The 138,357-nt window shown below is 48.9% G+C and overlaps 7 protein-coding genes across 24 annotated transcripts; 4 read left to right on the forward strand and 3 right to left on the reverse strand.

Annotated features, from left to right (window-relative positions):
* The first annotated feature begins 982 nt into the window (after positions 1–982).
* KDELR1 (KDEL endoplasmic reticulum protein retention receptor 1) lies at positions 983–9,272 on the forward strand. The gene is made up of 5 exons (XM_059152230.1): positions 983–1,247; positions 1,913–2,013; positions 2,333–2,491; positions 7,079–7,331; positions 8,493–9,272. Exons 1-5 carry the CDS (start codon positions 1,157–1,159, stop codon positions 8,525–8,527), a joined length of 639 nt encoding a protein of 212 aa, XP_059008213.1. The 5' UTR covers positions 983–1,156; the 3' UTR covers positions 8,528–9,272.
* A 2,604-nt stretch (positions 9,273–11,876) lies between these two features.
* SYNGR4 (synaptogyrin 4) lies at positions 11,877–19,835 on the reverse strand. 4 transcript variants are annotated; one of them, XM_059152592.1, is made up of 6 exons: positions 19,561–19,835; positions 18,589–18,785; positions 13,709–13,946; positions 12,934–13,032; positions 12,473–12,612; positions 11,877–12,162 (listed from the first exon to the last, which is right to left on the reverse strand). In XM_059152592.1, the coding sequence occupies exons 2-6, from the start codon at positions 18,679–18,681 to the stop codon at positions 11,929–11,931; spliced, it is 804 nt and encodes a 267-aa protein (XP_059008575.1). In that variant the 5' UTR covers positions 18,682–18,785; positions 19,561–19,835; the 3' UTR covers positions 11,877–11,928. The 4 variants fall into 4 exon arrangements, with proteins under 4 accessions (XP_059008575.1, XP_059008573.1, XP_059008574.1 ...); XM_059152590.1 differs by having other exon boundaries at positions 18,589–18,788; positions 19,450–19,835; XM_059152591.1 differs by having other exon boundaries at positions 18,589–18,788; positions 19,561–19,834.
* A 58-nt stretch (positions 19,836–19,893) lies between these two features.
* Positions 19,894–39,483, forward strand: TMEM143 (transmembrane protein 143). 2 transcript variants are annotated; one of them, XM_059152588.1, is made up of 8 exons: positions 19,897–20,084; positions 20,436–20,676; positions 22,035–22,139; positions 30,254–30,448; positions 31,282–31,412; positions 32,673–32,952; positions 37,672–37,861; positions 38,384–39,483. In XM_059152588.1, the coding sequence occupies exons 1-8, from the start codon at positions 20,062–20,064 to the stop codon at positions 38,596–38,598; spliced, it is 1,380 nt and encodes a 459-aa protein (XP_059008571.1). In that variant the 5' UTR covers positions 19,897–20,061; the 3' UTR covers positions 38,599–39,483. The 2 variants fall into 2 exon arrangements, with proteins under 2 accessions (XP_059008572.1, XP_059008571.1); XM_059152589.1 differs by lacking the exon at positions 30,254–30,448 and having other exon boundaries at positions 19,894–20,084.
* Positions 39,484–40,371: 888 nt separating this feature from the next.
* Positions 40,372–44,223, reverse strand: EMP3 (epithelial membrane protein 3). Its single transcript, XM_059152920.1, has 5 exons — positions 43,957–44,223; positions 42,941–43,103; positions 42,563–42,665; positions 41,518–41,658; positions 40,372–40,647 (listed from the first exon to the last, which is right to left on the reverse strand). Exons 2-5 carry the CDS (start codon positions 43,016–43,018, stop codon positions 40,478–40,480), a joined length of 492 nt encoding a protein of 163 aa, XP_059008903.1. The 5' UTR covers positions 43,019–43,103; positions 43,957–44,223; the 3' UTR covers positions 40,372–40,477.
* Positions 44,224–47,124: 2,901 nt separating this feature from the next.
* ODAD1 (outer dynein arm docking complex subunit 1) lies at positions 47,125–68,647 on the forward strand. Of its 4 annotated transcripts, XM_059152611.1 has the most exons (16): positions 47,125–47,211; positions 48,158–48,214; positions 48,563–48,654; positions 49,855–49,954; positions 50,123–50,312; positions 58,444–58,566; positions 58,913–59,026; positions 61,201–61,268; positions 63,257–63,444; positions 63,598–63,732; positions 64,459–64,541; positions 64,642–64,810; positions 66,754–66,917; positions 67,030–67,133; positions 67,437–67,515; positions 67,592–68,647. In XM_059152611.1, the coding sequence occupies exons 3-16, from the start codon at positions 48,585–48,587 to the stop codon at positions 68,135–68,137; spliced, it is 2,133 nt and encodes a 710-aa protein (XP_059008594.1). In that variant the 5' UTR covers positions 47,125–47,211; positions 48,158–48,214; positions 48,563–48,584; the 3' UTR covers positions 68,138–68,647. The 4 variants fall into 4 exon arrangements, with proteins under 4 accessions (XP_059008594.1, XP_059008591.1, XP_059008593.1 ...); XM_059152608.1 differs by lacking the exon at positions 47,125–47,211 and having other exon boundaries at positions 48,102–48,214; positions 49,858–49,954; XM_059152609.1 differs by lacking the exons at positions 47,125–47,211; positions 48,158–48,214 and having other exon boundaries at positions 49,787–49,954.
* Positions 68,648–73,281: 4,634 nt separating this feature from the next.
* Positions 73,282–101,575, reverse strand: ZNF114 (zinc finger protein 114). 9 transcript variants are annotated; one of them, XR_009348749.1, is made up of 6 exons: positions 101,427–101,575; positions 94,910–95,062; positions 83,686–84,454; positions 80,402–80,528; positions 77,113–78,407; positions 73,282–73,600 (listed from the first exon to the last, which is right to left on the reverse strand). XR_009348749.1 is itself a non-coding variant. In XM_059152548.1 (6 exons), exons 4-6 carry the CDS (start codon positions 83,686–83,688, stop codon positions 77,407–77,409), a joined length of 1,131 nt encoding a protein of 376 aa, XP_059008531.1. In that variant the 5' UTR covers positions 83,689–83,746; positions 84,273–84,454; positions 94,910–95,062; positions 101,427–101,575; the 3' UTR covers positions 75,464–77,406. The 9 variants fall into 9 exon arrangements, 6 of the variants coding, with proteins under 6 accessions (XP_059008531.1, XP_059008530.1, XP_059008529.1 ...); XM_059152548.1 differs by lacking the exon at positions 73,282–73,600 and having other exon boundaries at positions 75,464–78,407; positions 83,686–83,746; positions 84,273–84,454; XM_059152547.1 differs by lacking the exon at positions 73,282–73,600 and having other exon boundaries at positions 75,464–78,407; positions 83,686–83,771; positions 84,195–84,454.
* A 4,039-nt stretch (positions 101,576–105,614) lies between these two features.
* On the forward strand, positions 105,615–128,608 carry LOC131818817 (caspase recruitment domain-containing protein 8-like). Of its 3 annotated transcripts, none has more exons than XM_059153521.1 (14): positions 105,826–105,890; positions 108,002–108,061; positions 109,870–109,987; positions 111,204–111,332; positions 112,955–113,089; positions 115,387–115,443; positions 115,696–115,751; positions 117,696–117,846; positions 118,633–118,856; positions 118,927–119,189; positions 120,974–121,099; positions 121,453–121,594; positions 122,864–122,908; positions 128,250–128,608. In XM_059153521.1, exons 3-14 carry the CDS (start codon positions 109,908–109,910, stop codon positions 128,519–128,521), a joined length of 1,680 nt encoding a protein of 559 aa, XP_059009504.1. In that variant the 5' UTR covers positions 105,826–105,890; positions 108,002–108,061; positions 109,870–109,907; the 3' UTR covers positions 128,522–128,608. The 3 variants fall into 3 exon arrangements, with proteins under 3 accessions (XP_059009503.1, XP_059009504.1, XP_059009505.1); XM_059153522.1 differs by having other exon boundaries at positions 105,828–105,890; positions 108,002–108,082; XM_059153520.1 differs by lacking the exon at positions 108,002–108,061 and having other exon boundaries at positions 105,615–105,890.
* Positions 128,609–138,357: the final 9,749 nt, after the last annotated feature.

The following is a 138,357-nucleotide window of genomic DNA, read 5'->3' on the forward strand; positions in this document are numbered from 1 at the left end:
GCTGAGGTATCCTGGCCTCCGTCACCCATGGGTACTCAAACATCCAAGAGGAAAGCAGTGACTGCTTCCTCCTAGACACAGCCTGGACCCCAGAGCAGCCCTTGGGCCAGCTGTCCAGGTCGTGGCCCTCATGCTAGAGAGGCTGGGCCCACGGTTCTCTAAAGTGCTGGGGTGGGGTGGAGTGCAGGGCCCCTGGGCCCCTGAGGGCAGAGCCCAGGACAGTGTGTGTACATGCCTGTGAGGGGACAGGGCTGTGGGGGGCTGACTCCAGGGTCTGGGAGAACAGGGGTGATGAAGAAACTGGGGACCTGAATCTGTGGGTCCCATGGGGAGGGAGGGATTGTGCATCTAGGTTCCTGGACCAGGATGCTGGAGGCACAAGTCGGTTGAGGTGGGACCCTAAATCTCAGGGAACTGGGCCGCCGGGGGGTGGGGGGGATGGGGGAGGGGGGGTGGGGGTGGTGCGGGGATGGTGGTGGTGGTGGTGGTGCACACTCTTGGGTCTGAGGGAAGAAAGGGGCTGAGGTTCCAGACTCTTGGGTCCTAGGGGATGAAGGCGCTGAGGATCCAGACTCCTGGGTCTGAGGGAGGGGCTAGGGCCTGCTTTCTGGTTTTTTGGGTGGATTGGACCTGGAGGCCCCTGAAAGGCCAGTGTCTGGGGCCCTGTCCAGGATTTTTAAAGCTCACAGACCAGCCTCCCGAATCCTTGACAAAGGCAGAGGCTGGGAGGCTGAGCTGCCGCCCTTGCAGAGGCACAGATCGCCCGGAGGAGCAGGCGCCAGATTTGGGAGTTTCAGATCCCATCGACCCCACAAATTCCTACCAAGCAGCCTTGGGGGTGCCTTTAGCGCCGATTCTGCAAGCTGGGAGATGAGGGATAGAGGGCGCCGGAGACCCGGAACTCCGCCCTCGGGGGCGGAGCCTCCAGCCCGACTCCTCCCCCTCCCGCCCTCCTCCCTCTTCCCAGCTCCGGCTCCGCCACCAGCTCCGGCCTCGGCTCCCCCTCCCAGAGCCCCCTCCCCGGAGCGGAGCCCACCCGAGGGCCCCTCTCCCGCCCCCCCCAAGCCCAGCCACCCAGTCAGAACATCAGCCCCGGGGGTCAGACCCCCTCCAGCCTGCCTCCCACCAGCCCAGCCCTGCCAGACCCCCCCAAAGCATGAATCTCTTCCGATTCCTGGGAGACCTCTCCCACCTCTTAGCCATCATCTTGCTACTGCTCAAAATCTGGAAGTCCCGCTCTTGTGCCGGTGAGATGCCCACCGGGGCGGGAGAAGGGGGGAGAGTGCGGGGGACATCCCAGGACTCGGGGAAGGGTTTGGAGGCACTAAGGGGACGGGTCTCCCCACCCATTCCCCCCACCCACTGCTTGCTGGGTATCCCCCTTCCAGGTCCGGGGTCACTGGAGGGTCAGTTCCCTTCCCCAGAATAGGGGTGCATACACTTGGGTGGGGGTGGCTCCGGGCACCCAATTCAGGTCCCGCGGGCCCTTCTCTGTTGGCCCCAGGATTTCGGGGCTGGGAACCGGAGCCGTGGCGGGCAGGGAGGTGGCTGGGAGTTGGTGACGTGGACCGTGGCGGCCAGGAAGGGAGCGGGAGAGCGGCGACCGGTTCCAGGGGGCTGAGGTCAAATGGGGTCCTTCCGAGGCCCCACCTTGTGTCCGGACTGTGGGAGGACCCCGAGGGGGCCGGGATTGGCGGTGAGGCCTAGCCTGGGACAGAGCCTCGGGCTGGAGTAGCTTCAGGGCCGGGCTGCCCCCTGGCTGTGGGCCGTGGGAAAGGGCCCTGCTCCGGCGGGGAGGGCGGGGAGGCCTCCAGGGACAGCTGCACTCCGGAGCCGACTCTGGGATGGTCCCAGGCGCTGGGCCTCGCTGTGCAGCCCACGCCCAGCCTACCCGCCCCCCACTCTCTCACAGGGATTTCAGGGAAGAGCCAGGTCCTGTTTGCTGTGGTGTTCACTGCCCGATACCTGGACCTCTTCACCAACTACATCTCACTATACAACACGTGCATGAAGGTAAAGGCTCTGCCCTTCCTGTGGGCCTCCCCTGCTGAGGGGGGAGCCAAGCAAGGGTCCTAGGGAGGAGGGAGTATGGATCCCAGACGTCTAGGTCCAAGGGGGGAAGGGGCTGAGGTTCCAAAGTCCTGGGTCTGAGGGAGAAGGGGGCTGGAGGTGAGGACTACTGAGTCTGAGGGAGGAGGGGCTGGGGGAGTGAGGACTCCTGGGTCTGAGGGAGGAGGGGGCCCGGAGTTCCAGACTCCTAGGTTCAAATTGCTTGGAGCCTCAGGCCCTGTGCTTTGTGCTGAAGCTCGCTTCTGGTCATCCCCCTTGGCAGGTGGTCTACATTGCCTGTTCCTTCACCACAGTCTGGATGATTTACAGCAAGTTCAAAGCCACTTATGATGGGAATCACGACACATTCCGGGTGGAGTTCCTTGTTGTTCCCACGGCCATCCTGGCGTTCCTGGTCAACCATGACTTCACCCCTCTAGAGGTAGGCTACCTGGCAGGGGCCCTGTAGTGGCTGGTGTCAGAACGGCTGTTGACAGTGGACCTTCTCGAAGGCTTCCTTGTGCAGGGTTTTCTCAGACTTCCTTATTTATTTTATTTTTTAAAAGATTTTATTTACTTATTTGAATGAGGGAGAGGGAGCACAAGCAGGGGGAGGGTCAGAGGGAGAAGCAGGCTCCCTACTGAGCAGAGAGCCTGATGCGGGACTCCATCCCAGGACCCTGGGATCATGACCTGAGTCAAAGGCGGACGCTTAACTGACCAAACCCCCCAGGTGCCCCCAGACTTCCTTATTTTAGGACATGCAAGTTTAGCACACAGGTTCGGGAGTCCGATGGTATTAATGCAGTAACAGCAGCGCTCACGGCGTTCTAGTGCTGCTCTAAGCATTTCTTTGTACAGCAGCCCCATTTTACAGAGGAGGCAACTGAGGCTTAGGGAGTGTAAATGACATGTCCAAGATTATTGGCTTAGTGAATAGCTCCAGAATTGGGAATGGGGTTTCTGGAGCCACGCTACTTGGATTTGAATCCCACATCTGCAACTTTCTATCACTGTGACCTTGGGCATGTGACTTGACTCCTCCATGTCTTGGTTTCCCTATCAGTAAAGTCCCGATTGGGTCATTGTGAGGATTTACTGATCATGTAGCATGGTCCTGTGGTTAAACACCTAGACTGTGGAAGCAGAGAGCAGGGGTGGGTCAAAGCCAGCTTCTGCTACTCAGCAGCTGCAGGACTGTGGGACTTTGGGCAAGTCTGTCATTTTGCTGGGCCTCAGTCTCCTCGTCTGTAAAATGGGGATAATCAATTCCTATTTCATAGGTTTTTTTTGTTTTTGTTTTTAAGATTTTATTTATTTACTTGACAGAGAGAGAGCACAAGCAGGGGGAGAGGCAGGGAGAGGGAGAGGGAGAAGCAGGCTCCCTTTGGAGCAAGGAGCCCAGTGCAGGATTCGATCCTATGACGCTGAGATCATGACCTGAGCTGAAGGCAGATGCTTAACTGACTGAGCCACTCAGGTGTCCATTCCTATGGTTCTAATGAGAGGTTTGTATTGGTAAAGCACAGTGTCTGGTCCTGAGTTGTAAATACTGTGTCAATGTTAATTTAATGACTGAAGTTTAATACCCTGTTGATACTTCTCCTAAAAGGCACGGTTTTCATCCCATAGCATTTGGTTTGCACCTGTACAAATTCCTGGGAACAATTTTGAGAGGGCCTGTGCTAAGTCTGTGAACTCACACTTCTTGAGGCCCAGTGGGAATCAGAAAATAGAGCAGCCCTCCTTCCCCTAGACCCTTTCTGGCCTTGCAGGAAGCTGGCCTTGGGTGGCCAGATGTGCTGATGTTTTCCACATAGATCTCAATTAGGGAGTTTTCCTAAAAGATTGAACTTTACAAATTTGCCCACATATTCGAATTATATTTCTTTTTTTATTTTTAAGGATTTTTTTTGTGTGTGTTGTTTTTTTTTTAATAATCTCTACATCCAACATGAGGCTCGATCTCATGACCCTGAGATCAAGAGTACTGTGCTCTTCAGACTGAGCCAGCCAGGCACACCTCAACATTTTTTTTTAAAGATTTTATTTATTTTTTTGTCACAGAGAGATATCACAAGTAGGCAGAGAGGCAGGCAGAGAGAGAGGGGGAAGCAGGCTCCCTGCTCGGCAGGGAGCCTGATGTGGGGCTCAATCCCAGGACCCTGAGATTATGACCCAAGACGAAGGCAGAGGCTTAACCCACTGAGCCACCCAGGCGCCCCAAAATATATTTTCAAAAGCACCGTGAAGGCCAGACAAATTTGACCAAGGGAAGCATTGGCTCACAGGTCCCAGGAATGTCAGAAGGAGGCTGTACCGTGCTGTGGCGGGAACCCTGGGCTTGGCTGTAAGCCCTGGTCTTTGCAAGCATACCATCCTCACCACTTTTCTGGACCACTTACCCATTCTGCAGATGAGGAAATAGAGGCTGGGGGAACGAACTGGGGCTTACTCTAGATGAAGGTGGCCAGGCTAGAACTCAGGACACTTGACTCCAGCTTTTGCAATTCCCTCACTCAGAGCGGGGAGGTCACTCGTGCAAAGTATTGGCACCCATGGTGTGTCCTGCTCTGCACTGGCTGTTCTAGATACCTCATCCTCTGCTCCCTTGGCCATCCAGGACGCAGACATCCTCATCCCCATTTCTTAGAGCACTAAGGAGAGGCTTAGAGGGGAGAGCTCACAGGATTTGAACCCTGGTCCACCACCCATGCTGTTACCTGGTGCATGCTAAAAAAAAAAAAAAAAAGATTTTTAAATTATGGAAGAAAATTATTCTTCAAGAATTGAGACATCACAGGGCATCTGGGTGGCTTAAGCATCTGCTTTCGACTCAGGTTATCATCCCAGGGTCCTGGGATTGAGGCCCATGTCAGGTCTGCTTCTCCCTCTCCCACTCCCCCTACTTGCGTTCCCTCTCTCACTGTCCCTCTCTCTGTCAAATAAGTAAATAAAATCTTAGGGAAAAAATAAAAAGAATTCAGACATCAGGAATAGAGAAATTAACATGATGAAAATATGATCTTCCCTCTCCTCTTCTGTCATAATTCTCTTCCCTAAGATTGATCCCAGGGGTAACAGTTGGGCGTGCATCAATTTAATGGGTACATTTTTTTGAGAGCCTTGATATGCTTGACTTGCTGAGAGCGGTGCTGGAGGATTCTGAGTGATCACGGGAGCAAGCGCTGGAGTGCCTGGGCAGGAATCTGTTTCTATCCCTATTGTAGCTGTGCGACCTTGGGCCTCAGTCTTCTTTGTGTAATGGGAATAACAATAGGATTCAGCTCCTGGGAGTAAGACATAAGGTGGTAGAGCAACACCTTGGGTATGGTAAATGGTGGGTGAGCATGAGATGTTCCCCCCTTTTCTCCCATAGACCAAAATAACAGGGGAAGAGCATCACCCGCCACCTGGCCTTGTGCTCTGAGGGGAAATTTCGGTGGGTGTCCGACCAAAAGTCACCCAGGTGGGACTTTCAGGTGGCTGAGGACTGAGAAGGAGCTGACAGATGTCTGTAGTCTCCCTTCCCGCTCCTACGATCCCTGTCCTGCTCACAAGTGATGATTGTCACTGTTTTCTAAATGGTGGCCGGTGACAGACAGGCACACGGGTTGCTGGCTCCCGTTCACTCACACATTCATTCAGGCATCAAATAGGTGCCTGGCTCTGTGGCCATGGGGTGAACAAGATGTGGGATCTGGGCCTCGTGGAGCTCGCTCTTGTTCTGGTGAGAGCTAAGAAGGAGGACAGAAGGGGGGTGATGTGACAGTCCTAGGGGTAGGAGGAGGAGCACTGCCTCCACACCCTCACTTCTCATCCCAGCTGTGTTGCTTCCTAGCCACGTGCTCCTGGGCTGATCTCTGGGCCTCAGTTTCTTCATCCATAGAATGGGGATGCCAGTGATGGGATCCCCTTGCTGGGGTGGTGGTGAGGATTAAATTGTGGGGGAACAGATGACACGGGCAGAGTGGTGTCTGGCACACGGTGAAGGGAGGTCTCTCAGAAGCGATAGATCAGTGAGGCAATAAGGAGGGTGGAAGAAGCCAAATATGACAGTCTGTGGAAGAGCTGAGGGAACAGCAAGTTCAAAGGCCCTGGGGCAAGAAGGAGTGTGGCGTGTTGGAGGACCAGCTGGAAGGCTGCCTCTTGGAGAGCAAGGGAGGGAGTAAGGCTGGAATGGGCCTTAAAGGCCACTGTTAGGAATCTGGAATTTATTCTGGTTGTGATAAGCAGCAGTGACTGGACTTTAAGTCAGGGAGTGAGAGAACCTGATTTATCTCTCTAAAGATTTTGCATTGAATGTCATCCCAGCAAGGGTGGGAAAATTAGCCCCATTTTAGAAATAAGGAAACGGAGGCTCAGAGAATCTGGGTCTCTTGTCCAAGGTCTCATAAAAGGGAAATCTCAGAGCCAAGATTCCAACCCAGGGTGCCTGGGTGGCTCAGTGGGTTAAGCTTCTGCCTTCAGCTCATGTCATGATCTCAGGGTCCTGGGACCGAGCCCTGCGTCCGGTTTTTGCTCAGCGGAGAGCCTGCTTCCCCATCTCTCTCTGCCTGCTTCTCTGCATACTTGTGATTTCTCTCTCTGTGTGTCAGATAAATAAATAAGATCTTAAAAAAAAAAAAAAGAGAGAGAGTCCAGCCCAGTCTGCCTCTCAGAGGGGCACGACTGCAAAGTACTCAGGAGCACTGCCTCCACACCCTCACTTCTCATCACAGCTGTGTTGCTTCCTAGCCACGTGCTCCTGGGCTGATCTCTGGGCCTCAGTTTCTTCATCCATAGAATGGGGATGCCAGTGACGGGATCTCCTTGCTGGGGTGGTGGAGAGGATTAAATTGTGGGGGAACAGATGACACGGGCAGAGTGGTGTCTGGCACACGGCGAGTGCCGGGTCAGCACTGCTGTCCCTGTTCTTTCTCCACCGTCCCTGCGCCGGTGACTGCGAGGCCGTCCACCGCAAGCTCCCCCACCCTGTCCCCCACTGCCTCACCCCGCTGTCCATCCCTGCTTCTTGGGCTCTGCACAGATCCTCTGGACCTTCTCCATCTACCTGGAGTCGGTAGCCATCCTGCCCCAGCTGTTCATGGTGAGCAAGACGGGGGAGGCCGAGACCATCACCAGCCACTACTTGTTCGCGCTGGGCGTCTACCGCACGCTCTATCTCTTCAACTGGATCTGGCGTTACCACTTCGAGGGCTTCTTCGACCTCATCGCCATTGTGGCGGGCCTAGTCCAGACTGTCCTCTACTGCGATTTCTTCTACCTCTACATCACCAAAGGTAGACTGCGTGGAGGGCCAGCCGCAAGGCATCCTGTCCCATCCCCAGCTCCCGTCCCCAGCTCCCGCCCTGCGTGGGGCCCAGGCTCTGTCTCCCTAGCCCTGCAGCCTTCCTCTCCTGGCTTCTGGGGCCCCCGGCTCACTGCCTTCCTAGGAGTTTGGACCTCCAGCTCCCGCCTACCAAAGCACCAAAGCATCATACTTCTAGTTCTCCTAGCCCCTGTGTCCCTGGTAAAGGAACAGCAAGGCATCCGGGGCCTGGGGTCCTGCTGTCTACTGCAGACTAGCGGCCTCCCGTGACCCCACAGTGAGTGGGCGTCCCTCTCCCCAGCTCCTGGGCCTTTGGAGGATGAGGAGACAGGACAAAAAGAGGGCAGGAGAGGCCTCTGACGTTTCTGCACTCAGAATCCATCCTAGGCCTTCCTCTCGGCCTCAGGTTCCAGATCCCATGAGAAAAAAATCAGAATTCTATCTCCCCAACCCCAGCAGCGCTCAGAGAAGGGAGAGCCTCCTCTCTGCTGCTTGGTCTCTGTCCTCACCCTCCGGGACTCAGGCCCACCACGGTTCATACACTCATTCCTTCAGCCATCCAGCAAACGTACTGAGCACTTTGCTGTGTCCCTGCCAGGGCTAGGCTCTGGGTGAGCAGCGGAAGGGAGAAAGGCTGCCCTCCCCTCCCCTGTGTTCTAGGCGGGGCTGGGGGAGATGGTGTAGGACCAAGGAGAGAGAGCTGGTTACAGACAGCAAGAGAGAAGGAAACCAGGGATGGGTCGGGGAACAACCAGGGGGTGGGGCGAGGGGAGCGGTCTGAGGGGGGGACGATGGAAGCAGGGAACTGAGACACGAAGAGCCGGTCAGTATGAAGGAGAGAGGGGACAGTAAGGGCAGAGCGTGGAGACAGCCTGCGGGCCCTCTGGATTAAGGCTAGGCGGGTGGGGGGGTGAGTGATGGCACCTGGCCAGCCCTCCTGGGCCTTGGACCCTGTCCTTTGGAGACCCCTAGGTGCCTCTTGCCTGCACTGCTCAGCCCAGCCCTGGGCAGTTAAGGCCTGTCCTCCCCAGCTCATGATGCGGGGTCCCACGGCTGACCTTCCAGCCCATGTTGGAGGCTGTCCCGTCCACAGGGTCTCTTGCTAATACCTGCCCCCTCTGTCTCCTTGCAGTCCTGAAGGGGAAGAAGCTGAGTTTGCCGGCGTAGCCCTGGGCCCGGCCATCCCTCTCCTCGGCGGCCCCGCGAGAGGCAGAGGAAGGCAGCGAAAGACAAAGAGCCTTCCCGTCCAGGGGTGACTTTTTAAAGAACCAACCTCTCCGCACTCCCCAGTCCCCCTCCTGCCAGGTTTCAGGGGGGCGGTGGAGGACCCAAGTCTTGGGGAGCTCAGGACCTGGGGTGTTTGTAGTTTTTTGCCTTTTAGAGAAGAAGAAAAAAAAAATCTTTCCACTATTTAGTTTTTGATTCTGATGACTCCCTTCTCTTCTACTCTCTGGCCCCCGATTTTTATAAACTGTTTTTGAGTGTCCTGTGGGGCGGGGCAGGGTCGGAGATCTTTTCCCTCCCCCAAGCCCCTCGGCTTCCTTCCAGATCCTACCCCCAGCCCGCCAGTTGCCAAACACTAACCTTGCACATACCCACCTGTCTGACCTCCCACCATGGCCAATTATACAGACTCCCCGCCAACCCCCCCAAAAGTTCAGGACTGGGGAGAGGGAAGAGGGGAGGAACAGTCTCCCTGATTTTTCAAGATAATTTTTTTCCAGAGTTTGGATTTTTTGGTCTTGCCCTCATTTTTTGACAATTTGGGGGAGGTGGGGGTGCGGGGCCGGACGTGGCAAAGGGGGTTGGCCTGAGGGTCACTGTGGCTCATCAGCCACATTTTTGTACAGAATTGATGGTTGATTCTTTGTTCTCTTGAAATAAACCGAGGAAAATGATGCCTCTTTCGCTACTCCTTGCCCTCTCTCTGGTGTTTTTGGGGTCCCTCCCGTTCCTCCGCCCCCGTCTGCTTCTCCTTCATCCCGTCAACAGCCTGCAGGTGACTGAAGCCTAGGGAGGAGGCAGGTGAGAAGCTGGGCTCCCCAAGACTCTGAGCTGCACCCTCACTCCTCATGGCTGTGATGGGGAAGAGGTTTCGGGGGGCAGGGGAAGGAAAATCTTGAAGATTCTCTTTATCCTGGCATAGAGCTTCCCTGGCAGTTCTCCCAAATCCCAGGACTGCCGAGAGCCTTCCAAAACACGTGATTTAGAGGTCACCAGCGGGCAGCCCCTGTCCTACCCTCATCTGCCATTTTGTTGAGCCACTCTGTTTTCTTTGAATGAATGAATGAATGAATGAATGAATGAATGGAATCTGTTGCCAGCCTTTAGAAATCAGATTTTCACATTGAAACCTGGATTGCTGGCTTCTCTTGGAAAAGACTCCATCACTCTGACAAGGCCGAGTCCTCACTTCCGGGCGGCAGCAGATGGCTGGAGCCGAACTGATAGGACGAGAGCCTTCCATCTCAAACCCCGGGACTTGGCTAAGGGGTTGCTCCCATTTATTTATTATCCGGCCGACACTGGTGTTTTTTGTTTTTGTGTGGTGGACTTAGAAGAAAAGCCAAATATTTTGGCTCCCTCCAGATTGGCTTCACATCTGGCCTCTTACTTCCTTCACTTGCGTTACCTGCCTGGACCTTGTCAAGCTCTTGGAGTTTTGTCCCCTGGTTCGGGCAGACGCCCTAGATGTCTGCTGAGACCTTCCCGAACCATGCTCGGTTCTGTCAGACGGCTTGGATACTTCAGCAGGCGGGAAGCTGGCGTTTCCCGACCCTAAGTGCCAGGCAGGGTGCGTTGCATGGATGAGGCCGCCGGACCCCCAAAAGCACCCCTAAAGGGGAGTACTTTGTGGAGGAGGAAATCAAGGCGTAGGGGCAAGTGGCAGAAGTGGTGTTTGTCCCTGAGCTTCCTGATGCCGCAGCCCGTGCATTTCGCCACCTCTGTGGTTTTTCAACTGTTTTTGTTTCCTTGTAAGCTAAGGCATCCTCTGTTGACAGGAATTTTACCCAGAAGGCTGAGAGGAAAAAAACGCAGGAGGATGGCTGCTTGGGCCATGATTTGGGATGTGGAGGTGGCCCCTTTCTCTGTGCCATCTCAGCACCATCAATCGAAATGTGGTCGAGTCTTTAGTTTTTCAGCCAAGCCAGCTTAGCCAGGAGAGATGAAGGGCTATATCCCAGCTGATCGAGCTAGCAGCAGAACGAGGACTAGTGCTCAGAGACCTCCTGTTTCGAACCTCGGAACATGACCCGCTCCGCTGCGCGGCTGTGGTTTTCCCAAGATGCCCACAGGGACCACATCCTACTTGTTTTCCTACCTTCAGGAGTGAGCACGAAATAAAATAAAAGGGACCATAGAACCCGCATGGGACGCCCCCACTCTCGGCTCGTATCCCTTTGTCCAGTTGGTAAATGAACGCTCTGCGGGTCCCAGTGGCCCTCATGTGGGTGTTTTGTTTGGCCTGTGTAACATTAATAGTTTTTCTTGCTAGTCATTGCCTGCGAACTCCACATAAAAAGAAATGGATTTCTGATTGTTTGAGGGAGACCAGAAGGTTCTAGAGCTTTGCTGTGTGATACAGTAGCCTTTGGCTCCTTGCAACCATTAGCGCCTGAAATGCGGCGGGTCTAGATCAATGGGCTGTCTGTGAATTCCAGAAATTTTGTAGGAAAGAATGTAGGAGACCTTGATTTTTCTACTGATGACATGTTGAAAATAATGATAAAATTTTGGATATATTGGCCTAAATAAAATCTACAAAAGCTAATTTCACTTGTTTCATCCTACTTTTCCTAATGTGGCTACTTGACCATTTAATATTCTGAAACTGCCCCAGGCCCCCTGGCTTGATTATATTCTAATTGGACAGTGCCGTGCTAGACACCCCAGGCCCGCGCAGCTGAATGGCGGATGCTGAGTGAAGGTTTCCTCTCCACGACACGGCCCCTGTCCCTACTACTCCCTTAATGAGTGCTTCACTCACTGGGGTCCCTGTTCGGCTTGTGTCTGAGTCCCCAGTTACCTTCTGGATTCTAGAATAAAATCCCTTCCTCTTCCCTAAGACAGTCTCGCAAATGTTGACAGACAAGGATCTCCCCTGATCTCATTCACGCACTCATGGCCCCCTGTTCCTTGGTTTTGAGTTGGGTCCCTTGTCACTGGGGTGAGTGGAAGGGCTGCTTCCAGTGTTGGCTCTGGATCCCCCTAGTGCTCTCTCCACGGGCAGAAGACTTCTCTCTCTGCATGTGAACTTGCCCGACCACGCATCGGACCGCCTTGCACCTCCTTCCTCTGGTCAGAGTGAGGATCGAAGGGACCAAAAGGGATGTCCCCTTCCTGTCACCGGGGTGTGCCATCATCCCGGGGGTACCAAGATGGAGAGTCTGGGATGCAGTATGGGAAATGTGGCCCCCTGCAGAGACCCTGGAAATGGCCTCATAGGATTTCTCCCCACCCCGGCCACTCAAAAGATCAGAGAGGAACAGACACAAAAAGGACCGAGGGCTGTTTTCAGAAACCTTCTGGAGGGAGGAGTATCTCTTTACTGATGTGGAGGAGGATGTTCAGTTGTCGGTCATCATAGCAAGGCGGGGGGCCTTTGGGGTGGTTAGATAGGGGGACAGGGCAGAACTGGCATAACTCAGGTTGTTGGGGCCAGCTGTGGGCGTGTTAACAGGGCTGGCAGCTGAGGGCGGGGAGAGGGTGGTCAGCACCACACCACCCTCATCCAGGGAGCGCTTGTAAGGGACTGCAGTGTCATTCCGGAGGTCCTGGAGGGCCAGGTAGGCCTGGAATATCTGTGGGCAGGAAAGGGCATGCCGGAGGCTGGCTTGGGTTAGCCAGGGGAGGAGAGGGACCGGGGTTGGGAACCAGCTTAGGAGGGAGAGCAAGGTATGGTTGTGCTCACTGCTCACTGCACAGCACAAGGGCACCCAGCACGATGCACAATGCTGAGCCTCATCTGAGCTGCAACTTCTTTACAAGTTGCCCAGTCACAGGAAAGACGAGCAGAGGCCCCAGGAGGAGCCCTCCCCCACCCCCAGGGGAGCTGAGTGTGAGAAAGTTCTAGCCCCCCAAGCCCTGCCCTCCGAGGGGGTGCATCCTCACCCAGATGAGGATGGAGAAGAAAGCGAAGGTGATGGCGGCCTTGGCGCTGCTTCTTCCCAGGAGGAACCCTTTGGGTGAAGAATGCTGCCACTGGTTAGCCAGGAAGCAGAAACCCACGAACCAGATGCCTGTCCACAGGACTGGGGGGTCGCAGGAGAGAAGAGGGGCAGGGGGAATCTGGCTCAGGAAGGGTTCGGCTGGGGTCTGGCTGGATGGCCTCTCCCTCCCAGCCCTCCAGAAAGCACCCCACTGGAGAAGCTGGGCTGTCCCCTCCTGGAGCCCAGAGCCGTTGGCCACGTGCTGTGTTTCGATCAATTAAAATTGGATTTAAAAATGCAGCTCCTCTGTTGCACTGGCCACACCTGAGGTGCTCAGAGGCCCCATGTGGCCAGCGGCTCCCCTACTGGGGAATGCACATATGGGACATTACCATCTTCACAGAAATTTCTGGATTCATTTACCTTTGAGGGCCTTCCCAGCCTGAGATGCTGGGATCCTGCAGATGGGGAAGAGGAGGTGGGGACAGTTGAGATCAGACCAAGAAGAGGGAGCCCCAGGGCCTGAGGAAAAGGAACTCATAAGGGGAGACCGTGCTTTGCAGGCCAGAACTGCCATTCAGCAGCCCTGTGCCCAATTACGTAATCTCTTCCAGCCTCAGTTTCCCCCTCTGCAACATGGGGGTAGGAGCAGGACTTTGCTGCTCAGGTGGGTCTTCATTGTGCATGGGATGAGGCACGTGGAGCCCCTGGCTCTTTGCCTGACATGTGGGAAGTGCCCAGAAAAGGGCAATGCTACTCCAGGCCTCCTCTCTCTTATTTCATGCTCAGAAAAAGCCCTGCGTCGTGGGGGTTTTCATCCCAGCTTCTACTGAAGCTCAGAGCAGCTCGAGCCACAGGAGTGGAGATTTCAAACTCAGGTCTGCCTGGCTCCGTGCTGGAGCCCCACCTCCGGTCCCCGGGGGGCTTTTCAAGGAATGTTCTGTGAAGAAGGGAGGTGAATGCGAGGCAAAAGCAGGGCAGGAGGGAGGCTTCTAGAATTAGCCTGGGGGTCAGAAGAGGTGACCCTTACACTGAGTCAAAAGGATGAGTAATAATTCCCTGGGGGGAAACAGCAGGTGCACAAGAGCTTCCAGAAAGGGAGGAGGGAGGCCTCAGGTCACGTGTGGAGGACGGTGGGCCGGCAGGGTGGAGAAGGGAGGGGTCCCCAGGGCCCCAGGGTGGAGCAGGGGGCGCTCACCAGCCAGGATGAAGTCCAGCAGCTGGAACGCCGTCTTGAAGCGGGCGCTGCCGCCACGGCTCTCGTGGGCGTCCAGGGCGAGGAAGGTCAGGCAGCTGAGGAAGGCCAGGAGGCCGGCTCCCACGGCGAAGCTGCAGGCCACGTTGTTGCTGTTCAGGACGCAGTGGAGCGTCGAAGACTCGGTCTTGTTCTGGTAGCCGTCGGTCAGCAGGGAGGAGAAGACGATGAGGGAGAAGACCTGTGGGCGCAGGAGGGGGTTCCCAGCCGGCCCACGTGGAGCTCAGCAACCACCGAAACTGCACCTTCTCCTGGGTCCCCGTCGAGGAGCGGTGGGCCTCGCTCCCCTCCTTGTCACATCCTCGGGGCCTCCAAGCCTGTCTTTATTGCTCCTCACCCCTCTTCCCTCCATCTTAGTTCAGGTCTAGGCCCTCCCCACTGGAACCTCAACCCCGCCTCCTCCCTGGCCTCCCCGCTTCTAGTCTTGGCCCACAAGCTCCCATGGAGGTCCTTTCACACCCTTCCCTTCTCCGTGGTCTGTACTGGTCTCGCTCCTCCAACTCCATCTTTCTCTCCCCACTCTCGCCCCCATCTCCCACCTCCCCCATGCTTCCCTTCTGCCACCCCAAACAGGTACCTGCCACCAAACCCGGGGGCCTTAGCGCAGAGCCTGGGACACGTGAGGAGCTCCAGAAGCATTTGCTACCCACGAGTATCCTCTGCCTGCCCGCCCTTCCTTCTGCCTGTGACTTCTTCCTCCTCCCTCCCCGCTCACCTGGTTCCTCTGAATTTGTTCAAATAAATTTGTGAAGTATTCCAAACACACACACGGAAGTACAGGGAGAGGGGTGTCAGGTGCTCAGTTGTTAAGCGTCTGCCTTGGGCTCAGGTCAAGACCCCAGCCACCCGAGGACGTGGGTAGTACTGCCAGCCCCATTTCCTTAGAGAATGGAACCAAGGCACAGAGAGGCCAAGGAGTTGTCCCAAGCCAGTCAGCTGGCAGGTGCCAGAGGCTGGGTTTGGATGGAAGCTGCCCAGCCCCAGAGCCAGCTTGAAGGCCCAGCTCTAAGGCCTGAAGCTGAAATCAGCTGTCTGGAGGGCAGGGGTTCACAGCAGTGCCACTCAGGGAAAGCTCCAGCACTGTGACGTGGGGCAAGTTCCACACCAGCTATGGAAGGAACTGGTTGGGTAGGGGTAGTGGTTGGTGGGAGCTGCTCCAGGGAGGCATTCTGGAGTGACGCAGGGTGAGAAAGGTTGTCTGGAGGGCAATAGGGAGCCATAGCAGAGTGGTGATCAGGGGAGGGCAGGGGCAGATCTGAGCCAAGACAGACTGGACAGAGTGAGACTGGAGGTTTGGGAGGCCAGGGAGGAAGCTGTGGACCTGGGGTCTGGGAGAAAATCAAGGTTTGAGCCAGAATGGAAGTTGTGGGGGTTTAATTTAGGAGGAAATAAGGTGAGGTGTGATTTGCACATTAAAGAATAAGGAGATTTTCGGGCATACCGGGAGGAAGGGCATGGGGGGTGGTGTAAACTGTGTGTGCAAAAGCCAGATGCTGCCAATGGGGCTCCTTCAGGGACTGGAGAGAAACCCACTGGAGGGATTGAGAGTGAGATGAGGCCGAAGAAGTGGGCGGGAGCGACAGCCTCAAAGGCCTTGAACACCAGATAGGAGGGTGTAGACTTGGGAGGCATGGAAAGTGAAATTTCTTGCTTGGATTTAACTTCAGGCATGGAAGTATTCCGAGCAAAGGGTGGCTGGGATCAGACTTAGCCCTGGAGTCAGAGAAAGATCTCCAGGGTGATGATAGATTGGGGTTGGGGGCAAGACGAGAAAGAAACACACAGAGAGAGAAGCCAAGACCAAAGAGGAGATTGGAGGGAAGGCTCCGGGCAGAAATGCGGAGGCCTGAGCTGAGGTCAGAGCTCTGGGGAGGCCAGTGATATTTAGTACGTAAAATTGGACTTGGAGATTGATTGGATGTGGCGGTGTAGGGGGCGGGAGTGGAGGAGTAGGTGAGGGGAAGGAATTCACCGGAATTGGAACTCCTCCTGGATAGGGGACCCATCTCTCTATCCCCACCACCAGCTTGGACCTCAGCCAATGTGTGTTGGAGTACTTGGGACTTTCTCTGCTCCCACCCTGTATAGATAGATAGATAGATATAGATACATAGATATATACATATATGTATATATCTATTTATATATATGAGGATGGAGGAGGCAAAGGTTCAGCCCTTTAACTCCTCAGCTTGTGTCCATCCTCCTCTATCCTTCCCCTTAACTGCCCTCTCTGAATGAAAACCGTAACAGAACAATGACAACCAGTCTCTCTTTTGTCTGGCCCTTTTGCACGATCCAAAGCTGTTCACATCCATTCCCGGTTTCGGAGCAAGGAGTTCACAGAAGAGGAGCATCTCGGTCAGCTGCTTGGGGATGGAGCCAGATCGAGGACTGAAAGGCCCATCGATCACTCGAGCCCGTCTCCATGTTACCTGCTCTACCTCCCTCGCACCAGCCCCACGTGGTCGATTTCTGTTTCACAGGTGATGAATGGAAGCCATTAAGGTGGAGTGGAAAGAGCCAGGCGCGTCCGGCTCTGCCAGCTGTGTGGCCTTGGACAAATCATTCACCTCTTACAGCCTCAGTTTCCCAGGCTGTCTTGGGGCTGTGCAGAGGGGCAGGAGGCCTAGGACGGATGATGGGTCTCATGATTGGCCAGAGAGGGGACGTGTCCTCTCAAGGTCAGTCAGCGAAGGAGGGGCAAGGACTGGGCTCTGGTCCTCCTGACTTCCCAGCCTGGGGTCTGTTCATCCGCTGACCCTGGAGACCTTGGGCTGCGGTGCGAGCCTCGGGCCCTGGAGACTCAGGGAGGGGGCTCAGCTGGGCCAGAGGGACCCAAGCCCTCTGAGGCCAGAGTCCAACTTCCTTCCACGCCCTCCTTGGCCCATCCCCAGGGAAGGAGCAAAGATTCATCAGTTAAGACACCAGCTGGCAGGCGGCAGTGAGAAGGACAAGAGGACCAGCTGCCCAGAGACTCCCTACTGAGGAGCCAGGCCAGGGGGGAAGGAGGAGAGGGCGGGAGGGAGGGAGGATGGAGGCGGCGGGCAAAGTCCGTGACCAAAACGTCTGGCACAGCCCGTGGCCCTTCCCTCCCCCTTCCCCAAGCCCGTTCACACCAGCTGGGCCTCCTCCCTTGCCACCCGCTTTTCCTTCCAAAGCTTGGGAGGTGCGAGAATCCTTTGACTAGCTCGCCAGCTGGGTGATGACCTTGGCTAAGTCACTCCACCTCCATAAGTCTCAGTTTCCCCTTGGGTCGAACAGGGGTAGTTGACGGCCATGCCACTGGGTCACGGTGAGGAGCAGAAGTTAACGCCCACGACGGACTCGGAACGTGGAATTCCTAATTCCCCTCATCCCCTGGGGAGGAACGGCAATGTACGCAACTCCCCATCACCCTCAGCCCCCCAGACCCATCCCTCGAGTTGCTCACAGAACTGAGTTGTCCTAATAATAATCTCTATTTAGGGATTCAGACTTTCCAGGCCCGTGCTTTTCCATTTAGGGACAGAAACTGGTTTCACTTGCAGAACAGTCTTTCCTACCAGCAGGCCATGGGGAGCCTTTTCTCAGAGAAATCAAGTCACTTTCTCAAGGTCACAGATATAGAGCGACTGGGTACGTTATCCACCAAAAACGGGGCACTTTTGGGGATCAAGGGCGGCACTCGAGCTGATTCAACCAGGTGTGGCCCCAGCAAAGCAAGGAGTGTGCCACCCCAGGGGGGCAGTGCGTGGCCGAGCCAGGATTCTAAGGCTTCTAAACCAGGCCCTTTGGATCCTTCTCCATCCAGAGGTTCCAGAAGGGGTAGGAAGGAGAAGCTCCAGGTGAGGACCCTGGATTTGATCCACCTGTTCCCAGGACCCCAGTCAAGTCTCACCAGCAACCTGGGCCTCAGTTTCCAGCTCTGTCAAAGGAGAGCAGGGGAGTTGGCCGAGCATAAAGCCCCGAGTCACAGCTCTAACCCCTTTAGGAACTGAGGTCCAGAGAGGCACAGTGATTGGCTCCAGGTCACACAGCCAAGTTTGTGCTGAATGAAGATTTGAGCCCGGGGGTCTTGAGTCTGGGAACGTGGTAATGATCCAAAAACATCTATAAAGCCCTGGCTTGGCACACAGTGACTGGCCCACAGTGGCTATCCCATGCCTGGTATCTTAGTCCTAAGTGACACGCTGTTGTCTCCCCTCTGCGCACCTCTTCCTTCCCAGAGGAACTTGCCCCTGCTCCTGTCCTATCCCTTTGTCTGAGGGGTGCCAAATTGAAACGACTCTGGCATTTCACAGACCCCAGTTTGCATCTGAATCCCAGCCCTGCCTCTTACTGGGGGCCCTTAGCCAATACTGTCCAATGGAACTTTCCACCATGGCGGAAATGCTCTAGATCTGCACCGTCCATGTGAGGCTGGTGGGCATCTGAAAGGTGGCCACTGCGACCCCCTTTTGAAACGAACTCTTATTTTAATTAGTTTATATTGCAATAGCCACACGTGGCTTGTGGAGACCCCATTGGAGAGCGCAGCCTTTAAACAATGATGTCCTTAAAAATAAACACTGATTTGATTTTCTCCGATACTCAGTTTTCTCAACACAAAAATGGGGCTCATAGCACGTACTTGGGAATGCTGTGTCTTCCTCTGAGAGTTACTAAGCGCTCAGGGTAGCGCAGGGCCTAGAGTGAGATGCTCAGTAAGAGGGGACTTCTGTTATGAGCTCCCTTTTATTTTGTTCTCCCAATCTGGCCACTTCCAACCCCCCCCCCCCACCAACTCCCTCCACACTGTTTCCTGTCACCCATGGGGCAGTCAGGCCCCAAGAGGGCCTCACCCCTGCAATGATCCGGGTGATCGTCTTGGGCCTCTTTAGAAACTGCACGGCTTCACTGTCAGCCAGGTCCTGGAGGCTTTCAGGGATGTGCATGGCGGCTGCTCTGCTTCTGGGGTCCTGGGGGGCGTGAGCAGGGATGCTGGGTGCTGCCTGCTGGGCGCTGCCGTCCAGGGGCTCCAGGCCCACCCTGGGCTCGGCTGCTGCAAGACAAGATGGATGGTGGAGGATAGAGTCAGAGGTGTGGGCTGAAGGAGCTGCCAGGGGTCCCAGGAATGGGGGCATGAGGTAGAGGGTTCAGGGGGTCCCCCAAGAATGGGGTTATGTCGAGTGACGGGTCTACTAGGGTTGAAGGGGTTGGGGCTTGGGGGTGAAGGGGTCACCGGAGGTCCCAGAGGTGGGAGTGCAGGGCGAGAGGGTGGCTGAGGGTCCCACAAATGGGGTAAAGGGTAAGAGAGCTCCTGAGACTGGGGTCACATCTCTAACTCAAGAGCCAGGGAGCTCATTCTAAGGACTGTACTCTCTGGGTGAGAAGCCATGGGTAGGATTTTCCAGAGATTAGGGGGTACCAGAACATAGATCAGAACCCTTGGGAGGTCTGAGCCAGAGGAATCCCTTTCAAGGTTTGGGTGACAGCCCCCATAGTGGAGAATCAAGGCATCTCAGGGTGTATTTTAGGCCGGCCTCGTGACTTGGGGTTATTTTCTCAGGATAAGGGCCTCCCCTTAGAATCGAAGTCCATCTTCCTAAGAGTGCATTTCCTCCAGTTGGGGGGAGGCTGGACCTCAGATGTGTGGGGAACATGGGCTCAGAACGGAGCTCTCCCCTCAGAATTACGAGGTCACGCCCCAGGCACCAGGCTACCTTCTTAGAATCGGAGTCTTCCCTTTAAGGGCCTGGAATGGGGGTGCTGGGCTTGGGGTGATGCTGCCTGGCAAAGGGCCACCCCTACGCTGGAGGCCCGGTCTTCGTCACCTGAAGGCCGGCTCTTCCTTCCGCCCACCCTCCCCTCCTGGTCTCTGGCGCCGCCTCAGCCTTTTGGTTCCGCTTTTTCCCGCCTTTTCACTCCTCCACAGCTGATTGGCTGCGTCCAAGTCCCGCCCCCGCGCTTTTCCCGCCTACTCAGGAGCTGACACGAGTCGGGGCGTGGCCTGAGCGGACGTTGGGCTGCCCGCCGTTGGCTGGCCGCGCGCGGGAGTCCAGCCCGGCCCCCAGTTCTCCTCCGAGTCTCGCGCCCGCTCCGCCCCCTTCCCTTTGAAGCTCGCCGCCAAGGAGACACTTCCGCTGCGCACGCGCCGCACTCAAACAGGGCGCGAGAAGAAAGGCCGGCAGATTGCGCACGCGCAGTTGAGACAGGGCGTTAGGGGAAAGATGGACGGCTTTAGATGACCCAGGCTTTGCGCATGCGTCTTACTGCAGGCTGAAGCAGAAACTGGGGGACCCAGGACACCTTCCTACACATGCGCAGGAGGCTCAATGACAGTCGAGCGTTGGCTAAGGTGAGGGAGAGGGCGGAGGATTGCATGGCCGGGGGAGGGCCGCCCTACACCCCCTATGTAGCATTTCCGAGCATCTCCTATGCTCCTAAGATCCACCTGCTGCCTAGACCCCGCAGAAACCCGTTGTACCAATATAGGGTCTCTGGGCCCTTAAAACGCCCCAGGACTCAAGACTTCTGACCCCTGCCTGCAGTTCGGGGCCACAGGAGCAATGTGGGAGGGCACAGGCAAGACGCGCTGCCAACGAGCAGTTGGGCTCTGCGCCCTGCCTGGGGAAGGGACGGCCCCTGGAGGTGGGAGGGTACGGTTCCTCTAGATGACCTTTGACCCCTGTTCATTTCCCTTGTTCAGGCTCCGGGGAAAGGGTCTGGCCATGCTGCATGTGACCCGGGGGGTCTGGGGATCCAGGGTCCGAGTATGGTCCCTGTTGCCTACGCTCCTCGGGCCCCCCCGGGCCCTGTCGTCGCTGGCGGCCAAGATGGGGGAGTACCGCAAGATGTGGAACCCCACGGAGCCCCGCGACTGGGCCCAGCAGTACCGCGAGCGGTTCATCCCTTTCTCCAAGGAGCAGCTGCTCCGCCTCCTGACACAGGTACCGCCCGTCCCGGGTCCGAGAGCCTGGGGACTACGGCTCCCGGCAGGCATCGCGGTGGCACAGCCCTTCGTGCCATAGAGGGCTGTCCTGGAGCCTCCTGGGAGTTGTAGTTCCGTTCCCTTTATTCTCCCGGGTAGGCATTCAGGGACAGACCTGTGAGGTGCTGATGTAGAAGCAATTCCGGACTCTCCCTTGTTCTAGGGCCTTGAGCAAGCCCTCTCTGGGGCATGGGTTTTCCCTCTGCAAAATGGGTATAATAATCATCCTCATCATTACTATTACTACCATGTAATAATAATTATTATACTAGTGAAAACATCATCATAATTATCACACTGTTTTAGCTCTTACTGTATGGCACAGTGCTAAGCATTTTCCACATCTTGTTGAGTCATCAGAACAACCCAGTAAGAGAGAGACTACCATGGTCCCTATTTTACAACTGAGGTGACTGAAACAGGTGAGGAGAGAAAGTGACTTATCAAGGTGATGATGTTGTGGCCCAGGTTAGAACCAAAGTGGCCTGACTCCAGAGCAGGGTAAGGACTGTGATCTCTAGTGAGGCATTAGGCACCTGCTGCACTGAGGGCCCAGCTCCAGAGCTAAGCTCTTACCCTACTCTCATCATCCTACTTGTCATTAGTGAGGATTATCATTCATTTATTTAAAAATTATTTATTGAATACCTCTGTATGTACTAAGGTCAATGCTAGACTTTATTCACAAGCACACACGTAGGTATCAACACACACAAACACTATTGTACAGGGACATGGAACTGCATCTCATTCTCACCATCGCTCTCTCAAAAAGAGGGTGTGGTCCTCTGTTGCTGATGAGGGAACAGGCTCAGGGAGGTGAAGACATTGATCTAGAGCACAGAGGTAGGAAGCATAAAGAAGTGGTTAAATATGTGTGTTCTGGAGTCACAGGCCCTGATCAGAGTCTCAGCTTCTTTTCCTACAAATACTGTGGCCCTCAGTGAGTGACTTCCACTGAGCCTCAGTTTCCCCTTCTGAAAAATGGGGGTTTAAATATAATTCCATCCAGCCCTGTGCAGCCTCTGGAGGGTGATAGACCAGCGAGCTGCAGCTGGTACACCATCACTGTGTCAATGTCAGCAAGTGAGTGTCAAAGCGGGAACTTGACCTTCTAGCTCTTTCCGCTGTCTGTTTTCCACTACACCGGGCTGTCTCAGTTTCTTGGTCAGTAAAATTGGCTGCTCCCCCTACCCCAAGCAAAACAAAATCTTTAAATTAAAACCCAGATCATATGGACTGCCAGAGAAAGAAATCCCACCCCGAGAGGAAAGGGGAAAGAAACCTAACGAGAAGTTTTGCCTCCTGAGGTAATAGGAATTCCACTCCAGCCCCAAGGAGAAGGCAGCTTTAGCCGATTTTGCGGCCCACGTGGACTTCTGCACCCTGTTCCACTACCACCACATCCTGGCCCGGCTGCAGGTGAGGACCAGGCCCCTGGCACCATCCTTGGTGTGCCTGTTTGCTTATCTGTTCATTCAATAAGAATCCTCTGAGACTCTCTTTGGAACCCAGCCCTGCTCTAAGCATCAGTGAGCAGACAGATGAAGCCACGTCCCTGTGGAACTGAAATTCTGGTTGGGGAGACAATGAATGAAAGAATGAATGAATGAATATGAAATGGGATGGCCCAGAGCCATAAGTGCTGTGAAGAACAATGAAGCAGAGTAGTGGGATAGGGAAGGATGACATGAGGGCCTGTTTTAGACTAGGGTGGTCAGGGAAGCCTTCTCTGAGGAGGTGACAGTTGAGTGAAGACCTGGGTGGAGACACAGAAAGAGAGCCCTATAGATGTCTGGTGGCAGGCAGCGGGGAGTATTCTAGGCAGATATTCTAGGCAGAAAAGCAGATACAAATGTCCTGGGGCACAGAGAGTTGGGAGAACAAGGCAGGGAGCCCTGTGGCTGGGGGGCAGTGAGGGAGGGAGAGCCGGCAGAAGATGAAGGCAGAGAAGGGTCGGGGGTAAATTGTTTCCTTAGGTGATCTGGAAGCCACGGGAGGGCTCTGAGCAGAGGAGGGACATGTGCTGATTTAGGTGCTAACGGGATCCTTCTGGAACAGACTATCGGAGGCAGGGAGATCTATTCAGAGTCAATTATGTTTGTCCAGGTAAGGGATAATGGCAGCCCCAGCAAGGGTAATAGCTGTGGAAATGGGGAAAAGTGGTCAGATGCTGGTAATGGTGGGATGGCATCAGCGTTTGGCTGGGCAGGCGGGCGGTGAGGGAGAGGAAGAAGCCAGGGGGGGCCTCCAGCCGTTTGGGCCCGCTCCCTTGGAAGAATGGAGCTGCCATTTACCAAGATGCGGAGGACAGAGCGGGGGCGGGAGGCAGATCTGCAGGGATGACGCGAGCTCCGTTTTGCACTTAGGGATCTGAGATGCCTATAAGACAGCCAGATGGAAAGATGGACCCAAATGGGGGTTCCGGAGGTCATGGGAGGGGTCTGGGCTGAGCAGCATCCCCTGGGAGCATTTAGATTTTGCTGATGAGATCAATAGGGGGATTAGTGGAGCCCTGGGACATGCCAGGCTTGAGATCAGGAAGGGGAACTAGACCGGTGAGGGGGACAGCCAAAGAGCAGCTAGACAGAGAAGTGGAACCCCAGGGAAGGGTGATGTCATCAAGCCACATTCTCACATCCTCCCCCTTCCGCTCCCAGGATCCTGGTGGGGGGTGGCGGTGGGGAGGGGTCCCTGAGACAGTGATCGGCCTCAGTGATTTTCTCTGTGTGACTCACTGAGCTCAGAAAAGCTGTTAGGCTCACAGTAATAGTTTATTACAACAAAAGGATAGCGAACAAAGTCAGCAAAGGAAAAAGGCCCTGGGGTGGGGTTCCAAAGAGGCCACGCCATCTCTCCCAGAAGTTTCTTACAAGATGACAATTAGTTCTCTCACCAGCAAGGTGGGATAGCGTGTATGGAGTACATTGGCCTGCCAGGGAAATTCACCTGAGCCCTGGAGTCCAGGATTTTTTTTTTTAAGATTTTATTTTTAAGTAACTTCTGCACCCAGTGTGAGGCTCGAACCCCAGCCCCAAGAACGAGAGTTGCATGCTCCAGTGACCGAGCCAGCCAGGCGCCCCAGCTGGGATCCAGGATGGTTACTGAGGGTTGGTCAGTGCTGGCTTGGCCGGCCTTAGCTACTCAGTCACCCTCCAGGGCCATGAAACTGCTCCTCCGTAGCCAAGGCCCCTACCATGAATCACACTGTTAGCATAGACTGGCTGCTGTGGCCCAAGGCCCCAGGGAAACCCAGATCCTCTTAGCAAGCAAACATTTCCAAGGCCTTAGAAGTAACCCAGGAGCCAAGGCCAGGGGCAGTCCTCTGGAATGTGCAGGTTTTGGACTACCCAGGCATGTTGAGCCCACCCTTACTGCACACTGCCCTGACATGTCCCCTCTGTGCTTTGAGGGGCAGTGACAATAGCCCCTTGCCACTGAGCACACACTCCTGGTCAGGCTCACGGACCCCTTTCTATGGCATCGAGGGGCAGCTGCCATCAGCCCCATTTACAGATGCAGACACGGAGGCTCTGGGAGGGCCTGGCCGAGCCAGGATCTGCAGCCAGGTCTAGCTGCCTCCGAGCCCTAGCCTGGGGTCCGTGAGAGGCAGGTTTTTTTTTTTTTTTTTTTTAAACTTATTTAGAAAATTATCTTATTCTATAAACAGTTAAATATATGGAAACACAGAACACATGTAAAATGAAGATGCATATTACCACTGCGGCAGGAGATTTTTTTTTTTTTTTAAGATTTTATTTATTTTACAGACTGAGATCACAAGTAGGCAGAGAAGCAGGCCGGGGGCGGGGGAGCAGGCTCCCCACCGAGCAGAGAGCCTGATGCAGGGCTCCATCCCAGGACCCTGGGTTCATGACCTGAGCTGAAGGCAGAGGCTTTATCCCACTGAGCCACCCAGGTGCCAAGAGGCAGGAGATTTTAAACTGTGACACTAAGAGGTGAAGGGAAGGGTGGGAACAGAGACAGGTGGACACCATGGGGGACCTTTTCCTGATGACCTAAGTTCCCTGAGGAAGCCGCCCCTGGGCAGGCAGAGAGCTGGCTATGTTGTTTATCAGCCCAACAGTGACCTTGACAGGTGACCTCTCTCTGCACTTCCTTTCCCTTATTCATCCTTGAATTCATTCAGTGGGTATGTATGTACATATTTTAAATATTTATTTATTTATTTATTTGAGAGAGAAAGCGAGCAGGGGGAGGGACAGAGGGAGAGAGAGAGCCAAGCAGGCGCGACTCTCAGCTTAGAGTCTGATGTGGGGGTCGAACTGACGACCCCCAGATCACGACCCAAGTGGAAACCAAGAGTCTGATGCTCAACTGGCTGAGCCATCCAGGCTGCTATCCTTGGCCTTTCTCAGCTTGTAGACAACAACAGTCCAACCTCTGTCTCCCGTCTTCATATCACCTTCTTTGTGACTCCGCTTGTCCTTTTCTGTCTCTTATAAAGGACATACTCATTGGATTTAGGCCCTCCCTAATCCAGGATGATCTCATCCTGGGATTCTTACCTAATTAGACCGGCAAAGACCCTATTTCTGAGTGAGGTCATATTTTGAGGTTCCAAAGAAATGTGAATTTTTGGAGGATACAGTTCAACCCTCTCCACCCAGTTAAATTTAAATTTCAGATAAGCTATGAATAACTTTTTTCTTTTGCAGTAGAATTATGTCCTATATAATACAGTCCTCAAATATAAAATTGTTAATTGTTGATCTGGAAATCAAATCTAAGTTGGTGTACTGCATTTAATTTAATTTAATTTAATTTAATTTAATTTAATTTTTTTTCTAAATCTGGTAACCTAATTAAGAAGAAAAAGCAAGCAGGAATGTTTTGCAATTTTAGGTAGAATAGTCAGGGAAGGCCTCACAGAGAGGATGACATTTGAGCAGAGACCTGAAGGAGGCAAGAGTGAGCCAAGAGATCTGTGGGAATGGTAAGCGCAAAGGCCCTGTGGCAGGAGTGTGCATGGTGTGCAGCAAAGAATCTGGGGAAGAGGGCCAGAAATGAGAGCAGGCTGGGGCTGGGGCCCAGATTCTGCAGAGCTTCTTGGTGAGCACTTTGCTTTGACTCTGAGTGAGGTGGAAGCCACCAGAGGGCTCTGAGCAGAGGGATGGGAGCTGGCTTCAATGACAACAGGTGCCCTCTGGCGGCTGCCTGGGGAACAGACTGGGTTGGGTCTGGAGGATGTGTGTAGGGGGACCAGTGCCCAGGCCACTGCCACAGTCCAGGGTGTAAGGGTAGCTCAGACCTGGGGCGAGAGGGGGGTGGTAGGGGGTGGTGATGAGAAATGATCAGATTCTGGATCTGTTTTGAATGTGGGGCCACCAAGATTTGCCAGTGGGTTCAGTGTGTGAGAAATAGAGGAGTTGGACGGACTTGGCCTCTTCTGAGCCAGGTAAGGTGGCAGGAGAATCAGGTCTGAGGAGTTTCAAGACTCCAGTTTGGGAGGCAGTGGGTTTGAGAGGAGCCCATCAGATGCCCGCGTGCAGGTGTCAGAAGGCCCATTTGGACGTCTGCCGGCAAGCGTTGATTGGGGCTCGGGAACGTCAGCAGCAAATTCATGCATGTACCTTGCCCTCAAGGAGCTGAACTTAAGTGGTGCGGACAGGTGGAAGTCAGGTGCTCTCCTCGATGAGTGGATAAATTCAGACAGTGAACTCACTGGGCATGGTTCATAGCAGCAGATAGCAAAGCTGACCTTGGTTTCTGTACCGAAGTCCGTGTGCAAATTGGTGAAATGCACTCCTTTCTCTTGACTGGTGCTGCATAATATGGTAGTTGCTATCCACATGTGGCTGTGTTTAAATTTGAGATCATTGCAATTAAATAAAATTGTGAAATTCCGTTCTTCCATTGTATTCACCCCATTTCAAGGGCTCAGTAGCCACCTGTGACCAGGCTATTGGATGGTGCAGATCTTGATGTTTCTGTCATTGTCAGCAGTTCTGTTGGATGGTGTTACTCTACATTCTTTATTTTCATCTGAAAGAGTGACAGGATAAATGTATATGTCTACTGCATCTAAAATGGTGCTCATTAGATCTGGCACATTTGTGCAGTGCCCAATCTGCCCAACCTCACAGGGCAGCTCTGCTCAGCCTAAGGAGCGAAGAATGGCTCTTTGAGAGTGATAAGGGAACTGGAATGTTGTAGAAGAATAGGACTTAAGTAGTGGACAGGGAGGGGGGCAGGGAGAGTCTTTTAACAGCATGTACAATGTCCCTGTGCCTGGAGGAACTTACACCAGTGTGGCTGGTGTTGAGCCACCAAGGGGGATTGTGGTGTTAGGTCCTCTGAGGCCTTGCAGGACACAGTACAAAGCATGATCCTATTTTCTGAGGGCAGTAGGAGCCTTGGAATGATTTTAGCAGGAGATCGACGTAGTTAGAAGTGTAATTTCCTGATATAACACTTCTTCGCTGTGACCTTGGGCAGTTACTTAACCTCTCTGTGCCTCAGTTCCCATTTCTGTAAATGAAGGTAACAATAGTACCTTGTCACATGGTGAGAACAACCTGCTTCAAGCAGTCCCTGGTGTGTAGAAAGTTCTATATAAATGTGCACTATCATTTATTACTGTTGTTGTTATGGTTTGATAGAATCTTGGCTGCTGTGTAGAAAGCAGATTGTTGGGAGTGGGGTAAGGGGATGTGGGGAGACCATTGAGAAGGCTGTTGGACTCCTCCAGGCAGGAGGAGCAGATGGGGGTGTGGATGGGGTAGGGCGAGGGGGGTGGTGCAAAGTGGTGATCTGTTTTGGAGGTAGAGCCAGCAGGGCTCATTGCATGGGGGAAGGGAGTAGCAGGGGTCACCTGTGACATCCAGGGGTCACCTGTGACATCCAGGTTTCTGGCCGGGAGCCGTGGGTGGAGATGGATGGGAGGAGTCCAGAAGAGAATTTGGCTCTCAGCGGATGCTTGATGAATGCAGATTTCTCTCTCCTTTGGCTATGAGCTTCCCTCCCCCTCAAACTGCGGCTCAGTCCTGGCAGTGGAATTTCTCAAGGTCACTCTGTGAGTCCGAGAACTTGGCCTGTGGGACCTGAAGGGCTTCTGGCACAGGCCCCAGCGTTGGGCCAGAGTCCTGTCCTCGGGCAGCACGCCCCAGCCATGGGAGTTCACTTGGAAGGGGACTTGCTGAGGCTCAGCTGTCCTAGCTGTCCTGTCCCCCTGCTCAGTGGTTTCCATGGCCCCGGGCCTCCCTGCCTCCAAACTTCTGCCCGGGTGTTCTTCCCACTTGGAGTACCTCTTTCCTTCCACTAATTCAAAATCACACTTGGCCTAGACAAGTTGTTCCTTAGGGCTACCTGTCCTGAGACACACAGGGTACTGGGCTTCTGGACCAATGATCCCTCCATGAGGTTCACTATATAGTCTGGGACAAGTCACAAGTCATCCTGAAACCAGCAAAGAGCCTAGGTACCCAGAAACTCTTCCTGCATTCATTCACTGAGTCAGCATTTTTTCTTTTCTTGTGGGTAGGGGAGGAGGGGGTTGTGGGTATATAAAATGAAATGGGCAGAGCAGAGGCCAGTTTGTGGGGGACCTTGGAGGTGGTGGACAAGTTCTGGTATTTATGCCACTGCGGGGGGTTGGAGGGGAGAGGTTGCGGGATCTGTTTCTAGTCTGAATAAGCTCTTTGAGGAGAGCGGTTTGGAAGTGGTGAGCAAAGAAGCAGGAAGAACAGAAGCCCAATGCAGTTGTTGGGGCAGGAGGAAAAGGTGGCCATGGAGATGGGGGAGGGGGCAGATGGATTCAAGGGCAACTCAAGGGTCTAGCCTGTGAACTTGCTAAAGGGTTGGAGAGGGTGGTGAAGAGAAGGAAGGGATCAGGGGTGCCTCCAAAACATCTGATCAGAGCGTCTGTAGATTCGGGTAGTACTATTTCCTTTATTTATTTATTTAAAAAGACTTGATTTATTTATTTATTTGTCAGAAAGAGAGAGAGAGAAAGCACACACGCAGGCAGAGAGGAAGGCAGAGGCAGAGAGAGACAGGCTCCCTGCCGAGCAAGGAGCCCAATGTGGGATTCGATCCCAGGACCCTGGGATCATGACCTGAGCCAAAGGCAGCAGCTTAACCCACTGAACCACCCAGGCATCCCAGTACTATTTCCTTTAGAGAGAAGGCTGGTGGAGGGGAAGGAAGAAATGAGGCACTCTCTTCTGGCTGGGTTAGCTGTGAGATGCCGTTTCCAATGAGAGGTACGGAAGAGATCATTGACTATGACTGTCTGATGCTTGGGGTGGAGGCCAGGGCTGGTTGCCAAAGGAAGAGGTCTGGGAGAAGAAACTCAAATTTATTGGAAGATGGGGGTAGAAGGACATGACCTGTGGCTGGACATGCTGCATTTGAGGCAACTGACATCCCACAAGGGATGTCAACTGGAGAGTTTGCTTTAGTCAGTATAAAGGCTTAGCTGCTGTAACAAGCAGACCCCATGACACAGTGGTTTAAAGGAAGCAGAGAGGGATGCCTGGGTGGCTCAGTTGGTTAAGCGACTGCCTTTGGATCAGGTCATGATCCTGGAGTGTTGGGATCAAATCCCACATCGGGCTCCCTGCTCAGCCGGGAGTCTGTTTCTCCCTCTGACCCTCCCTGCCCTTGTGCTCTCTCTCATTCTCTCTCAAATAAATAAGTTAAAAAAAATCTTAAAGGAAGTAGAAGGGGACGCCTGGGTGGTCCAGTCATTAAGTGTCTCCCTTTGACTCAGGTCATGATCCTGGGGTCCTGGGATCAGGCCCTGCATTGGGCTCCTTGCTCAGTGGGAACCTGCTTCTCCCTTTCCTACTCCTGCTGCTTGTGTTCCCTCTCTCACTCTTTCTCTGTCAAATAAATAAAATCTTGAAAACAAAAAACAAAAAAACAAAAAAGGAAGTGGGGGATTATTTCTCTCCCCCTTCACTATCCGGTGACAAGTGGGCCAGGGTTCCAAATGAGGTTATTATTCTAGGACCCAGGGTCCTTCCTTCGTGTTGCTGTGGCATTCCTTAGAATGCTGTCTCCATCTGTGTGGTCAAAACTAAGCCGGGGGCAAAGCTGTGTTTTCAGCCAGCAGTTGAAGGAAAAGAGTGGAGATGTAGGGGAGCGAGAAGTGAGGGGGAAGTCGGACCTTTTGCAGCCTTTCTGTTCACGGTCCGTGGATGAGACCTGCCTTCTGGCCACATCTAGCCTCCGGAGAGACTGGGAAACATATTCTCCCTCTGCATCCTTGCATCCCTCTTCCCCTCTGTTACTGGGGACAGATGCTCATATCCCGGAACTGGGTATCAGGTCTGGAAACTTGGAGGACGGGTCCGGGCTAGAGATGTGAAGTTGCCCAGAGAGACACAGATTCGCAGAGCGATGTTTAAAGGGATGGGAGTAATGAGGCTACTGAAGGTAAGCGCGAGGAGAGAGAAGGGGAGAGAGCCCAGCACAAGCTCTGGGGCACCCCATCCCCTAAAGGGTGGGCCGGGAACCATCCCTCATGCTGTGCCCTAGCCCATTTTTCTTCTCTCTGACTCTCTTCTCAGGCGTTGTATGACCCCATCAACCCCGACAGGGAGACCCTCGACCAGCCTTCGCTGACAGACCCCCAGCGTCTGTCCAATGAGCAGGAGGTGCTCCGGGCTCTGGAGCCCCTGCTGGCCCAGGCCAACTTCTCCCCGCTCTCGGAGGACACCCTAGCCTACGCTCTGGTGGTCCATCACCCTCAGGATGAGGTCCAGGTGCCTGTCTTCTAGGGGAGGCCCGGAACTTCCAGGAAGCCTTGGGGCAGCATGGAGCCTTTGGGAGGCAGAGGCTGCTGGGAGTTGCCCTGAACACAGGGTGTGAGCCCACAGCATTTTTGGTGAATTAGAATGCAGTACCTCTTTCCCAGTCACGGCACTGCCATCTGTTGGAAAAGTGTCATAATATATGGATCTTCCTAGGACTAGAGCCTTTATCATCATCTTCCAGAAAGCTGTAATAATAAATAATACAAAACGCTCATCCTTAAAGTCAACAAAATTAAAATAAAAATTGTAAAATTCCAAAATCCCCCATTTAGTGATTTTTAAGATACACTTTTTTTTTCCAGAGTCATATTTTGTCTGAAATTGGGATATGACTTATAAGTGGTAGTATGGCATAGTTTTAACTGACAATATAATTCTCCTTCAGTTGCTTCATAAAATAGTGGAATATCCAGTTCACAATTATTGCAATATATAAATGTGTCAAAGTAACATGCTGTATACCTTAAGCTTACAGTGTTGCATGTCATATTTATTCAATTAAAAAAATGGGGTATCTTAAAATCAGTGTTATTTTAGATTCTCGGAAATGTGGTAATAAAAATGACTTTGAGGTAAATGATGCCATCTTAGATAGTATGCCCTTGTGCAGTATACAACATGAGCAACTGTACATGGCCATCCTGTCTAGACCCATCCCAGATGATGATAAGCCTGGGAGAGGAGTGGAAATCATTGAGGGGAGGGGCATCTAGTTCTAGTAGCCTACGCTCTCACCCTTGCCCATGCTCAGCTGCCTCTGCTTCCTTTGTCCCCCTTGTCAGGTGACAATAAATTTGGATCAGTATATCTACATGCAGTTCTGGGCCCTGGGCCAGCGAGTTGGGCAGATGCCCCGTAAGTCCAGCGTGGGCTCCAAACGTGGCTTCTTCAGCAGGTCACCCCCCGCAGAGAGGTGAGGCGGCCCTTGTTCCCCAGCTGCAGAGAAAGGGAGCAAGGTTAGAGTCGAGAGGGGACTGACAGGTCAGTGTCTGGATTTGGGTATCGGGACCTGGGAGGGGAAGTCAAGAAAGGGGTGGGGAGATCATCCAAATGCTGTCCTTTTTTCCCCTAGGGAAAGTAAGAACTACAGTGCCCAGGGAAGAGGAAGGGTAGGGACACTTCTCCCATTTTCCAAATGAGGACAGCTGAGGCTCAGAAAGAGAAGGCCACATTTTTTTAAAAATGGCGCAGCCAGGATTCTGGTGAACATTATATTTTAAACAGAAACTGCTCTAATACAGAGCAGGGTGAGGAGAGGCAGATCTCTTGGGCCTGTAAATTACCCAGCCTTTCTGGAAGTCAGTTTATCAAATATGGTCATGAATCCAAAAAACCAAACCAAAACAAAAAACCTAAAGACAAAAAACAAAAACAAAACACAAAAAAACCCAAAAAACAAAAAACCAACCCTTTTATCCCTATATACCCCTTAGTAATTCCACTTCCAGGAATCTATTCCAAGGAGATATTTATACTTGCAGACTGTGTGTTTATTTATCTGTCTCTCACATTGGACTAGAAGCCCCACAAAGGCGGAGACCGACTCATTTGGCTCCCTCTCCAGAGCTGAATAGCGCTCCCTGGCACCTCGCAGACATCCGAAATGGAAAGTAGGATTTGAGTTTGAAAAATAACCAAGAGGCACCTGGGTGGCTCAGTCGGTTAAGCATCTGCCTTCGGCTCCAGGTCATGATCTCCAGATCCTGGGATCGAGCCCCAAGTAGGGCTCCTGACTCAGCGGAGAGCCTGCTTCCCCCTCTCCCTCTGCCTCTCCCCTTTCTCCTGCTCCCTCTCTCTGTGTGTATCTCTCTGTCTCAAATGAATAACTCTCTGTCTCAAATGAATAAAGAAAATCTTTAAAAAAAAAAAAAAAGAAAGAAAGGAAAAGAACTAATGAAAAGATCGGCATTCAGTTCCCCATTCACGAAGTACCTAAAGCTGGAAGCCATCTATGTGTCCAATGACAGGGGATTGTGTTATTTTCACTGATGCCCTGTTGTTGGACACTGGTCTTCTTTCTGAGTTTCCTTCCGTCCCCATTAAGCAGCCTTTATGCTGAGTGTGTAACTCCAGAGCTAGAGAGTGTCCTGGGTGTTCGGGGCAGGGGGTCGGAGGGTGCTCCCCCAGAGTGATCTGACCACCCTGCCTCCCCCATCCCCCCTCTGTCTGGCAGGAGGTATTTCAAGAGGGTGGTGGTGGCCGCCCGTACCAAGCGGGGGCACCTGGTGCTGAAGAGCTTCAAGGACACACCCCTAGAGGGCCTAGAGCAGCTGCTCCCGGAGCTGAAGGTCCGCACGTCCACCACGCAGCGCGCGCTGCTCAACCTAACGCTTTTCGTCTCGGGCCTGGCATTCTTCGTCAATGTGGGCATGGTGGTGCTCACAGACCTCAAGATGGCCACCTCCCTGCTGCTGCTCCTCTTTGCCATCTTCATGGGCCTGCGGGCATCCAAGGTGAGTGGCCGGCCACTGGCGTGCCTATGCGGTCCCTGCCTCCCCCTGCTCCAGAAGCTGGGCCGCCCTGTGTTTCTGCTTCTTTCATGCATTCCTCCCCCTGCTGTGCTTCCTTCCTTCCCTCCTTTACTTTGTCATTCCCACATTCCCTCCATCTCTTCCTTCTCCATCCTCTGTACTCTACGCAACCTTCCTCTTAACATCTCGGGGCTTCAGTTTCCTCACCTAGAAAACGGAGACAGGAGTGAGACCTGCCTTGTAGGGTTGTCCTGAGCAACACTGAGTTTGAATCTGGCTCTTCCATCTCCCAGCTATGGGACCTTGAGCAGATTGCTTAACCTCTCTGGGTTTCTGCTCCTGCATCTGGGGAGTGGGGATGACAAGAACCTGATTCTCAGGGTTGTTGGGGGATTGGATGAATGAAGACACAGGTGATGCTGAGAACAGAGCCTGACATATAGTACAAAATGTACCATATAAGTTTGCTGTTCTGATGATTATTATTACTAACTGGGCTGTTGTTCTCTGAGTCCGGGCTTCCTCATCCTGGCGGGGTGGCATTATCACCAGGGGACCGGTTTTATAAATGTGGCCTCCTGAGCTCCAGCTCAAACGGACTGATTGGAAACTTTGGGACTGGGGCCAAGGAAACTATTTTTACCACACTCTCTTCCTGATTCCGCTACATATGAACGCATGGCTGCTTCATACAGTTGCGCAGGTTGTTCACCATCCAAGGATTCGAGGCCAAGGGGAGGGCTGGGGGCTGAAAGCTGACTTGCGCCATGCGTGCTGACCTGAGGCTGAGTCGGCCCAGGGGGGTTGCCTTTTACCGATTCTCACCAGGGCTGGCACCGGCCCCAGGAGTGTGGACTGGTGTATGGCATCCATTGTACTTGATTATTCACTCGCTGGTCCATTGCTTTTCAAGCTGTTTATAGCCATCCCAGCGGGGTCTTAGGAGGACTGGTAATAAAGCCTACAGATAATAGCCAGGCTGGGCTGGCTGAGAGGGTGAAGGGCCAGGGTGGGGTGTAGGGGGTTGTGGGGTGATAGCAACTCCCGCTGAGGACTAGGGGGTCAGGTGGGATCTAAGGGAAGCTTTGCAAGAGGGAGGATTGAACCCAGTGGGGAAGGGACTAAATGAGTACAGCTTGAGGGTTCTCACAGGGCTGGAATCCAGGGTACAGGGTGAAGTGAGGCCCCAGAGGGTGGCAAGGGCCTTGAATGCTAGAATAGGGACCCCGGGCTTTATCCACAGGGCAGCTCGTGGATAAAGTGCCACAGTGCCACAACAGAGTCTCGAGCCCAGAGGGAGTGGAGCCACCACAGAGGGGGTGGGGCTGTGAGCCCAGCGGCAGGGAGGCTGGTGAGGGGTGTCCACTGGTCTGGAAGGGGACCCAGAGGCTCAGCCCTAGGTGCACCGTGCATCCCACCTCCCTGAGGCTCCAGGGGGCTGGGAGCCTCTTGGGCTCTGCAAGGGTCCATGTTAAAACCCAGTTCCCTAGTTAATTAGTGCATCCCCATTGAATGTTTTCCCATGCTCTGGGCTAAACTCCAGTCCTTAAATGTGGGCCCTCTGAGCCTCCCTCCAGCTGCACACTCTTGTCCCCTCCTGTGTGTCAGTGTCTCCCAGGTATCTGTCTCTGGTGCAAACTCCTGGATGTCCCTACACCCTTCCCATGGACACCTCATCCCCTGTGCCCAGGATCCTTTTCCCCCAAACCCCCTTCTAAGGACTGGTCTCAGATCAGATGCCTGGGAGCTGATTTTGCGGCCTTGTGCACGTCCCTCTTTCTTCCCCTGCCACCCGCTTCCCCCGCCAAACCAAAAGCTCATCCGTTTCTGTGGTTTGCACAGGCAGCCCTCTGTCATCTCTTAGATCGGGGCTCCATGCTCAGCCTGGAGCAGGCCAAGTCCAGAACAGCCCCATGTGGGCACATTGCCCTCCCCTCCAGCAGCAGCTCCCCACACCCACTTCTGGTTATGGTTCTCATCTGTAGAGGGCCCTGTCCCCCCAGTTACTTGCTAGACCCCTGGAGATGGCCCTTGCCCTACCCCCCTGTTTGTCAGTCCCCAGCCTGGCCTCACTGCCCCTATTTTGCACCCATCTTGTTCCCTCTGTCCTGGCCACAACGCAGGTCTTCCCAGCCTCCCCAGTCGGTCCCGTCCCAGTTCTCCAGCCCATCCCCAGGGGCCCCAGAGCTGGCTCTGCTCCTTGCTCATAGCCTGGCCCCAGAAACCCTATTTCCCCAGCCTCACCCAGCACAGTCGTATGCTTCAGCTCCCCCAAAACATAGTGCTCACACCCCCTCCTGTTCCGCGCTCTACAGCTTCGCTGCACTCTTCTCCCCTTTGCAATGCTGTTCCCAACCGAGGACCAAGGACTGAGATGTCCTTTCACCCCATTGGGCTGGCCATCCCCCGCTCACCCTTTACCCTCTGCCTCAAGGCTTCAGGAACCCTTCCCAGTGTGGGTACAGACGCATGGACAGACTGCTAGCATGCCTGACAGAGGTCACAGTGATCACTGCAGGAGCCCGATGACACTGTTGCTCCTCTGTGGGACACAATGTCCACCCTGAACCTTGAGGATGAGGCAGTGAATGTTTTCTAAGAACAGACCAGGGGTGACTTGGCTTGTTCTGAGGCCTGGAGGCCTGAGAGAGAGGGCAGCTCAGGATAATGTTTGGGCTGAATTGGCTCATCAACAGGAGACGCATTGAGAGCAGGAGAAATCTTCAGGGGCTGGGCCATGCAGGGCCTTAGCATCAGGCCAGGGAGCATGGACTCTCTGAGGACCCTGGGGAGCCATGGCAGGGATGTGAGTGGGGGAGGAGCAGGGTCAGCTCTGAGGCCCTGAGGAGACAAACTGGAAAGGGCAGGGGCAGGCGGGAGGAGGCCACGCACAAGGCAGTTTGCAGAGGGGATAGGGCTGAGAAAGTCAGGGCAGGAGGACAGGGCTAGGGACCGACAGTCTGCCAAGGAGGGAACAAGGATGCTGCCAGGGGTCTGGCCTGGGACTGGGCAGATGGCGAGGCCACCCAAGATCTGGAGCACAAGAGAGGGGGAACTGGTAGGCTGGGGGGCCGTGAGGGGCCACGGTGAGGATTAAAGGGAACACCTGGGTGGCAGCTGCTCTGTCCTCTCCAGGGAGAGAGGTCTGGTGTCATCTCCATGCCACAGAGCATGACCGGCCTGGGAATTCAGCGGCATAAGCTCGGCAGAAAGACAGCAAACCCAGGGTGTGGTTCATCCTGGAGGGTCCCTAACACACGCAGCAGTTCTCCATCCCCCCACTCCCACCCCCCACCCCCCCGCTGAGATGGCCATTCATTCCCACACAGGGACAGACACTGCCTGAGTGGGGCTTGCGGCAAGGGAGAGCAGGGTTGTGCACAGCCTTGTCATTGGTCCTGGGCTGGTCATTTGAGCCATTTCCACGACTCTGAGGACTTCAGAGGCATTTCACCTTGGGTCCCCGTGTAAGATGGGCGGCAGACAGTACGGGCCTTTAAAAGACGGCACCTAGCCTGGAGTGCGGTTGAATATTCCATAGTAGCTAATGTCAAAATTCTTGTTAAGGGTCTGGCGCAGTGCCAGGTGTCTCATAAACTTCTGGAACCTCATTTGACTGACAGTGCCCCCTGCAAAGGACTTAGGTCTCAGCCAAGGGCTCACAGAGGGTAGGGGACAGAGTTGGGACTCTCCCCCCCTGCCCCCGCCGGCTTGGGGACCCAGTGGGCTTGAACTCATTTTGTGGATGAATGGGGCAATCAGAGTGGAAGTTTTAGTGTGAGCCCTGGAGGGCACCTGTGGGCTCTCCTTTCCCTCCTTAGGGATGCCAAGTTTGGGGAAAGGGGTCCAGCCAAGGAGGGGCAAAGGTGGGGAAGGGGGCTGTTCCTTAGTAGGGACCCCAAACTTGCCCCTCCCCGCATTCTACCCCATTCTCCTTCCCTCAAAGAAGCTTGGAGTATTTATTTCCCGTTAACACTTCTCTTGACAATTTAACCTTTGAAACTTTCTATTACGGTAAATTTCAAGCAAATGCGGGAATAGAACCGCGTGATGAGCTCCCGAGTCGTCGGCATCCGGCGTGTATAATTATCCACAGTCATTCGGTTTTCACCTAAGGACCCCCTGCGCACCCACCACTGGGTTATTTTGGAGTCAATCCTAAACATATCGTTGGAAATACTTGAGTAGGTGTCTAAAAGATAAGGACTTTAAAAAAAAATCATCGTCACAGAGTTCCAAGGCTAAAGCTCTAATCGCCCGGAAATCCTTGAACAAATCTATTAATACGTGCCTCAGATAGGCAAACCCGTGAAGCGGCGGCGTCGGGAGTGTGTGTGTGTTAGAAATACAAACACCCGGGCACTGCTCCTGGGGACCTGAACCCAGGAAGTCCCAGGAGAGCGCGCCAGAAGGCGAGAAGGACACTCCCAGCGCTCAGTGACTGGGAGGGGGAGTGTATAGGTAGGGGCGTGGGGTCCCAGCACCTCCCGCCCTCCCTCCTCTCGCCTCTCCCACCCCCGGTCGCCTGGCTGAGGCTGCAGAAAGGACCATCCCAGCACTTAGTGACTTGGGGGGGGGGGTGGTATGGGTAGGGGCGCCGGGTCCCGGCCCCTCCCGCGCTCCCCCCCCCCGCCCCAGCCACCCCCCCCCCCCCCCCCCCCGGGCAGCCCGGCTGACCCCGCGGTGTGGTCCTGCCCGCAGATGTTCGGACAGCGGCGCAGCGTGCAGGCGCTGGAGCTGGCCCACATGCTCTACTACCGCAGCACTTCCAACAACTCGGAGCTGCTCAGCGCCCTGGCCCTGCGCGCGCAGGACGAACATGCCAAGGAGGCTCTGCTAGCCCACAGCTTCCTGGCCCGGCTGCCCCAGGGCGCGCGCGGCCAGCCGGAGGGTAAGCCTGGGCCCTGGCCCTGGTGGGTGGTTCTGCCCTGAGGTCCGCCCCTTGCCCCGCCCCCGGCCTTTGCTGCTCTGCCCCCATCCCATCGCGGCCCAGTAGTGACCTGGTCCCTGGGAATTCAGCGGCATAAGCTCCCTATTCTGACCTTATCCCGAATAAGGGTCTTGGATCATCGGACTTCTAGAGTGGCTCGCCCTCCTTTGGTCCCAACTTCCCTAGCGCTCCTTCCAAAGGAGGGACTCTTGTCCCCTCCCAATGTGAGCCTCAGGTTGTCTCCTTTCCAACAGGACCCTCCCTGACTTGTCCCTAGATGACAGATCCAGAGCTGGACAGCACCCCTCCCCCCAACCCCCTCAAGGCCTTGTCCCACTTACTTGCTAACCTCAAGCCTACCCCTGGGCTTCTCCCAAACCCAGACCCCGCATGTTCCTTGCCCTGTGCCCTCCCTGCTGTCCCTTCCGGTCCTTCTAGGTCCCAGTTACCTCCTCCTAACAACACCTGCTTCTCTCCCCGCAGAGACCTCCCAGTGGCTCCAGTCCGAGGTAGAGCACTGGCTCTTGGCCCAGTCAGGCTGTGACGTGGCCTTCAACGGAACTCGGGCCCTGGCCCACCTGCAGGCCCTCACCCCCAGCATCGGGATGTACCCACCCCCGGGTTTCCCCAAACTGGACCTGTTGTCCACAGTCATCTCCGAAACCCCACAGCCGGCACCCAGCAGTGACCAGCCCTGAGAGAAACCTCCGCCCAGCCCCACTCGGCCACCTGGGGAGGCACTAAGCCCCGCCCCCACGATAAGCTGTCAATCAAAGCTACTCCGATTTGCCCCTCCCTAACTTTCACTCGCCTACAGGCAATCACTTCCGTTACACTGCACGCTTAAACAAAGCTAGCAGTTGTGACAGCCTGCAGTTGCTAGGCACCCCCCCCCCCCCCCCCGCCAACATCCAGTCAAAGCTTTTTGGCTCTGCTTCTAGGCCATCCCTTAGTCCCACCCCGCCGTGAACATCCAAACAAGGCTGGGCTGAGAAGGAGTGTCCGCCAATCACAGCTGTTCGGTGGTACAAACCACCAGGCACCGTGGTTAAAACTGTCCCTCCCGAGGCCATAGATCATCGTCTTTTTAGCCCGCTCGGGGCAAAACGCCCAACAAGTTCACCAAGGCGGAGCCCCAGGCCACCGCCAATGGGAGCCGGTTAGCCCAGCTCTCTGGCCAACTGCCAATGACAGCTGCTGGGCACTGTCAGTTGTCGCCGCGTAGAAGCGACCAATCAGAACTTCTAAAGGAAACCCGATCTTTTCGTCAATTGCCGCCTCTCCTCAGGCAGGCTCTCCGGTCTGCTGCTGCTCAGCTGGTCCAGGCTAAAGGGGTTTGAGAGCCTTGTTTCAGGCAGAAGACTGGGGGTCAGGAGGAACCAGAGACCGTCCTCACTCCCAAGACTCGTTTCCACTCAGGCCCCAACAATCTCAGGTGCCTTTCCTGCCCAGGTTCCTCACCCTTTCTGCAGAAACTACCTCGGTCTGGATCTTTCTTCCACCAGTGGCCTGTGCAATATTTATTGGTCTGTCAACTTCTGCCCTGTCCCCTCTCTCAAAGGAATAAATCATGTTTAATAGCTGTGGATGCGTGGGATAGCTGCAGGGGTTGAAGAGAAGGAAAGCATCAGAATCTTGGAAAGAAGGGATGCATGTGGGTGGGACCTAGGCAGAGAAGGCTGTAGTCCTAGGAAGAGACTAGGTTCGCAGTTGGTGAAATAGACTGGCTGTGGGTAACAGAAGAGGATCTGAGAGAAGATTTGGTTCCTGAGGAGAGGCCCTGGTTCCCCAAAGACTGGATCTTATGAACAGGGAAGAAAGGAGAGCCATGTGCGGTTGTGCAAATTGTTCACTGCACAATGGCACACAGCCAGGGCATGGTTGAATGTAAAATCCAGCCATCTCCCCATACCCTACGTGTGTCCTGGTCCGGCTAGGTCAGCCTGGAGGGGTGGGGTGGGGGATACCATCTTATTTTTACTAAGACGTCATATGGACTAATGGCAGAATTGGGCAGGGGAGGGGAAAGAAGAGGGTTGGGTTCTAAGGAGGGAAGGTGTCTGAGTTCCAAGCGGGAAACAGAAAAGTCTTCCCAGAGGTCGGGGGGGGGGGGGCGGGGGGTGGAGACCAACAATCTAGAACAACACATACCCTGCCTGGTTGAGAGAAAGACACCCTTGTACATGGAAAAAGAGGACAGGAAACCCACATGCCTGGTTCTTCCCCGCAAGTGCCTAGAGGTCTAGACTCTGCAGGAATCCTGAGACGGGAGGGTGCAGGGCCACAGGTAAGGGGGAATGCGGCCGGGACCCTTGCTTCCTGTGTCCTGGTTTAGAAGGGCCTGGGGGCCTGAAGCTGGACTTTCTGAAGGCTGCTGCTGGAGGTGCTGTCCCAGGTTCAGGAAAGATCAGGCCTTAGCAGCCTGGGTCCCTGGAGGAGGCAGGGAGGAAGGAAGGAGGCAAAGGCGGAGCAAGCGGTTAAACGGTTTTATTTTCTGGAGGAGGCCGGGGGCGGGGGCTTCAGGGATGAGACAGAGGGCCCGGCACCAGCAGTGGCGGCAGGGCGACGCGGGGGCCCTCACTCCCGCTTCCGCAGGTGGATGTAGATGACGCCACTGGCCAGGGCAAGGGGGAAGGCCACCCAAGCGAGGGCGAAGCAGTAACCAAAGCTGCCCCCCGGCGGGCGCTCCGCCAAGATCTCCTCAGCGTGAATGGCGTAGATCAGGGCTCCGGTAAAGACCGCCACACCTGCGGGGAGACCAGAACCAGGTGTCACGCTGTACCCGCAAGAAGACTGCATTTCCCAACAACCCACGGGGCAAAGAAGCCGCTGGAGAGCCAGGGCTCAGCGCCGGTGCCTTCTGGGAGTTGTGGTTCGCTCCTTCAGAGCCTTGCAACGAGGCCACCGCATATGGTCCTTGGGCAATTTAGCTGATCTGGCTGGGTGCCCTTTACTCATTCATAAAATGGGAGATAATATTCATCCACCCATTCATCCATCCATCCACCCATCCCTTTGAGGAACATTTTTTAGTGCCTTTCTGTGAGCCAAGCTCGAAAATAGTAAATTAAAACGAGAGGGACTTTATACTTTATAGGAACCTAAGAGAATATTCTAGAAAATGACTATGATCACTTAGCTCTCTGCTCCTGAAGGCAAAAAATTTTTAAAGTGTATGAACTTGGAGTGTCTGATACGCGGTAGGTCCACCAGAAACAGAAGCTCGCTGTACAAAATCACTGCTATTATGATTCAGAGTTCTCTCCTGGAGTATTACTTAGCCAACTGTCTCCCTCCCATCCTTGGGATCTAAAGTATTCGCTCACACCACCTTTTCCAGCCCCGGCTCCTTGAAGCTCTAAGTGTCGGCTTCCACATGACTCAGAGATGCATACCACAAAACACGGAATCAGTGAAAAGTACAACTCCCAAAAGTCCCCAGGCAGAGAGGTAGCCTGACAAGGCAGGTCCTTGGGCTGTTGTCCAAGGTGGACAGTCCAAGGTGGTCCTTGGGCTGTTGATAATTGTTTTCTTTGACCTGATGTCCATTCTCAGGGCCCACAGCACCCAGACAGTCCCCTGTCACTTCCCTTCAATTCCCTGGGGCCCGTACTCACTGGTGCAAAGCTGGCAGAGGCCAGTGGCATAGAAAAGCCCTCCTCGCCGCATGGTGTAGAGTTGGAACATGAACAGGATGAAGGACAGGCAGCAGAGGATGAGGGAAAGCACCATGAGGACCTGAACTGCCTTCAGCCAGCCTGCAGTAAGGAGGAGATAGAGGTGAAGTCACAGTATGTCCAGAATCCCAGCTCCACCAGCTGGCGCATCGTTCACTGCCCTACCCCGTTCACAGCCATACAGGTTTGGATACTTGTGAATATCACTTATATTGACCTTGATTCCTATTACTTTGCTGAGTTCCCTTATCAGTTTTAGAAGCTTTTCTCAAGATTCTTTAGGATTTTCTACATGAACATGTCCACTGGGAAGAGAGAGACATTGTTGCTTTTTCCTCTCCCCTCTTTATACCTTTTATTTCTTTTTCTTGCCCAGTTGCATTGGCTAACTCCAGTATAACACTGAATAGAACTGGTGAGAACAGAAGTTCTTGCTTCACTCTTAGGGGAAAATCATTTAATCTTTCATTTTCTTTCTCTTGGAAGTTTAGAAGGATACAGCTCTCCTCCTTTATCACTCAGATGCAACAGCACCATACCCCCAACCCACCTTGTTCAGGACCCTGGAAGGATTTAGCCCCACCCCTTTAGAACCCTAATGTGGTTCCAGCTTCAATGCCTTGGAACTTGGACAAACTGGTCCCAGACATCCATTACAAACACCAGTCCCATTTCCTTAGAATTTTGAAAACATAATCCTACCTTCATAGAATCTTGGGAGCTTTCTTCCCCCATTCCTTAAACCTATAGCATGTGCTCTCCCCTCTTTCTGAATCATAAAGGAGGGAAGGGGTTAGTCCATTCTCTCTAGAACAAGAGCATATTGCTCCCTACCATGCAGATAAGAGTGTCATAATCAGCCCCACTCACTCAGCATTGAGACCCAGAGCTGTCCACTCAAACTTTGAAGGGGTCCTAGTTCTTGGTCTCGGGAAGAGACCTGGGGTGACCCCTCCCTTTGCAGATTGGTCCGCAACCCCCTCACCATTCTCGCTGACGTTACTGCAGGCCCACGTTTTGTTGTCATTGTTCCACGTGCAGTCATACCAAAGATTCAGGGACTCCTTCCCTGGGAGGGTCCACCAGGACTGGGATGGACAGAGAAACAGGGGCAGCGTTAGGAGAGGACAGTGGGTGGCATCAGGGAAATTGTGGGTAGGGCTGGGAAGGCATTGGACTGGGGAAGGCATGGATTTAGTAAGAAGGGGTGAGAGCAGTCAGGGGAAAGGGCACGGTAGAGGCCTCAGAGGCAGACCTCTGAAGGGAAGATGCTAGAGAAAAGGGGTGGGGCCCGAGGGACTTTAGAAGAGGGGTGTGGTGGGAGTCTGCAGGAGAAAATGCCTGCCGGCTGGAGTAGGCTTACCTTGTCCAAAGTGGCCACGAAAAGCAGGATGAGAATGAGGATATGAAGGGCAGAGACCACCAGCAGGAGGAGAGACATGGCTGCAGTGGAAGCCTGGGCTGGGGGGTGTCAGGAGATGGTTGTTTCAAGAGGCTGGCACAAGTGCTGGTGAGATGCTCCAATCCTGGTGGAGAAGGGGTCTGAGTCAGGACTCCCCGGGGGTGATGAAGAAGAGGGCTGGGGGCCGGGACTCCAGGGTCTGAGTGGGGGTAGGCTGGGGGCAAGGACTCCTGAATTCTCCAGAGGTTGGACCAAGCCAGGGATGGACTCTTGGGTCCAGAAGAAAGTAGGATGAGCAGTGTGGCCTCCTGTCTCCTCAAAGTCCTGATCCTGGGCACATATGAGCCAGGATGTGAAAATTCAAGCAGACACCCCTCTAGATTCATCAGAAGCTGGGGGCTTCCCCCCAGAGACAGGCGGCATCCTTGAGTCACCCCCCTCCTCTCCTGGGGTAGGGAGGAGGGGGACCCAATGAGTCACCCAGTGACTCATCTCACCCCCTGCCTCCAAGAAACAGGGAAACCCCAGTCCCTGGCTATGCCCATGAGGTCCCCACCCCACCCCACCCCATCTTGTAAGAAAAATGGGTGAGATCCATGCTGGGGGTGGGAGGCCTGGGTTGGCAGTAGGAGGCTTGACAAAATGAACCCATCAGTGTCCAGAAAGGGGGTGCCTAGACGTCCCCCAGATGTGGGGTGTTCTCTGGCAAGGGTCCTCAGGAGAGATTGGACAGCTATGGGGAAAAACTAAAGGAAGTTTACCAGTGGAGGGCTCTGCTGAGAACCCCGAATCTTTGCCGGCCCCACCCCTTCCCGAATCTCCACCCCAAGTGCTAAGAGATCACTTCTTAAATGACAAGGATTTCCATGAGGTCTGAGAGCAGGGCGTCTCTCCCTGCCTGGGGGTATCCTTCCCAAACTAGTGCACTCCCAAGTAAATAAAGAAATCCCAGTCCGAATAACGGACTGAAAACTTACCGAGAGCGGCAGAAAAAGTCGGAGCTGGAGTCTCGTCCCTTGCTGGGGCCTCCGCGCCCCGCCCTTCTCCTCCCTCCTTCCACCCTCTCGAGGCCCCCGCCTCTCTCACCGCCTTCCTCCCTCCCTCGCTCGCTCTCCCCTCTGGCTCTCTTCCTCCTTCTCCCCTTCAATCAGGATCTCTTTCTCTCCTTTCTTCCTTCTTTCTCTCTCCAGTCCTCACTGCCTATGCCTCCTTTCTCTCTCTTCTCACTCTCCTGGTTTTTCTCTCTGCTCCTCCCAATAAATACTGACCCTTTTATACCCACTCGCACCGCACCCAGCTGAGGTCTGTAGTCAGAGGGAGGGACTAGGCGCTTGGGTTTCTCATTCTCTGTGCCACCACCCACTACCCGCAGACAGGCATCTTCTGGGGCTCACTCCCAGCGTTGAGATGAGAAGTCCTTGGAGTCCAGGGAGTGGAGCAGCGGCAGGGTGGGGCAAGCATCGAGGAGAGGGAGGGCCCGATTTTCAGGACTCCAGACTGGGTCCTGTCCCCAGCTGGCCGGCCGGAGTCTGCTTTCCCTGATGGAACTTAGGACTGGATACTTCGAGGAATGGGGGTTTAGGAGAAAGGGCCAGATTCCCACTGCGTGGAGGTGGGTTGAGATCTGGGAGGGAGTTCGCCCCACAATGGGGATCAGGGGATGGAAAATGGTAACATGTAAAATTCTGGAAGGGGACAGGGAGTGGAAGTTGATGCCAGGGCCACTATTTCCTGCCCGGTGGGGCGAGGGGGGGGCAGTCTTGACTGATTATTTCAACTCTCTGAGCCCCGTTTTCCTCGTCTGCAACATACATGGATACTGTAATACTAAAAATACTGACAATAGGGGCACCTGGGTGACTCAGTCGTTAAGTATCTACCTTTGGCTCAGGTCATGATCCAGGGTCCTGGAATCAAGCCCCGCATCGGGCTCCCTGCTCAGCGGGAAGTCTGCTTCTCCCTTTCCCACCTCCCCTGTATGTGTTCCCTCTCTCACTGTGTCTCTGTCTGTCAAATAAATAGATACAATCTCTTAAAAAATGATAATATTGGCAATATACTAATAGCGGTAATCTTAATTCAGATACTGACTCGAAATGAATAAGGTAATGCCGGTACACTATAACGCAGCCACACATTCGTTCCTTTCTTCATCAAACATTTATTGAACATCTATTATGAACCGGGAGGTCATAAGAGAGAAAACAGATGTGATGCCTGCTGTTATCATGGAGGCTACTTTCCTAGTAGGGGCTGGTGGACCCTAAAGAGAAAACCTACCAATGCAGTGGAGAAATTTCAGAGGCAGTGCTAAGTGCTTTGCAGGAAATAAAACAGAGTGGAGGTGAGAAGGAAGTAGCGGCAGGGAGCTACTTTAAACAAGGTGATCAGACAAGGGCTCTGTGGGGTGGGGACATCTGAGTGGAGACCTGAGGACAGGAGTCATTTCAGGGCTGGAGGAAGGGGAAATGAGAGGCTGGAGTTCGAAAGAACAAGCTCAGGTTATTTGGAGAGCAGACAGAAGGACCAGTGTGGCTGGAATTGGGGGGAGCTGGAGGGAGTGGTAGGAAGGGAAATTAAAGAGGGCCCTTGAAGACTAGGGGAGGAGCTTGGCTTTTATTCTAAGGGCAGTGAGAAACCACTGGAGGGTTTTAAACAGAAGTGTAGTACCAGGGACTTAATGTTCACTGTTATTATTACTTATTGTTGAATTATTGAATCAGGGTGGGATGTGATTACTATATACTTGGGTCTCTTGGAGGGTGTGGGTACTAGTAAAAAGTGAGGGACAGGGGTGCTTGGGTGGCTCAGTCGTTAAGCGTCTGGTCTGCCTTCAGCTCAGGTCGTGATCCCAGGGTCCTGGGACTGAGTCTCACATTCCCTGGGAAACCTGCTTCTCCCTCCCACTCTCCCTGCCTGTGTTCCCTCTCTTGCTATGTCTCTTTCTGTCAAATAAATAAATAAAATCTTAAAAAAGAAAAAGTGAGGGGCAGGGGATCAGGTGTCTGGGGTCCTGATAGGGAATTGGGAGCTGCAGGACTGAAATCCTAGGTTCTTGCAAGGGAAGGGAACTAGACTATTGGATGTCTGGTTATTTCAATGGGGCCAGAGCTAGGGGACAGGAGTGTGGTTGGTCCTCTCAGCTCCCTGAATGGGTGAGGGATGGGCAGTTCAGTGACTAGGCAGGTACTCAGGGGACCCAGAAGCTGGGGACCAGGACAGCAGTCTACAGAAGCACATGGGCTGGATTCAAATCCAAGCTGCTGTGCTCATTCTCTGTGATTTTGGACAAGTTACTAATAACCTCTCTATGCCTCAGTTTATCTGTAAAATAAGGATAGTCATAGTAAATCCGTCATAGGGTGGTTCTAGGAGTGTGCAGCACATAGTATGTGATTGTTATACCCAGCATTGGGGCCCTGAGTGGATTTAGTACTGGGGGACTCTAGTTCATAGTCTCTAGGATTTGGGGTAGGGGAAAATTCTTGGGTCCACTGGACATCAAGGCCAAAGTTAGGAGTGCAGAATTAGGGTCCCTGGGGACAGAGACTGGGGTTCTGAATTCAGAACCCAAGGAAGTTAGGAAGTCTGGGTCACTGAGGGAAAAATTAGAGGCTGGGGGGGGGGGGTCATGTGCTCTTCATGGGAGTGTAGGCAAAGGGACAAGACCTGGCCCCGTTAGGAATCTGGAAACCAGGGGCTGGGGAGATGGAAATGTGAGTGAGGGAGGTGGAAAGCAGGAGGCTAGTACTCTAAATCAAATTCCCTGAGTGGAATCAGCCCAGATTTAGGTACCCTGGGAATGTAGGGTCGGGGCGTGGGAGGAGGTCCCTTAAGCTAGGAACCTGTGGAAGGGGGAGAATCAGGGAGCTGGAAGGCGGTAACGGAATCTCCCCTTCCTGGGCCTCCAGAGCTAAAAGCCGAGCTGAGCGCCCGCGGGAGGTTTCCTCCCACAGGAAACCGCAGGCTTCAGGCACACCCAGCCTGCAGGGAGCGGCGCCCACTGCCCGCCAGCTCGGGGGAGGCCCACGTGGGTAGCCGCCTGCAGCCCAGGAGGCGCGCCCAGCAGGGCGAGGGGGCGTGACCAGACGGGGGCGGTACGAGGAGCTCGCGGCCCCGCCCACTTCCGCCTCTCAGTGCGCGGACCCAGCAGGCAAGAGGATTTTGGCGGCTTCGCAGGAGGCCGTTGGCCGCGCATGCGTAGTGGGTCACTGCAGGGACCTGAGTTGGTGGTGAGCACTCCTCCCCCTCACAATTCCCGGTGTCGGCACGGTCTTCCTAATGAGAGTCTTCGAAATAACGTAGTCGAAATAACATCTCTCGGGCCTCGTCCCGAAGGACCTCGGCCAGCTCCAAAGCCTTCCAGACGTTTCTCTCCCAACCCTGGCTCCATAGGGTCTTTCAGCTCCTTCCTCTCCCTCCCGAAAACACACAGCCCGCCCCTCACAGAGCCCCCCCCGCCCACCGATCCCCGTTAGCTCCTTCCAGACCTTCCAGCATCTCCCCACCAGGCCCCTCAGGTGTCCTTCTAACCACGCCCCTCGTAGGTCTGTGAAGCTGCGGCGTGGGCAGGTACCGGTGCCCCCTCCCCTCGGCAGCACCCCCCATAGTCCCACCCCATAGTCACCTCCCATTCTGGGTCCCAGCCCCGCCCTTTACGGATACTGTTCCGGGGTCCTTCTCTAGTCCCCCTCAGCCCCGCCTTCCGCAGGTACAGTGCTCCTCCCACCCGAGCCCGGCCCCTTACAGGTCTCCCGGCCCTCGGGAGCTGAAGCCCCGCCCCTCGTGGCCCGGCCAGCCCCGCCCCTCAGGGCACGCCCGGTCCCTCCCCTCACAGGACCTGCCCTCCTCCGCCCCTCGCAAGGCTCACAGCTCCGCTCCCGCAAGTTCTCCCAGCCCCGCCCCTCGCAGGGCTTTCCGCCCCTCGCAGGGCTTTCCGCCCCCTCCAGTTCATCTGTACCCGCCCCCCCCAGTCTTCTCAGGTCTTCTAGCTGTCCTGGCCCCTCTTCCCCAGCCTCCCCTCCCACGGCTCCTCCTCCCAGCGGTCCCTCCTCCCCAGCCTCCTCTTCCATGGCTCCTCCTCCCCAGAGGTTCCCCCCTCCCCAGTCTCCCATCCCACGGCTTCTCCTCGAGTCCTTGGTCCCACCCTCAGGCCTCATTGGCCCTTTATCTCCCCAGTAACCAGGCCACAACAGTGAACTCGGAGCACCAAGGACAGGGCAGGCACTCCAGCAGGTAGGGACTGGGCCTCGCTCCTCTCAGCCAGCGGAGGTTTTTCCCTGTCCGTGTCTCCTTCCACAAACAGCCACGCCTCAGAGATACCGCGAGCCTAGGCGGCCTGTCCCCCGCGCCAGACTTAGAGTTGAAACACAAGTCAAAAAATGGGAGAGGTGGGAGGTCGGGAGGGGCGTGGAGAGAGGCCTGAGAGTGACCCCCTCCAACACATTGGAGGCACCGAGACTCAAAGATCGCAGCTGGTTCTGGGGTCACCTTCCAATTCCTAGTCCCTTGCGCTTGGTCCCCCACCTTCCTTCTGGCCCTCTCCTGCTTGATGTCTGAAGGGGTCCTGTGTCACCCCTGCAGGAGCCCCACCCGCTTGGCCAAGATGCCTTTGGGACAAACTTTAGGGAGCACCCGCTCGGAGGATGGAAGTGAGGCCTTCCTGGAAGGAATGGGTAATTCATACAGTCTTGCTCCCCGCCCCCCCCCCCGTCATTCTTTCCTCCGTTCCCCAAGTTCCAGGTACTGTACTGCAGCACACGAAGGACGGGGAGACCTTCTAGCCGTGGGAATGGAGGTGGAGCAGGCAGAGGGGCTAGGCCGACCTGGGCAGTGGCACAGTCTGGGAAGGCTTCCTGCAGGAGAAGTTGGAGTGGGGCTTGGAACTCTTCCCAGGAATTCCCAATGGGAGCAGGCAGGGAAGACTGTTTCAGCAGAGACAACAGCATGTGCTAGAACAGGGTTTCTCAGCCTCCACACTGGTGGCACTTGGGATCAGATCATTCTTAGTCATGGGACTGTCCTGGGGAATTGTGGGATGCTTAACATCGTCCTTGACCTCTAGCCATCACTTGCCACAAGCACCTTCCCCTGCCCCGTCCCCACATCGTGACAATCAAAAATGTCTCCAGACATTGCAAACTCTCTGTGCGGGACAGAATGGCTGGTTGAGAGCCCCTGGGCCGTGGGAGGTGGGAAGCTGCTGGACCAGACTCAAGAGGTGGGTAGGGTCAGATCATATGGGGTCTCGAACCCAGGCTGAGGAATTAGGAAATTATCCTGGAGGCCCTGGAGCTCCTAGGGAGCCCTGTGAGCAGGGGAGGGTCGGTGTCAGTTCTGGGTGTAGAAAGACCCGTTGGGGATGTGAAGGGAGGCCTGGAGGTTGGTGCGGAGGTTGGGGCAATGGTCCAGGTGGGACAGGAGAAAGCCTGAGCCTAGGGCCCAGGCTGAAAGTGAGGAAGCAGGAGGATGGGCAGGAGGACTGCCAGGTGATGGGGGCTGGAGGGGACGGAGGGAGCTAAAATGCTGTCCCCAATTCTTGGCACCTATCTTCAACTTTCCCAAGTTCCAGATCCTATGTGGCAAGTTCCCAAAGACCAAGAAGTCCACCAGGAGCGCCCTCTAGTGGGGAAGGGAATGTGTGCCAAACCTGGGGCAGGAGTGATGGGAAGAATCCTGATGTCAGCTTGGGGTACTGGAGTGGGAAGGGGGATGGGAGCCGAGGTGCAGTGCCAGAGGGCTGGCGGGGCCTGGGTGTGCACTTCTGCTGCAGTTTGTGGAGACCCTGAGGGAGCCAGAATTTTCTAGGTCCTGGAGAGGAAGGGGCTGGGGCCTCCTGGATGCCTCCTGAGCCCCCTGGCTGGTCCTGCCCTCAGCAGACTGGGAGCTGAGCAGACTACAGCGGCAATGCAAAGTGATGGAGGGGGAGAGGCAGGCCTACAGCAAGGAAGTCCACCAGCGCATCAACAAGCAGCTGTGAGCCCACTGCCTGGTCCTGGAGCTAGGGAGGGGGCTCTACTGGGAGGGGGGTTGGGGCTCCCACTCCTGGCTCCAAGAGGGGGGAAGGGCCAGCCCTGCCTCTGGCCTTCAGTGATTCTGAGCTCCGCCCCTTGCTGGCTTGCTCCGCCCTCCCTGCCTGGGCAGTGAGGAGATCCAGCGCCTGGAAGGGTTGCGGGATAAACTTCAGGTGCAGATCAGCGTGGCCCAGAGCCAGGTCAAGCGGCTGCGGGACAGTGAGAGGCTGGAGAACATGGGCCAGCTGCTCAAGTGCCGGGTCCAAGTGCAGGCCGAGGTCAAGGAACTCCAGGAGCAGACCAGAACCCTGGACAAGCAGGTGGGTTCTGAGACCAGACGCCGGGGATCCCACATAGGGGCCGGGAAGGAACTGCTTTGAGCCTTAAATTCCTCGCCTGAGAAATGGGCTCATGGAAAGCAGCCACGGAGGAGGGTTACATTCAGCCTGTAGTGGGAATCTGGGTGCTTCCTGCTTAGCATAGTCCCCCACATCCCAAACAGGGGGCTGGTGTGGTTAAAGGGGAAAGGTTCACCCCTGGAGTCAGCAAAGCCTGCATTAGAATCCCGGCCCTGTCCTGTCAGAGCTGTGTGACCGAGGGCAAGACTTTACTTCTCTGGGCCCTACTTTCTTCATGGGCAAAAGGAGGATGCTGGTAATACAACGGAGTCTACAATAGGTTTTCAGTCCCACCTGCTTCCAGGTCTTGACCTTGGCAACAATGCAACTTCTGTAGGTCAGTGTCCCTTCAGGTTTTTATGACCATGACCTCTGGAGAGGCAGCTCACACACATGTGGATATAAATACACACATAGATCTCAAAGAGAAGTTTCACCAGGTAATACCGATGTTTCCTAGGTGGGATGCATTCTGCGATTTTCTATTCTAGTCTTGGTTAAAAGAGTCACTTGCCTAGACCAAAGGATTTCTTGCGCATGTTGGGTTACAAACAAGACTTTGAAGGTTACTTACATTGGTGGTCTGTATCATTTCCTATTTTTGTTGTAACAAATTACTACACACTTGGTGGCTTAAAATATAATACAAACTAGGGGCGCCTGGGGGCCACAGTCACTTAAGCAACTGACTCTTGATTACTGCTCAGGTCGTGATCTCAGGGTCTTGGGATCAAGGAGAGTAAGCCGTGGGTCAGGGTCTGCACTCAGCATGGAGTCTGCTTGAAATCCTTTCCCTCTCTCTCTCCCAACCCCCTGCTCAAGCACATGCTCTTTCTCTCTCTCAAATAAATAAATAAAATCTTCCAGCGGCAGAGGACAGGAGTCCAAAACGGGCTTCCCTGGACCAAAGTCCGGTGTAAGCAGGGCTGTACCTCTTCTGAAGTCTTAGGAGGAGAATGTGTTTTCTGACTTCTCCGGCTTCTAGAAGTTTCTTGCATGGCTTGGTTTGCAGCTCCTTGCCTTGTCTGCAAGGCCCGCTGCAGGCAGCTGTCCTTCTCATGTGCGTGACTCCCACCTCTTCCTTCTCTGATTCAGACTCTCCTGCCCCCTCCTTCCACCCGTAAGGACCTTTGTGTTTATCCTGGGCCCAATATGTGGACATATTGGCCCTGTAGGAGGGCATCATTCTGTCTACCATATAGTTGTTTTTTTTTTTTAAGATTGATTGATTGATTGATTTTTTAGAGTGAGTGAGTGAGTGGGGGAAGCAGAGGGAGAAGGAGAGAGAAACTCAAGCAGAATCCATGCCGAGTGGGGAGCCTGACGTGGGGCTGACGTGAGATCACGACCTGAACTGAAACCAAGAGTCGGTCGCTTAACCAACTGTGCACCCAGGTGCCCCTACCACGGAGTTTTCTTCCATTTGACTTTCAATCAGTTTGTTTGCTCTGCTCTCACAAGCTCCCCAAGATTCCTTTTGGAAGCTGAATTCTGATTCACACATGCCAAACTTCTGGCTGTTTCGTGGTGTGCAGTGGCTTTGTGGGGGTTGGCTGCTGGGATTGGTTTTCCTCAGTCTTTCACGGAAACTCATCAGAGTCAGAATTTTATACCCAGGGGCACCTGGGTGGCTCTATAGGTTAAGCATCTGCCTTCAGCTCAGGTCATGATCTCAGGATCCTAGGATCGAGTCCCAGGTCAGCCTTCCTGCTCAGCGGGGAGTCTGATTCTCCCTCTGACCCTCCCGCTGTTTGTGCTCTCTCTTGCTCTCAAATAAATAAATAAAATCTTTAAGAAAATAGCAAAACAGGTACCCAATGGAAATATTATCTCTGAATGAGAGAGAACAGACATTTTCTGGCAAAAAAAAAAAAAAAAAAGTAGACAACTTAGATTTTCACAAACTATGTGTGTTAATGGACCAATGTTTAAAATTTCCAATCTATTACTGACTGCTGCTTTTAGAAGGCTTGTGCCATTTCTGATGCTTACTTCAATGCTTGCTCTCATTTTCTGAGCCCATCACATCAGAGACTGATGACGGACGGTCCTTGGACTTACACCTGTTTATAGCACTGGTCTATGTAGAAATAAAAAAGTGTTTAATAACATTCAGCGTACATTCATGCTAAAAAATCTTAGGAAACCAGGAATAAGGGGTGCCTGGGTGGCTCATTCAGTTGAGGGTCTGCCTTCAGCTTGGGTCATGATCTTGGAGTCCTGAGATGGAACCCCGCATGGGGCTCCCTGATCTGCAGAGAGCCTGCTTCTCCCTCTCCCTCTGCCTGCCTCTCCCCATTTGTGCTTGCTTGTGCTCTGTCTCTCTCTGTCAAATAAATAAATAAATAAATAAATAAAATCTTAAAAAAAAAAAAAGGAAGCTAGGAATAAAAGGACATTTCCTGAATTTGGTGAAGGGCAACTATAAAACATCTACAGAAAATATTGTGTTTGATAACAAAACATGACAAAGATTATCTTTGAGATCAGTAACAATATAAAAATGTCAGCTAGCACCACTTGTATGTAACATTGTGCTGGAGGTCCTGTCTGGTGCAGTACAGCCAGGAAAAGGGAAAAAACAATGTAAGCATTGGAGAGGAAGAAATGAAATTGTCATTGTTTGTAGATGATATATTTGTGTACATGGGAGAGCCAGAAGAATCTAACAACAACTTATTGTAATTAATAAGGTCTTTTAACAATGTGGCCAGGTACAGAATTAATATGCAAAGTTAATATTGCTCTGTATTAGCAATAACTGTTAACAAAATAAAAGAAAATATGCATTTATAATAACCAGAAGAAGTACCTGTGAAGAAATTTAACAAGTGTGCAAGACCTCTATGGAGTAAGTTGTAATATTTTATTGAGGGCTGGTAAAGAGGAGCTTAATAAGTGTAGAGACCTACACAAGGACTTGAAGAGTTAGTGTCATAAAAAGTCAGATCTCCAAATTGATGTATAAATTCAATGTAATCGAAACCAAAGTAATAAAAGTTTTTTTTTTTTTTTTTAAGGATTTTGTTTATTTATTTGACAGAGAGAGACCACAAGCAGGCAGAGAGGCAGGCCGTTGGGGGAGGATGTAGGCTCCCCGCTGAGCAGAGAGCCCGATGTGGGCCTTGATCCCAGGACCCTGAGATCATGACCTGAGTCGAGGGTAGAGGCTTTAACCCACTGAGCCACCCAGGTGTCCCTGAAAGTTTTTTTTTTTTAAATGGATGGAACTGACAAGCAGATTCTAAGGTTTATATGGAAGTACAATGGAAAAGATGACTTAGACTGACTTAAAAGAAGAACAATGTGAAAGGATTTGCTGTATCATTTATCAAGATTTATTATAAAATTCTTACAATTGATGCAGGGTTAATCACATGGATCAATGGGACAGAAGAGAGTCCTGAAAGAGACCAAAGCACATGTGGACACTTAACATATGACTTCAAGAAATGGAAAAGGAGGATAAGGGTGCTGTGAAAATTAGATATTCATATTGTAAGATGAAACCAGACCCTTCCCTCGCCTCGTACCCCCAAATTAATTCCAGATGGATCAGAGATCTGAATGTGTGGAGGTGGGGAAGGATTTCTTAAATAAGTTATAGAAATCTCTACTTCTAAAGGAACAGATTGTTGCTTCCTATGACTTCAAGGTTAATAACTTGTTAAAAGAAACATAGTGTGCAAAGTCATGGAATGGAAAGTTACTTGCAACATGTATAGCTGACAAAGGACTAGTAGCAAGAACATGCAAGGAACTCCTACAAATTATTGAAGAGTCAGCTCAATTGTATTTATTTTGCTTGTATTTTTTAAAAGATCTTATTTATTAGAAGGAGAGAGAGAAACGAGTGGGGGAGGGGCAGAGAGAGAAGCAGATTCCCTTCGAAGCAGTGAGCCTCATGCGGGACTTGACCCCAGACCCTGGGATCATGACCTGAGCTAAAGACAAACACTTAACTGACTGAGCCATCCACATGCCTGAGTCAGCTGAGTTTTTAAAAATAGAGGATTTGAGCTGACACATCACAAAATAAGAAATTCATTTGTCCAATAAATGTAGGAATTACTCACCACTCAATAGTAATCAGAGAGAGGCAAATGAAAATCACAGTGAGATTCCATTAAACACTCACCAAATTTGCAAAAATGAGTGTCCCAAAATACCAAGTGTTGGGGAGAGAAGCAGCAAGTGGGAACACCTAATGAACTGTTGTCAGGGGTATATAAATTGTCACATGTATTTTGAAAAGATCCCCCCCATTATCAATTACATTTACTGATAGACCTACACTGTGATTCGGGGCCGCCCCCACTCAGCATGGTCACCAGAAGCAGTTTTGGGTTCCACCTGACATTCACGCTCACAGGATGCTCTGGCTACAGAACTTGGTACCAGGTTCACTTTGTAGGGTGATGGAGGACAGGAAACAGCAGCATCTTGGCATGAGAGCATCAAGCACACCTTCCTTGAACATCTAGGCACTGCTGCCATGAGGATAGGGTCTAAGTTGAAGCCCCCACAAGGACCACACTCAGGAAATACCCTGCAGGGGCGCCTGGGTGTCTCAGTCAGTTGAGCATCTGGATGTTGATCTCAGCTCTTGATTTCAGGGTCATGAGTTCAAGCCCCTTGTTGGGCATGGAGCCTACTTTAAAAAAGAGGAACCCGAAGAGAAACCAGGTTTCTGTTTCGTGCTGGTCATATTGGCCCTTGAGATCTATGAGCCCAGCTTGCAGTCCTTCTAGTCCAAAGTAGTTGACCAATCAGGGGTCATTTTTATAATAAACACTGTTGCCTGGGAACAGAGCTGGCATTCCATATTTACCTTAACCCAGTGTGTTTCCATGGAAACCGTTTCAGAAGAAAGTAAGCCAAAGTCACCTTCTAAGAGAAAACAGGTTTAGATCTGTTGTTAAAGCTCCCTCCTGCCCCGCAAGTACACTTCTGAGCACGTGCCACAGAACCAGGATTCACGTGAAGGAATGTTGAAAGAAACATTACTCACTCTTGCTACTCCAAACCGGAAGTAACCCAAATGTCCGACAGGATTTGAATGAATAAATAAATTGTGGTGCATTTGTATCATGAAATAGTATACAGTGATGAAAAATGAATGAATCACACACAGCCACGAGGAAGGAAGCAAGGCATAAAACATACAGGAAGCATAATCTCACTGACATAAAATATAAAATCAGGCGAAAATAAACTTTTGCTTAGGAGTGCATATATGGGTGATAAACTATAAAGTTTAAAAAAAAAAAAAAGAATTCCGCTGGAGGAAATATGGTAGACTGAATAATGGTCCCCACCCCCACACAAGATGTCCACACTATAATCTCAGGAACCCGTGAGTATGTTACTTTACATGGCAAAAGAGACTCTGCAGATGTGAATAAGGATTTTGAGATCCGGGGGTTACCCTGGATTGTCCAGGTGGACCCCATGTCATCGCAAGTGTCCTTAGGGGCGAGGTAGGAATGTCAGAATAAGAGAAGATGGAGAGGGTAGATGTGAGGAAGAGAAGCCGAGGTTGGAGTGGCCACAAGCTAAGGAATGCATAAATCAAGGAATCCAGCTTCTAGAAATTGCCTGGAGCTTCCAGAAGGAAGGCAGTGAGTGTGCCACCCCCCCACCCCCCGCCCCAAGCTCCTTCCTGGGGACCACACTCAGCGTGTCAGCCTCCAGCTGCTAGTTTTTGCACCGTCTCTGAGCATCTGTGTTTTATCCCAGTTTATTTTCTGCATCTGTCAGCAAGTGTTGTCCTAAGGTATCAGAAAAGCCTAAGAGGGGTTATTTTGGGGCCAGGGGAATGCTATACATTGTTTCCATTAAAACTAATGGTAATTCCTTTTTCACTTTCTGCCAGTTTGGCTTATGAAGGGTCTCATAGGAATGCTGTAGTTTCAAAGAATGGGGAAACCTGTATTCTCCTCTTGGCTGTAGTGAATATATCCCAAGGTGACCTCCCACACCCACTGTGTACTACCCGCCCCTTCAGTGGGGGTAGAACCTGTGACTTGCTTCTAGCCAACAAAATACAGTACACTGGGGAGGGGACTGAAGGGAGGGAACGACATTCCCTTCATTAGGTGTGCTCTATTAGACTGGCCCTGCATAGATCAAAGACAGGTGTTCTCTGGCCAGCCTTGAAGGTGCAAGAGGCCATCCCACGGAGAGAGCCACCTGGCAGGGGACCGCACAGTGAGTCCCAGATGAGACCACAGCCCTCTGTGGAGAGGATCCAGCTGAACTGTGCGGGACCCCTGACCCATGGAAACTTCGAGATCATAGATGGGTGTTGTTTTCAGCCACCAAGCTTGGGATAATTTGTTTTGCAGAAAGAGGAAAATGAATACAGTGGTTACTTCCAAGCTGCCAACAGTTTAACTCATGTAATTCCTAAAAATGGAACAATCAGCTAGCTTTCAAGAGCTGTCCTGGGGTCCAGTCTTGTTCTGCTAACAGATCTACTTTAAATAAACCAGTGTTTTCATCCTAACAACCTAGAGACCATTTGAAAAAAAGAGAATATATAAGTAGAAAAAAACACACAAAAACCCCCTGTATTTCATTCTCCAAAGCCATAATTACTTGCCTGTGGGATGTTTGTGCCTCTGGGTCTTGGAGTCAGATCGGACTGACCACTCTTACTCCGTGCTGATTTCTGGGCAGTATTCTCTTTTATTTCTTTCTTCTTTTTGTAACTGAAAATTTTACTGGGATAATTCAGTTTCACATGCAACTGGAAAAAGTAATAGAGATTCCTTGTACGCTTGGGCACTTTCTCCCACTGGTCACATTTTTGGGTATTTGGTTTTTTATCACAGCAACAGCTAAAAAATGCTTGTTCACAAAGATGTGACTCATCGAAAGGGACATAGCACTACCTTGTGTTGAACCTGTGAACTGCCTTGAGCCGTAGCTCATGTGGTGTCTGACCATGTTGGTTGTCTCCCTCCAGACTTAAACATTCTCGTGGTGCAGACTTTGAGTTGGCAGTGATGCTGTGGGGTGGCGGGGGGCATGTGTTAGTTTTCTAGGGGATGCCGTTACTAAGTACCACAAACTCTGGGTGGCTGAAATGACAGGAATATATTGTCCCACTGTTCTGGAGGCTGGAAGTGTTGGCTGGGTGGCATTCTCCCTGTGTGCATGTCTGTCCAAATCTCCCCTTTGTGTAAGGACACTGGTCATATTGGACCAGAGTCCCCCCTAAGGACATCATCTTAACTGGATTATCTCTGCAAAGACCCACTCTTTTGGGGTATTGGGGATTCACACTTAAACAGAAGAATCTGCAGTGGTGGGAGTGTGGGCTGTGGACAGGACATAAACCAACCCCTAAAAGCACACAAATTGGCAAGCCCAGTTTTTTTTTTTTTTTTTTTTAAAGTTGGGCGTAGAGCCCAATATGGAGCTTGAACTTAATGACCTTGAGATCAGGACTTGAGCTGAGATCAAGAGTCGGACACGTAACCAACTGAGCCACCCATGTGGAAAACACAGTCTTCAGCAGTTCATGTATTCATTTGATCTGCATGTTTTATTGAGCACCTACTTTGTAGGTTTTTGTTGAAAACAAAGTCTGCTCTCGTGGAGCTTCCAGTTTAACTAGAGAGATGCCTGGCCCCAGATACATAATGATGAACATAGAAACGAGGACAGCTTCGGAGAGGTTTCACCCATAACCAGACCCAGGCATTCTAATGACGTCGGTGCTCATTCTCACCATCTCTCAGTCTCTTGTCTCCACTTTGTCTACTGGTCTCCTCCTCCCAGGACCCCCCCGTGTGCTGGGGAATATGATCGTGGGAGTCTCAGAGCCCCACGCATCTAGCTCATTAGATGAGGGAAGGGATTGAGGCTGGCTGGGTGCCTTGTTGTGACCGGAAGCCAGAACCACAGGGAAGGTTGGGCATCATTAGCAGAAGGGTAGGACAGATGCCTGGGGCCACAAGGATGGGAGGGGACAGCTACACTCAGCCCCTCACCCTTTCTTGGCGCCTCAGTCTCTCCACATTCAGCATCCTCCTCTTTCCTCCAGATCCAGGAGTGGGAGATCCGGATCTTTGTCCTAGGTAAGGAAGTCAGGGCCCCGGGGGTCATCCTGGATCAGAAAGTCAAGATCCGGCAAAGGATCAAGATTCTAGAAGACCAGTTGGACAGGGTGAGAGTCAGCCTCTTGGCTCTTTCCAGACCTGATCTCTGGGTGTTGGGGGTTAACTGAGCAGGAGTGAGTTCCATGGAATTCAAGTTCCAGGAATGATGGACCAGATTCCAGGAGGGAGGTGGGCCTGAAACACGGGGCTCCCAGAGAAGGATCAGGAGACCCGGTCCTGGGTGGATGGAGGGTTCCCAAGGAAAGGAGAGTGGTGCCGAGATCCTTAGGGTGGCTGGGCAGCGCTTTCAGTTTCTCCAAAGTGGGAACAGGCTCTGCCTCTGACACTTGTCAGAGCATGGAAGAGGGAGGTAGACCAGGCCTCAGACTTCTGTACACCCCGACTCCCCACCAGGTCACGTGTCGCTTTGACAACCAGCTGGTGCGCAACGCGGTGCTGCGGGAGGAGCTGGACCTCCTGCGCATTGAGCGTAACCGCTATCTGAACGTGGACCGCAAGCTGCAGAAGGTCAGTGGCCCTAAAACCTGGGACCCCTCAGCCCAGCCGGGGGAGAGGAGAGGTTGCAAGGTTCACCTTGCCAACTCCAGCACGGTGGCCTCAAGTGCAGAATCGGTCGGAGTCCTAGGTTTGATGTGGTCCAGGGGGAATGGAGACCACGAGAAGGTTCTGGGAAGCCTCTAACAAAAAAAAAAAAAAAAAAAAAAAAAAAAAAAGCAGCCTCCTTCAGACTTGCAGAAGCCAGAGATGTCATTTTGAATATCATCGGCCAGGACAGTCAATGAGCAAGCAAGACCGTTTACATTCTGTGGGCATCTCCGTAACTGTTGGTGTTCCTTCCCTTTTTCTTCCACCTTCGCTTCCCTGGAAGGATAGTACAGAGAACTCCAGCCTTCACCAAGACTGATCATTTGCCGTATTCTCTCTCTCTCTCATTATTATTTTTACCAAAAAGGATTTGTTATCACCATTGCTGAACTATGGAGAGCACACTGCAGACACTATGCCCCTAAAAACTTCAGCATGTTTTGGTCCTAAGAATAAGACCGTTTTCTTGCAGAAACACAGGGCACTTATCCAAGTCAGGAACTTCGATGTTATTACAATTCTACGTAGTCCCTGTTTAAAGTTCTCCAATGGTCCCGATGACGTCCCTTACAGCTAATTTGATTTTCCTGCTCCAGGCTCCCAGCCAGGGTCCCACACTGCATTTGGCTGTCCAAGGCTCTGTTCTGGAACCATCCCTCGGCCCTGCTTTGTGGTCACGGCTTTGACATTTTGGAAGCCCGTTGTGTCATACAAAGTCCCTCGACGGGTCTGTCCAATCTTCACGATGAGATTCGTGTGGTGTGTTTTGGGAGGAATAGCACAGAGGCGATGTTGTGTCCTGGGGGCTCATTAAGTAGGAGGCACGAGATGGCCATTTATCCCTGTGATTGAGGTCCACGTTGATCCCTGGGTCAGCCGTGGTTCTCCAGTGAGTTTTCCCTTGGTGAGGAGTAAGTGGAGATTCTCAGAGACCACGAAGATATCTTGCTCCCCGACACATTTCCACTCCATTGCTGGGGACTCTGATAATGATTCTTGCCCAATGATTATCACTGTCATGCCGAATGGGGGTCGTTTTTTCCCCACCTCTCTTGTTTCTCCTATGTGTGTAAGAGAGCATACATAAGGAAGAGCTTCTCGTCCTCCTCTGGGTATTTGTGTGTTATCGGTAAGCATCTGTGGGTTCTTCCTTTACTGCATGGAAGTCATCATGCGTGGTGATGTTCAACTCGTCCCAGATCAGGGAGACAAGTCAGTGGAAGCCAGTAGGGCCCTTCAAGTTGGCTTCTATGTGCTTTTGATGTGCCCCTGGTTTTTTCTTTTTTTTCTTTTTTTAAAGATTTATTTATTTATTTGAGAGAGAGCAAGCACAAGCAGGGGGAGTGGCAGGCAGAGGGAGAGGGAGAAGCAGGCTCCCTCCTGAGCAAGGAGCCTTATGGAGGACTCAATCCCAGGACCTTGGGATCATGACCTGAGCAGAAGGCAGATGCAAAACGACTGAGCCCCCCAGGTGCCCCTGAATACATGAGACTTTAAGAGGATTTCCCAAGACAAAACTATTCCAAAAGATATTCCAGAGAAACACCATTTCTTTTCCATCTCTTCCACTTCGATCCCTCTTTGTGTGTGTGTGTGTGTGTGTGTGTGCTCGTATGTTCATATATGTGTGTACGTGAACGACTGTGCGTGTACATGTTTTATTTGCATATACGTATATTGGATATCTATCTATACACACATACACACATCACATGTGTGTTCAAATATATATATAATTTCCTCCCTTCTTTCTCCTGAAAAGAACATTTTTTACCCATAATACTGCAAAGACATTTCTTTGGAACTAGAAATCAGGTTCATGTGGTCACCACTGCGAAATTCAAGCACATTTCTGAAGCGGACCACAAAGTTAGGTGGTGCTCTTAGGGTTTTGCTGGGAGAAGCCCTCCGAGCCAGCATCCCAGCTGTCAGTTTCCCTGCCCATGTACTTGGTACCTCTTAGGATCCCCGCCCCCACCTGGCGGCTGTTAATGGGGAAGGTCCACACACCTGGATGGCAGAAGAGCTTCGTGGCTGAAGGGAGAGTCCTACAGGGAGGAGGCTGTAGCAAGGACATTGGTTTTGTTCTCTCGCAGGAAATCGAGCTTCTGCGACACATGGTCAGCTCCCTAATGGTCTCCTCGGCGGCTGCCTACACCGTCAGGTAGGGCACCCCCCCACCCCGCCCCCAGTGCCCCCAGGCCTCCAGGGAGCTCATGCACTATGAACCTTGCCCTAAGGCTTTGGCGGGAGGGGTCAGAACTCCAGGAACAGACTGTCACAACCTGTTATTTTTTATAAGGTACCCCTTTCCCCCCTCCACTGACATCCCAGGTCCTCGGGCAACACTTGTTGGCTGTGTGGACCCACTTCTTTGGGTCCCTCCCCGCCCCCCCTCCTTCCTATCTTTCTCTTTCACTCCCTCCCTCCCTTCCTTTCCTTCCTTTTTTGCTAAGATGCACATAACAAAATTCACCATGTTAAAATGTACAGTTCAGTGGCCTCTAGGACACTCGCTTCTATCTGGGTCCAAAACGCTCTCATCACCCCAAAAGGAAGCTGGTACCCAATAGGCAGTCGCTCTGTCTTCCCCAGTTCCCTGGAAACCACTGGTTTCCTTCCTGTGCCTACCAACTTCCTGGTTCCAGGCATCTCGGGGCAGCGGGACTGTGCAGCATATAACTTGGTGTCCGGCTTCCTTCACTGAACATAACGCATTCAGAGGTCACCCATGTTGTAGCCTGGATCAGTCCTTCCTTCCTTCCTTCTTGTGGCTGATGCTGCAGTTTCTTGTCTTTGGTCCACCGCGACCCTGTCAGAGCCCCGACTCCATCTGGTGGCTTCTGCTCACGCTCGGCTTTGGCTTCATCCGAACTTGACCTTCAGAATGTGACCTTCTCTGGCTTCTCTCCGCACGTCCTTCTAGTGGCAGCTCCCTGCTTTTCCGTTCTTAGCTCTTCCCAACTCGGCTTCAGAGAGAGAGAATCTGAGTGGGCTGGCGCCTCTCTTCTGCCAAGTGCCACCCATGGTGGCCTGTCTGTGTGGTGAGAGCCTCGACCACTGCTCTTCCAGCCGATGGGGCAGGGGTGGGGGGCGCTGCTGGGTACCAGCACAGGGTGGTCTCAGCCAGAAGGCAGGGCTAGGCAGCGTCTCCTGGGCCTCCTTGTTGGATGACCAGAGCAGGTCACATCCCCTCTCTGAGCCTGTTTCTTCCACTGTGACATGACGGTAATGACAGCACGGCCTGGCTCTCAGGAAGTCGGGGCCCCTCTTCCCTGCCCCTCGGTTTGGCATGGAGCCCAGGGCACAGAAAGAACTGTGAGTCCTAATCCCTGAAGGACGGCCACCAGCACCTGGAGGGGTCATTGGAAACAAGGCTGGTGGCCACCAGGGGAGGCATCCCATCGAGGAGGACGGGCTGATGTGCGGAGGTCTTATAAAGGAATTTGACCGGAACAAGAAGCTGGAGCTCTGGATGGAGGCAAGGGTGTGAGGGTGGGAACTAGAATGGTCCATGGGCAGGGACATGAGGACACTGGCCGGCTGTGCTCCCAACAAAATGACCCTCTGACTGTGATCCTGTGTCCTGGGAAGTAGGTTTGGGACCCTCGGGATTTGCAGGGAGCCGCCCTGTGTTCAAAAGCTTAAAGGCCACATTTTCCCATGGGCAGGTCAGAAGGGGCTCAGTGACTGAAGCTTCTAGAGTGTCCCCATACCCCAACCGCGCTGGTGATGTTATCCACCTGCCCAACATGAGGCCCCGAATGGTCCAGGCTCCTTATATTTCCAACCACATGACCCCCAAACTCCAGCACCATACCTTCTGCCCTAGGTCCACCCCGCTCCCAGCCGAGTATGACCTCTGATGGTGCCCTCCTCGCTGTCCAGCCTCCTGTTCCCGGGCCCACCGTTGGCCCGCAGTGCACTGCAGCAGTGTCCCATCAGTCCCTTCCATGGCCCAGCACACCCCCCAGACCCCCGATTCCACCTCTCCACCTCTTCCCGCCTGCAACCTGATACCCCTCTGGGAACCCAGAAAGTTTTCTGCCTTTTGTGACCTCGGGGAAACTGCAACCTGATTCTGCCCGCGCCCTGGGACTGATCCCAGGCTGACCCCGGGCTCACCCCCCCACCCCCCACCCCCACCGGCAGAGAGGAGGCCAAGAGCAAGATGGACCTGCTGCGGGAGAGGGCGGAGAAGGAGGTGGCCCAGAAAGACGCGGAGGTGCAGACCCTGCAGCGGCAGATCGCGCACCTGGAGCAGCTGCACCGCTTCCTCAAGCTCAAGAACAGCGATCGGCTGCCGGACCCCGCGGTCGTGGAGAAGCGCGAGAAGCGAGGTGAGGCCCCGGCCGCGCGCCCCAAGGGCTCGGGATCTCCACTGGGCGGAGCGGGCGGGGCGCGCGCGGCCTTAGCTCAGCAACCCCCCCAGACCCCGCTGCCCGCCTCTGGCCGCCGCGGGTGCGGGTCTCAGCGCCCCTCCCTCCCTCCAGCCCGGGAGGTGGCCGAGGGCCTCCGGAAGACCTCCCAGGAGAAGCTGGTGATGCGCTGCGAGGACGCCATGAACAAACTGTCCCAGCTGACGGGGGAGAGCGACCCGGACCTGCTGGTGGAGAAGTACCTGGAGAGTGAGTGCGGGCCGCGCCGGCGGGGCGGAGGGAGGGGGCCCCGGTGCAGGACCCCTGCGCTCCCCCGCCCGCCCCCATCGATTAGGCGCAGGGGCTGAGCTCCGTCACGGTCACCGAGGGCCTCCGCTTGGGCCCTGGGGACTCCGGCACCTGCGCTGGAGACTCGAGGCGTCAGGCGCGCCCTCCTCGCCCCTCTCCGCCCGCCCCGCCTCTGCCCCTCGAGCCCTCTCCCCAGTCTCTCTCCCTCCCCGTCTCGGGCCTTCTGAGCCCTTCCTTCTGTGTGCGTCTCCCTCTGGCCTGCATCTCTCAGTCCCCTCCGTCTTTAGGTCCGTTTGTTTCTGGGTGCGTCTGTCTCCCCCCTCCCTCCCTCCCTCACCATTCCGGGCCTCCCGGTCTCTCTCCACATCTTCCCTCAGCCTCTGTGTTTCTCCCTCCCGGCGCTTGTTGCTGTCTTCTCCCGGGTCCTGGGCTCTCTCCCTACCTCTGCTGTTTTCTCTCCCTCTCCTCTCTTCCTCTGTGTCTCTGCGCCTCTTAGTGTTTCTCGGTCTTTCTTGATTTTGCCGCGGTCTATTTCTCTTACTCTCACTTGCTCCGGTTTCCTCTGTGTCCCCTCTGGTTTCCTGGACCTCCGTCTCTCTTTGTCTCTGCGTGCTAGTGTCTGTGTCGTCTTTCTCAACATCTCTCTCTCCCTGTCCTGTGCGTCCCTCCCAACCCGCCTCTCTCCAGTGGAGGAGCGCAACTTCGCCGAGTTCACCTTCATCAACGAGCAGAACTCGCAGCTGGAGCATCTGCAGGAGGAGATCAACGAGGTGAGTGAAGGTCCCCTCCACCCTCCGCTCCTCCTCCCCCATCTCCTCCGCTCCTCCGGGAGCGGCCCCCCTGGCAATGGGCACCTGCCCCGCCCCGCAGATGCAGAAGGCCTTGACGAGCACACGCGCCAGCGAGGATTTCGTGCGCGCGCAGCAAGAGCAGGAGAGGAAGGACTTGGAGCAGCGCGTGGACGAGGTGCACGCGGAGGCCCTCGGCGTGGAGGCCAACTTCCAGGACGTGCGGGGGCGGCTGGAGAAGCTCAAGGCCGGTGAGCGCCCAGCCCAGCTTTTTCCTCTGGGAGGATGCGATGAGCCTCCCCAGAGGGCCCAGCCCGCAGCCCGCCTCAGGGGAGGTGTTCCACAGCGTCTCTGTGTGCTGGCTTGTCTATCCATCCCAGATCCTTGCTGCCGTCCATCCTGCCGTCCTTCCAGAGTCCGGCTGCCCTGGGTTTGCAGCCAGCTCCATCATTTGGGAAGCTTGTGTGTGGTTTCCACGGCCGAACCCCCCTGGCAATGAGATGGCAGATGACAGCTTGGGGGGTGGTCGGGAGAAGTGGGTGGGTTCCCCGCTGGGAAGTTGAGAAGGTGGAGGTGGAGGTCAGCCTGTGGTCACAGTAGGGGCTCTCCTACCGGAAGAGCCTCTTTTTCTCTGTCCTGACCATGACTGTAAGGGCTGCAGGGAGCCAGGTGCATAGTGAGAAGGGCCCCCAAGGGCAGGGCTGGGAGGGACACCAGCAGGCCAGCTGGGCACTCACTACCATCCCAGGGCCTAGGACAGCAGCGTGGGAGCCTCAAGGCTGCCGGGATTGGCTGGGCCCCTGGACAGAGTGAAAAGGTAGGGCCCTTTGTTAAACAAGAGAGCAGAGCCCCAAGCCCAAGGTGGGAGCCTCCTGAATGTGGGCGCCCTGAGCCGTTGCATCACCTGCTGCTGGCTGAAGTGGGCTCTGCCGGGGTGGCTGTGGGCTTCCTGGAAGCGGTGATGCTTGAGGCTGATTTTTTTTTTTTTAAGATTATTTATTTATTTATTTGACACAGAGACAGAGAGACAGAGACATCATAAGTAGGCAGAGAGGCAGGCTGAGAGAGAGGGGGAAGTAGGCTCCCTGCTGAGCAAAGAGCCCAAAGCGGGACTCGATCCCAGGACCCTGGGATCATGACCTGAGTGGAAGGCAGAGGCTTAACCCACTGAGCCACCCAGACGCCCAAGGCTGATTCTGAAGGATGAGGATTTCACTGAAAAGTTCGGTTCGGGGGTGGTCCCAGCAGGTGGGGGCAAGGCCTGGAGATACGTGTAGGAGTGTAGGCTCTTTGTGTGGAGAAGGGGAGCAAGGGTGAGAGTGGGAGGGGGAGGATGGCAGATTCTAAAGAGGTGCTGGGCTGGGACACTGGGGAGCCATGGGAGGGCTGTGAGCAGGAGAGGCCATGGACAGGGGTGTTGGAAGAGGAGGAAAATGGAGAGGAGGGATGGGACCCAGCGGTATCAGACAGATGGGCAGTGATTGAGGGGGTTGCACAGGGTCTGGCCTGGGAGGGGTACTTGGGAGAAGAAGTGGGTTTGGGGATGCCCTTGAGCCCAGCGTGAGCATTGTAGGGGGGGGATGTTCAGGGAGGGACCCCAGGGGGAAACTACATAGGAGTCGGGAGCTTAGGGGGAGGCAGCTCTGGGGACAAGTGGGGGGAACGCAGTGCCGTGGGCTGCAGATCTGTGTCAAGGTCACGGGTGCTTTCTAATGTCATTAACAATAGCCAGTTCGCCTGAAAGAGTGACTAGGTACAAGTGGGCCAACTAGGTACAAGTAGAGCCAAGGGTGGGTCATGGCAGTGGCCGGTGGGCCAGCCAAGGGCCACAGCTAATCAGCCGGGTGCAAGTGGGGGCCAGTATTGAAAAAAACAAAGGAGGCAGCCTTGGTGGTGCGTGGCTGGCCTCCGACCTCTCCCGTAGAGCACCCACAGGAGTGCCTCTCTGGGGTCACTGGGTAGGATGGAAGTGGGGTGTTTCTGATGGAGCTGTGTGAAGGAGGCCTTTGAGACTAACTGAACAAAGTGAAATAAGAAACAAAAAGAAGAAGGCGGCCTAGAGAGCTGGCAGTGCTTTTGTCAGCTTTTCCACTGACCTCCCGCGATTTCTGCCTTCTGTGGTTCTGAGCCCCGTGGCCAGGCCCCAGGGGCTAGCAGGTCTGTGACAGCCTGTCCCCTCCTCCCACAACCTCAGACCTCCAGCAGCTCTTCACCAGGGCCAAGTGTGACAACACCGTCATCGAAGACCTCCTGGGGGTTAAGACCCACATGCGAGACCGGGACATTGGCCTCTTCCTGGGCCTCATCGAGAAGCGGCTGGTCGAGCTCCTGTCCGTGCAGGCCTACCTAGATTTTCAGGTGGAGAGGCGGGAGGTCCCGGGGGGCGGGGGGGGGGTGGTGGGCAGGGAGCCCAAATCTTGGAAGCTGGGGCCTTGGGGATGAGCTGACCACGGGTTTATCCACCTTCTAGAACTACAGCACCCCCAGCTTGGTTAGCACCGCCCTCCTGGTTCTGGGCCAGAGCCCTGAGGACCTCCCGAAGAGGATGGCCGTGCCCCAGCTCCCTGACAACCAGTGAGGCATGGGGCAGGAAGGAGGGCAGCGGAATTCGGTTCCATGGGGGCCGAGGGGACAAAGAATGAGGTGGAGGGTTTGGGGAGGTGGCTCTTGGGTACCAGAGGGTGAGTGAGGGTGCTCTGGAGGCACCTGAAGGAGTTGGGGCTCCAGAGGACTGAGCTGGCCCCAGGTAGACCAGAAAGGCCAAAGGCCGCTGTGCCGGCCAGAGCGTGGCTAATGGTCTCCGTCCATAGCAATGAGGAGCTCTCAGCCTTTTGTGGCTTCGAGTGTCCTCCCTTCCTGCCTTCCCCCCCCCTTTAGGGAGGACACCCCAGGCTTTGAGGCCAAAGAGGACGCCCCGATGAGCAAGGAAGAGCTGCGGAACCAAGTGACAAAGCTGGTGAGGATGGGGGCCTGCCGGGCTTGGGGCCGGACCTCAGCCTCCTTCCGGGGACGCTGACTCGCCTCCCCCGCAGCTGGAAGCGCGGGAGCTGGCGCGGGAGCAGCAGCTGAAGGAGCTGGCGGACACCGTGCGGAAGGTCGAGAGCGCACCCAGCGTACCCAGCCTCTCGGGCACCCAGCGGGTCTCCTCGGGCTCACCCGTGGGGATTGCCAAGAGCCCCAGCATCATGCCCAGCTCTATCCTGAGCCAGAGGACTAGTGGCGTCCTGGCGTCCAGTGGGGGCCGTGCCACCGGCTCCAATGTCGGCCGGGTCACCTTTGGTGAACCCAGCTCAAGTGTAGGCCACGTGACCTTTGGTTCCACCAGCGCCATGGGGGTTCCGCTCTCCAGCCGGGCCTCCACGGGGGGCCATGTGACCTTCAGGACCTCCAGCTCTAGTAACTACCTGGGGTCCACCGGGTACGGGGTGTCCAGCGGTGTCCACGAGAGCCACGCAGGCGTGGAGAGCAGAAGCATGGGGTCGGAATTGAGTGGAGGCCTCGGGTCCAGCAGAGGCCAAGTCTCCAGCCCCCGCCACACTTCCAGCACCCACCGCGGCTCCACCACCAGCAAAGATTAGGGCGCCACCCCCCCTGGCCCCGGGGCTTGACCTCCCTGTCTCGAGATTTCCTCATGACTCTCCATGTCTCTCTTGCCCCACGGCTGTCTGCATCTGCCCAGCACTGTGTCCCCGTCTGTGTCTGTCCACGCCTCACCACCTGAGACCTCAGCTCTGTCTCCTGGCCCCTTTGGGTTCCCATCCCGCCTTTCCCTTCCTGTCTCCCAATTTCCAGTTCTCCCAGCTTCCTGTTAAGAGTATCTCTGTCCTGGGTTCGCCTCTCCCCAGCTCTGCCCTAACCTCCCCAGCTGTCCTCCCCTGCACCCCACCTCCTGTTTCTGCTCCCGCACCTCTAATCCCTGCCCCTGTCTGTCTTCCAGGCTCTCCTTGTACCTCATGTCCCTATCTTTGTAGCTCCTCCTTCCTCACCCTCCCTGGGAGCCCTGGGTACTAAGCATCGGGGCAAGAACTGGAGGGTCAGAGTGAGCTGTGACTGTAGGAAATAAAGGTCAGAGCCTGACTTTGACTCCATCCTGGTTACAAGTGTGTGTGGGAGCAAGCTTGAGACATGGCAGTTTCCTCTACCTCCAGCCCGGAAATTTATGACCTTTTCCCTATTCCCATTCATTCATTCATTCATGCACTCATTTAATATTCATTTATTCATTTTAGAGAGACAGAGAAAGAGAGAGCGTGAGTTGGGGGAGGGACAGAGAATCTTCAAACAGACTCCCCACTGCACGGGGAGCCGGACGCAGGGCTGGATCGCACGACCCACGAGACCATGATCTGAGCCGAAATGGAGAGTCAGACGCTCAACTGACTGAGCCACCCAGGCTCCCTCCTGCCCCTCCCACCCCCTTTTTGGAGACTGTCACATTTCAGGCTCTAATGAAGACTAGGATGTATCAGTCAGGATAGGCTGGGTTATGCGGTAGTAACAAACAAGCCCAGGATCTCAGTGGCCTCGCGCAGCAATGGCTTATTACTTGCCAGTGTTACTGGTCTTTTGTGGGTCACCTCGGGGCTCTGTCCCACATCCTTCTTGTGACCCAGGCCAAGGGAACAGCATCTCTCTGGAGCGTTGCTGGTTCTAAAGCACTGGGAAGAGGAAGTGACAAAGCCTCAGTGACTTACAGCTTCTGCCTAGATACGAAACATGTCACTTGTGCTCGTATCTTTTGGCCCAAGCAGGTCATTGGACGATGTGTAACTTCAAAGAGGAGGTATGGTGGGAAGTACAGTCTGTCTGTTGCCTGGGAGGAGAGAGGGAAAAGAATATTTGAGGACCTCCCTAACACTAGGGTCACAGAGATAAAGCAGACTATCCTCTTCCTGCTCTGGGGTGGTTTGAGAGGGAGGGGGATTAGAACACTGTGGGTCACTCTTCTCCATGGAGACCTGTCCTGCTGAATTCCCTGTTTAACCCACTGAGCCACCCAGGCGCCCCTGAATTCCCTGTTTAAATTTAATCTGACCAAATCCAGACAGATAATCCATCAACACCCTCCCAATCAAGGAAGGTAATACTCTGTGCCTCACTCTCCTTAAAATAGGTTGATGGTAGCACACACCTCAAAGGCTTGTGCGAAGAAATGAGTTGGTACACGGAAAGCTTTAGCAAAAGTGGGGTTTTCCTGAATTAGCGTATGGTAATCCCCGTCTTTAGATTTATTTTTTTTTTAAGGTTCAAGCCAGTGAGGTCTAGCACTGTCCCATTTTCGTTCCTTTGCTAGATCACAGAGGTTTTAAGGAACTTTTTGCTGCAGGGAGTTTTCTCGGACCTTGGTCCGGAGCTAGAAAAGAAGGTGTGGATTCCCGCTTTACATGGAAGCTCTAAATGCCCTCCACATGGGTGGGGAGGCAGGGGATAATGTTGGGGCACATCTGAGTTTGGCCTTGGCTTCAGTAACTGTCCAAAATGTGCCGATTAATATTGGCTTTGACCTTGCCTCTGGAAACATGAATTACCACCTACCTATTTCAGTGCAATAGCCCTGAACTTGTGGGTGTTTAGTGATGTTGCAATCACATAGGTTACACACACACACACACACACACACACACACATACACACACGTATCGCAGGGTCAGTTACAGGAGCAAAACATTTTAATCGGACTTTCTAACTTTTGCGTGTGCACTTTCCAATACGGGTAATCCGGAATCACAAGTTGTGCGTTCTCTACTGGTGAAATTCTATCAGTGCACAGAAGCATTAAGGTATATTTTCACCACAAGACTAAGAGGCCGGTGGTACCCTTCATTCTTTTATTGCTCAAGTGGCGAATTCTTGGTGCAGAATTTTAGGTACAAAATTTATGAAGAAATTCCTAATTGAAGCACAAACATTTTAACGGTAAGGGAGTATGTTTGTCATACGAATCTAGGAAGGATATTACTTCCTTTTTGAATCAATAAACGGTTTAGTAAAATTTAAAAGACTAAAGGGGTGCTTGGCTGGCTCCTTATGAAGAGCATGCCAGTGTTAATCTCAGGGTGGTGAGTTCAAGCCCCACACTGGTCATGGAGCCCATTTTTTAAGAAAAAGTAAATGAGAATATGAGGAAGAATAACAAATTATGTTCTCTCTTAATTAAAATCTTTGTAGAGTATTTTGGTGTACCTTTCAGACTTTTAAAAGAAAATTCCCGTTTCGGAATTAAGCTTCCCGGTGAGCCTGTGTGTGTCTGGGCAACCAGCAGGGGCCGCCACCTTCCACGCTCAGCCATTCCGGATGTTAGTTCGTACTTGTGGTCCGGGTACCATTTATTCCACGTGGGCTCACTAGTTTTATTTGTAAAATAATTAATCCATCAGAGTAATGGGATTTTAATTTCCCATAATGCATATGGGAAAAGAGGAAAAAGCTATAGACTTTCTGATCTGATGAGAAAGCTTTCTTGTATTTGTAGAGTCTACACGCAGGAAGTCAGCGAGGCAGCAGCCTGGGTAGCCTTGGACAGGTGTCTTCACCTCTGAGCCCAGTTTATCTTGCTGGCGACCGCACAAGGTGGTGGACTAATACCGCTAGGGGGCGGTCTGGGCGCTTAGCCCTTTCTCCACTGTAATCTTTTGTCAGCGGGAAAAAAAACTAGACCTGAAGACGGTGGCTCAGTGGATTAAAGCCTCTGCCTTCAGCTCGGGTCAGGATCCCAGGATCCTGGGATCGAGCCCCGCATCGGGCTTTCTGCTCAGCAGGGGCTGAGCTTTCTGCCTCTCTCCCTATCTCTGTCTGTCAAATAAATAAAATCTTTTTTTTTTTTTTAAGATTTTATTTATTTATTTGACAGACAGAGATCACAAGTAGGCCGAGAGGCAGGCAGAGAGAGGAAGGCAGAGAGAGGCAGGGAAGCAGGCTCCCTGCTGAGCAGAGAGCCCGATGTGGGGCTCGATCCCAGGACCCTGAGATCATGACCTGAGCTGAAGGCAGAGGCTTTAACCCACTGAGCCACCCAGGTACCCTAAATAAAATCTTTTTATAAAAAAATCATACGGTTATTTCCTGAAGCTATGTTAATGTGGAATGATTTCTTACTGTGCATCACGGTCAGAAAAGTCTGGACGCCACAGGGAGACGGGCCCCAGCCTCGCACTGATTTCCAGACCCCCGCCGGATGCACTCGCGAGAGCATCTCCCTTTCAGACGCGATCCCACGTCGCCCGGAGCAAACCTTCCCGGTCTCCTCGCGGCGCTGTGCTGGCGGGACTCGGCCGCCAGGTGGCGCGCGCCCCCCGCCGAGAGCGGGTTCTGCTCCTTCCCACCGTCCAGGCCCGGGTTTCCACTTGGTCTCGCATCGCCCCGAGGGTCCAGTTTGCCAGGGCTGGAGACCCTGGTCAGGAGTCCAGCTCCCCGAGCAGAGAGCGGCAGGAGGGCTCGGGGGGTCAGGAAAGGATGAGTCCTACATCTCCCTTCGTTCTGCAATGATCATCCATACCTCCCGCTGTGCGCTGGACGAGTCACCGCTCCCAGAGTTTGTGTCCTGGAGGGGAGGACAGACGAGAACCCACAGTCACGACCCCGCCAGTAGGGGACGCCTCCCCACCTAGTGCTTAGAGACCGGTGTGGTGCTGGACAGCCGGGGGTGGAATCCCATCGGGCTCCCTAGATGGCTGTGTGACCTTGGTCAGCTAGCTTAGCCTCTCTGTGCCTGTTTTCTCTGCTATGGAACGGGAAATAGTGCCCATGGCACAGCGTTGTCGTGGGTATGAAAGTAGTTAATATTTGTAAAGCACTTAGAAGGGGCTTGGCATGTTTTTAAAACCAACTGTTACAAATTCCTATGTTGCACCTGTAGGAAGGCATGGGGCGGCGGAAGGAATCCCAAAGCCTCATTCAACCTTCCCTGCCCGCCACTCCTTGGAGTGGAGTCCAGGGATCCTGACTCCCAGGCAGAGTCCTTTTCCTCTACAAGGCACTCCTGGTCATGGCCTGGGCGGATGGGGAGGGGGCCTAAATGCACCCAGATTCGTTGGTAAAACAGGGAGTTGAAAAGGCAGATGGTGGGACTGCACAAAGCAGGCCAAGCACGACAGCCCTCTCACCCACAGGCTGGGTCCCCTGACCCCCAGCTCCTCCCCAAACCTCCAAAGCTGAACTTAGCAGAGCTTTTGGGCGTCAGGCAGCTGTGGACACCCAAGGCCTGTGATGTCTTTTACCCTCCTTCCCCCTTCCCTGCCTTCAGGGGTTCATTCGGGCATAATTTACTGGCTGGAAAAGTCATCCACTGTGAATATTCAGTGATTTTTCACAAACTTACAGAGTTGTGCAATTGTCACCACAGTCCAGTGTTAGATAATTTCCACCATCCCCAAAGGTTCTGTCTTGGCTGCCTGCAGTGAAGTTCCTGTGCTATCTATAACCCCAGGCAACCACTGATCTGCCCTCTTGTCTCTAGATTGGCGTCTTCTGGAAATTCCATATAAAGGAATCATACAATACCGTCCAGTCTAAAATGCTTTTTTTTTTTTTTTTTTTTAAAGTAGTCTCCACGCCAAGCCTGGAGCCCAATGCTGGGCTTGAACTCATGACCCTGAAAGCAAGACCTGAGCTGGATCAAGAGTCCCACACCGAACAGACTGAGCCCCCTGGTGCTCCCTAAAACACTTTTCTGTTGAACTTAAGCAGATTGTACAACCCAGCAGTTCTATTGCAAGAGAAACCCATTCAGAGACTTATCAAAATTGGTTTTAGCAACAATGTTTATAATATTTACAATGAGATACATGAACAAAGGTCTCTTTTGCTGAATTTAACTAAAAAATAACCCACGGGGCAGTGAAAATAAAAGAACCAACCATCTGAGTTAATCTTTCTTTCTCTGGGGGCACCCGGGTGGCTGAGTTGTTAAGCATCTGCCTTTGGTTCAGGTGGTGATCCTGGGATCCTGGGATGGGCCCCCCATGGGGCTCCCTACTTGGTGGGAAGCCTGCTTCTCTCTCTTCTACTTCCCTTGCTTGTGGTCCCTCTCTTGCTGTGTCTCTCTGTCAAATAAATAAATAAAATATTAAAAAAAAATCTTTCTCTGAAAAAAGCAGAACACAAAGACATATTCACTGTGCTGTCATTGTGTGTAGTATAAAAGTCAGAAAATGTATTCGGGGACTTATACAAAGGCAGTAACATAAAGATGAACAAGGGAATATATACTTATATGGACAATACATTAGTCTCCACTTGGGGCTTGCAAGAAACACCTGTAGGTACAGACCTATATTCTAGGGCATTTAATAAATTGTGATGGGCGTGGATGGTATGTGCTGATCTCTTTCTTGACTTTTTTTTTTTTTTTTTAGATTTTATTTATTAATTTGAGAGAGAATGAGGGAGAGGAAGCTTGAGAGGGGAGAGGTCAGATGGAGAAGCAGACTCCCTGCCGAGCAGAGAGCCTGAGGACTCAGGCCTCAATCCCAGGACTCCAGGACTATGACCCGAGGCGAAGGCAGTTGCCTAACCAACTGAGCTATCCAGGAGCCCTTTTTATTGACTTTTAACTGTATGTTTACATTTTCATATACTTTTGGGGAGCCATATTTCCCAATTTAAAAAAAATTAATAAGAAAAATCAGTATATAAAGAGCCATGCCTCTATATAGCTCTGTCTTATTCCCAAGAAAACATGAGATAAAAGCTTGTTTTGTTCTTTCCTTTAGACCAGAGCCCAGCAAAGTACAGCCAGTGGCACAGATCAGGCCTCTAAATTAAGAATGGTTTTATATTTTTAAATGGTTGGGGAAAAAAGTAACCAAAAGAAGATTTCGTGATATGTGAAATTATGTGAAATTCAAATTTCAATGTCTATAAATAAATTTCACATCCATTTGTTTACGTGTTGCCTGTGAAGCCTAAAATGCTCTTAGGCTCTCAGTCCTCAGCCTAAAGGAGATGCTCAAGAAGATATATCTGATTAACAACAGCACGGTCTCAAAAGCCAGAATAACTTAGTTCTGAAGGTTTTCTCTTGGACCATTAATAAGCTTGATATTTCATATATGTACTGTAGTAGACAGAAGAATGGCCCCCAACAATATGTATGTTCTAATGTCCAGAGCCTGTGACTATGTTATCCTATTAGCAAAGGGGAATTAAGGTCACAGATGGAATTAAAGTTGCTAATCAGCTGAGCCTGAGATGGGAGATGATCTTGGGCTGTTTGGATGGATCTGATGTAGTCAAAAGGTCCTTATAAATGGAAGAGGAAGGACTCTAACAGAAGCCTAAGAGTCAGAGGAATGTGATGTGAGAATTCATCCACTGTCACTGGTTTTGAAGGAGGGGAAAGGGCCATGAGTCAAGGAACGCAGGTGGCCTCTAAAAGCTGGAGAAGGCAAGACTATAAATTTTCCCTAGAGCTTCCAGGAAAGAAGATAGCACCATGGACACATTGATTTTAACCCAGTAAGGCCCACTTTGGACTTCTGCCTGCCAGAAATGTGAGATGATAAATTCAGGTTGTTTAAAGCCACTATATTTGTGACAACTTGTAACAGCAGCAACAGGAAACTAACACAGGCACTAAACCCTGAGCTTGACAATGAAAACTTTGTTTGGCTTGCTTTGAACCTCAAAAGAAGCTGTTTCCATCGGAAGGCTCCCTTAACTTCTGTGCTTCAGTTTCCTCAGTTATGAAAGGAAGATGATGAACATCTATTCGTGGAGTGGTGATGACAAACAAACATGGATTAAACAGAAAACTCACGTAATAAAGAAAATGACTAAACTCCTATGCATCTAATAACATTGTCTACAAATACATTAAACAAGAATTGATAAAGCTGTGAAGACTTTGATAATCTACTTCTCTAGTGGGATTTTATATGACAAGCTTGCTCAGTAAAAGACGGATGAAGAGTCAAAAATTTTATTTGTGAGAGAATGTAAAACACTCAAGGAGTGAAAATCAGTGTTTTGAAACACACAAGAAGCAGTTTTAAAAACACTGGCCCTACACTAGTTTTATCATTTAACTCTGGAGTTATAAAATGCTTCTTACTCTAACTAGGGGATCACCTCACATAATAAGTTTAGAAATGAAGCCTGTTGCAGCCACAGACACCCAAAAACATGCTACAGGGGAGTGGGGGTTCTTGTGTTTTGTGTGTTGTGTTATTGAGGCTATAACCTTCATCCCTATGATCCTAAAGTTGCTTGTGCTAATTCAGTGAACTTCATCCAACTTCCAGAGAGTAACTGGGAAAGAGAGCAAAGGGAACTTAGTTAAGAGAAAAAGAATGACAAACACTCTCCTCTTTCCAACAGCTTTCTAGGCATCCAAACTAATGAATTCTGTCAAAGATGTAAGCTCTACCTACCATCAGTTAGGAGAAAAAGTAGAAAATGCATTTAAAAACCCTCAACAGGGGCACCTGGTGGCTCAGTGGGTTAAAGCCTCTGCCTTCGGCTCAGGTCATGATCCCAGGGTCCTGGGATCAAGCCCCCATCAGGCTCTCTGCTCAGCGGGGAGCCTGCTTCCTTCTCTCTCTGCCTGCCTCTCTGCCTACTTGTGATCTCTTTCAGATAAATAAATAAATAAAATCTCAAAAATAAAAATAATAAAAAAAAACCTTCAACAGTGCTAACTCTGGAAAAACAAGTCTATGCACCCTTAGTAAAGAGGATGAGACAAAAATAATATGGTCAGGTAATTGACAGAATTAGCTCCAAGAGATTGAAACGATCATCAGAACACTTGTCTCACATCATCAACATCATAAAGACCGCATCCTCTGACCATAAAGCCATCAAATCATGACCAGTAAAATCCAACTGACCAAAAAAAAAAAAAAAAAAGCCTTATCCTGGAGCACACTACACCACAATTGGAATTAAATGAGGTTTAAACAGATGTTCATGTTGGAGAGACCATCTGGATATAAATTCTAACAAATCTGCTACATACTGAAATTCACATGGCAGAGTTGCAAGGGCGCATAGGGGGATTTTCATCATCTTCTAGGATTTTATTAGAGAAGAAAAACTGGAGAATCACAAATTTTGGTCCCAGTTGAAGGATGAGATGATATAATAGCAGCAATCTTAACATTTACTGTGTTTCTCTCCAACTATGTACTCATCTTACGGAAGGCTTTCTTCTATCTATTACAATCGCAGTACCTCTCTGGCTGTAACTTAAGGAGTAAGTTTCAAAGGGGTCTTTCCCACATTCCTTACTCTGCAGTGTGAGTTCTTACAGGGATTACGTTGGGATTATGTTGAGACAATGTTGAAGGCTTTTCCACATTCCTTAGATTCATGGCATTTCTCTCCAATGTGAGAACAAATGTCTACTGAAGATGAAAGAAGGGGGTGCCTGGGTGGCTCAGTCTATTAAGCAGAGGACTCTAGATCTCAGCTCAGGTCTTGATCTCAGGATCGGGAGTTCAAGCCCCATGTTGGGCTCCATGCTGGGCATGGAGTCTACTTAAAAAATATTACTAGTTAATAAAAAATGAAGAAGTCATAAAGCAGGAAGGCATAAAATCTTTCTAGACCTTACCTTCACAAGATGTGAATATGTAAATGTGTGAATTCTCACATTTTCATCCTTCAGGGAAGACTTGAGTTCCCTTAACATGTCCTTATGTGCTTGGTCTTTTGAGAAAATTAATGAAGCTTTTCTCACATTCCTTTCATTCACAGGACCCCTCAACTGTGAATTCTTATTTTTATCTATTTATTTTTAAAGCTCATCTATTTATTTAAACAATCTCTACGCCCGACGTGGGGCTCAGACTCACAACCCCGAGAGCAAGAGTTGCAAGCTCTCCCCATTGAGCTGACCAGGCATCCCTCAACGGTGAGTTTTCAGATGGCTTTTAAATCTGTGAGAATTGGTGAAGTCTTTCCCACATTCCTCACATTTATAGGGCTTCTTCCTAATGTGCTTTGCTAAGTGTTTGTCAAGGTGTAAGGTATATCTAAAGGCTTTCCCACAGGTCTTGCATTCATAAGGTTTCTCTCCGGTGTGAATTTCCATGTGTTTCCTAAGGAATGACAGATACACGTAACTTTTCCTACAATCTTGACATATATATCTCCCCTCTCTGGTCTTAGTCTTCCTGTGTGAGTCAGAATTTGCAATGTGGACAGAGGTTTTCGCACCTTGATTCTTCTCGTGATTTGCCTCTGCCATATCGGGTTGCCTCTGCACATCATGGGTCGAGCTATTTTGGAAGGTGATTTCACATGGATTAGACTCATAAGTCTTCTCTTTCATGGGAGTCTTGCATAACCTAAGGGAAATGTCTTCCTCAAAGGTTTTTCCAAATGGATCCCATTCATGGAAGTCCACCCCCCTGCAGATATTATTATGGGTCTGAAGCACATTGTTCTGACGGTCAGTCCATATTTTGGACTCTGGCTCCATCTGATGTCCTACAGATGGGGTCGTCTCAACATGCTGCAAGATTGTATCATTTTTGTTGTTTCTGTAGATCTTTTGATGACTGGTTAGGGCAGGATTTTGTTTCAGAATGTTTGAGCCATGTTTCTGGATACGGTTTCCTGTAGAATCTCTCCATGAGCGAGGCAGAGAGTCGTCCCTCATATCATGAGAGTCATGGATTCTAACCGGAGACTCATCTTTTTCGTGTACAGTGGCAACTCGCTTCAACTTTTGCTCCCTTTGTGTGAGTGGTTTGTCTGTTTTGTGGCATTTCCGGTCTTCTCCCAATAGGGACTGCCGGGAAGCATGGCTCACGGTGCATACTCTCTTTGCTTCAACAGGTGTCTTTTTAGCAAGAATGTCTGGCTGAGGGGTTGAGTTTTTTGTCTGATGTTGCTTTAGCAAATCTGAAATAAAGGGACACAAAAGTTAAGTTCTTTGTTGACCGTTAAGGTGGGTTGGAGATGCTAAAATAGGCAAACGCCGGTGTGGGTTTCTTTTCAAACATTCACTCAGCATATGTGAGGGGGATGTGAAAGGGAAGGAAGACCAAGCAAGTGAAGCAGAAAGACATCAGGGATTTGGGCCGCATCAGGAGCTTGACCGTGGTGATGATGGGTTCTGTGGGGATTAAGAGCATAGTCAGGAATGCCACATGGGCAAGAATGGAACAAAGAGTCTGTCATGGACTGAATTTGTGTTTCCTACAAAACCCTATGTTGAAGCCCTAACTACCTCCCCATGGGATAGTATTTGTAGGTGGGGCCTCTGGGAGTAATGGGGTTGAGATGAGCTAGGACAGTGGGGGCCCCCATGATGGGACTAGCGTCCTTACAAGAGCTGGGGAATGGAACTCACTGTCTCTCCACCATGTGAGGACACAATGAGAAGGTGGCCATCTGCAAACCGGGGAGAGAGACCTCACTGGGAATGAACCTGCTGGCTCCTTGACCTGGAACTTTCCAGCCTCCAGAATGTGGAAGAAAGTCTGTGTGTAAGTCACCCAAGCCGTGGTGTTCTGTCATAGCAGCCCTAACAGACCAAGACAAAGCCCATGTGTAATTTTAAAGATGAAGGGGTGGGGCCCCTGGGTGGCTCAGTCGACGAAGCATCTGCCTTCACCTCAGGTCATGATCCCAGGTCCTGAGATCACGCCCCACATTGGGCTCCCTGCTCAGCGGGGAGTCTGTTTCTCCCTCTCTCTCTGCCTCTCCCCAGCTTGTGCACTGTCTCTCTCTCAAATAAGTAAATAAAATCTTAAAAATTAAAAAAAATTGCAATGAAATTCACTTAACATAAAAGTAACCATTTTAAAGTGTACCCTTCAGTGGCATCAAGGACATTGGCCATGTGGTGCAAAGAGCACCTCTACTCAGTTCCAGGACATCTCCATCACCCCCAAAGGAAAGAGAACTACAAGACCATGAAGCGGCCACTCCCTGTTCTTCCCTCCAGCCCTTGGTAACCGCGAACTGGCTTTCTGTTTCTATAGATTTGCCTATGCTAAATATTTCATATAAATGAAATCAGGTAATACATTGTCTTTCGTGTCTGCCTTTTTCCACTTAACAAGATGCTGCATTTGAGGTTCGTCCATATTGCAACCTGTTTACCATATTTCATTTGTCCATTCATCTGTTGATGGACAGTTGGTTGATTCCCACATTGTGGCTGCTGTGAGGAGTGTTGCTATGAACACACCTGTATCTTCTGGAACATCTGCTTTCAACTCCTTGGGTAGATACTAAGGAATGGAATTACTGGGTCATACAGTAATTCTACATTTAACTTTCTGAGGAGCCACAGCTGTTTTGCACATGGATGAAATGGATTCTTCATCAACATTTCCACATTGTAAAATCCTTCCTTGTAAGGATTCATGTCTTCCCAACAGGCAGGTGCACAAGGTAAAATTCCCCCGCACCATTCCCAGACCAGCTTCTTGCTCCAATTGGGAGACCAGACTCTGTTTGCCTAGTTAAGATGCCCGGTCACGGGAAACGGGACAGTGCATGATGGCTCAAGAGAGCAGGGCCAGGATTTTCCATGAAACAGGGGTGCACATTGTGGTCTGCAGGGGTTCTGGAGCTAAGTAAGTGTGAGTAGGGAGCAACAAAGTGGTCCCTCTGTTTTCCTCACGAAACGCTCTGTTCTCCATGTTCACCCACCTAAGGACCTCCCGAGGGCTGTTAATCAGGAAGAGAATAAAAATGCAATGCAATGGACAGATTTCCTGTCTCATGGGGTGAACTCTAGTCCACCCCCGGGGGGGGGCGGTGGCCCCATCTTGGTTATTCAGCAAGTCCCACCCCATTTCTCAGCACAGCTCTGGGAACCTAGGAGGGGGTCTGACTCGCATTTGTCCTGGCCATGAACATGTCTGGGAGGGTAGGATGCTCACCCAGAGAGGCCAGGTTCCTGCAGTTTTCCAACATCACGTCTCTATAGAGAATTCTCTGCCTGGAGTCCAGGAGGGCCCACTCCTCCCTGGTGAAGTTCACGGCCACGTCTGTGAAGGTCACAGGGTCCTAGAACAACACACCCATTTGGGGAGCACTGTTATGAGCTGAAATGCGTCCCCTCCCAAGATATGCCAATGTCTTAACCCCCAGGACCTGTGAATGGGACAAGATTTGGAAAGAAGGCGGTTGTGAAAGAGGTACCATGAGGGGGCACCTGGGTGGCTCAGTCAGTGCAATGTGTGACTCTTGATCTTGGGGTTGGGGGTTGGAGCTCCACCTTGGGTGTAGAGACTGCTTAAAATCTTTAAGTAGAGGGGAAAAAAAGCTTAGCAGTACAAAAGATCTGTCTAACCATTTGCTGTTAAATCATGGAAAGTGTGAACACGCATAATACAGGGAAAAGGAAATGCAAACAAGCCCTCACCCACCATCTACCTGTTTCCACCCATCCCCCTTCACTGCCCTTCTCCTATCGCATTATTGTCAACAAAACTCCAGCTATCATAGCATTGCATCCTTAAATACGTGCATTTCCTATCTCTAAAGCATGAGGAATCTTTTAAAATGGGGCCACAAGGGCACCTGGGTGGGCCCCGTGGGTTGAGCCTCTGCCTTCGGCGTGGGTCATGGTAGCAGAGTCCTGGGATCCGGCCCACATCGGGCTCTCTGCTCGGCGCGGAGCCTGCTTCTCCCTCTGCCTGTCTCTCTGCCTACTTGTGATCTCTCTCTCTCCTTCTGTCAAATAAATAAATAAATAAATAAATAAATATCTTTTAAAAGAGAAACACGAGGGACGCCTGGGTGGCTCAGTTGGTTAAGCAGCTGCCTTCGGCTCAGGTCATGATCCCAGCGTCCTGGGATCGAGTCCCACATCGGGCTCCTTGCTCTGCAGGGAGCCTGCTTCTCCCTCTGACTCTGCCTGCCCTTCTGTCTGCCTGTGTTCGCTCTCACTCTCTCTCTCTCTTACAAATAAATAAATAAAAAATCTTAAAAAAAAATAAAAAATAAAAGAGAAACACGAGCAGTAGTGTTTTTATAGAAACAAATACCCTTGTCGGTCTCGGAAGACCCCCCATATGACATTCGGTCACCTGAGCCTTTTAAGATCTGTAACACTAGCTGCAGAAGAGTGCACAATGAGCTCATTTTCTCATTTTCATGAATTAAAGGAAAAATAAGGAACCTTGAAAAGACCGGCAAGGATCTACAAAAGTGGCTGCTTCTGCGCAGCCAGGAGCCTCGAACAGAGCGAACCAGGGCAGATGGAGGAAGCCTTCAAGATCTACCCCAACCAACCTGCAATTTTTTAAACACATTGATCTATTATTACATATTCCAGAAATACATTATCAAGCAAAACACAACCTACAATTAAATAATTTACAATACAATTGATGAGGTTGGCTTTTTTTTTTTTTTTTTTAAGCCTTGAAGTCATCTTTTCCAACTAAAATAAAAATTCCTTCTACTGGAGAGATTTAATTAATGGCTTTCATATTTCAAAATTCCCTAGGGGTGCAAACAATGTACCAGGTGTCAGAGTACCCACATCTTCTTAAATACACTGATTCTCGGGTTGTAGATCAAGCTCCACATCAGGACTCCCTGCTGGGTGGGGGGAGCCTGCTTCTCCCTCTGCCTCTGTCGCTCCCCCTGCTTGTGCTCTCTCTGTCTCTCTCTCAATCTCTCCCACAAATAAAGAAAGTCAATCTTTAAAAAATATATACCGAATCCATTTCTTAAGAAGCAGACATCCATCCTACCTAGGCTTCAAAATACCAAACATTTATGTGGGGTCCCCAAGATCCCCTCGCATTCACTACTCTGGGGTTCACGCGAACTCAGGTTTTCACAAAACAAACAGAAACACGACCCTCAGTATGACAAAGTTACTAAATGTCGGGGCAAGCTGGCAATTACAGGCAGCCCCATCACCGTGAATGCAAGGCTGCAAACCCGCCCTACCACTCATCAGGTGAAGAGATCAGACCCCGAGGAAACCAGCAGCAAAGTCAAAAGGATTCTTCCCCACCCCCCCCCACCCCCTTACTTGTTTGCTAACTCACCGATAAACTTTGTTCCCTAAAAATCACAGCCCTCAAAAATGCTGCTGTTTGACATCCTATCAGTAAGAAAAGTACATCCCACTCCTGCCTGTGGGGGAGTCCTGAGTCACTTGGACCGGGAGGCAGCCTCCAAGTGCAACTCTGGGCAGACCTTCAGATAAGGGGTTTGGGACACAACATTCCACCTCTATGTGACCTTGTAGTTTCCAAGGGACAGTCGGGTCCAGATCATTCCTTCACACGCAGTTCAGCCTGAGCCTATCTAAGCCAGCATGCAGTTACATTTACTCTGAATTCCACCCCCTCCCTTCCTCCCACCCCCTCCCCGCCCCGCACCTCTCAATCCTGTAAGGAATGAATGCCTCCATCCCTTCATTTGCAAGGTTCCTCTCTGGGGTGGATCTCTGTCTCTCTGTCCTTGCAACAAACCCAGATAACTGGGGCTCCGGGTGAGTCCCTGGTGATCTCAGACACCCTGGGGTTTGGAGCAGTGGGAAAAGCAAAAAAACAAAACCAAAAGAGAATTCATAGTTCTGGGTAAGAGGTAGAAGGAAAACACCCACATCGGGACAGTGAAACTCGTTCCCACCGCTGCCCGGAGCTTCCCTGGGAACAGACCTTCCTGGAGTCGGTGAAGGACAAACAGGCAACTTGTTGAGACCAGGGGGTTTGATCCTGTCCACTCCCCTGAACTCCTTTCACCTTGGCCTTTTATAAATGCCCTTAACCGAGACCTCAGTTCCTCAAAAAGGAAGAACGTGCTTCCGGACCCTACTCAAATCCGGCAACCCTTTCCCCAGAAGAGAACCCCAATGGCCATCCCCTCGATCTGATTGTGCCCAGAATTTTTCAGCTCGCCCTAATCACGACAGACTCCAAGACTTACCTGGATCTAAACAGCAACCCCGCCCCGCCCCGCCCCGCCCCGCTGCAGCCCCACCTCCGCCGCAGGCGGGTGTCCCCCAGCTCCGGCCAGGGAGTGCCCCCTGAGGCAAGGAGAAAGGCGCATTTAGGGCTCGACGCGCGGGCCACTCTCGGCCTCCTCTCTCCTCTGGGACGGAAAGGATCAGGCTTCCCCGGACAACGGCTCCCTACTCCCCGGAACCTGACCCGGTTCCCCCAGCAGTGTGGACTCCGCGAGAACCGCGCACACTCACCATCTCAACAACACCGGCTTCGGGACCAGCCTGCGGGCAGCGCAGCCTAAGGGCTCGTTCCCTGTGCGAGGCAGAGGGTTGCAGGGCTGAGGACCGGAGGAGTGGGACTGTAAAAATAACTAAAGAAACAAATAAAACAAAACGACGCCCCCCCCCCCCCCCCCAGGAAGGATCGATGACAGAGACTCGTCCTGCCCAGGCCCTTTGTACCTGCTTCCGGACCCCCTCCTCAAAATGGATGGTTTGAGGGATTGGGTAGGGGCGGAGGGAGGAGGAGCCACAGGAAGGGGATCCTGGGACCTGCACCCCTGCCGGGCTCTGGGACTCCCCCTCCCCACCCCCGGGTCCCGCAGAACTTTCTCCCCAGCCACTTCTGGTCCTTGGGGGCGCCCGGAAATAAGAACCACTTCCCAGGGAAAAGAGGACTTCTCAGAGCTGGAAAAGGACAGTGTGGTGGAAGGGTCCCTGGTTTCCCTCTTGGGCCCCCCTCCCTCTTTTCCTTTTGCAACCTTCCCCACGCGGCGAGCGCGGGCTGACGGATAACTGCAAGGTTTGCGCGAACAGTCCTCCGAAAATACTATTCTGACCGTTACTGGGATTGAACCAGCGACCCTCCGGCGAGGAGCAGGAGCGACCGACGATCCCAAATTCCAGCGAAAGAAAACAGCTGCCTAAAATTCAGCCGGCGAGTGTCCCGACCCAGCTCCCCTCGCTGCTGTCAAAGCGCCTGGATCCGGAGTCACGTGATCTTCAGGCGCCCTGCGAAACCCTTCGGTGGAATAAAGCGTTTAACCTCAATTAGAGAATTTATTCTGGATGGGCCCCGACAAGACGTGATTTACATGCCCCTCCCCCCGCCACCCTGTCACCTCCCCTCCACCCTCCCGTCCTCGCCCTCCGCCCCTCCCCCAAAGACTGAGGCCAGCCCAGCCCGTTCCTCTGACTCTAGGAAAGAAGGGCAGGGAGCCACCAAAAGTCCATTAAATCAATTAAATTTGTCTTAAATGTCTCTTTTCTAGTCATGCCATTCTACTCTAAAGCTTTCATTGTCTAATACTAATATATACCTAAACTCGTTTTTCAAAAAATAATCTCTACGCCCAAGGTGGGGCTCGAATTCACAAACCTCCCCCCCCCCCGCCCCGCCCAGATCAAGAGAGATCAGCAGTCCCACTGAAAGACCCTAGTGGACCCGCACCCAAGGACGCACTCACAGACCACTGGATGCAATAAGCAAGAGGATTTTATTCGGGCATGCTCGCACTCCCAGGGACACTTGACCACGAAATCCGTTAGGGATGGGTCAGTGTCTGAGAGCCCCGATCTGTTTCGGGAATGACTTAATATAGAATTTTACAGTCCATTACATCAGAGCCCTCACTTTTCTAGCCAGTAATTTCAAAGCATTACAGCAAGGCCTACACACAGGTAGCCACTCCTTTAAAACCAACCATACATTCTGGCCAGTCACCGTTCAGGTAGTGTACAGTAGAGGGTACGTGTTGAATTGCACATTTCTAACCTTTATCTGTATACGTGCTGAACCGCACGTCTCCGGCCTTGGTACGGGAGACAACCCTTATCAATTTTACTTAGTAGTAGGGGAAATTCTTAACAGGGGAAGGGTATAACTTTATTTGATTACACAGCGAGCGAGGGTTTAAGCAATTTTTCATTTCGTAGCAAAGCATTAGAAGCATTATTATACAGAAGCCAGAACCAGCTGGGTTAAACACAGATTTTTGCTATTCGTTATCCTGTTATGCTGCTTGCTGACTCCCTTATCTATGGTCAGCTGGCCACAGTTTCTTAGTTAGCATGAGCTGGTTATAAAAAGAATGTTAAAACTTATAGGCTATACTATAGTTCTGACCTGGGGTCCTTCACCACATGCTCCGCTGACTGAGCCAGCTGGGTACCCCCTAAACTCGTTTTTTAAAAAATGCTTCATTATTTTTAAAGCAGTATTAGGTTTACAATAAAACTTGGGCGGTACAGAGATTTCCCGTATCTCCCCGGCCCCAAACATGGTCTCCTTCCTTATCAACATTACTCTCCAGGATGCCTTTTTTTTTTTTTTTAAGATTTTATTTCTTTATTTGATAGACAGGGATCACAAGTAGGCAGAGAGGCAGGCAGAGAGAGAGAGAGGAGGAAGCAGGCTCCCAGCTGAGCAGAGAGTCCGACGTGGGGCTCGATCCCAGCACCCTGGGATCATGTCCTGAGCTTTAAATATGCCTTTTATGAGTGGAGCTACTGCTGTATTGAAGACTTCTTCCTGTTCCGTAGACGGGCCAAACACAAAATCGTAGGTAAAGGATTTGTCAGTACCAACCACCACCTGAGGTTCCCCGGTACGAAAGAAAGGCACATCTGGCAGCCCTCACTAATCTCTTTGGGGACCAGAGGGCGACATCGCAGTGCCACTCTTACAGGAATTCCCTTCACCTCTCTTAACCCACTGAGCCACCCAGGCGCCCCCCCCCCCTTTTTTTTAAACCAGAGATGAACTTACATACAGTAATCAGCCAAAGCCCATAGTTTGCCTTGGGGTTCACTCTCCGCGGTGTACACTCTATGGATTTGGATAAATGTGTCCATCTATCCATCACTGTAAATTCACACTGAGTATTTTCACTGTCCTAAGAATCCTCTGCGCTCTGTCTCTTCCTCTCTCTCCCTCTACCCCCACCTACAATACAATCAATTTCTGTTGTGATAAATATACACAACACATGAACTCTTGCACTATTTAAAGGGTCTAGTTCAGTGGCATTAAACCCATTCCAACCGTTGGGCAATCATCCCCACTGTCTGACTGCAGAACGTTTTTCTCTTTCCAAACGAAAGGTCTGTATCTATTAAAGACTAAATCCTGCCAATTGCAAGAAAACCGACTTTTATTCACCATAGCCTGGGAAGGAGTCTTTCCGATTGCTCTGAAGAGGTCCTCCAAAGCTTGTTAGCTGCTGGGGACTATATCTACAGAAGGGAGAGGGGTATCTGTTTGTAAGCATTTCTCTAAGTACTTGAGCATCACAAGGTATAACTTGTTACAGTTGTTAAAATTAAGGTTTACGGATTTCCACTGAGACACAAGAAATACCCTCAGGTCATCTTAATACATTATGTTTTTTATCTGATTGTTTAAAAGTGTTGCTTGCATGCCTCTGTTTAACTGTTGTTTATTTTTCTGGTTTTGATTCTTCCTTGAGGTCACTTGAGAGGGTCACGGAAGGCTGACATCAGTCACTTAGCACAATTTGATTTTACTTTTTATTTTATTTAACTTATATTTTTATTTTTAAAAGATTTTATTTACTTATTTGACAGACAGAGATCACAAGTGGCAGAGAGGCAGGCAGAGAGAGAGGAGGAAGCAGGCTCCCTGCGGAGCAGAGAGCCCAATATGGGGCTTGATCCCAGGACCCTGGGATCATGACTTGAGCTGAAGGCAGAGGCTTTAACCCACTGAGCCACCCAGGCGCCCCTACTTTTTATTTTTATTTATTCTTATTTTTTTCTTTGTTCTTTTTTTAAAAGATTTTATTTATTTATTTGACAGACAGAGATCACAAGTAGGCAGAGAGGCAGGCAAAGAGAGAGGAAGAGAAGTAGGCTCCCTGCTGAGAGAGATCCGTCCCCATGGGGGGCTTGATCCCAGGACCATGGGATCACGACCTGAGCTGAAGGCAGAGGCTTTAACACACTGAGTCACCCAGGTGCCCCTACTTTTTATTTTAAAAAAATATTTTATTCTCTTAATATACCTGAGAGAGAGAGAGAGAGAGCATGGGCACAAGCAGGAGGAGCAACAGGTAGAGGGAGAAGCAAGCTCCCCAAGGAGCAAGGAACCAGATGTGGGACTCAATCCCAGGACCCTGGAATCATGACTGGAATTGGGGGCAGACTCTTAACCGACTGAGCCACCGAGGTGTCTGAACTTAGCACAATTTTAGTGCATGTCCCCATTTCCTTTTCCCTCCAGCCGCTAATAACCTCTACTTGCGTTCTGCCTCTATGACTCTGACAATTCTAAGTACCTCCTAGAACTGGAATCATATAATACTTGTGCTTTTGTGTCTGGCTTTTAATTTAAATTTTTAAAAAGATTTTATTTATTTATTTGACAGAGATCACAAGTAGTAGACGGAGAGGCAGGCAGAGGGAGTGGGGGGAAGCAGGCTCCCTGCTGAGCAGAGAGACTGATCCTGGGCTCGATCCCAGGACCCTGAGATCCTGACCTGAGCTGAAGACAGAGGCTTAACGCACTGAGCCACCAGGCACCCCATTTTATTTAATGTTTTCAAGGTTCATCCATGTCGTGGTGTGTATCCATGCTTTGCTTCTTTTTTATTGGTGAATAATATTCCACTGTAAGATTACACCACATTGGTTTATCCCTTCATCCGTTCATTGAATGTGGGTTGTTTTCCCCTTTGGGCTTTTGTGCATTATGCTATAAACATGGGTGTCCAGGGGCATCTGGCTGGTTCAGTTTGTATAGTGTGGGACTCCTGATCTCAAGGCTGTGATTTGGATCCTCAGGTTGGGTGTAGAGATTGCTTTAAAAAAAAAAAAAAAGTCTTAAGAGGGGCACCTGGGGGGCTCAGATGGTTAAGCGTCTGCCTTTGGCTCTGGTCATGATCTCCAGGTCCTGGAATGAGCTCCAGATTGGGCTCCCTGCTCAGTGGGGAGTCTGCTTTTCCCTCTCCCTCAGCCCCTCCCTTTGCTTGTCCTCCTTCTCAAATGAATAAATAAAATTTTAAAAAGAAATCAAGAAAGAAAGTGGGTGTAAAAAACACAATTTTATTTTTTAAGTTAGTGTTTTGTTTTGTTTTTTAATTGTCTTGGAGATGTGGGAAAGCATTGCATTTCCTTTTTTTAAAAGATTTTATTTATTATTTGACAGAGACACAGAGACAGGGAACACAAGCAGGGAGACGGGGAGAGGGAGAAGCAGGCTTTCTGCTGAGCAGAGAGCCCGATGCGGACCTCTATCCCAGGACCCTGGGATCATGACCTGAGCTGAAGGCAGAGGCTTTAACCCACTGAGTCACCCAGGCGCCCCTTTAAGTTAGTGTTTTTATGTTATAATTTATTTTAAGACTTCTGCTTTCCACTCTTCGGTATCATTATACTTAAAGCACATTTCTATAAGCTCTGTAGTAAGTGAATTTTTATTTTTAATAACTGAATCTTAAAAATCCCATCTGAAAAACTTTGTCTTTGAATTGGAGTCAATCCATTTATATTTAATGTAGTTACTGATATAACTGAATTTAAATCTGCCATTTTATAATTTAATTTATATTTTCTCCTTAATGTCCTGTGTTCCTTTTTTTACTTTCTTGCCAAATCTTGGATTATTTTATAATCCCTCTCTAAATTATTCAATCTTTAAATTTTTTTTTCAGTTACGCTAGAGATCTCAAAATACATTTTTTTTAAAGGATTTTATTTTTAAGTAATCTCTACAACCAACACTTAGGGCTCAAACTCACAATCCCAAAATCAAGAGTCACATGCCCCACTGACTGAGCCAGCCAGGTGCCCCAGAAAACACATTCTTGACATAAATATCTAGTATATAATTATAGTTTTATTACATCAAAGATAATGTAAAGACCTTAGAATTTATTTATTTTTATTTTTTTAAAGATTTTATTTATTTATCAGAGAGAGGGGGGAGCTTAGTCCAGCTGGAAAGCCTTTCCTTCCCTATAAAATCATGATGATAAGGAGAATGAAGGGAAGAGAAATGCAGATAAAATTAAATCCCACTGATAAATATCTGAGGCAGGTTGAGGACAGTCCTCAAGGGACTTGTGGCGGCCTTAATGTAAATGCTTGGCTGGTGACAGAAAACAACCTGACCTTGACAATCCCCAGGCCTCCAGGACCCTCTAAGACTTCTTTAATGAAGGGAAATCCCTTTAGAGACTCATGTGACCTCTACCTGCCTACCCCCAACTCAAGAATATATAATCATTCCCACCTTAACACCTCATGCAGTTTCTTTCCTTCTTTTTTAAAGATTTTATTTTTCTATTTGTCAGAGAGAGGGCAGAAGCATGGAGAGCAGCAGAACAGGCAGAGGGAGAAGCAGGCTTCCTGCTGAGCAAGGAGTCGGATGTGGGGCTCAATCCCAGTACCCTGAGATCAGACGCTGAAGGCAGACGCTTAACCGCTTAACTAACTGAACCACCCAGCTGTTCCCCACGTGCAGTTTCTGCCCACAGGTCCTATCCCCAGGCTATAATAAAAGCACCTTTTTTGTACCATAAAATATCTCAATAATTCTTCCTTTTTTTTTTTTTTTTTAAAGATTGTATTTTTAAGTAATCTCTATCTCCATCATGGGGCTTGAACTCACAACCCTGAGCTCGAGTCCCCGCTCCACCAATCGAGCCAGAATTCTTTTTTGACTGTTGAACTCAACTGCCCAGCATCAATTACGTTGTACACCTTAAACTTACCAATATTATATGTCAGTAATATCTCCAAAAAGGTGGGGGAGAAAAAGGAAATGCCACTCCAGAATACGTCACTTTGGGGTAAGGATTATTTTGAGCTGAAGGCAATCGAGAATGGGTTGATGCAAGAAGAGCTCTCTCTCTCTCTCCTTCCCTTAAATGACTGAAAGCAAACCATAAATTTCTCTTTGGGGAAGGTACCTTTACCCGACCCCCTCTCTCCGCCCCACCCTCAGCTCTGTACCAGGGAGAGAAAAAGGACTCTTATTGTGGAAGGTGGGGGAGTCAACACAAAGACTAATTTGCATAAACTGACTTTACTAAAAGAGCCCGTATCTTTCATTAGCGCCCCACCCCCCACCATTTCTTAGTCCCCTCCCTCACTAGGTCTTCTCCCTTAAGGTTCAAAACCTCTTTTCTACTGCTTGAGTTTCACTTTTTTCCAATGAACTACCAAGCATGAAACTATTAATAAAAACTGTGCGCCTTTTCTCCCATGTATCTGTCCTTTGTTATTTAATTTGCAGGCCCCTGGTGCTTAACCTGATGTGGGAAAGAAAAGCAAAAGAAATATTAAATTTCCCCACTACCTATAGCCTGACAAGTCCTTAAAACAGGCAGAGTGACATTCCTCTAGAAACTCAGCTACCTTGATGTTAACACTTCGCTAAGGGCAAAGGACAATCTTAGCCTGACCCGCAGGATCCTTAAAATCTACTTTAACATGTAAAAATTCCTTTGGAAACTTCCTTTATCTCTACCCCCAAGATACACGTTGGCTCATATCCCCCAAGCGCATGGCCCATTGATGTACATCTGAAGGGTCTCATGACTAAGGTTTTATTAGATGGTAATAAAAGGCCTTTTCTCAACAATAGGTAGCCCTCATCAAGGTCCTGAAATCTTGCTTCCAAAATTCCTTAGAGACTTACACTATCCCCAACTCCCTCCCAGCTTGAAAGTATATAATGGGCCACTCCTGTCCCCGGTGCAGCTCCTTCTGCCCAAGGCTGTCCCTGGGCTTTAACAAAATCACCTTTTTGCACTAAACACACCTCAAGAATTCTTTCTTGGCCTCGGCTTTGAACCCTAACATCTTTCCTACATCAAACCTAAGAGGGAAGAGGAGAAGTCTTTCCTTCTCATTGTGGGAAGACAGTGCTAGAAAACACAAACACCACAGATCCGGTAACTCCGTTCCTTAATGACACTTAAGAAATGGAAAATGACTTTGTATCATCCTAGGGCCTCCTTGATTTGAAAGTGATCCACTTTGAAAATAAAATGCAGAATAAAAGAAGCCAGAAGTTCCCCCAAGGCAGTTAAGGATTTTCTCCTCTATCCTGACATTCCAAAGCAGGGTCTTTTCTTATCTACATTAATTGATCTTACTTTATGCATGAGGGCTAAGTTTTATTGAACAAGGAGTTGGGAGGGGGGCACCTGGGTGGCTCAGTCGGTTAAGCATCAGCCTTCAGCTCTGGTCATGATCTTGGGATTCCAGGATCGAGCCCCACATCAGGTTCTCCGCCCCACATCGGGTTCTCCGCTCCATGGGGAGTCGTCTTCTCCCTCTCACTCTCTTCGTGCTCTCTCTCAAAAAATTAATTAAAAATCTTAAAAAATATATAAGAAATATATGTGCGGTCTTTGTTTTGTTTCGGGAGGCAAACTAGTGCTCGGAGATTGACTTTGTCTTTGCCAGCAATTTATTTAACACAGGGTCACTGCGAGAAATCCTAGTAAGTTTGCAAGCCAACAGCATATAGGTTAATGTTTCCAGGAAGCCAATAAAGAAATACCACAGTCCAGACCAATGGCAGATCAGTCACACCAGTTCCAGGCAAGGGGAGATGAACGGGAATAAAGTCGTTCAATTGAGATGTATTTTTATACCCGTTGTACTCTGGTGAGCTGACGCCCAGCTGTCCGGACAAAAGCCAAAGTCCCCTGACGCCAGAGCGCTCTCTTGCTAGCACCTGCGCGGACAGCCTTTGGGAGGCGCTGTTCCCTTTCCACCTGTTGGGGACCGAGTTGCCTTGACCTTGGCAGGAGCTAATCTTCCGAAGGTCCTCAGAAGGTCCTCTACGTAGCTAGCTACTTAGAGCAAACAGTCTCCTTGCCCAGATGCAACAGTTTCCACTGATCTAAATGTCCCCGGTCACCAGTTGTTTTTACATTTTTATTGATAAAGCCCCTGGCGGGTTTCCTCTGAAGCGAAGCTACGGAGAACTTCCCAGTGACAACGGATGACTTGACCACATCCTGTCCTTCACGCTTCGAGCAAAATGACTTTACTTTTTTTTTTTTTTTTTTTTTTAAGATTTTACTTATTTGATACAGAGAGAGAGGGCACAAGCAGGGGAGTGGCAGGCAAAAGGAGAGGGAGAAACAGGCTCCCCACCCACTAAGCAGGGAGCCCTACGCAGGGCTGGATCCCAGGACCTGGGATCAGGACCTGAACCTAAGGCAGTCACTGAACCAACTGAGCCAATCAGGCCCCCCAAGACGATTTTACTCTTAAGAATAATTTCATTTTGGAGGACCCCTGGCTGGCTCAGTTGGTACAGCACATTGACTCTTGTCTCAGGGTCATGAGTTCAAGTCCCATGTTGGGCCTGGAGCTTACAAAAATGGTGGGGTGGGGGACAATTTCATTTTTGTCATAAACAAGTGGGATTTGAAATCATATCGAACTGATCTACAGCAGCCTTCTATCCTGTGGGGCACGGAGCTTCTAAAAATCCTTGGAATTTCCCATAAGGCTGATAAATGTGTTTTTGTTATGCTAATGAGGCGACTGCCAGAAAGCCCAGAAGGGTGCGGATGGTTGCCAGGGGAACCAACATCGCGTTCAGAGGGTTGGAACTTTCACCCAACTTTCCTCGCCTTTCCCTACGCTGAGAGGCTGCTTGGATTCCCTGATTATGGCCCTTTCCTCCATCTTGAAAGTGAATCTTCCCACCATTGCTTCCACTGCGACGTCTGTGACCAACCCTCCTGCTTCCCTCTCCAATTTACACAGACCCTGGTGATCCCACGGATCCACTCGGAAAATGCAGGATAACCTTCCATCTCAAAGTCTTCATTTTAGTCATTTTGGCCACACATCCCTTTTGCCATGCGTGGGGACAAATCCACAGGTTTTGGGAATCAGGGCATGGGCATGTCTGGAGGGCCATTATTCTGGCTACCGTAACATGGTAATGAGCTCCAAAGACATTTCTATTAAATGCTTTAATTACATTTACATAAAGATTGAGAAATGCAGGATCGACAAAAACGAGCCAGGAACGTGAGTGGGAAAAAAGCCAGGACCTGTGAATCACACAGCGGAGAGAGAAAATCGGGGCCGCATCAGAAAGCAAAGGCAAATTTGTCTTCCTGTGGATGATTCCCACGATGGGTCAGGTCAAGTCCATGATGGATCTGGACGCGTGTATCTTCCCAATGCACAAAGCATTTATCTGTCTTCACAGAAGAAAACACCAACAGAGACAGCGGAATAGCTAAAATGCCAAGGAAAGTAAATGTGCATTTGAAAAATTCTCATGGGTGATTCTCTCTAAACAAACTCTGGGGGAAGGCAGCTGCTCCAACAGCGTTTTCTTTCTTTCTTTCTTTTTTTTTTTTTTTTTAAGAAGATTTTATTTATTTGACACACACAGAGAACACAAGCAAGGGGAGTAGGTGAGGGAGAAGCAGGCTCCCCACTGAGCAGGGAGCCCCATGAGGGGCTGGATTCCAGGACACGACCTGAGTGGAAGGCAGACGCTTTAACACTCAGCCACCCAGGCGCAAGTTTAAACTTGAATTTAAATTCAAGTTTCTCAGTTACAGGAGTCATATTTCAAGTGCTCGCTAGTAACAGCTGGCTTGTAGCTTCTGCACTGGACAGCATGGATGGGGCACATCTTCATCACTGTAGAAAATTCTATCGGACTGCACTATTCTAGATATAATCTTGGCTCCTGTTTTTGATTATGTGATGGTGACAGAGGCTCTCTCTCTCTCTCTCTCTCTTTTTTTTTTTTTTTTGCTTTTTTCAATTTTCTGATTTTCTTAACTCATCACAAAAGATGACATCTACTTCCTAGTTAGATTTTACCTTCACACGTGATGTTTCTAGAATTGGATCTGATGCTAGATCCTCAAAAAAAAAAAAAAAAAGAATTAGCTGGGATTTCCCTCATGATCCCAGTCCCAACACCATGGCCAAATGCAGCCATAGGGGTGATCGTAGCAAAATTGTTGAAAGATCCAATCTGTCTCGGCACTCCACTTTTTGCTCCCCAATCACTCGAATAAATTGGTAATTCCCTCTCTGAAGTTCTTACTCTCCAAAGTATAAATTCCTAGAAATTCACTGATCGACAAATCTGCCATACTACTGATATAAGGTCAAAGAACACTGTTTTATAATGGAAACTCGGAGGCAAACATATACTCAAGAACAAAAGAATTTTTTTTTGATAGTAAAAATCCAATTATTTGGATAAGACGTGATAAATATTTTCTGGCAAGAAGCACTGCAATAAAATGGAATGATCTAGAACTCCCAAATTGGACCCTGGTCACCAGGCACATTTTCTTGCTTGGGCTCAGTTTAGAATCCTGAGCCCAGTTCCCTGCCCAGCGGGGAGCCTGCTTCTCACTCTCCCTCTGCCGCTCCCCCTGCTTGTGCTTTCTCTCCCTCAAATACCTTTCTAAAGATAATTTTTAAAAAAGAAGATGGTATAGTATGTTACCTGTCTCACTGATTCTAATGATATTTTTGAGTGAAACAGGCGTTTCCTTCATCCTTGCTTTGAAATGTTCATCATCTTCAGGGTTCAGATTATGGCCCTTGCCTGGAATCAGAGGACAACATTCTTATTCTTCTTGTTCTCCTTCTTCTCCTCCTTCTCAAAAAAACAAAAAACAAAAAACATTTTATAGTACTCTGTGTACCCAACGTGGGGCTCGAACTTACAACCCTGAGATCAAGAGTCACGTGCTCCACCGACAGAGCCAGCCAGGCACTCCTGGAGGATAATATTCTGAGTGGTTATTTCTCAGATGTGAAATGGAAAGCCAGTTCCCAGAGAAAAGTAGTTCTTGGGACATCAGTATTTGAGCAGTTCACAGAGGGTGGGAGGCTTTCTAGGCATGGGCCAAGACTCCTTCATGTGATACCTGTAGCCGAACTCCAGCTACAAGAGTTCAGACCACGTGGGAGGACACCATGATTCCCAGATGTGCAAGGTCAGGACGAACACATCACCTTCCCCTCCCTGACTCCTGCAAACCAGTCCCGGGGAATTAACATCTGACGCTGCTCTCTGCTGGGAAGGATGTGTTGGCCACCGAGCAGGGACCTTGGCAGTCATGTGAAGAAATGTATCATTCGTAAATGAAGTCACTGAAGATGATCATTTTTTCTACCTTTTCCAAAATCTGAACCTCACTATGCGGATCGCTAACACAACTCTCTGATACGTCCTGTGGGTGACTTAGACATTTGACAACCACCCACAATCTTGGATATTATCACCCCAGTTTGGGATCCCATTGACGTTCTCCAAATGGTGAATCCTACCGTAAGAAACACCGAAGCATATTTCTCAGATGCCCTGCGGGATAATGTGGAGATCTCCTCTACCAAATGTGTGCTTGATTAGGAGGGCTGCATGTTAAAATCTGATCAGAATGCGTGTCCTAGGGCAGTGATTCCAAACCTTGCCCTCGCATTGGTGTCACCTTTGAAAAATTCCCAAGATCCCGAGAAACTCACTCCCCAGGTTTCCTTAAAAAGTTAAATGGGGAGGCACCCAGCTGCCTTAGTGGGTAGAGCACAAAACTCTTAATCTTGGGAGTCGTAAATTCAAGCCCCACATTGAGTGTGGACATTACTTTAAAAAAGAAGTCTATGGGGACACGTGGGTGGCTTGGTCGGTTAAGCATCTGCCTTCGGCTCAGGCCATGATCTCAGGGTCTTGGGATCGAGTCCTACATCAGTACCCTCGCTCAGTGGGGAGTCTTCTTCTACCTCTCCCTCTGCCTGCTGCTCCCCATGCTTGTGCTCTCTCTCTCTCTAACAAATAAATAAATACAATAAAAAAAAAGAAATCTATGGAGCACCTGGGTGGTTCAGCTGGTTAAGCATCTGACTCATGATTTCAGCTCAGGCCATGATCTCGAGGGTCCTGGGATCCAGACACGTAAAGCCCACCTTGGGCTTTACCTGGGCATGGAGCGTGCTTAAAATTCTCTCTCTCCCCCTCTCTCTTTGCCCCTCCCCATCCCATCTCTCTCTATAAGTTATGGTGGGGGGAAGGAAATCTAAAAAGCAACCCCAAACCCAAATTAAACAGAATTTCCATGACTCAGCGATTCTACTCTTAGGTACATACCCACGGGAACGGAAAACAGATCTTCATAGAAAAACTTGTACATGAATAATAGTAGGACTATGAAGGTAGAAAGCCAAAAGGTAGAAACAACCCAAAGGTCCATGAGTGAGTAAACACAACGTGCTTATCGATACAATGGAATATTATTCAGCCCGAAAAAGGAATGAAGTATTGCTATGTCCTTCCCCATGCATGAACCTCAAAAACATTATGCTAAGGGAAAGAAACCAGTCATCAATGTCCAGAAGAAGCAAACTATAGAGACGGAAAGCAGATTAGTGATTACCAGGGGCCGGAGGAGGGACATATGGGGAATGACTGATTAATGGGTCTGTTCAGGTGTTTGTGGGGAGAACCTCGGGAACCACTGAATTAAGAGGATTATGTTACTAAGTTCTTGACTCCTTTGGGAGACGGCCAAAAGACAAATTCAAATTTGAGATAATCATAAAAATAATCAAGAGTCCATGAATCAGCTGTATTATGCCATTTTCAACAGTTCTGGACTTCCTATTTTTAAAGTTTGCTTTAAAATTTACATTTAGGGACGCCTGGCTGACTGTCACTGGAACTGCGGACTCTTGATCTCTGGGTTGCGAGTTCAAGCCCCACGTTGGGTGTAGATATCACTTAAAAATAAAATGAAAAAAAAATACCCCACGAAATTTACAGTTAATAAAATTCATGTTTTTGAGGCTCCAGCTCTGAGTTTTGACAATGCAGTTTCAAAGCCACTGCCAGACCGAAAGTAGGAGACTCTGACGCAGTGGAAACATTTTCTTGGGCTGCCCCCCTGTGGCCAGCTTCAGTCCCAAGTCCTGGCAACCACTCCTCTATTCTCTCCCCAGTTTTGGGAAACCGGGTCCTAATCGCAGTACCACAACGCAAAGGCTTTTGAGACAGGGTTTTTTCCCTCTGGGTAGGAGGCATGTGAGATTTGCCATATGCGTGACTGTTTGAAAACTTCATTACTGTTTATTCTGAGTAGCGTACTAGAGTTTATTGACCTTTGGGTAGTTTCAAGTTTTTGTGGTCTAAACCTTCCCATACTGGGGTGCCCGGGTGGCTCAGGTCACATGATCTCAGGATTTTGGGATCCAGCCCCGCATTGGGCTGTCTGCTCAGCGGGGAGCCTGCTTTCCTCTCTCTCTCTCTCTCTACCTGCCTCTCTGCCTACTTGGGATCTCTTTCTCTGTCAAATAAATAAATAAAAGTTTTTTAAAATAAATAAAAAATTAAAAAAAGAAATGGTAAAGAAAGAATTCTAAAATAAGGCAAAATAGAAATCATAAAATATATGGTAGAAACAAATCAAAATGTATCAGTAGTGACACAGTAGTGACACACACATGATATTGTCCAGTTAAAGTACAATGAAAGTCAGACAGGGAAAAATGAAAATTTCATTTTGTTTACCCAGAAAACAGAAAGCACAAGGCGACAAACATATGTTCTTCTTTTTTTTTTTTTTTAATAAAAGGAAAATTGTAACATGCAAATTTAGGGATCTTTTGCACTGAAGCCAATAAAACCATTGAACAGAATCTATTCAAAGTGCCACCCTTGCTGCTCCCCAGCCACACTTATAAGCAAAACTCCCAAGTGTCTGCACTTGACCCTGAACTCTCTGTTTCTGGTGGTCTCAGTGCCCCCACATTGTTGGAAAGTAGGTACCAACTCCAAAACACTTTCTTCTCTAGCAAGACCACAACCCACATCCCAGACAGAGCCCCTTGAACAACAGCTACCTTCTGCTCAGTCCGCCAAGACCTCCCGTGGGTTCAGAGGCAACCCTCTCACGTCCCTCAAACCCCTTAAAGGGCCCAGCCTCATGGGAACTCGTCTGATATTTCTCTGGATGTCTGGTCCCTCTCCTCTCCTGGGAGAGTGAACCAATTCTGCCCTGTTTGTTGCTCCACTCTCTGTGCAATCCTTCGTCACCCTTGTCACTGGCCAACCTCACAATGGTACCCTATATTCTTCCATTTTTATTCTATTTTATTTTTAAAGATTTTATTTATCTGGCAGAGAGAGAGAGAGAGACAGCGAGAGAGGGAACACAAGCAGGGGGGAGTGGGAGGGGGAGAAGCAGGTTTCCTGACAAGAAGGGAGCCCTAAGCAGGATCGATCCCATGATCCTGGGATCATGACCCAGTGGGAAAGCAGACGCTTAACGACTGAGGCACACAGATGCCTCTATTCTTCTATTCTAAAATTTATTATTTTTTTAAAAAGATTTTTATTTATTTATTCGACCGAGAGAGACACAGTGAGAGAGGGAACACAGCAGGGGGAGTGAGTGAGGGAGAAGCAGGCTTCCCATGGAGCAGAGAGCCTGATGCGGGGCTCGATCCCAGAACCCTGGGATCATGACCCGAGCCAAAGGCAGACACTCAACCACTGAGCCACCCAGGTGCCCCCTAAAATTTATTTTTAATTCTAAAAAAGATTGTATTGATTGAGGGGATGGGGCAGGGGAGAGGAAGAAGCAGGCAGAGGGAGAGGGAGAAGCAGGCACCCCGCTGAGCAGGGAGCCCAACACGGGGCTGGATCCCCGAACCCTGGGATCAGATCATAACTTGAGCCAAATGCAAACACTTAAGTGACTGATACTACCTATATTCTACATGCCTTTTAACTACACTTTAAAGATGTCATACACCAAATTGGCCCTTGAGAAAATATGATGATAATCTAAACACCACTTACAATAAAATGCGTTATTGACTTGCAGTTTTCATCTGTTAGCAAGACAGGGTGATAATCGACATAGTATCATTATCGGCACATAAAGAAATTGAGGCCAAAGCTGCTGAGGCTGTGTGGTTGGAGAGAAAAGTGAGACGGGCATGAGGGTGCCGGGTTGGCTTAGCTGGTGGAGCCATCACGCCCTTGATGCTTGGATCACAGGGTTGTGTGTTCGATCCCCCATGCCAGGTACCAGATTACATAAACATACATTTTTTAAAAAGCGAGTATTAATAAGACAATGAAATCCAGATCCTAGCCAATGCTGAAATTTTATCTCCACTTTACATATAAGAACACTTTGCTTGACAAAGTTAGTCAAGCCATAGTATCAAAATCCTATATATATTTTTCAATGTTTTAAACAAGATTTATTTATTTATTTACGCAATCTCTGCACACAGCATGGGGCTCGAACTCTTGATCCTGACATCTAGAGTCTCAAGCTCTAGGGACTGAGCCAGCCAGATGTCCCTATATATTTAAATTTAAATAAGAGTTTCCCTAGGGGTGCCTGGGTGTCTCAGTGGGTTAAAGCCTCTGTCTTCGGCTCAGGTCATGATCCCAGGGTCCTGGGATCGAGCCATGAATTGCGCTTTCTGCTCAGGGGGGAGCCTGCTTCTCCCCACCTTTCTCTACCTGCCTCTCTGCCTACTTGTGATCTCTGTCTGTCAAATAAATAAATGAAATCTTTAAAAAAAAAAGAAAAAAATAGAGTTTCCCTGTCATAATTATAGTATTAAATGCACAATTCAAAATTATGAATATCACCAGCATAAACATTAATGTAAAAATCATTATTATAGAAACATTTGCCTTTGAGTATCAGTGGGGGGCCTGTCTGGCTCAGCCCCTAGAGCAGGTAACTCTTGATCTCCGGGTTGTGAGTTCGTGCCCCACGTTGGGAGTAGCAACTGCTTAAAAATAAAGTCTTACGGTGCTCAGCTAGCAGGAGCTGCTGACCACCCGCAGGCGCGCGCTGACCACCCGCAGGCGCCTGCGTAACAATAAAGAACCTCTTGCTGATTGCATCCAGTGGCAGTGTTGGATTCTTGGTTCAAGTCTCAACTCACATGGAAGATCCTGAGAGCCAATCATCCTGAGGGAAACTGAAACCACCCCGTCAAGCAGTTAAGAATGGCCCTAAGCCAGCCAGTCCCCACCAATGATTGACTCACAGATGCCATCGCTTTGACTTCCACTGCCTACCTGCACTACTCATCCACCCACCTTTGCCCTACATTTTCCTTAGAAACCTGGGAGTATTTTCAATACTTTGGAGAACAGTCTTTGAGAGGCCACTCTGCTGTCTTCCCACTGTCTGCCACCTGAGAACAAATCCCTTTTTCCTTTCACCACCAGTGGTTTCTCTGCCTTTTGAATTTTGTCAGCAGGAATGGCAGAACCTGGTCTGTTTGGGACTCCAAAAGATGTGGATCCCAGCCCTCCGCTGTGATGTAGGAAACGTAGGCAGAAGAGAAATTATTAAATTCCCTTACTGTCTACAGCCCAATGACAAGTCCTTCAAACAGGCAGAGTGACATTCCTCTAGGAACTGAGCTGCCTTGATGCTGATACTTTGCTAAGGGCAAAAGGCAATCCTAGCCCAACCCCCTGGATCTTGTACATCTACTTTAACATGTAAAAACTCCTTTAGAATTTTCCTGTAGCTCTAATGTACCCCCCATCTCCAGCCAATATATGTGTTGGCAATCATCCTCTAAGCATATGGACCCACTGATATACACTGGAAGGGTCTCATGACCTAGGTTTTATTAGATGGTAATAAATGACCTTCCCTTAACAGCTAGCCCCCTCAAGATTCTGGAAACCTTGTTTCCAAAATTCCTTAGAGACTTACACTGTCCCTAACGCCCTCCCAACTTGAAAGTATATAATAGGCCACCGCTCATGACCCCAGTGCAGCTCTTTCTGCCCAAAGGTCCTGTCCTGGTGCTGTAATAAAACCACCTTTTTGCACTAAAAAAAAAAAAAAAATAAAGTCTTACAAGATAAAATAAAATAGAAAGACAGTAACCGCACATCTCCCTGGGAGAGCATTAGGTTATAAGTAACAGGAGGCAGGATTTCTTCATTTAACAAGGGGAGGTTCGTTACTTCTCACCTGATTCAGCCTCCGTCCCTTCCCTTTGGGGTCCTCCTTCTCCAAAGTAATAGAATTTAGAGCAGCCTAGGGATGTCGGAGCCAACAGACCTGCCTTCTCCATTCTGCACCCTGGGGAGACTGAGGTTTAGCTGGTAAGCACTGCAGGAAGAGAGCAGGAGGTGTGGCCTTGGGGGAGGGAGGGACAAACCAGAGTGTCTATCAGCTGTGGATTGCCTCTTGCTGACTGCCTACCTTTTTTTTTTTTTTTTTTAAATTTCTTTTCAGTGTACCAGAATTCATTGTTTATGCACCACACCCAGTACTCCATGCAACACGTGCCCTCCATAATACCCACCACCAGGCTCATCCAACTTCCCACCAAAACCCTCAGATTGTTTTTTCAGAGTCCATAGTCTCTCATGGTTCATCTCCCCCTCCAATTTCCCTCAACTCCCTTCTCCTCTCCATCTCCCCATGTCCTCTGTGTTATTTCTTATGCTACACAAATGAAACCATATGAAAATTGACTTTCTCTGCTTGACTTATTTCACTCAGCATAATCTCTTCCAGTCCTATCCATGTTGCTACAAAAGTTGGGTATTCATCCTTTTTGATGGAGGCATAATACTCCATAGTGTATATGGACCACATCTTCCTTATCCATTTATCAGTTGAAGGGCATCTTGGTTCTTTCCAGAGTTTGGCGACCATGGCCATTGCTGCTATGAACATTGGGGTACAGATGGCCCTTCTTTTCACTACATCTGTATCTTTGGGGTAAATACCCAGTAGTGCAATTGCAGGGTCATAGGGAAGCTCTATTTTTAATTTCTTAAGAAATCTCCACACTGTTTTCCAAAGTGGCTGCACCAACTTTCATTCCCACCAACAGTGTAAGAGGGTTCCCCTTTCTCCACATCCTATCCAACACATGTTGTTTCCCGTCTTGTTACTTTTGGCCATTCTAACTGGTGTAAGGTGGTATCTCAATGTGGTTTTGATTTGAATCTCCCTGATGGCTAGTGATGATGAACATTTTCTCATGTGTCTGACAGCCATTTGTATGTATTCATTGGAGAAGTGTCTGTTTATGTCTTCTGCCCATTTTTTGACATGATTATCATTTTGTGTGTGTTGAGTTGAGATCAAGAACACGACAAGGATGCCTACCCTCACCACTCTTGTTCAACATAGTATTAGAAGTCCTAGCAATAGCAATCAGACAACGAAGAGAAATAAAAGTATCCAAATTGGCAACGAAGAAGTCAAACTCTCTTTGCAGACGACATGATACTTTATATGGAAAACCCAAAAGACTCCACCCCCAAACTCCTAGAACTCATACAGCAATTCAGTAATGTGGCAGGATACAAAATCAAGGTACAGAAATCAGTTGCTTTCTTATACATTAACAATGAAAACACAGAAAGGAAAATTAGAGAATCAATTCCATTTACTATAGCACCAAGAACCATAAGATACCTGGGAATAAACCTAACCAAAGAGGTAAAGGAACTGTACTCGAGGAACTACAGAATACTCATGAAAGAAATCAAAGAAGACACAAAAAGATGGAAGACCATTCCATGCTCTTGGATTGGAAGAATAAACATTGTTAAGATGTCTGTACTGCCTAGAGCAATCTATACTTTTAATGCCATTCTGATCAAAATTCCACCGTATTTTTCAAAGAGCTGGAGCAAACAATCCTAAAATTTTATGGAATCAGAAGAGACCCCGAATTGCTAAGAAAATGTTGAAAAAGAAAAACAAAACTGGGGGCATCTCGTTGCCTGATTTCAAGCTTTACTACAAAGCTGGGATCACCAAGACAGCATGGTACTGGCATAAAAACAGACACATAGACCAGTGGAACAGAGTAGAGAGCCCAGATATGGACCCTCAACTCTATGGTCAAATAATCTTCGACAAATCAGGAAAAAATACACCATGGAAAAAGACAGTTTCTTCAATAAGTGGTGCTGGGAAAATTGGACAGCTATATGTAGAAGAATGAAACTCGACCATTCTCTTATACCGTACACAAAGATAAACTCGAAATGGATAAAAGACCTCAACGTGAGACAGGAATATATCAGAATCCTAGAGGAGAACATGGGCAGTAACCTCTTCGATATCAGCCACAGCAACTTCTTTCAAGATATGTCTCCAAAGGCAAAGGAAACAAAAGCGAAAATGAACTTTTGGGACTTCATCAAGATCAAAAGTTTCTGCACAGCAAAGGAAACAGTCAACAAAACAAAGAGACAACCCACGGAATGGGAGAAGATATTTGCAAATGACAGTACAGACAAGAGGCTGATATCCAGGATCTATAAAGAACTCCTCAAACTGAACTCACACAAAACAGACAATCATGACTGCCTACTTCTAAGCTCAGTTTGAAACCAGCAACACAAGGGAAGTGGGTTTTTGGGACCTCCGGAAGCCAAGGTCATTGTGGTTAGATCAGAGCCAGCCAGAGCCAGCATCCCAGGCAGAAGCAAGCAAAATCAAGCTCAGTTTTGCAGAGTTTATAATAGGCTCACACAAATCTTTCTTTTCAGCAGAGTAGACTACAGGCACGATAGGATACTTTAAATAAAACCAACGCTGGGCGTGGAGCTCCCTCTGGAAGGCGTCTAGCCCCTCAGCTCTAACCGCTCACGAGAAACTGACCTTAATTTCGAATTGATTCCAGGGGTGTGGGTGTGGGTGTAGTTTTTTGTTCTTTCAATTTTGTTTTGTTTTAAGTAGACTTCCTGTTCACTGTGGGACTTGAGACGACGTGAGATTAAGAGTTGAGGGCTCTACGACTGAGCTAGCCTCGAGCCCTAGTTATTTCCTGTTAATTGCTCTATCAGGTTAACGCAGTGATGGCATCAGGAATGATCTAGCCATTCTTTGGATGATAGACATTTAGCTGGTTAACTAGCTTCTTCCCAACAGTGGGCAATAACACAACCAATAACTTTTTCTGTGCATTTCCGGGTGCACATATGAGATCCTGGGAATGGGATTGCTGATTCAAACCAATTCAATGCTTGAATCTTTTTTTTTTTTTCCCCTAGATGTAGCCAAATTATCTTCCAAAGTGGTTGTGTTTTCTCCAAAATCTGCTCACTACCAGTTTGAGTCTCTATTGCTTTACGTCTTCATTGACCCTTGGTTTTGTCATATTTTCTTCTTTTCATCGCTAACGTGGGTGAGAATGTTATCTCATGGTGGTTTCATGGGCCTTTCCATGATCACTAATGAATCAATCTTTCTCTCTCTGCCTGCCTCTCTGCCTGCTTGTGTGCTTTCTCTCTCTCTCTTTCTGACAAATAAATAAATAAAATCTTTAAAAAAAAAATAAAGTCTTTTTGTGTGGACACTCGTGTTTTTTCTTTTCTTTTCTTTTTAAAAAAATTTTATTTACTTATTTGAGAGGCAGAGAGACAGCGGGCAAGAGAGAGCGTGAGCAGAGAGAGGAAGCAGTGGGGAAGCTGGGAGTGGATTGGGGCGGGGGACACTAGCATGCCTCCTATGGGGCCTTTAACGGTGGCGTGATTGTGTTCAGGGGATGCCTCGGTCGCTTTGACACTGGGAACTTCTAACATAACTTCTCGGGGGTCACAAAAGGATTTTTTTGGTAATGGACCTTCTCTTCTCCAGTTCCCAAGGGCTCTCCCTTGGGGTGCCTTTTAACCCACAGGAAACCATTCGGACTGCAAAATTTGTGAAAGGCCAGAGTTCCTGTAACACTGCATGGCCCCAGCAGGATCTATCAGGACTCAGGCACATGGACCTGGGGTACCTTCATCGCTTTACCCCAGGACCCTGAGCTAAGGGTCTCTCGCAGGATCCCAGGGCATGGGGGCGGGGGGGGGGCACTGCTTCTCCCACTCCCCCTTTCTGTGCTCTCCTGCTCTCTCTCTGTCAAATAAATTTAAAAAATCTTAAAAAAAATGTGTTTGCCGGAATGAGTTCCACCAATAAACTCCCTCCTGACATGCTGGGCGATCATGAGCCAATAGACCTCCTCAGAATAAACCCAGGCCCACCCAAGCAAAGGGGACGCTGACTCTCTCTCTCTCTCTCTTTCTCTCGTTCCTCTTAATATCTACACTGGCTTCATCCTCGTTTCCATCGCAGTGACTCCCACTGGAACCCACTGCCTCTGGTTAGTCTAGCTTAGGGCTTTACGGAACACTCCTAAGCAGCTGCTGAAACTCCCTCTGTTTTGGGCCATTCCCTGTCTTCTCTGGCCTGACACGGACTCCTGATTCCACTTTGGAGGAGAAACGAATGTCCACAATTCTGCGTCTGCTCATCTGTCTGGGCTGACAGGTTTTAGAACCGGAAATCTTCTTTTTCTGCCTTTTGGCAGAATCTGTGTCTTCTGCCTCCTCTCCCCTCCTCTTCCTGTTTCTGTACCGTCATGCGTGCGACTGGCCTTCGGGGCACTGTTCACTTCAGATTTCCCCACCAGCATCTCAGGTAAAAATCGACAAAATAGGGACACCTGGGTGGCTCAGTAGGTTAAGCCTCTGCCTTCAGCTCGGGTCATGATCTCAGGGTCCTGGGATCGAGCCCTGCATCGGGCTCTCTGCTCAGCGGGGAGCCTGCTTCCCCTTATCTCTCTGCCTACTTGTGCTCTCTCTCTCTGCCAAATAAATAAATAAAGTCTTTAAAAAATTAGGGGGAATATTTGAAGAGCTTAGAAAAATGTAACTTTGAGGGAAATGTTGTTTAAAAAAATCGACAAAATAAACTGATGGGCTTCTAAAAAAGAATTCAGGTGGAATATAATTTGGTGTTTTAAGTAATGTAAGTGTGTTGGTTTAATTAAAATAAATACGGCTTGAAAGTTTTCAACTGTTAAATGTGAAACTTTTATTCTACTAAGATTTACCGAAGGTCAAATGGGCTCATGGTTTTGTTTTGTTTTTAAAGATTTTATTTATTTATTTGACCCAGAGAGAGCATGAGCAGGGGAAGCAGCAGGCAGAGGGAGAAGCAAGCTCTTTGCCCAGCAGGGAGCCTGATGTGGGATTCAATGCGGGACTCAATAGGATCGAATCTGGGGTCATGGTCTGAGCTGAAGGCAGACACTTAACTTACTGAGCCACCCAGGCGTCCTGGAAGAAAAAATTCATATGTAGTAGGATGTAGTTAGATTGAAATGAATAGATTTTATTTTATTTTATTTTTTTAGATTTTATTTATTTGTCAGAGGGAAAGAGAGCACGAGCAGGGGGAGCAGCAGGTAGAGGGAGAAGCAGGCTGAGCCACCCAGATGTCCTGAAATAAGTGGATTTTAAAGGTGCATTGGGAGAAGATTGAAATTCTGCTTTCTCTCTCTTCAAAAGATGAAGTTTTCCTAAATCGTTGGTCTACTCTTGATGAGAAAATGTAAACAAAGTTGTTTTTTCTTTATCTGCCCAGGAAAATCAGTTTCTCTAATTTTTCTTTTCAGGTCTTTGATTACTTAGTTAAAACTTCTATATTAAACAAGCTAACTTTTGGAGCCTGGGTGGCTCAGTGGGTTAAGCCTCTGCCTTTGGCTCAGGTCATGGTCCCAGGGTCCTGGGATTGAGCCCCGCATTGGGGGGGGTGTCTCTGCTCAGCAGGGAGCCTGTTTCCTCCTCTCTCTGCCTGCCTCTCTGCCTACTTGTGATCTCTGTCTGTCAAATAAATATATAAAATCTTTAGTAAAAAAAATGTTGTATGTCCAGGGCGCCTGGGTGGCTCTGTTGGTTAAATGTCTATCTCTGGCTCAGGCCATGATCCCAGGGTTATGAGATGGAGACCTTCATGGGCTCCTTGCTCATGGAGAGCCTGCCTCTTCCTCCACCTCTGCCCCTCCCCCATCATTGCTCTCTCTATCTCAAATAAATAATAAAATCTTAAAAAAAATAAACTGGGGGTGCCTGGGTGGCTCAGTCTGTTAAGAATCTGCTTTCATCTTGGGTCATGATCCTAGAATCCTGGGATGGAGCCCTGGGTCAGGGCTCCCTGCTCAGCGGGGAGTCTGTTTCTCTCTCCCCCTCTGCCCGATGCTCCCCCTGCTTGTGCTCTCTCTCTCTCTGTGTGTCAAACAAATAACTAAAATATTAAAAAAAAAACTTAACAGGAATTAGTAACATGGGACTCTTGTTTAAAACATTGCAGGTTCTCTAATGTTTAGTCTTCCAGATTAAAAAAAACTTTCTCTTAAGAAAACCATGACTCCAGAAATGTATGCATTTGTCAACAAACTGAAGGAGTTAACTTTTCTCTCTACTTGAACCCTCTGAAATTCAAAAGGTCTCAATAAGTATTCTTTCTTCCATGGCAATCATAGTTATTTGCATAAGTTCAGTAAGATTCTGGTCTCCTAGGAATAGGACATCATTGGAAACATGGGTTATTTTGCCAAGGCTTTGACTGGAATGTTGTATTTGAGATAGACACACACAGACTCAGATAGGACCAGAGAGCTTTAAGGAACTGAGGTCGACTTTATGAAATGTGGAGCCATAAAGCCCCTTAGAACTGTTGGCCTGATACCTTGCTTACAGGTTCCCAGCAGCCTCCCCAGGTGAGTAAAGAATGTTACTTCCTGGCAGGTGCAGGAACCTCAGGATACTTTGGGGACCTCACGAAGAGGAATCCACCCAAATCTGCAGGTATTGCTGACATGCCTGGTGGTAAGTGCTTGGCTTGGCTTCTGGCCTGGAGAGGCTACTAAGACTTCAAACTAGAGATTCCTTGGAAAAACTTCCAGCCATGCAAATTTTAAAAGCTCTGTATGGCCAATTGCTCTTCTTGCTGAACTTATGTAAATAATTAAAACAAGCTTGTTAAAATTGGACTTGTTTTGTCAACAAATTTGTCTTGATTTGGCTATCTCTAAAAAAAAAACAATGAGGGTTATTATAGAGGAAATTATGTTTCAATATCCCACTTTTACACATGCTAAATCTAGTTCTGATTGTCTTTAAAAGTTGTTTGCCTAAGCTAGACAACTTGAGGTAAACTTCAGAAAAATTGACACAATAGTTTTGGCTGCTTCTTTGGTGGGATTCCCAGGACTTCCAGTAGGACTACCACAGAAAATAAGCAAAACAGAATGTTTACCCAGCAGGATTCTAAATTATTCTTCCCAGATGCCAAATGAACTTAACCAAAAAGGCCACAAACCTCCTAATCAAGTTTCCAACAAAAAAACCTGCCGTAAAAATCTTGAGTGGCAAACCTTTGGGTCTCTCACTCTAGAGAGCTTTTCCTTCCCTTTCTGTTCTCACCTTCTCACTTAATGAACTTTTCCTTCACTTCACCCTTTTGAGTGCACGAGCATCATTCTTTGACTCTGGGAGACAAGAACCCTGCAATCCTGCAACATTGCTGTTGTAATGAACCTTGCCCTTAAAAGACCATGAACTTAATGGTCATGTTGTGACCATGTTGTGTGTGTCCTGACTGCTCCACTGGCCCGCCTCTCCCCATCTCTCTCCCTCTTTTTGGATAACCCTAGTGTTTGAGACACAACAATGTCGAAATTGGGCTCATTAATACTCCAACAATGGCCTCTCTGTTCAAGTGAAAGGAAGAGTCACTTACGTCTTTTACTTTGAATTGAAAGCTAGAAGTGAGGGTACTGGGGAAGGCATGAAGAAAGCTGACATAGCCCAAAGCCAGGCCTCCTGCTCCGGTTATCTAAGTTGTGCATTCAATGAAAAGTTCTTGAAGGAAATGAAAAGTGCTATTCTGGGGAACATATGGACAATAAGGAAGAGAAACACCCTTATTGCTGATGTGGAGAAAGTTTAATGGCCTGAATGGAAGATCAAAGCAGCCCCAACATTCCCTTGAGCCAAAGCCTCATCCAGAGCAAGGCCCTGACTCTCCTCCATTTTCTTTTGGCTGAGAGAGGTGTGGGGGCTGCATAGGACAAGTCTGAAGCTAGCAGAGGTTGGTTCGTGAGGTTTAAGAAACAAAGCCCTCTCCATGACAAAGATGCAAGGTGGTGTGTGCAAAATGAAACTCTTCTTCCTTCTCATTTTATGTGTTTTTTTTTTTCCTCCAGTTTTTTGTCCCATTGTGTTGCTGCAAATTCTTCTGTGGATTCCAGATGTCTCCCAGAGCTGGCTTTGTTTGTGGATAGCTGCGTATTTGTGATTTTCATCAGGGGGATGGAGGCTGGGTCTCCTCCAGCACCATCTTGGTGATACCATGTCTCTGATCTGGGAGTTGTTTCTGTATCTCTTATATTAGCACATACAGAGTTTTATATAAAATAAAACGTGTTTTCAACTTCATAATCTTTTCTGGGTCTCTCTCCCAAGTGCCTACCATTACTGGAAACACTTTAACTGATGTATTTCTATTGAATGGACAATAAACAATTTTGGTTATCGTGTGGAGATATAATGGCTAACATTTATCTGCAAGTTCTTCCAACTTACTTGGATACAATTTTCTTTTCTTTTCTCAGGGTTAATGTAGCAGGGAGATAAACACACCAGCTGATAAATGGGAAAAGATACATTTAAGGAAGAGATCCAGGAGATGTCTTCTGACAGATCCTGGAGATGCTGTCTGACATGGAGAAGGTATGTATCTACCCTTTGAGGGCTCTTGATGGCTTTGATTCCTCTATATCTCATTATTGCTGCAGAAAATTCTGAGTTCTGTGGCCTTTATTATTTATTTTTCCCTTAAATAAAGGCTCTGCTTACAGTTTTACTTATTCACACAATCTCATCATTCCAGAAGGGAAACACCTTCCTGGGCACCTAGATGTATTACTTCAACTTCTTCTCTCCATCGTGGGGTAATATGACCTTGACTCTGACCACACGACTTCATACCTGAGCACATGCAAGTCTATGGATGTTCCTCCAGCTCTTTCTCTGACACCATGGCCATGCTTTTGACCACCCCATGGCACCAGGCAAACCCACTAAGCTCCATCCATGAGTTCTTCTGCTCCTCCCCATCAACATGCTTTCAGAGGCTCATGTTTCATCTGTGACCAATTCATGCACGTTTTTGCGTTGTCTTAGAACTTGCAATAAATGAAGTGGACCAAAGATTCAGCTACTATGGCGTGTGTAGTATTCCCACAGGCCAGGGAATAAGGAGGATCACTGGAGCGAGTTACTTTCTCCGGGAACACAATGATTTCCAGTTTGGGTACTAAGTAATATTACCTTTCTATGATTAATCACTACAAGGATTTGTGTTATATCCTATTCAAAAGTTGGAAAACTAATACTTAACACAGAGAATGAAGCCACAATTTTGCCCCGAGTGTAAGTTCCAGGAAATGGCTTTGCCAGATTGTGGATTCTTATCTCTTTGGTCTCTGTAGTCACGACCAACTCACACTAAAGAGCTGTTGCTTTGGGGGAAGTATAGTTCATCCAGTGTCATGTAACTTTATAAAAGTTCCCTCCTGTTTAGGACGAGTGAAGGTTAGCACGAGAGTCAGGGACTTCTCACACCCCCTACGTTACTAGTACGTGATATTGTTATACAAGTTATGTACGGGTCTGTAGCCAGTCTTCACAGGTATTACATATAGATGTGATGGACTTAAAGGGCTGAGAGTCCGGTGAGGCATGTCTCCCGAGATGACATCACTGTCTGCTGCACAGGGACAGAGGAAGGGTTAACAGTGTGATGTAAGTGGATCCTGGGGCGAACATCCTCTCTGAAGATGGAACATCCAATTTGTGCTACGTCCTCTCCATCACAGCAAAGAGACCGTCCCACAACCAAGTTCTTTGCTCACAATCAAATTACAAATCCCTTGTGTCTTCCCAGGCTGTGCGGGTGGTGCTGCTTTGGAAGCAAAGAGGAACCAGCCCGAGAGCTCAACTACAAGTCAGGTCGGGGACGGAAGGCCGTGCTCCCTTTGTCTCTTCTTAGCCTGCCCTTTCCACGTTCTGACAGGTAAGGGACAGATAATCAGTAGGGAAAAATGGAAGATTTTGGATCTTGTTCTTCTCTCTCTTGTCCCTCAGTCTCTATGAGACAAAGACGAGAAAAGCAAAGACGTTTAGATTATTTGCATAAAACCAGCATATTTCTTTTTTCTTTTTTATCATTATAACTTTTTATTTTGAGATAGTTTAAGACTCATGGGAAGTAGCAAAAAAATACAGAAGTGACAAAAATGTACATTCAACCCAGCGTTCCCTGTTGGTAACACCTTTTACATTAGAAGTCATTGTCAGGGTCAGGAAATTGATTTGACTCAGTACTATTCACTCCGATACAGATTTTGATCAAGGTAATATTTGTCGGGCTGGAAAATGCTGCTGCTGAACACAAGAATTCCTCAGTCTTGCTTTGTCTACCCACCCTTTCTCAAAGACCCACTTCATTTGGTTGAGCCGGTGGGAGATACTCAATGCGGTGTCTAGTCAGCTGGACTATAGTAGGTGATCAAGGTCAGAGCTATCAATAACATTCTTGCCATGATAGATATATTTCATGTCCAGGGCGTTTAATATGGAAACTGGCCATTTGTCATGTTTGGGTGCTTGGGATAGGGCTAGTTCAAGTGAGGAGCTGATTTCTGAACTTAATTACTTAAAAAGTGAATTTATTTATTTTTTTTTAAAATTTTTTTAAAGATTTTATTAATTTATTTGACAGAGAGAAAGATCACAAGTAGGCAGAAAGTCAGGCAGAGAGAGAGAGAGAGAGAAGCAGGCTCCCGCTGAGCAAAGAGCCCGATGCGGGGCTCGATCCCAGGACCCTGAGATCATGACCTGAGCCGAAGGCAGCGGCTCAATCCACTGAGCCACCCAGGCGCCCCTAAAAAGTAAATTTAAATAGGTTTGTGGGGCTAGTAGCTATCATGTTACACAGTGCAGGTGTTGGCCCAAAGGACACTCTCTGGCTCCTAACCTCAATCTTGATCCCAGCCAGTCCAGGGAGACCAGAGACCAGCTCTCAAGCGTGAAGAAGAAAGTACTTAGCTTAGGGCTTTCCAGTTCCATATCTGGATGAGGATCCCCAGTGGAAGAAGAAAACAAGACTGATATCCGTAATTTCCTTCCCTCTTAGCATCCTCATGGGTCCCTCACCACGTGGAGGCGGGAGGCAGAAAAGAACATTAGTACTGCGTGGGTCCTTACAACACATACATAATCTCACTGATGTCCTGGAATTTCAATCACAATAGGGTCCCATTTTCTTGGGAACCAATGAAGGGTGAGGGCAGAATATAAGCTAGGAATCTTCTCTTTTCCCCAAAATCCTCAACAAGGTCTTCTAGGTCAATAACCTATTAGGAAACAATACCTTACAGCAGGTTCTAGGTGTTGAGAATCGACTGAGTTCTGCTTCCCCGGGATGGAGAGAGCAATGTGGAGTGGGACACAGAGACACAGCTGAATCCACTATGAGGGCGAGATGGAGTCATGGGGGCTTGAGAGAAGGTTTCCCTGAAGACGAAGCATGGGGTCTAGGGCTTTTAATGACATAAAGTCATGCTACAGAGACTGTCCTGTCACCAGACTGCCACCACGCTGTATTCCTAACACAACTTCCCTTCTGTTTTCCAGTGGATACTGTGAAGAATCTCTAAGCAGTACTTTTAAGACGTCAAACAACAGCTCCCAGGTTTGTCCTTCTTCAGAATCTGAAGAACTGTTAACAGGAGAGCCAACACTGCATATCCCTCCTGGACTTCTGTCTTGGTATGGCCAAAAAGAAAGACAGTTTAAAAAAAATAGATATTTAGGGCGCATGGGTGGCTCAGTGGGTTATGCTGCCACCTTTGGCTCAGGTTATGATCTCAGGGTCCTGGGATCGAGCCCTGCATTGGGCTCCCTGCTCAGTGGGGAGCTTGCTTCCCCATTTCTCTCTGCCTGCCTCTGCCTACTTGTGATCTCTGTCTGTCAGATTAATGAATAAAATCTTTAAAAAACCACTAGTAACTTACAACTGCCACACAGACAAAAAAAACAAATGGTCCACAAAACATTCTCCTTTCCTTCTGAAGATTTTACAATGCATTGCTATCATTAACCAGTCTTCTACCATTAAACTTAAATGGCCAACTGACACAAACAGTTCTGAGACATTTCTTCCACCACTGATTAAGACGGGGGAGGCTGGTATCGGAGATAATATTCATTTAGCTTTCTTTTTGTTATTTATTTATTTATTTTTAATGTTTTATTTATTTATTTATTTGACAGACAGTGATCACAAGTAGGCAGAGAGGCCGGCAGAGAGAGAGAGAGAGAGGAAGAGGCAGGCTCCCTGCTGAGCAGAGAGCCCGATGGGGGACTTGATCCCAGGACCCTGGGATGACCTGAGCTGAACGCAGAGGCTTTAACCCACCGAGCCACCCAGATGCCCCTACCTTTCTTTTTTTTTTTTTTAAAAAGATCTTTATTTGTTTATTTGACAAAGAGAGACACATCAATAGAGGGAACACAAGCAGGGGGAGTCAAAGAGGGAGAAGCAGGCTTCCTGCAGGGTAGGGAGCTTGATGCGGGGCTTGATCCCAGGACTCTGGGAACATGACCTGAGCCAAGGGCAGATGCTTAACACCTGGGTCACCCAGGTGCCCCTTCATTTAGCTTTCTGACTTTCTGGGCAGACTTGGTGACCTTGTCCGCTCTGGCTGCCTTCTTGTCCACTGCTTTGATGACACTCACAACAACCATTGGTCTCATGCATGAACAGCAAAACAGCCCAGAGGAGGATAATCAGAGAAGCTCTCAACATGCACAGGTTTGCCAAGAACCATATCAACAATGGCAGTATCACCAGATTTCAAGAACTTGGGACCATCTTCCCAGCTTTTTCCCAGAATGATGATCTATCTTCTCCTTCAGCTCAGCAAGCTTGCAAGCAGTGTAAGCTGTGTGACAGTCCAGCACAGGTGCAAATCCAGCACTGATGGGCCTGGATGGTTCAGGATAGTCACCTGAGCCAGGAAGCCAGCTGCTTCCACGAGTGGGTCATTTTTGCTGTCACCAGCCACATCACCATGACGAACATCTTTGACAGATACATTCTTGACATTGAAGCCCACATTGTCCTCAGGAAGAGCCTCACTCAAAGCTTCATGATGCATTTCAACAAACTTGACTTTAGTTGTAACATTGACTGGAGCAAAGGTGGCCACCATGCCAGGTTTAAGAACACCAGTCACTACTTGGCCTACAGGCACAGTATCAACACCATCAATTTTATAGACGTCCTGGAGAGGCAGATGCAAGGGCTTGTCAGTTGGACAAGTTGGTGGCAGAATGCAATCTAGAGCTTCAGGCAACATGCTTCCACTGGCGTTCCCATGTTTATGGGTGACTTTCCAACCCTTGAACCATGGCGTGCTAGCACTTGACTCCAGCATGTTGTCACCATTCCAACCAGAAACTGGTGCAAATGCTACTGTGTTGGGGTTGTAGCCAATTTTCTTAATGTGTATTTGCTGACTTCCTTAATGATTTCCTCGTATCTCTTCTGGCTGTAGAGTAGCTCAGTGGAATCCATTTTGTTAACACCAACAATTAGTTGTTTTACACCCAGTGTTTAAGCCAGAAGGTGTTTAAGGATGTTTAAGCCATGCTCACAGGTCTGCCCATTCCTGGAAATACCTGATTCAAATTCACCAACACCACCAGCAACAATCAAGACAGCACAGTCAGCCTGAGATGTGCCTGTAGTCATGTTTTTGACAAAGTCTCTGTGTCCTGGAGCATCAGCAGTGGTCACATAATACTTGCTGGTCTTGAATTTCCACAGGGAGATGTCAATGGTGATACCACATTCAAGTTCAGCTTTCAGTTTTCAGATCCAGGCATACTTGAAGGAGCCCTTTCCCATTTCAGCAGCCTCCTTCTCAAATTTTTCGATAGTTCTTTTGTCGATTCCATCACATTTATAGATCAGATGACCAGTGGTGATAGACTTGCCTGAATCTATGTGTCCAATGATGATGATGTTGATGTGAATCCTTTTCTTTCCCCTTTTGGTTTAGGTGGAGTGGTGGTTTTCATGAAACCCGTGCTCTGGTGGTAACCTCATTGAGAAGAAGGTAATTGAATGTTTAAAGGGCCCTTCCTGGCTAGTGGCCTCTAGCTTGTAATCACATCCCCTTTACTTATTTATTTATTTACTTTGGTGAACTGATTAATTTTTTGAGATTTTATTTTTAAGTAATTTCCACACCCAAAATGGGGCTCAAACCCATGACCCCAAGATCAAGAGCCACATGTTCCAATGACTGAGCCAGTCAGTCTCCCTTCTGAACTGATTTCTAATATTTTCTTTATTTTTGAAATGCAAGGGTCCCAGGGAGTAGCAAATCAGCAGACCAGGAATCTTCACAGACACAAGAATCAGGTAATTGTCTAATATAGAGATGAAGCCAGGGGTGTATAGTGGGCTGATGGAAATGTCCTGTGTTTTTATGGGGAGAAGACAGTTTGAAGTCTTTGGGGGTAGTAACAATCAAAAGTATTTTTTCCTTAGCTCTAACACCATCCTCCCTACAACTTAAATGGGAATACGAAGTACTTGTCATCGTGGATAAAATGTCTGGAATAGATTCCATATTCTAAACACTCTATTAGGGACATTTTACATATTCCCTTTTTGTTATCTAAGGAACTCTGTGAATGCATCGTCTAGACTCTGTGTCAAGACAAATAAAGCAAACTTAGAGGAGAGAAATCTTCCAGGTGAGGTGTGACAGCGTAGGATTGTGTTTGGGTTAATTAAAAGGGGCTTGTTTTCTTTTACCCTAATCCATGCTAAGACTTCAAAACATAAGCAATGTGTGCTTAATGATCTTGATCCTTTGTGACATTTGTACTTTGACAGGCTTTGGGCTGGGAGACATTCCTACTCTATGAGTGTCCTAGGGCTGCCATAACAAGATACCCCAGATGAAGGGACTGAAATAAAAGACGTTAATTTTGTCATCATTCTAGAGGCCAGAAGTCTCAGATCAAGGTGCTGGGAGATTTGGTCTCTGATGAAGGCTCTTCTCCTGGCTTGTAGGTGGTCACCTTCTCCCTGGGTCCCCACATGGCCTTTCCTCTGTGTATCCAGAGAGAGAGAGAGAGAGAGAGAGAGAGAGATCTAGTATCTCTTCCTTGTCATATAAGGACACAAGGACACCAGTCCTATTGGATTAAGAGTTCTTTCTTATGACCTCATTTCAGCATTAGGACTTTCTTACATGCTCCATCTTCAAATTCAGCACTATCCCAGCCGATGTTCACTGGGTTGGAAAAATTTACCCAACTCAACTCTCCTAGATCCTGTCATTACACACTCCACTTCTAAGTGCTCATGGTTGGAAACTGTCCCACTTGGTGTGAAGTAGTTTGAAAGCCACCTGAGATTCTGGAGAGCAGGGCACTGGTGTTGACTGTGTCCTGGTGCTCAGCTCAGCTCCTGTGCTTACCTGCCACGAGGTTGGGGGAAGCTCATCTGTGTTCATATGAACGGCTGACACCGTGTGCTATTTTCTGGAGGTGCCACACAGCTAGTACCAAGATTCAGAGCAATTCTATAAGGTGCGGGTAGCATTAGTCTATCTGACATGGGAGAAAAAAGTCTCAGAGTGGTTAGGTAACCGTCTGAGACTTTTCCTTTTTCCTATCCCAAATCCCTACTCTCTGCCAAATGAGATTCCATCATTTTTAATTCTTGATAAACCAATTTTCTCTGAGCACAGTATTTCAGAGACTTCTATCATCCAGGGTACAGATATTTGTTCTATGCAAATCATCCTCACCCAGAGTCTGAGCAGAAAGAATGGTATCCAGGAGCGCGTGCGTAGAGGGTCTCTAAGTGCTGCTGGGAAGACTCTCCCAGTTGGGTGGTGGAAATGCTGGGGGAACCAGAGGATGGTCTGCAGTGCCTTGGGTTGGATGGCGGTGAACACTAGGGTGAAGAGTTGTGACTTTCCTTCTTAAGCTTTCATGCTTGCTCCTTTTACGGACTTGTGTTCCCCCACCAGCATCGGGTGTTAACTGCTGCTTGGGACCATGTAGAAATTTAGTTGCCGTGGTTCCTGCCCTAGGTGAAAACTGCTCCCCAACAAAGCCATCCAGCCTCACTTCCTTCTTAAATTTGGGGGTTCATTTTCAGTAGTGACCAAGAACATTCTTGTGCCTTTCTTTGTCTGGATTCCAAGACCAAAGCCTCTTGTTCTCCCTCCATACTCTTCTCTCTGATATCTGGATTCCCAACAGCACATGTGTAATTCAAAATCCAGAACGCCTTTAGGCCTTTTCCAACAAATCCAATCTGACATGTACAATGTGTATTTTTCAGAAGAGACTTGCTTGGAAGAGAAGACACTAGTGCCCCTTGAGGCTCCTAAACTCTTTTCTGGGGTTGGACCAGCTTGTCATAGTTATCAGTTTCTGGGACCTGAAGGAAATGTGGATATTGAGTTGATTGATGAGAGTGCAAACAGATACAGGTAAGAATTGAAGATGTTGGTTGTTTCAATACAATTCTCCCATAAAGGAAGTATGTGCTGTGTGATACTTAGATGTACACACCTACATGATAAGGTATGCGATTCACCCCTTCAACATTGGAAATTTTGTCAGGATTCTCTGATCCTATGCACTGAGTTGGTGTTTTATTTATTTTTTATTTTTATTTTTTTTTTAAGATTTTATTTATTTGACAAAGAGAGATCACAAGTAGGCAGAGAGGCAGGCAAAGAGAGAGAGAGAGGAAGAAGCAGGCTCCCTGCTGAGTAGAGAGCCCGATGTGGGACTCGATCACGGGACCCCGAGATCATGACCTGAGCCGAAGGCAGCAGCTTAACCCACTGAGCCACCCAGGTGCCCCTGAGCTGGTGTTTTAATTTCACCACATGTAGAATATAGAGAAAGTGGGGCCCTCAGAGCGTCTTTAACTCGCCAGAGTGTTCTAATGTGGTGAAAGCCACAGAGGGGTCTTGGACTTTGCTCCACCACAACATCACATCCCTCTGCACCTTCGTTTTTTAATTAGAGACCCAGGGAGCCTGGGTGGCTCAGTCGATTGCAGTCCGTCTTTGGCTAAGGTCATGATCCAGAGGTCCTGGGTCGAGCTCCAGTTCAGGCTCCCTGCTCAGCTTCTCCCTCTCCCTCTGCTGCTCCCCCAGCTCGTGCTCTCTCACTCACTCTCTCTGAAATGCATAAATAAAATCTAAAAAAGAAAAATCAAAGTCCTGGTCTTCTCCCAGCATGACTATCACTCTGGCTCCTTTCAGCGTCCACTTCCCCATGGCTGGCTTCTATCTGTGGCCAGCGACACGCCTCGGATTCTTGGTAACAGCAGCAGTGACCGTGAGGATAGCGTTGGATTCTTGGAGTCTACACATGAAGTTACAGCACGAGAAACAGTGGATGGTGGCAGGCCCACTGTTTGATATCTCCGTGGAGCCCGAGGGGGTCATCGCTGAAATCCATCTCCCTCACATCATCTCCCTGCCAGGTAAGGAGGGGAGAGGGGGCTGTGGGGCTGGTGGGGAACTTGTCTGATGCCCTTTTTCATTGTCCTACAGCAAATGAGGTCGATATGTCTTGGTTCCACGTTGCCCATTTTAAGGATGAAGGTATGGTCCTAGAGCCACCAGCCCGAGTGGAGTCTTTCTATGCTGTCCTGGAAAACCCCAGCTTCTCTCTGATGGGAATCCTGCTGAGATTGGCTAGTGGGGCTCGTGTTTCAGTCCCCATCACTTCCACGGCACTGCTCTATTATCACTTCTACCCTGAAGATACTAAATTTCACCTGTACCTTATCCCCAGTGACTCCTTGCTAACGAAGGTAAGGTTGGCAGATTTGGAGAAGTGAGAATTACCCATCCGCTTACAACCTTGGACCTTGTGCTTCTGTTCCTTTTATTTTCTTTCTTTCTTTCTTTCTCTTTTAAGATTTTGTTTATTTGCAGGAGAGAGAAAGTGAGAGAGAAAGAGAGACTGAGAGAGATAGAGAGAGCACAAGAAGGGAGAGTGTCAGGCAGAAGGAGAAGCCGGCTCCCTGCTGAGCAAGGAGGTGGATGGAGGACTCCATCCAGGACCCTGGGATCATGACCTGAGCTGAAGGTAGACGCTTAACTGACTGAGCATCGTTTATGCTCACATGAAACTCATGTTTCAGCATTGGACACCCTTCCTTTAAATGGATCTATGGATTTCTTTTAACATGAATCAAATACGCAGATAAATGGATCGCTCCCTAATTTTTGCAGTGAACACACCATGTGTGCAGCACCCAGATGGAGAAGTGGACATCACCAGCTTCTTTCCCCTTCCTGCCCCGACCTGATCGCTACCCACCAAGAGTATTTACTAACTGGACTGATAAGAGCATCTTCTGTAATTGTTTTTTGACAGCAATTCTTGCTTGTTAATTCCAGAAAGTGTGTATTGAGCTATAGCTGAGACTTGTCTAATGTTATTATTATTTTGTTATTTGAGTTCTATTCTGTATCGTGGGTGGATCCTCAGAGAGCTCTGAGGTCTCTTCTGTTCTGCTTCTGGGTCTCTCTGGGGTGACGTCACTGCTGTACTGCTTGCTGGTGGGCAGGTGGCTGTCACCTCATGGAGCAGGAGCCTCACGATGGAGGGAAGTCGTCTTTACCCTCGTCCCTCATAGACGCAGCTGCGGACAGCAATGGTCCTCTGTCGAGGCACAAGGAGGAAACCTCTTTGTCCCCGGATTTGAGGAACACTTAGGCGATCCCTGCCACATTATACAAAGAAAAATCAAACTCTACAGAGATTTGTAATAAAAAGAAACCCTTTGTGGGGGGAGTGATTGGTAGCTCAGTTGGTTAAGTGTGGCTCAGGTCATGATCTCAGGGTCTTGAGATGGAGCCCAGAGTTGGGCTCTGTGCTTAGTTTGGAGCCTGCTGAAGACACTCTCTCCATCTTCCTCTGCCCATTCTGCCCCGCCAAGGAAAAAAACAAACAAACAAACAAACAAACAAACAAAAATGAAAGAAATCCCTAGCTCTGAGATAACCAGCAGGAAAATTTTATTAATACATGTCTCTCGTGCACCAAGCTGGGGAAGTTGGAGGAACATGCAGCTGTGGATCTCAGAGTTGTGAGTTTATTCCCCACATTGTGTACAGAGATTACTTAAAAATAAAATCTTTTTTTAAATTTATTTTTTTATTTTCAGCATAACAGTATTCATTATTTTTGCACCACATCCAGTGCTCCATGCAATCCGTGCCCTCTATAAAACCCACCACCTGGTACCCCGACCTCCCACCCCCGGCCCCTTCAAAACCATCAGATTGTTTTTCAGAGTCCATAGTCTCTCATGGTTCACCTCCCCTTCCAATTTCCCCCAACTCCTTTCTCCTAACTCCCCATGTCCTCCATGCTATTTGTTATGCTCCACAAATAAGTGAAACCATATGATAATTGACTCTCTCTGCTTGACTTATTTCACTCAGCATAATCTCTTCCAGTCCCGTCCATGTTGCTACAAAAGTTGGGTATTCGTCAATCTTAAAAAAAATAAAATCCCTCATGTCTAGAAGCATATGTTTACTTTTAGCTTTGCTCCCTGATTTGCTTCTGCTGCTTCTTCCTCAGGCAATAGATGAAGAAGAAACTAAGTTTCACGGTGTGCGTCTGCAGACCTCACCCCCCGTGGAACCCCTGAATTTTGGTTCCCGTTATATTGTGTCTGGTTCAGCTCACCTGGAAATAATGCCTGAGGTCAGTAGAATTTGAATGTAACTCAAATTTCACTCGGGTTTCTAAATATTTTGTCTTTTTTTTTTTTTTTTAAAAGGAAGACCAGGGGAGGGTTAGTAGCTCACATGATTATTCTCTGAACCATATCCTGATAGGAGCTCGGCTACCTTTCTTTCCATGGAATAATACTAATTTCTAAAATTGTAAATTTAAAAGATTGTTGACCATTCTCCTTTGGTCTCCCCTCAACCAGCCACAATACTGTATAGGAAATGGCTAATATTTCAGTGACCAGTTCACTGCAGGCAAACAAGCCTTTCTACTCCCGCCCTCAATGCCATGATAGTTTAATTCAAGTGCTGTGCTTCTTCTAGGAGTTGAAATTATCCTACAGGAGTCCTGGGGAAATCCAGGTGTTCTCTAAAGTCTTTGCTGGGAAGATGGAGGAACCAATCATACTTGAAGTTACGGACAAAAGACACAAGACTTTGGTCTGGCGCACTTTGGTGAAGCCAGGTAGGTAAAAATATGGAGTTTAAATTTGGGGGGAAAAAAACAAATTATGCACCTCTTTTCTGTGTTGTAGTGAAGTGTGTCAGAGGAGAGGTCTTTTTATGGTCCCATCCCAGAGAAGAAAATAAATCTACTGCCAGCCTAGAGTCCATGTTGAGTTGAAACAAAAGTGTAGACACTCGTCAAGTTTGCCTGGGATAGGGATGGCTGTCGCTATCAACAACTGGATGCTCTCATACGTAGGAGGCAGTGAACAGGAAATGCTAATTATAAGAATCAGAAGGAACAGAAAGTCAATTTAATTCTATGTCCTGGGCAATTTTATAGTTGTTTTCATATATAGAGATAATCAGCTGCTGAAGGAAGGATGCAGAATTGATCAGAACTTCAAAGAACAGCAGGGCTTTTGAAAGACCATGTGGAAAGCTTCATGGTAAACAGACTCTAGTGACTTTCCCAAATGGTGGCTCCAATCGGCAAATCTCCCACCAACTTATATGTGTGTTCAACGTATAAATTTTGCACCATCACAATCCCAGTATTATAGGGTTTAAAGAACATCATCACTGGGGTGCCTGGGTGGCTCAGTGGGTTAAGCCTCTGCCTTCGGCTCAGGTCACGATCTCAGGGTCCTGGGATCGAGCCCCACATCAGGCTCTCTGCTGAGTAGAGAGCCTGCTTTCTCCTCTCTCCTCCGGCTTCCTCCTCTCTCTCTGCTTGCCTCTCTGCCTACTTGTGATCTCTCTCTCTCTGTCAAATAAATAAATAAAATATTAAAAAAAATAAAGAACATCATCACTTATTGTCAAAACCTACTCGCTTCATGATGGTATTTCGTGTCTAAAATACATTTGCCTGGAGGATGATTTATGTAGCACAGTGTGATAATGTTATCAAAGCTTTCACATTTCCTCACATATTGGCTTAGAAATAGAAATAGAATATTCGAAAAACTGTTACTTCCTCTGATTTATTTCCTGGGTGGGCAGTGAGTGACCTTCTACTTAATTGGGTTCCATTAGGTATATCAGTGTTCCAATGGGATCCTTAACCCAGGAAATGGAATCAAACTATTTTAAAGCATTGCATCAAAGACCAGAGGGGCATCTGGCTGGCTCAGTCAGAAGAGCCTGTGCCTCTTGATCTCAGAGTTGGGAGTCTGAGCACCATGTTGGGTGTAGAGATTACAAGAAACAACAATACCTAAAAAAAAGAAAAAGAAAAACTAAATAAGGTAAATGGTTCATTTTCCAACTTTTCCTTCTTTCCTAGTGGAGCTCCAGTTTTGTGCTGCATCACCGCCTTCTCCCCTCTCAGGTGAGTGCAGTGTCCACACCAAACATCAGGAGGTTTTGAGGGGTGTGAGGTGGCTCAGTGAGGGATCCTATCTTCTCTTCAGTTACAGAGACTGAGTGCTGTCGGACATAAAGAAGGCGTCTGAGCCACCTGAGCGAATTCATGGGAGGGTTTAATAAGCAGACTCTGAGCATGCAACCACGTCTTATTGGGGAAAATATCTTGCATCTGAGGAAGTCTCAGTGAAAGTAGTTCGATATGGCTGGAGATGAAACTTTAGAGGGATGGAGGACACATATGACCAGAGGCAGGCAAGAAACAGAAGTTGGAAGCAGAAGGGTGATGGCTGAACTCTTTTGGTCCTTAGGCTGAAGGCAAAGGGGGACTCAGGAAAGGTGGGTAGCAATGCACTCACTGTTCTGAACAGTGTGGATGACTGTGGGTGTGGAATGGACAGGAAGTGGGAGCCGGGTTAGGAGGCTGTTGTGAAAGTTGAGAACAGGGATTAGCTGGGAATTGGTTAAGGTTACTGGAGTTGATAGGTAGCAGAGAAAGAAATTATTCAAAGTAAGGAGCCAAGGGGTACCTGGCTGGTTCAGTCAGAAGAACATGTGACTCCTAATATTGTGTAGTTGTGAGTTCAAGCCATGACTTGGAGTAGAGATTACTAAAAATAAATAAAGAAATAAAGCCTTTTGAAAATAAAAGAAAAATAAAACAACAGTCAAGATTCAGAGGACTGCATTCTGCCTTCTGTGCTGTTGGCTTTGATTATTAGTCTCCACACAGTAAAAGTGACAGGCCTCCTGTAACAAAACAGATCATCCAGGAGGAGAAAGGGAACATCCCCTGATTCCTCTTACTCCTCAGGTGTCACACTGGCTTCATATGGCACAAACCCACTTCCTGGCCAGCTGGTGTTATGGTCAGGGGGCCCAGAGAGGCAGATGAGCTACAGAAAATTAGACCTCATGCCTGGAGTTGCAGTTGGGTTCAAACCCAACCACAGATACAGTTAAGAATGAGGTAAAGATGATTTCACAAAGGAAATTGAAAGGGTTTATGTAGGTGGTGAGTGTGTAGCACCAAGAACACGTCTCTACCCTTCCTCTTCTACAAGCTCTAGAGCGAGAGCTACCTGGTGTGAGAAGGATGAAACCCACCCTCGTGTGCTCTCTCTAGAATACCCTTCAGAAGCTGCTGCCAGCCCACATCTTGAGTCAGATCTTCATTCTGGCCAGCATGCACTGTGAAGCCTGACATCTCTCTCCCCCTCTTTGCCCTTTGGCCTGGTGGCATCTTGTATTTAATACCAGAATCCTACTCCTCAAAATCCTCCTCTTATACTAACTCTTCTGTGAAGACTTTGCTTGAAAGTCTAGTCATCCCCTCCTTTCTGAGCCAAGGGCTATGGTTGCATTTTTCTCCTATGGAATTATGGTGATAAAAATGATCATGGAGACAAATGCAGCTTATTAAATGCCTGTTGCATGGCAAATATTCAGGGTACGTATGTGTGTGCTTATACTCATCACTTCTTTTTTTTTTTTTTTAAAGATTTTATTTATTTATTTGACAGACAGAGATCACAGGAGGCAGAGAGGCAGGCAGAGAGAGAGGAGGAAGCAGGCTCCCTGCCGAGCAGAGAGTCTGATGCGGGACTCGATCCCAGGACCCTGAGATCATGACCTGAGCGGAAGGCAGCGGCTTAACCCACTGAGCCACCCAGGCGCCCCATACTCATCACTTCTGTCTAGTCCTGTCAATGCACTTTGGCTGGCTTCCACAGAAAAGCATGGAGGAGCATCAGAGTGAACACAGCAGCGGTAGCGGTCCTGTATGGAACGTAGCCTGAGACAGACACCACCCCCCACACTCATGGGGTTTCTATTACAGCAGGTGAAAACAGTGAAGTTGATTTCCCAGTGCTTATCAAAATACAGTTGTGATACAATTATGAGAGGATAAGATGGGTAGTTCAGATCTAAACTTGAGGGAGTTGAAAAGTTTCTGTGTACACCATGGAGAGAGGACAAAAGTGAAGTTTATGTCCGTTGAAGAAGATTTAATAGAAACTGCTAAAGAAATGGGCGGGGTGAGAACAGTTGAGGCAGCAAGAATAGGTTAAGTTGAGCATCTTTCTGTGAGAGGAACTTTATTCATTCAAATTGAGGAGTCACGGAATGAGCACCTCCAATAACTTGAAATTTTTTTTAAAGATTTTATTTATTTGACACAGAGAGAGAGAGAGAGAGAGAGAGACAGAGAGAGAAGGAACACAAGCAGGGGGAGTGGGAGAGGGAGAAGCAGGCTTCCTGCTGAGCAGGGAGCCCAATGCCAGGCCTGATCCCAGGAGGCTGGGATCATGACCTGAACTGAAGGCAGACACCCAATGACTGAGCCATCCAGATGCCCCTCCAATGACTTTTCAATAGAAACACCAAGACTTCACAGAAATTACATCATTAAATTAAGCGATTTGTTTATGGCGGCATATGGCATTGATGATCTGAGCTACTGTGTTTAGAACAAAAGTTCTAGATGCATGAGTTGTACATAGAAAGCAATCATGTTTTTGGGCACCTGGGTAACTAAGTGGGGTTAAGCATACGATTTTTTTTTAAATTAACATGTAGTATGTTATTTGCTTTTGGGTACAGGTCTGTGAATCATCAGTCTTACACAATTCGCAACATTCATCATAGCACATACCCTCCCCAATAGCCATAACCCAGCCACTCTATCCCTCCCCCGACCTCCCAGAAACCCTCAGTTTGTTTCCTGAGATTAAGAGTCTCTTATGGTTTGTCTTCCTCCCAGTCCCATCTTGTTTAATTTTTTCCACTCTCTGGCCCCCATAACCCTCCCTTGCCTCTCAAATTCCTCATATCAGAGAGATCATATGATAATTGTCTTTCTCTGACTGACTTATTTCGCTTAACACAATACCCTCTAGTTCTATCCACATCGTTGCAAATGGCAAGATTTGGGGCTTTTTTTGATGACTGCATAGTATTCCATTGTGTGTATTAACCACATCTTCTTTATCCATTCATTCGTTGATGGACATCTGGGTTCTTTCCATAATTTGGCTATTGTGGACTTTGCTGCTATAAAAAAAAAGCCGTTTACTATATGTAGGTTTTATTTTGATCTATTAGAAGAAACTGTATCCCAAAATTTTAAAGAAAGAAAAACCTATATGTATACTAAAAATAAGGCTAAATACAATGAAGGAATAGAACATGACTATAACAATGAAAATTTAAAAAGATTTTTGAAAAGGTATTGATAAGATAAAATAGTTAAAAAGCATTAAAATAGGAAAGAGGAAAAATTAAAAAAAATGTAATTTAAAAAATTTAACCTTGAAAGACTAAAGAATCATGGGAAAAAAAGTCATGAATTCTATGTGTTGCTTTCCCCTAGCTCAGTGATCTCCGTGTGTCGTTTCTCAGTTCTCAGTCATCGGTGAATTTGGTTTTGGCTGGATGTTCTTGCTGATCTTCTAAGGGAGGGGCCTGTTGCCATGATTCTCAAATGTCTTTGCCAGAGGTGGCATTGCACTGCCTGTGGCAGTGGCCAGGCTAAGCAATCTGCTAAGGTTCACGCTTGGAGTTTTGTTCCCTGAATGCTTTCTATACTGCTTTGGAGGACGGGAATGAAAATGGCAGCCTCCCAGTCTCCCGCCAGAGGAGCTGAGAGCTCAGGTCCTGCTCAGTGCACCCTCGGAGAAAAGCAGTCAATCACTCCCGTCTCCCTGGCCTCTGGCTGCACTCTGAGCTCACCTGTCTTGTGACCGAGCATTTCTATCTTGGGCGCCTGGCCCCGTTTGGAGTTTCCAAAACCAGCAGATTCCTGCCATGCCCCATGCTACTCCTCCCAGAGGAAGAAGGAGGGGTGTCCCCAGATCTGCCACTTATGGGGTCCCTGCTTGAAGAGCAGTGGTCCAACTGTGCTGTGGATCATGGTTTAAGGTAACCCCAAGCTGAAAGTCCCTCCTCAGCTCCATCTCTGTTGCAACTTCCCTGCTCTGATACTGGGGACTCTGTCACATTCAGATAACCCTGGACTTTCTGTGACTCTGTGGGTCCTAGACCACACCGTCCCTTCGAGGGCTCCACCCCCCACTTAGCCTCTGGGGCGATGACCCTCAGTGGAGCAGACTTCTAAAAGTTCCAATTTCATGCTCTGCTGCTCTACTGCTTGCAGGGAATCAGCACCCCCAACCCCACCCCTGGTCTTTTCTCATCGCTTCAGATTCACTTCTCCATGTGTCCTACCTTCTAGAAAGTGGTCGATTTTCTGTTCCTAGACTTGCTGCTTCTCTCCTCTTTGATCTCCTTTTGAGTTTGTAGGTGTTTTGGTAACTATCTAGCTGAACTCCTGGGGCCTGATGATATTTAGTCTCCTACTCCTCAACCATCTTGCTCCTCCTCACCAAGCATCCAGCTCTTGATTTTGGCTCAGGTCATGATCTCAGGGTTGTGAGCCCCACATCAGACTCTGCACTGGGCATTGATCCTGCTTAAATCTCTCTCTCTCTCTCTCTCTCCCTCTGCCTTTTTCCCGCAGCTCATGCTCATTCTGTCCCTCTCTCCAAAAAAAAAAAAAAAAAAAAAAAATCCAAAAGCCAATCTGCCAAGGTCACACCAGAATTATATGCAGGCAGGCACCAAACAGTACCCTGAGTCAGCATGAAATACCTTCTCTCCAGTGCTTCTGGTCCTTCTGTGTTGTACTTAGCCAGCTAAATAAATCCCTTTCTACTAGTTTATCGGAAGGCTCTTGAGAGTAGGGAGCTAGTCTACTGTACCTAGACCTCTGGTATCATGCGTACCAATGTATGAACTTCAAGGTTGTTAGAAGGATGAATAGATGAATGTAGAACAAGATAGAGCTGTCTTTAGGGTTCCAGTGAAAACCAGAAAGTAAAGAAGAGGAGGTGCTCAAAGTTTAGGAAGGAGGGGATTGGATTGAAGAAGAGGGATCATTGAGTTTCCCTAAATTCATAGACCCTGAGAACTGACTGCATATCTTGGGTCCCTTGGGACAGGACTGCATAGGCTGTGTGTGTGTAAGATCTGGGCAACATGCAAAACACAATGAGCAACATCTCCACACAGAATATGTCTTTAAGGAGTGCCTGGGTGGTTCAGTCAGTTCAGTGTCTGACTCTTGATCTCAGTTCAGCTCTTGACTCAGGGTCTTGGGTTCAAGCCCCATGTTGAGATCTATATTGGCTCTGGAGCCTAAGAAAGAAATAAAGAGAAATAGATAGATGATATTAAGCTGGACATAGGTCCTGAACACCTTAAATGATCTGTCCTTTTCTGAGTCTGCAACTCTTTCTTGTGTCCAGCTGAGGCCTTTATGAAGGAGAACCACCGGCACTTGCAGGCCAGGCTGGGGGACCTGAGCGGAGTACTAGATGATCTTCAGGACAGTGGGGTCTTCACCGAGGAAGAGAAGGAGCTGGTGCAGCAGTTTCCAACACGGCAGAGGAAGAATGAGACCCTGCTGAGGATGGTGGAGAAGAAAGGGCCCCAGGCCCTGGAGATATTCTTCAGAAGCCTTCAGCAAAGAGATCCTTACCTGATGTCCTACCTCAGCCAGCAGAGTTTACAACAGTGACTCAGGCCAATACTCAGGAAGAGACAATCCCATGTTCTGCACTGAAAATGGATAAACAGGCGTGCTTGGGTGGCTCAGTTGTTTAAACGTCTGATTCTTGATTTCAACTTGGGGTCATGAGATTGAGCCTTATGTTGGGCTCTGCACTCAGCTCGGAGTTTGCTTGAGATCCTTTCCCTCTGCTTCTCCTCCCACTCTCTCTCTCAAATAAATTAAATCAATCTTAAAGAAAAAAAGAACGAAAATGGATAAATGGGCATGTGATCATTGAGTTCATTGTTCAAGACAAAAGTGGTTAGTAACACCCAGCCATCACACAGGCTTTATTGAGGACTGATGTGTAACTACACAGATATCTATTTCTGTATCCTCATATCTTCCCCTCAACAAAATCTCAAGAGAGTAGCAATAATCATACTAAATATTTTTTTAAGCCAAATTTAAAAAAAATTCCCAGTTCACCCATTGACCTATTTCTTGGAAATCTGGGCAGAGGAAGGCAAGACCAGGTGTGGTTATGATTGACAGGGCCCAGGGAGACCAACTCTCCTGAGTCACATGAGAAGCAATTCTAGTGAACATTACATCTGAGCTGTTACCTGCTCACAGTGAAATCTAGAAAGGCTTACAGAACTCCCTGTTGAGGGCATTCATGACATTCACAAATTTTGATATTTTAAAAAAATACACTGTGTCTTTAACATTTTATCCGTTGCTATTTCTATTAGGGTGATGAAGTCCCTTGAGGGAATAGAGCTCAGGAGTGGAAGCAAATGCCAAAGTTGGCAGAAAACCTTTGATCTCTGGTATATAGGATGGTACCAGGGACGGGCACATTCTGGGTCACACAACTTCATGGAACAGCTCGGTGGATCGCAGAGGCGGAGTATGGATGAATGGTGTCCACAGAAGCAGCGTGGGGGAAAAGGAGGAGCATCCGGTGGTTGTGAGGGAGGCCCTCCTGGCAGGTATGTCACAGAAATAGGCAGAGCCTTCCACTGGGGTTCTGCCATTGGACCCTGCCATTTTGTATGCGTCCCAGCTGCCTTTGGACCAGTGTTTGCGTGACATAAGTAATGCTATCCTCTGACTTTGAGCCCAGTTATTTCCTTGTATTTGAAGTGAGTTTGTAGAAGACAGCCTAGAGTTGGGTCAGTTGGCTTTTGTTATTTATTTATTTATTTATTTATTTATTTATTTATTTGACAGAGAGAGAGATCACAAGTAAGCAGAGAGGCAGGCAGAGAGAGAGAGGAGGAAGCAGGCTCCCCACTGAGCAGAGAACCCGGTGCGGGGCTCAATCCCAGGACCCTGAGATCAAGACCTGAGCCGAAGGCAGAAGCTTAACCCACTGAGCCACTCAGGCGCCCCGGCTTTTGTTTTTTTAACTCATTTTGAAAATCTGTTAAGTGGTATGTTCAGCTCTTTACGTTTAACAGAATTCTTGAAAGGTTAGGAGGTACCCCAAGTCAGCCATTTTAGTATTTGTTTTCTGTTTATTCTCTCTTGGTTTGCATACCCATCTTTCCTTTTTGGCTTTTTAAGGGCTTATTTAAAGAGTTTTTAGTATTCCACCTTAATTTATCTATTTTGTTTTCTTTGGCTATGTGGTTGTGTATTTTTTAGTGATTGTGTTAGAGATGGAAAGATACATCCTCATATCCATAGTGTGCTAATTAAAATGGAATCTAGAAACCTTAGCACCATTTTGACCGTGGTACACTCTATGACCCAGTTGCTTTCAACATTATCTCTGTATATAATAAGGTCTTAATCAGAAAAATGTTTTAATGTTTTTCCCCTCTTTTTTAAAGAAAGATTTTATTTGTTTATTTTAGAGAGAGATACAGAGAGAGCATGGGGATGTGGAGAGCAGAGAGAGAGGACAAGGAGCGAGAATGTCAGCCAGACTCTGTGCTGGGCATGGAGTCCAAGGCAGGGCTCGATCTCTTGACTCTGAGATCATGACCTGAACTGAAATCAAGAGTCAGATGATTAATCAGCTGAGACCTCCAGATGTCCCTGTTTTTCACTTGCAATCGCTGAGTATGTTTTAAGGACCCATAAGGAGTATCATCGATGATACGTGCCCTGATATATACCAATTTTGTGGATCCTCCTGTAATCCTCGTATTCTTAATTTCATTGAACTTCCTTTGGTGATTCTTTTTTTTTTAAACTTCTTTATTTTTGTTAGCAATTTCTATACCCAAAATGGGGTGCAACTTTCAACCCTGAAGTCAAGACTTGCAGGCTCTACAGACTGAACCAACCAGGCACGCCCACAATTTTTTTTAATGCAGATCTCCTGACTATGGATTCACTTAACTTTCCCTCATCTGAAGATGTCTTTATGTTACTTTCATTCCTGAAAGATATTTTTGCTGGTTATAGAGACAGTTCTTTTCTTCAGCCATTTATTTCTTGTTCCCATGGTTTGTCATGTGGACTCTGCAGTCATTCAAATTGATTCCCTACATGTAATGTATCATTTTTCTGTCTGTTTTCAAGATTTGTTTTCTTTGTGTTTAGTATTCGGCAATTGGATTATGGTAGATCTGGGTATGGATTTATTTAGATTTGTGCTCTTTGAGATTCATTCAGTTTCTTAAATTTGTTGGCTTATATTTTTTCACCAAACTTGAATATTTCTTTAAATATGTATATTGAATATATATAAATATATGTATATATATACATATATGTGTGTGTATATATATATATATATATACACACACACACACACACACATACATACATACACGCAGGGACACATTTTTTTGTGTGTGAAGTATGCGCCTCCCCAATGTGGAACCCAACACGGGGCTTGGCTTCAACTCATGATACTGAGACACAGACCTCAGCTGAAATCAAGAGTTAGAAACTTAGCTGACTGAGTTAAGTAGGTGTCCCTAAGTATATTTTTTTCAATCTGCATTTTTTTTTCTTTTCTCCTTCTGGGATTCTGATAGTATGAATGTTAGATTTTTGTTGTTGCCTCATAGTTCTCTGAGATTTCATTATTTTCCTATTGTTTCCTCTTCCCATTGTTCTGATTGCATAACAATTTTTGATTCCTTTTTAAAAAATTCTTTAAAGATTTATTTGATTAAAAAAAGATTTATCTTATTCACTTATTTATTTAGAGAGAGAGTGAGCATGAGTGGGGAAGATATTGAGGGAGAGAGAGAGAGAGAAAATCTCAAGCAGATTCCATGTTGAGTGCTGAGCCTGACTTGGGATCCCACGACCCTGAGATCATGACCTGAGTAGAAATCAAGAGTCAGATGCCCAGTTGACCTAACCATCCAGGAACCCCAAACTTACTGATTTCAAGTTCATTTTTTCTGTCATCTGTCATCTGTGTTCTTCTAGTGAGTCCATTCTCTGAATTTTAATTTTTAGTTTTTGTATTTTTCAGTTCTAGAATTTGGTTGCTCTATTTTCTATCTCTTTTCCCTCTCTACTTTCCATTTTCCATCACTATTCTATTTCCACATTTTCCATGTCATATATTCTATTTTGCACATATTTTTCTATTGTGCAAGTGTGTTTGTGGTTGCTTGTTAGAACAGTTTTAGAGCATTTCCTGTAACGTCTTTGTCAGGTAATCCCAAAATCTGAGTCATCTCATTATCTGATGTCTATTGATTGTTATTTTCCATGCGAGTGGAGACTTTTGTGGCTCGTCCTCATATTTTGAGTAAATTTAGTTTGTATCCCGGACATTTGAATGTTATGTTATGAGACACTGGGTCTTGTTTATGTGCAATGAAGAATGTGGATTTTTTTCTAAAGATTTTTTTAGGTACAGGTCACATTGTCCACCAACTGAGCCAGCCAGGTGTCCCTGAATCTTTTTTTCTATTTTATAATTTCAAAGCTTTTAGAGTGTTATTCAGGTCTATCGTATATATTTATCTATGGATTGGGCCGAAGTCTCCCCAGTACCTCAGTTCTCAAAGTTCTCAGGATCCTAAATAGGGCCAGATCTATGTATACCTAGGTTGAGCTTGCACAGAGGAGTTCATATTACTGAGTCCTCATTCCAGAGCTTCTCTCTCTGCATTATTGTCTTAGTGGGAGAAATGGTAATTTGTGACTTTTTATATCCTAATCTGAAGTAGAAGCACATTTTTAAGTTTGAAATTTAACTTATACAATACATGCCTGGATACATCCTCGCAGGAACTTCCACAGTCCTTGGTGATATAGACACGAAGGAAACACAATGTGTTCACTGAATAAAAACAGTTGAGAGTGAACAAGAGATACATAATGGAAAATTTTGTAACCTGACAGGATCGATAATCTTGAGCAAGGTGAAGTCTCCTCAGAGTCAGCTTCCATCAACAAGATTGAGAGCCACTTGTGATGCCTCTGACAAAACAAAAAAATAAAAATAAAAAAATAGAATGAATACCTAAGAGTCACGGGGCTGGGGCTGTTGCCCAAAGAACCAGAACCTTGTATTAACCAGGGTTTTCTGAAGTCCCTTTTTACCGCAGGTGAGCAGCTACTGATTGGCGGAGGGAGTTGTCCTGAGGAATCTGGGCACGTGGGCTGTAGAGAAGGCAAAGGTCTGAAGGACAGTAGGTATTAGCCTTGTGGCATGCTCAGTTAGGGGGTAAAAGCAAGACATACTCATTATAAGAGAGACACCATGGGCCTGGGGTCCTGCTTTTTGTTGGGGTTGAAGGTGGGGGTCTAGGGTCTGGAGGGCTCTCTCCTTAAAACATGACAGTCATACCTAAATGCCTTAGTCAGTTAAGCTACTGACTCTGGATTTCAGCTTAGGTCATGATCTCAGGGTTGTGGGATGGAGACCTGGACTGAGCTCCCCGCTAGGTGCAGAGTCTGCTTGAGATTATCTCTCTCTCTCCTCATCGCCCACCCCCCCATAAAATAAAGATAATCTAAAAATATATATAAAATAAAATAATATAAACTGGGTATTGGGACTGGTGGCTGGCTCAGTCAGTACAGCCTGTGATGCTGGATATCAGGGCCATGAGTTCAAGCCACACACTGGGTGTTGAGCTTACTTTTAAAAAATGAAACTTTTTTTTTTTTAAATTGTGCACTAAAATTTTCAAGTCATCATAAAAAAATAGAGAAAATGATTATTTCAAAACCTGGAAAGAGAGAGAGAAAAAAATGGAACAAGAAAACATTTTTAATGTAACTTAAACCATGAAAAGTTAAGAAAGAATCCTAAAATAAGAAAGCAAAATAGAAATCAGAAAATATATGGTAGAAACATATCAAAATATATCAGTAGTGGCACACACATGATACTGTCTAACTAATGCACAATGAAAGTCAGATTGGGAAAAATAAAGGCTTCATTTTATTTACTCTTAATAATAACAGGAAGCACAAGGCAACAAACACATGTAATATTTTCTTGGAATAAAAGGAAATGTTGCTCTACTCTCTATGTTGCTCTATTCTCAGTCCCGTCCTTCATCACCCTTGTCACTGGCCAACCTAACGATGGTACTCTATATTCGACACGCTTTCTTTTTAAAAATTTAGGGCGCCTGGGTGGCTCAGTGGGTTAGGCCGCTGCCTTCGGCTCGGGTCATGATCTCAGGGTCCTGGGATCGAGTCCCACATCCGGCTCCCTGCTGAGCAGAGAGCCTGCTTCCTCCTCTCTCTCTCTCTGCCTGCCTCTCTGCCTACTTGTGATCTCTCTCTGTCAAATGAATAAATAAAATCTTAAAAAAAAAATTTAATTCAAGTGCAATTAATTAACATATAGTATATTATTAGTTTCAGAGGTAGAGTTCAGTGATTCTTTAGTCTTATAAAACACCCAGTGCTCACAACATCACATGCCCTCGTTATTGTCCAACACCCAGTTACTCCATCCTCCCCGCAACTCCCCTCCAGCAGTCTTCAGTTTGTTTCCTGGAGTCAAGAGTCTCTTATGATTCTCTCCCTTTCTGGTTTTGTCTTATTTTATTTTTCCCTTCCTCCCACCACGATCCTCTGTTTGGTTTCCTAAATTCCACATATGAGTGAAATCATATGATAATTGTCTTTCTCTGATTGGCTTATTTCACTTTGCATAATACCTCTAGTTCTAGCCACATCATTGCAAATGGCAAGATTTCATTTTTTAAAAAAGATTTTATTTATCTATTTGACACAGAGAGCAAGAGATCACAAGTAGGCAGAGAGGCAGCCAGAGGGGGAGGGGGAAGCAGGCTCCCCACTGAGCAGAGAACCCGGTGCGGGGCTCAATCCTAGCACCCGGAGATCATGACCTGAGCCCAAAGCAGAGGCTTAACCCACTGAGCAGCCAGGTGCCCCAAGATTTCATTTTTTTGATGGCTGAGTTATATTCCATTGTATATATATATACCACCTTTTCTTTGTCCATTCATCTGTCAAAGGACATGTAGGCTTCTTCTACAGTCTGGCTATTGTGGACATGGATGCTATAAATATTGGGGGTGTGGTACCCCTTTGGATCACTATATTTGTATCTTTTAGATAGATACCTAGTAGTGCAATTGCTCAATCATAGGGTAGCTCTATTTTTAACTTTTTGAGGAGCCTCCATACTGTTTTCAGAGTGGCTACACCAGCTTGCATTCCCACCAGGAGTATAAGAGGATTCCCCTTTCTCTGCCTCCTCACCAACACTTGTTTCCTGACCTATTCATTTTAGCCATTCTGACAGGTCTGAGGAGGTATCTCATTGTGGTTTTGATTTGTATTTCCCTGATGCAGAGTGATGTTGAGCATTTTTTCATGTCTGTTGCTCATTTCTATGTCTTCTTTGAAGAAATGTCTGTTCATGTCTTCTGCCCATTTTTTGACTGGGTTACTTGTTTGGGGGTCGAGTTTGATAAGTTCTCTATAGACTTTGGATACTAGACCTTTATCTGATAAGACATTTGCAAATATCTTCTCCTATTCTGTTGGTTGCCTTTTGGTTTTGTTGACCGTTTCCTTTGCTGTGCATAAGCTTTTGATCCTGATGGAGTCCCAATCATTCATTTTTGCCTTTGTTTCCCTTGGCTTTGGAGATATGCCTAGCAAGAAGTTCATGTGGATGAGGTCACAGAGATTGCTGCCTGTGTTCTCTAAGATTTTCATGGATTCTTGTCTCACATTTTGGTCTCTCATCCATTTTGAGTTTATTTTTGTGCATTGTGCAAAAATAAACTCAAAACTTCATTCTTCTGCATGAAGCTGTCCAATTTTCCCAACACCATTTGTTGAAGACACTGTCTTTTCTCCATTGGACCTTCTTTCCTGGTTTGTTGAAGATTAGTTGGCTGTAGAGTTGAGGGTCCATTTCTGGGTTCTCTATTCTGTTCCATTGATCTATATGTCTGTTTTTGGGCCAGTCCCACCCCATCTGGATGATTACAGCTTTGTAATAGAGCTTGAAGTCCAGAATTGTGATGCCGCCAGCTTTGGTTTTCTTTGTCAATATTCCTTTGGCTATTCAGGGTCTTTCTAGTTCCATACAAATTTGAAGATTATTTGTTCCAGCTCTGTGGAAAATGTTGATGGTATTTTGATAGGGATTGTTTTGAATGTGTAGATTGCTCTGAATAGAATAGACATTTCTACCAATCTGTGAGCATGGAATGTTTTTCCATTTCTTTGTGTCTTCCTCAATTTCTTTCATAAGTATTCAATGCTTTCAGAGTACAGATCCTTTACCTCTTTGGTTAGGTTTGTTCCTAGGTATCTCAGAGTTTTTGGTGCAATTGTAAATGGGATCTACTCTTTAATTTCTCTTTCTCCTGTCTCGTTGTTTGTGTATAGAAATGCAACTGATTTCTATGTATCAGTTTTATTTCCTGCCACTTTGCTGAATTCCTGAATCAGTTCTAGCATTTTTTGGTGGAGTCTTTTGGGCTTTCCACATAGAATATCATGCCATCTGCAAAGAGTGAAAGTTTGACTTCTTCTTTGCTGATTTGGATGCATTTTATTTCTTTTTGTTTTCTGATTGCTGAGCCTAGGAATTCTAATAGTATGTTGAACATCAATGATGATAGTGAACATCCCTGCCATGTTCCAGACCTTAGGGGAAAAGTTCTCAGTTTTTCCCCATTGAGAATGGTATTCACTATGGCCTTGTTGTATATGGCTTTTTATCACATTGAGGTATGTTCCCTCTATCCCTGCACTGCAGAGAGTTTTAATCAAGAAAGGATACTGTATGGGCGCCTGGGTGGCTCAGTGGGTTAAGCCGCTGCCTTCAGCTCAGGTCATGGTCTCAGGGTCCTGGGATCGAGTCCCACATCGGGCTCTCTGCTCAGCGGGGAGCCTGCTTCCCTCTCTCTCTCTCTGCCTGCCTCTTCATCTACTTGTGATCTCTCTCTGTCAAATAAATAAATAAAATCTTTAAAAAAAAAAAAAAAAAAAAGAAAGGATACTGTATTTTGCCAAATACTTTTTCTGCATCAATTGAGAGGATAATATGCTTCTTGTCCTTCTTTTATTAATGCAGTGTATCACACTGATTGATTTGTGGATGTCGAACTCCCCTTGCAGCCCAGGGATAAGTTTTACTTGATCTTGGTAAAGAATCCTTTTTTTTTTTTTTTTTTTTTAAAGATTTTATTTATTTATTTTATTTTTTTTTTAATTTTTTATTTTTTATAAACATATATTTTTATCCCCAGGGGTGAATCCTTTTAATGTACTGTTGGATCCTATTGGGTAGTATCTTGGTGAGACGTTTTTGCGCCCATGTTTGCCAGGGATCTTGGTTTGTAATTCTCCTTTTTGGTGGGGTCTTTACCTGGTTTTGGTATCAAGGTAATGTTGGCCTCATAGAAAGAGTTTAGAAGTTTCCCTTTCATTTCTATTTTTTGAAACAGCTTCTGTTCAGTTTTTTTTTTTTTTTCCTTTGGATTTGTCCTTTATTAAGAGTTGTTTTTTTAACGAATTCCTTGGGATGTTTTTTTTTTTTTCTGTTCAGTTTTTTAAAAATTTCTTCTGGCTTCAGTTTTGGTAGTTTATAAGTTTCTAGGAAGGCATCCTTTTCTTCCAGAGTGCCTAATTTGTTGGCATATAGTTGCTCATATGTTCTTACACTGGTTTGTATTTCTTCAGTGTTTGTTGTGATCTCTCCTCTTTCATGTATGATTTTATTTATTTGGGTCATTTCCACTTTCTTTTTGATAAGTCTGGCCAGGGTTTTTTCATCTCATTAATTCTTTCAGAGAATCAGTTCCTAGTTTCATTGATCGGTTCTACTGTTCTTTTGGTGTCTATTTCATTGATTTCTGCTCTAATCTTTATTAATTCTCTTCCCCTGCTGGATTTAGGCTTTATTTTCTGTTCTTTCTCCAGCCCCTTTAGGTGTAAGGTGAGGTTGTGTGTTTGAGACTTTTCTTGTTTCTTGACAAAGGCTGGTATTGCTATATGCTTCCCTGCTAGGACTGCCTGTGCTGCATCCCAAAGATTTTGAAGAGTTGTGTTTTCATTTTCATATGCTTCCATGAATTTTAAAAATTCTTCTTTAATTTCCTGGTTGACCCATTCATTCTTTGGTGAGATGCTCTTTAACCCCCATGTATTTGTGTTTCTTCCAATTTTTCTCTTGTGATTGAGTTCAAGTTTAAAAGCACTATGGTCTGAGAATATATGGGGAATAGTCCCAATCTTTTGGTACTAGTTGAGACCTGATTTGTAATCCAGTATGTGATCTATTCTGGAGAATATTTCCTGTGCACTAGAGAATGTGTATTCTGTTGCTTTAGGATGAAATGCTCTGAATATATCTGTGAAATCCATCTGGTCTAGTGTGTCATTCAAAGCCCTTTTTTCCTGTTGATCTTCTGCTTAGATGATCTGTC

The sequence above is a fragment of the Mustela lutreola genome, chromosome 16 (assembly GCF_030435805.1).
Source record: "Mustela lutreola isolate mMusLut2 chromosome 16, mMusLut2.pri, whole genome shotgun sequence".
In the NCBI taxonomy this organism is placed as follows: Eukaryota; Metazoa; Chordata; class Mammalia; order Carnivora; family Mustelidae; genus Mustela; species Mustela lutreola.

Coding starts and splice junctions, on each gene's coding strand:
- ZNF114 (XM_059152550.1), bottom strand. Junction 78,408..80,401: donor CAGGAACCTGGCCTCTCTGG/GTGAGCATCCTA, acceptor CCTTTATTTCAG/ATTTGCTAAAGCAACATCAG.
- SYNGR4 (XM_059152592.1), bottom strand. CDS start 18,681: ATGCACATCCCTGAAAGCCTCCAGGACCTGGCTGACAGTGAAGCCGTG. Junction 13,033..13,708: donor GCTGGACTTCATCCTGGCTG/GTGAGCGCCCCC, acceptor CCTTTTCCTCAG/GCCCTGGGGCTCCCTCTTCT. Junction 12,163..12,472: donor TCTTCTCCATCCTCATCTGG/GTGAGGATGCAC, acceptor TCCTGCCCACAG/ATATTCCAGGCCTACCTGGC.
- TMEM143 (XM_059152588.1), top strand. CDS start 20,062: ATGACAGTCGAGCGTTGGCTAAG. Junction 20,085..20,435: donor ACAGTCGAGCGTTGGCTAAG/GTGAGGGAGAGG, acceptor TCCCTTGTTCAG/GCTCCGGGGAAAGGGTCTGG. Junction 22,140..30,253: donor ACATCCTGGCCCGGCTGCAG/GTGAGGACCAGG, acceptor CTCTCTTCTCAG/GCGTTGTATGACCCCATCAA.
- LOC131818817 (XM_059153520.1), top strand. CDS start 109,908: ATGGGAAAAGATACATTTAAGGAAGAGATCCAGGAGATGTCTTCTGAC. Junction 111,333..112,954: donor CCCTTTCCACGTTCTGACAG/GTAAGGGACAGA, acceptor TCTGTTTTCCAG/TGGATACTGTGAAGAATCTC. Junction 115,752..117,695: donor TTCACAGACACAAGAATCAG/GTAATTGTCTAA, acceptor TGTATTTTTCAG/AAGAGACTTGCTTGGAAGAG.
- EMP3 (XM_059152920.1), bottom strand. CDS start 43,018: ATGTCTCTCCTCCTGCTGGTGGTCTCTGCCCTTCATATCCTCATTCTC. Junction 42,666..42,940: donor TCGTGGCCACTTTGGACAAG/GTAAGCCTACTC, acceptor TGTCCATCCCAG/TCCTGGTGGACCCTCCCAGG. Junction 41,659..42,562: donor CAGTAACGTCAGCGAGAATG/GTGAGGGGGTTG, acceptor TCCTTACTGCAG/GCTGGCTGAAGGCAGTTCAG.
- KDELR1 (XM_059152230.1), top strand. CDS start 1,157: ATGAATCTCTTCCGATTCCTGGGAGACCTCTCCCACCTCTTAGCCATC. Junction 2,492..7,078: donor ATGACTTCACCCCTCTAGAG/GTAGGCTACCTG, acceptor GGCTCTGCACAG/ATCCTCTGGACCTTCTCCAT. Junction 7,332..8,492: donor CTACCTCTACATCACCAAAG/GTAGACTGCGTG, acceptor GTCTCCTTGCAG/TCCTGAAGGGGAAGAAGCTG.
- ODAD1 (XM_059152611.1), top strand. CDS start 48,585: ATGCCTTTGGGACAAACTTTAGGGAGCACCCGCTCGGAGGATGGAAGT. Junction 58,567..58,912: donor TAGAAGACCAGTTGGACAGG/GTGAGAGTCAGC, acceptor ACTCCCCACCAG/GTCACGTGTCGCTTTGACAA. Junction 66,918..67,029: donor AGGCCTACCTAGATTTTCAG/GTGGAGAGGCGG, acceptor TCCACCTTCTAG/AACTACAGCACCCCCAGCTT.